General features: G+C 42.8%; 3 protein-coding genes and 2 long non-coding RNA genes across 7 annotated transcripts; 2 read left to right on the plus strand and 3 right to left on the minus strand.

Moving 5' to 3' along the window:
• Nucleotides 1-461: 461 nt before the first annotated feature.
• Nucleotides 462-67,554, minus strand: MACO1 (macoilin 1). Its single transcript, XM_055574089.1, has 11 exons — nucleotides 67,334-67,554; nucleotides 53,014-53,155; nucleotides 50,996-51,122; nucleotides 47,175-47,298; nucleotides 45,265-45,443; nucleotides 43,552-44,053; nucleotides 17,937-18,095; nucleotides 16,106-16,288; nucleotides 13,776-13,896; nucleotides 7,434-7,608; nucleotides 462-2,369 (listed from the first exon to the last, which is right to left on the minus strand). The coding sequence occupies exons 1-11, from the start codon at nucleotides 67,411-67,413 to the stop codon at nucleotides 2,167-2,169; spliced, it is 1,995 nt and encodes a 664-aa protein (XP_055430064.1). The 5' UTR covers nucleotides 67,414-67,554; the 3' UTR covers nucleotides 462-2,166.
• Nucleotides 67,555-68,428: 874 nt separating this feature from the next.
• LOC129647925 (uncharacterized) lies at nucleotides 68,429-74,409 on the plus strand. Its single transcript, XR_008712576.1, has 4 exons — nucleotides 68,429-68,565; nucleotides 71,821-72,130; nucleotides 72,306-72,413; nucleotides 74,243-74,409. It is a non-coding gene; the product is annotated as an uncharacterized LOC129647925 (long non-coding RNA).
• Nucleotides 74,410-77,409: 3,000 nt separating this feature from the next.
• LOC129647030 (RH-like protein IC) lies at nucleotides 77,410-118,127 on the plus strand. The gene is made up of 10 exons (XM_055574090.1): nucleotides 77,410-77,557; nucleotides 89,209-89,395; nucleotides 94,225-94,375; nucleotides 97,516-97,663; nucleotides 98,601-98,767; nucleotides 99,490-99,627; nucleotides 102,552-102,685; nucleotides 110,169-110,248; nucleotides 114,132-114,205; nucleotides 117,997-118,127. The coding sequence occupies exons 1-10, from the start codon at nucleotides 77,410-77,412 to the stop codon at nucleotides 118,021-118,023; spliced, it is 1,254 nt and encodes a 417-aa protein (XP_055430065.1). The 3' UTR covers nucleotides 118,024-118,127.
• On the minus strand, nucleotides 88,834-93,165 carry LOC129647032 (uncharacterized). The gene is made up of 3 exons (XR_008712240.1): nucleotides 92,978-93,165; nucleotides 91,198-91,377; nucleotides 88,834-89,437 (listed from the first exon to the last, which is right to left on the minus strand). It is a non-coding gene; the product is annotated as an uncharacterized LOC129647032 (long non-coding RNA).
• A 1,682-nt stretch (nucleotides 118,128-119,809) lies between the features above and the next one.
• On the minus strand, nucleotides 119,810-136,960 carry TMEM50A (transmembrane protein 50A). Of its 3 annotated transcripts, none has more exons than XM_055574093.1 (7): nucleotides 135,477-135,638; nucleotides 133,295-133,399; nucleotides 131,516-131,628; nucleotides 130,108-130,175; nucleotides 127,625-127,717; nucleotides 125,071-125,131; nucleotides 119,810-120,328 (listed from the first exon to the last, which is right to left on the minus strand). In XM_055574093.1, exons 2-7 carry the CDS (start codon nucleotides 133,385-133,387, stop codon nucleotides 120,283-120,285), a joined length of 474 nt encoding a protein of 157 aa, XP_055430068.1. In that variant the 5' UTR covers nucleotides 133,388-133,399; nucleotides 135,477-135,638; the 3' UTR covers nucleotides 119,810-120,282. The 3 variants fall into 3 exon arrangements, with proteins under 3 accessions (XP_055430068.1, XP_055430067.1, XP_055430066.1); XM_055574092.1 differs by lacking the exons at nucleotides 119,810-120,328; nucleotides 135,477-135,638 and adding exons at nucleotides 122,468-122,540; nucleotides 136,837-136,960; XM_055574091.1 differs by lacking the exon at nucleotides 119,810-120,328 and adding an exon at nucleotides 122,468-122,540 and having other exon boundaries at nucleotides 135,477-135,646.
• Between the last annotated feature and the right edge of the window lie 7,219 nt (nucleotides 136,961-144,179).

Below are 144,179 nucleotides of genomic sequence, written 5' to 3' on the forward strand. Positions count from 1 at the left end.
GTTACCCTGGAGATCAGCTCAGGACACGCAGCAGAAGGGAAACCTGATAGGGTACTGGCCACAGAGAGGCCCGACAAGACTGTGGAAAATGGAATTTGCTCTTAAAAATTTCTCACCAACTACCTTCCGACTCCACCCCTAACTTGCTTTTTGTACCAGAAAACAAGTCAACTTTGTTTCTAATGCCATGGAGAAAGGAAAAGGCGGGGAGGGAGGAGGAGGGAAGGAAGAGGGAGGGTGAGGGGGTAAGAATGGATGCATCCTAAGTAAGACCAGAAGGGAAACCGCCTGAGGGCTGAGGTGGACTCGTCCGTCCTGCGCCTGAGCCCCGCTGCACTTGCCACTGTCAGGGCGCGGAACCGAGGGCAGGAGAGTGAAAATCTCAGGCCCATTCAGAACCATCTACCTTGTGTGCCCTCCTGAAAAGTTAAAAGGCAGAAAACTAGTTTTTATCTGTAAGAAAATGTTTATTCTTTTGAACCCCACAGGAAAAAAAATAAGAATGCAGCCAAGACCGAGTATTTAACCAGAGTAGTGTCCCAAAAGGCAGCAAAATGGGGGAAACCTCAACACAAAGTCAGTAACAATTTTCCATGTTTTTGCACAAAGGTGAAAAAAATCGATGACAATTCCAAGTAACACTTTCATGGGGACAATTACACAAGATGATGCAAAAAGCAAAGTGGCAGCAGCAGCACGCCTGGCTAAGCCAGAAGCTTGTAATCCCAGAATAAGACCTGTGACTAAAAGCATGATTCTTTTTAATACTTCTATTTTGCTGACTTGCTTGCCCTACTTAATTTGCTTTAAATGAGACGTACATGCCAATTAACAGGAAATTGTAGAACTATGTCCTTCCAGAATCCATGGCAAGGAAGCCAAGCCAATCTGTTTGGTTTCTGAATTTTCCTAGTTTCCAAATACACTTTTGCTTTGCCCCTCCCTCTCCCAGACCCTCCCTCCACCCCCACCCTGATTCTTAAAACACTTCCAAAGGTTGCCAGTGCAAACACTTTTCTACCAATGTATAATACACACTTGAAACTGAAATCTTTGTGCAGAATTTTGAGTTTTAAACTCTTAAAGAAAAAAAAAAAAAAAAAACCTCCTTGGCACAAGAGCTGAGGAATTGTCAAGTTTCTTTTAAATCGTCAAACAGAAGATGACGAAGACTGGAAAGCACAGGTAAAGGAAGTTAAAACAAAAACAAAACCTAGAACTGCAGCTTTTATTAGCCGGCATCGCAGTCTCTCGAACACAACCACCACCCCGCTCCCGCGCCCAGGGTGCCTGCCTGGAGACCAGCTCAGAACAGGGTGGTGCTTTCTACGAAAGGAAACAGAAGGTGTCTGTGGCGGCAACACACAGCCCAGCTACCCACCAGTTTCACAGCAGGATCCGTGGTGAGCTTGGTAGAGAGAGAAGACAGATGATGGCAAGGGGGAAATCGTTTAAAATCCAGTTTCCTCTTGAATGTCTTTTCCCAAGGCACTGTGAACAAGGCTGCTGCTAGCTAGCTGCCGGGATGAACACACCGATGGGAATACACGCATTTGAGACACAAACCCTGTGACATTCTCACAGCCGGTCTCATCACCTGAGTCTCTCCCCTCGGCTGAAATGACACTCCTTGAATTTGTTTGGTCCTTGGAGGGGTCATCAATTTTTGCTTTCTGTAATATCTTCAATGCAGCTATGGGATCAAAGCTGTGTTAGGTTACTGAACCTTTTCACACCAAAAACTAAAATTTTCATTATCATCCCATATGAACCCAATGAGCAGGTTTTGCTTGCTGACTTAAGAACAAAACAAAAATAAAGGGCTGAGAAGCAAAACCTCTGCTTTTTTTCTTTTTCTTCAAGAGGAAACTGTAAGAATACATAAAAGGCAAAACTGGCTACTTGAAATCCAAGAATGGTTTTAATGTATTGGCCGAGAAAAATAAACTGCAAAGTTCTGTGAGGTCTTCTAAAAATTTACAAGAAAAACTGATGGGCAGTTCTAATCAGATTTGGATGTTATCTTTCCCCCCCTTTTTAAAAACGACAACATATACAGTCCCACAAAATACAGTATCAACTTTTTTTTTTATCTTGACTGCCAGAGACGCTCCTCTGTGATGCCTTCTGATAACCAAATGGCTGAACAAAACACACTGCTGGCCTTCATTTCTTCAGGGGCTGGTAAACAGAGGCATTGGGATCGAGTCCAGAGGGGCTGGTCTCCACAAATTTGGAAGAGTAGTGGGGGGAAACGGGGCTCAGGGGGCTGGCGGCAGCACTGTATGTTATGCTGGGCATGACGGCCATGACTTCAGCTATCTTCTGTTTCAGGTCCTTGATTTCCTGGTCTTTCTGAAGAATTTGTCCTGGAAGATCAAAGACCCGCCATTAGTGAGAAGGAAGGGCTCACCCAACACAGTGCCCTTTTGGGCCCATCAATCCCAAGTAGGTTCAACTCCAGCTTTGATGGTTTGCAAGGGGAGACACTTTTCCTGTAATGGGCCAGTAAATATTTTAAAAACTGAGAACCACGTACTGTTCTTGTCATTTTTTTCAAGACCATACTAAAATGTAAAAACTATTCGCAGCCCACCAGTGGTACAAGAAAAGCTGGCAGGCCAGACATGGCCCATGGGCCATGGTGTGCCAAGTGGAAAGCAACTGTGTCTAGGCAGGCGTGATGAAGCACAGAGCTCGTGCACCAGGAGCCATGTGCTGAGCTCAGCAGCTGCTCTCGACTTACCGCTCTGCCTCTCGAGCTGAAACACTGCTTGGGGAGGACGGAGCATCTCTGAATCAGGGCAAGCAACACAACCAGCTCCTGCCTACCGCACGGCCGCTTCTCTTCCTATGCTTCTCCTGTGCTCTGTGTTGTTAACTCAGGAGGTTTCTGTTTCTACTGCATCACAAAGCTGTCCCTGCTCCTTCCATCTAAATCAGACCCTACCCCTAGTCCCCAGCTCCTCGATTCTCAACACACCCTAAACTTCCCTTTCTGTCACTTTCTTCTTTGTAATAATGCTAATAATCACTATGGCTAACACATATGTGCCAGACACTGTTCTGAGTGCTTACACAGACGAATTCATTTACTTATCAAAGCAACTCTCTAAGGTGGGAATTATCATCATCATCCATTTTATAGATGAGGAAACCGGAGCACAGAGAAGTGGAGTGACAGAGCTGGGATTGAACACAACGCACTCTGGCTCCAGAGTCTGCATTCTGTCTCCTATGAGTGTTGAAATGGGTGATGGTTAGTGCCCCATCAGAGAAGGCAATGGCACCCCACTCCAGTACTCTTGCCTGGAGAATCCCATGGACAGAGGAGCCTGGTGGGCTGTAGTCCATGGGGTTGTGAAGAGTAGGACACGACTGAGCGACTTCACTTTCACTTTTCACTTTCATGCATTGGAGAAGGACGTGGGAACCCACTCCAGTGTTCTTGCCTGGAGAATCCCAGGGACGGGGGAGCCTGGTGGGCTGCCGTCTATGGGGTCGCACAGAGTCGGACACAACTGAAGCGACTTAGCAGCAGCAGCAGCAGCAGTGCCCCATCTCTCTCCCCTGGCCCACGAGCTCTGTGAGGGCCAAGACTGTCCCCCCTTTTTCGTCTTTGCCAAAACCTTAGTGTCTGGCTCAGTGCAAAGCTGAGACCCTGCAAGGTATATATCCTACCAAAGTCATTCAGTTATCAATGGCTGAGCAGGATTTAAACCCAGGACCACTTGGTTCCAAAGCCCACGTAATCTCCATCATGCTTTGATGCTCCCTGGTCCCACTAGGGGAAGAACACATAGGAGGAGCCCTTTTGAAATTTAAATGCTGAAAAAAGTAAGAGGCTGCATTTGAGTTGCACTCATTTTGAGTCCTACAGAAGATGGTAATGTATTTGAAATGTAAGAGAGCGTGGTGGCAGATTTTAAAAAATGATATAGTAGAGATGAAAGCCATTTTGGAACCAGGATGAATCAAATGATAGAGAAAGCAGGAGAAAGGCAACAAGGGGTTTGATTTAAATTACAAAGTTGGAAAAAAAAAAAAAAATTACAAAGTTGGGTTCCTATTAGAATATTCCGAGCATGACAGAAGAGAGAAGTAGTGGGGAAGGCAGAGGCAAAGAGCCGCAGAAAGGAACTGCTCCCCCCGGCTTCCTTCACGTCCCCTCAGCTTCCAGTGAGCATCAAATACCCTCCTTCTCTTTGAACAAAGAAAGCCTCAGATGAATAAAATAAAATAATGGCATCTGATACATGAGCCACTGTATCTTCTTTTCCATGCAGACTTAAGCTTGGTTTCTTTAATCAGTAACGTACAAACATTCCCAGAGCTTTGGAAAAGACAGTTCTCTCTGCTTCTCTGTGGCTTTGCAGGAATTTCTGGGCCAACAAGGAAGTATCATCCGTGCTGAGAAGCCAAGCTCCCCTCGGCTACTCTGAGACCAGGTGCTGCTTCTCTCCAGGAGGTAACCTCTTTCGAGTCTGCAAATCCAAGCAAACAGGAGGAGGCAGAGAGAGGGTGGCCACTTCTCAGGGAGCTGAGCCAGCCAGGCAGAAAAATACAGTGTGTGCTCAGAAGTCTGGCTCTAAAGCAGGATTCCCAGGAAGCTTCTTTTTAAATGTCTTTCCTTGAGTCCACAGATTCATAGGCCTGATTCTCAACCCTCTTCTCTTCCTGCTCTGTCGCTGCCATCCCAAGCCACGCCTATGGCTTCACTGACCTTTCATGGGCTATCCCACCAGCCCCAGGGGCTCTGGCCCTCTCTCTGGGTGTAGGCCCCAAATTCCCACTGACTGATGAAGACCTTCAGCTCAGTGTTTGGGAGGAAACTCGAGATCAAAGCATCCCAAACCAAACTCACTTTTTCTTCTCATTCCTTAAATCTGTTCCGCTCTTCTTCCAAGGTTTTAGCAGCACTGTTGGAACATGTCACCCTCTTTCCTCCTGAAAACCCAGGAGTTACATCCTCTAGTATTGTTTCATTCACGGTCCCCCTAATCCACTCTCTTCTTCCACATCCCCCAGCTAAGGGTCACTGGACTGCTCCCCTGGACGTTCTCAGCACTTAGCACTTTCCTTTCTTTGCTTACACTGTTCCCTCAGATAACAATGGTCTTCCCTGCCATTCTCTGCTTTCAGAATTCACCCTTTGAGGTCACGTACCCACTGCTATATTCAAAATGGATAACCAACAAGGAGGACCTACTGTATAGCACGTGGAGCTCTACTCAATTTTATGTGGCAGCCCGGATGGGAGGAGGGTTTGGGGGAGAATGGATACATGTGTCTGTATGGCTGAGTCCCTGCGCTGTTCACCTGAAACCACCACAACATTTAGTTCAGTTCAGTCGATCTCTCTGCGACCCCATGAACCGCAGCACGCCAGGCCTCTCTGTCCATCGCCAACTCCTGGAGTCCCCTCAAATCCATGTCCACTGTGTTGGTGATGCCATCCAACCATCTCATCCTCTGTCGTCCCCTTCTCCTCCTGCCCCCATCTTTCCCAGCATCAGGGTCTCTTCAAATGAGTCAGCTTTTCGCATCAGGTTGCCCAAGTATTGCAGTTTCAGCTTCAACATCAGTCCCTCCAATGAACACCCAGGATTGGTCTCCTTTAGAATGGATTGATTTGATCTCCTTGCAGTCCAAGGGACTCTCAAGAGTCTTCTCCAACACCACAGTTCAAAAGCATCAATTCTTCAGTGCTCAGCTTTCTTTATAGTCCAACTCTCACATCCATACATGACTACTGGTATTAACTGGCTATACCCCAATACAAGATAAAAAATTTGAAGTATGAAAAAAAAAGAATTCACCCTTCAAAGTCCATTCAACGGACCCTCCCGTAGGAAGCTGCCTTGACCTTTCCTCTGGCCTTTCAAGGCGCCTGCCTCTACCGTGTGGTGGCAGGCCTTATGTGTGGCTTTCCCTGGTGTGGCACTTCTCACAGCGTCCACCCTATCCTCGGCCTAGTACTAAGGCATTATCTGCCTTCTTCACGTGCATTCCCTCATGAAACTAAGTGACATCTTCCAGAAGCAACATGGCAAATGAAAGCACAACATACTGAATGTAGAAACACACTTGAAATACACCTCCCTGGGACACTCAATTTTAACACTCTATTGACCGGAGACATAGTAATACCACAGGTATTAGTTCCTGCAAAAATCCCCTGGTCAATAATGTGTCAAGAGCGTAAAGAGGTCCCTACGACCAGAAAGTCTGAGTGCCACTACCTGAGTGGAACCTCAACTAGAGTATGTCTTGTTTATCTTGTCTCCTTTTCACCTTCTAGTAAAATGGTTTGCATAGACCAAGTGTGAATGCTCTGCAAGTACCTGTTGAGATATTCTTTTCCTTCTACTAAGTCAACTGCTTGAAAAAATTTTTCTTCAGTCATCTATTTGTGGCTTATCAACTTCTTGAACAAAATCTAAATTTCTTTTCATTAGGTCATGTCAGGTCTCTATTCCGAAGCCTTCCAAAGCTTCCCATGGCATTCAGAATAAAGTTCTTTCCATAGGCGGCGAAGCTTGGCAGAATGTGGCTCCTGCTACTTTTGATCCTAAAAACTCTCCCCGTCACTCAGGCTGCAGCCCCACTGGCCATGACGCAAGTTCCCTCTAGACACTTACCTACTCCCTCTCTCTCTTCTCCCAGTCCCTGCTCAAACGCTACCTACTCAAAGGCTCTTCCATGTCTTCCACGTCAAACCGGCAGCCCCCCCTCCACCCCAGCACAGGCTCCCTTGCCACTGCTTTCTTTCCTTCACCACACCCCTCCATGTTACACGTCTGCCCGTTACTGTCAGTCCCCTCGGGGATGCTCACAGTGTTTGGTACACAGCGAGTCTCAGTAACTTCTGCTGAGGAACAGCCTGCCCTCCAGACCCTCCTCCTTCCACGCCCTCATCTGCAACCTTTGTTCCAGTCAAACAGAGCCAGCAGCCGCCTCACTCAAGCTGTTTCTTCTGTTTAGACGCCTCTCTTCCCCTCCTGCTCACTACACCGCTTCTTCACTGGGGCTAACCCCTTCTCATCACTCAAGACCCAGGTCAGACATCAGCTCCCCTGAGAAATGGCCCTCTCTAACTCTCCAGACCGGCTGAGTATCTGCCGATGCTCCCAGGGAACCCACACACCCTGTTCTATGGGCACCTTCTGGTGACTCTTCAGTTCCCTACATACTTCTACAGCACTCTGAGCTCCTTGAGCACAGAAACACATACTTTGCCCTGTGTGCCCTGCTGGACATGTTCTCATCTCAAAATTCGTCTGCAAAATGAATTAATGTGATGATTCCCACGTTCATGATGGGCACTTATCAGACCACTTGAAGCACGAGTGCAAATGCCTTTGGTTAGAGCTCTAAGGAAGCTGCTCTCTGTGCCCCCGGGCATCCCTGACCTGGGCCCGCTGCTAGCCTACCTTGGGCAATCTCGAGCTGTCGCTTTGCGTCCCCCAGTGCGGAAAACAGGTCCAGCTTGATTCTTGTCTCTGCACTCAGGCTGTTCTCCAGGTGCTGCGTTTTATCTTGCATGGCCGAGAGGGCTGACATTAACACCTCAGTATCCTTCTCATTTTCCTTATACTTCCGAAGCTCCTATCAACATCATCAAAGCAGCAATGTTACAACACAGTTTTGGCATTGATGTCTACAAATTTGAAATCACAAATAAAATCCCACCATTACTGACCTGGCCCCTAGAACACAGAACTCTGCTGCTTCATAGGTTTAGACCTTACTCTTTAGAGGGAGTGCAAAATGTATTTATATACAGTGATTTGCACATACAGAAACAGTGACTGTGTTGGGTTATTTCGAGGTAACAGTGGACTCTGTCTCCAAATAAAACACTTTCTTAAAATCCTAACTCAGAACCACAAAGACCCTGCTGCCCGTTGCAAATGGTGCTATAATGCTCTAGTTAAATTAGCCAAAACTCTACTCTCAACTTAAAACTAAAAACTGTTAAAATCTTAAATTATTTTGATAGGGCATATTCCAAAATAAACCCACTTAAAACATCAGACGCGCACGCACACACACACATATACACTGATATTTTGATATTTTCATTTTAAGAGAAACTGAAAATTATAGTGAATTAAAAAATACTTAAAAGTTCAAAGAAAATAAAAATCACCCAAAATCCCAATGCTGCAAAAAATTTGATGTATCTTCTTCTAGTCTTTTTTAAGCCTATGTATCTTTTAGCATAATTGAAATCACACTAAATGTACAATTTTCTAAAAACTTATATAATCTACAATTCTTCGAAAATACAATTTTTATTGACTATATAATATTCCTAAATGTATCAGTTCAGTTCAGCTGCTCAGTCATGTCCGACTCTTTGCAACCCCATGGACTGCAGCACACCAGGCTTCCCTGTCCATCACCAACTCCCGGAGCTTGCTCAAACTCATGTCCATCGAGACAGTGATACCATCCAACCATCTCATACTCTGTCATCTCCTTCTCCTCCTGCCTTCAATGTTTCCCAGCATCATGGTCTTTCCCAATGAGTTAGTTCTTCATATCAGGTGGCCAAAATATTGGAGCTTCAGCTTCAGCATCAGTCCTTCCAATGAATATTCAGGACTGATTTCCTTTAGGATGGATTGGTTGGATCTCCTTGTAGTCCAAGGGACTCTCAAGAGTATTCTCCAACACCACAGTTCACAAGCATCAATTCTTTGGCTCTCAGCTTTCTTTATGGTCCAACTCTCATATCCATATATGATTACTGGAAAAACCATAGCTCTGACTAGACAGACCTTTGTTGGCAAAGGTCCTCTGCTTTTGAATATGCTGTCTATGTTGGTCATAGCTTTTCTTCCAAGGATGGCTGTAGTCACCACATGCAGTGATTTTGGAGCCCAAGAAAATAAAGTCTGTCACTGTTTCCATTGTTTTCCCATCTATTTGCCATGAAGTGATGGGACCAGATGCCACGATCTTCGTTTTTTGAATGTTGAGTTTTAAGGCAGCTTTTTCATTCTCCTCTTTTAATCAAAAGGCTCTTCAGTTCCTCTATGCTTTCTGCCATAAGGGTGGTGTCATCTGCATATCTGAGGTTATTGATATTTCTCCCAGCAATCTTGATTCCAGCTTATGCTTTACCCAGCCCGGCATTTCGCAAGATGTGACAGTATACAGCCTTGGCGTACTCCTTCCCCAATTTGGAACCAGTCCGTTGTTCAATGTCCGGTTCTAACTGTTGCTTCTTGACCTGCATACAGATATCTCAGGAGACAGGTAAGGAGATCTGGTATTCCCATCTCTTTAAGAATTTTCCACAGTTTGTTGTGATCCACAAACAACTGAGACTTGCCTGTGAGTGTCCAGGAGTCTCTGGCGGAGGTGTGGGTCGACAGTGGCCTGCTGCAGGGTCAGGGCACTGAATGCAACAGTGCCTGCACGTCCTTTTGAAGGAAGCCACCATTACCCCTACCATAGTTTGGCCTCAGGCCAAACAACAGGGAGGGAACACAGCCCCGCCCACTGACAGAAAAATCGGATTAAAGATTTACTGACCATGGTCCCACTCTTCAGAACAAGACCCAGCTTCCCCCCTTCCCCCCAACCCCCAACCAGTCAGTCTCTCCTGTCAGGAAGCTTCCATAAGCCTCTTATTCTTATCCATCAAAGGGCAGACAGAATGGAAACCACAATCACAGAAAACTAACCAAACTGACCACATGGACCACAGCCTTGTCTAACTCAATGAAACTATGAGCCATGTCATATAGGGCCACCCAAGATGAACAGGTCATGATGGAGAGTTCTGACCAAACGTGGTCCACTGGAGAAGGGAATGGCAAACCACTTCAATATTCTTGCCTTGAGAACCCCATGAACAGTATGAGAAGGCAAAAAGATACGACACTGAAAGATGAACTCCCCGGGTACGTAGGTGTCCAACATGCTACTGGAGAAGAGTGGAAAAATAACTCCAGAAAGAATAAAGAGATAGAGCCAAAGCGAAAACAATGTCCAGTTGTGGATGTGACTGGTGATAGAAGTAAAGCCAGATGCTGTAAAGAACAATATTGCACGGGAACCTGGAATGTTACGTCTATGAATCAAGGTAAATTAGAAGTAGTGAAAGAGGAGGCAAGAGTGAACATTGACATTTTTAGGAATCAGTGAACTAAAATGGACCGGAATGGGCGAATTTAACTCAGATGACCATTATATCTACTACCGTGGGCAAGAACCCGTTAGAAAAAATGGAGTAGCCCTCATAGTCAACAAAAGAGTCTGAAATGCAGTATTTAGGTGCAATCTCAAAAGTGACAGAATGATCTCTGTTCATTTCTAAGGCAAACCATTCAATATCACAGTAATCCAAGTCTATGCCCCAACCACTAATGCTGAAGAAGCTGAAGTTGAATGGTTCTATGAAGACCTACAAGACCTTCTAAAACTAACACCAAAAAATGATGTCCTTTTCATCACAGGTGACTGGAATACAAAAGTAGGAAGTCACAAAATACCTGGAGTAACAGGCAAGTTTGGCCTTGGAGTACAAAATTAAGCAGGGTAAAGACTAACAGAGTTTTATCAAGAGAAAGCACTGGCCATAGCAAACATCCTCTTTCAACAACACAAGAGACGACTCTGCACATGGACATCACCAGATGGCCAATACCAAAATCAGATTGATTATATTCTTTGCAGGCAAAGATGGAGAAGCTCTACAGTCAGCAAAAACAAAACCAGGAGCTGACTGTGGCTCAGATCATGAACTCCTTATTGCAAAATTCGGACTGAACGACTATACAGTGGAAGTGACAAACAGATTTAAGGGATTACATTTGATAGACAGAGTGCCTTAAGAATTATGGATGGAGGTTCATGACACTGTATAGGAGGCAGTGATCAAGACCATCCCCAAGAAAAAGAAATGCAAAAAGGCAAAATGGTTGTCTGAGGAGGTCTTACACATAGCTGAGAAACGAAGCAAAGCGAAAGGCAAAGGAGAAAAAGAAGGATATACTCATCTGAATGCAGAGTTTCAAAGAACAGCAAGGAGAGATAAGAAAGGCTTCCTCAGTGACCAATGCAAAGAAATAGAGGAAAATAATAGAATGGGAAAGACTAGAGATCTCTTCAAGAAAATTAGAGATACCAAGGGAACATTTCATGCAAAGATGGGAACAATAAAGGACAGAAACGGTATGGACCTAAATGTATATGTACCATAATTTATTAAATCTCCACTATTAAGATTATTTTCAATTTTTTTTGCATTTATTAATATATACCACTGTGATGTACATCTTTGGGTATGAATCATTGGTGAGATTTTAAAATATTTACCTTAGGCTGGAATCTGAGAAAAATATTTTTAGAAAATACGTGGTCTTTCCAGAACATTATCTTTCCACCAGCAACATATAAGGCCTATTTCATTGCACCCTTACCCAGGCTGTTATCACTGTTTAAAAATTGTTTGCTAATTTCACAGACTATAAATGATACTTAATTTTAATCTGTCTTTGGTGATAAGGACATATTCTTACACTGTTATCAGTCATTTGTATTTTTTGTGAATTATTTATTCATATCCTTTGCCTATCTTCTGTATATTTGAGCTTTTCTTAGCAATATTTATGAGCTATTTACATATTGAGAATATTAATCCCTTATTTTTAACATTTGTTGCAATATCTGTATCCATCCCAGGTGATTTTTCTCCTTTTATTTTTCCACTTTGCAATTTAAAACAAAATGAGTTTCTTTTCCTGTGGAATTCTGACTCTTTCTCTGGCATTTCCACTGTTTCCCCATATATTTCCCATGAAGTGATGGGACCAGATGCCATGATCTTCGTTTTCTGAATGTTGAGCTTTAAGCCAACTTTTTCACTCTCCTCTTTCACTTTCATCAAGAGGCTTTTTAGTTCTTCTTCACTTTCTGCCATAAGGGTGGTGTCATCTCCATATCTGAGGTTATTGATATTTCTCCCGGCAATCTTGATTCCAGCTTGTGCTTCTTCCAGTCCAGCATTCTCAAGATGTACTCTGCATATAAGTTAAATAAGCAGGGTGACAATATATAGCCTTGACCTACTCCTTCTCCTATTTGGAACCAGTCTGTTGTTCCATGTCTAGTTCTAACTGTTGCTTCCTGACCTGCATACAGGTTTCTCAAAAGGCAGGTCAGGTGGTCTGGTATTCCCATCTCTTTCAGAATTTTCCACAGTTTATTGTGATCCACACAGTCAAAGGCTTTGGCATAGTCAATAAAGCAGAAATAGATGTTTTTCTGGAACTCTCTTGCTTTTTCAATGATCCAGCAGATGTTGGCAATTTGCTCTCTGGTTCCTCTGCCTTTTCTAAAACCAGCTTGAACATCTGGAAGTTCACGGTTCATGTATTGCTAAAGCCTGACCTGGAGAATTTTGAGCATTACTTTACTAGCGTGTGAGATGAGTGCTGCAGATGGTGACTGCAGCCATGAAATTAAAAGATACTTACTCCTTGGAAGAAAAGTTATGACCAACCTAGATAGCATATTGAAAAGCAGAGACATTACTTTGCCAACAAAGGTCCGTCTAGTCAAGGCTATGGTTTTTCCAATGGTCATGTACGGATGTGAGAGTTGGACTGTGAAGAAAGCTGAGCACAGAAGAACTGATGCTTTTGAACTGTGGTGTTGGAGAAGACTCTTGAGAGTCCCTTGGACTGCAAGGAGATCTAACCAGTCCATCCTAAAGGAGATTAGTCCTGGGTGTTTTTTGGAAGGAATGATGTTAAAGCTGAAACTCCAGTACTTTGGCCACCTCATGCGAAGAGGTGACTCATTGGAAAAGACTCTGATGCTGGGAGGGACTGGGGGCAGGAGGAGAAGGGGACGACAGAGGATGAGATGGCTAGATGGCATCACTGACTCAATGGACGTGAGTCTGAGTGAACTCCGGGAGTTGGTGATGGACAGGGAGGCCTGGCATGCTGCGATTCACGGGGTCGCAAAGAGTTGGACATGACTGAGCGACTGAATTGAACTGAACTGGCATTTCTTTTTCTGTGCTATCAGATGAGTGTCAATTTTCTTTTTTCCCATTGTCTAGCTGTTCCACAGCCCTCACTGATTAACCCTTGCTGTTTCATCCATTTCTGATGCCACCTTCACTGCACTTTAGGCTTTGATTCTGGGTCATCTATTCTATCTGCCACTGATTTTTTTATGAGTCCCCTATAACTCAAATTACTGTAACTTTACAACTTAAGACATTAGTTTTAAATGTCCCTTTAAAGACCCAACATCAAATACTTTGTCAAGGTATGCACAACCCCCAAACTGGCACTGTCCAAAGAACTGGCAGTTTCCCACTCCACGCACATGCACTTTTCCTCCACTCCATGCCTCGAGTGGCCATCTGTGAGGCTCAGAGCCATCCAGAATGGTCAATTCCCTGGCAATTGATACAGAGTTAGGGCTAAGAAGAGGTATATCAGTTCCATAGCACACTAATTTGGCCTGTAACCTGAAAAAGTGAAACGAATCTCTGGTGAACCGAATTCTGGTATAAAACATGTCAGGGATCAATATTTCTGGCTTGTCTTAGAATCCAGTTAAATTAAATATAGCTTGAATGAGCTTGACAAGATGAGAGCTTCTTTTGGTCATATAGAGATTTTCAAACGCGATGGGGTTTGGCTTGTATTAGTAGGGACTATCTCCTCATGGCAGCACAGAGCACAAATCTAACACAGAAGAGGAATTCAAGCACAATGAAGTTGGCTGTCCTCCCTTACCTGAACTTTCAGCTCTAATTCTCTGATCTGGTCTTCTTTAACCTTCATGTCCATTGTGAGCTTCTTGCCCTCTGCTTCTAATTCTCTGATCCGATTCCGTAAGGTTTCAGTGCACTCTCCCCTTTTAAAAAAGAAGAGAAAGGAAAAAGAATTCAAACAAGTACAGGTTTAATCATATTTCAGGACCGATATTTTTCTTGTACTCACAGAATCAGATTTCAGCTTTTGGCTCAGTCTCCTCATTCTCTCTGTACTTTTATAATTTCAAGTGATCTAAAATGATTACTAACTGGGAGTCTTAGATGAGCCAGATGCCAAGCTAGTACTTTTACCCATACTGCCTTCTGTACTGGAGTTGGGTTTATTATTCCATTTTCCAGAGAAGAAAACTGAAGCTATTTAGATATAATATAATCCTGAAAAAGCGAACATAGTCCCAAGGTGGCCAACTTGTCGGTCATAGAACGGGCTGAGAACTGAGGTTTTTTCCACTTTGCAAATCCACCAAGCTTCCCATCAGGCAACATGACCTGGAACACTGCACACAAGCTGAGCAAGACAGAACCAGATGTCTTCTGTCTCCAGCAGAGGGCAGTGAGCTAGAAACATTTTCCCTTTTGAGGGGCTATATGCACTGCAAACATCCCCTTTCTTTAGGCATGATAATTTGACAAGCCTGAAGTAAATAGAGAAGGAAGCAGCATTAGAGTTGCTTCTCAGGGCTATAATAAGGAAAAACTTAAAAAGATGATGATAATAGCAAGTTCAAAGCTGATGAACCGTTTAGGCCCGGTGGAGTAGGTATCCTTTGCCCACAAAGTAGGTATCCTTTGCTCACAAAAAGGAAGGTCGAGAGAGACTCTTCAAGGTTTGAGATTTATTTAAGAATAAAAACAGCCTCTACATGAATGAGGGCTTCCCTATTGGCTCAACTGGTAAAGAATCCGCCTGCAATGCTGGAGACCTGGGTTCGACCCCTGGATTGGGAAGATCCCCTGGAGAAGGGAAAGGCTATCCACTCCAGTGTTCTGGACTGGAGAATCCCATGGACTGTATAGTCCACGGGGTTGCAAAGAGTCAGACTCGACTGAGCTACTTTCACTTTACTACATGAATGATGGCAAACAAGAACCATCCAAGGGTAAGAGAGCAAAGGCAATAAGCTTAACTGAAAGCAGAAGAGATTAAGGGTAGAGACTGAAACCAATATACTGATTCTCAGGCGTAAGAGCCACTGAACAATATGGTTAAGAAAATGGCATATCCACCTCAGGGATTTTTTTAAAAAACAGTAACTGTTAGATGAATTAAGGAGAGCGCAAGCCACACCAGACAACTGTTCAGGAAAATCTCCTGCAATGCAAGTGCTCAGAAATGTTTACAAATCTTTAAATGATAGACAAACAAAACTCATCACATCCTAGGCAAGTTAGTAAAGGGTCTTATGAATTTGTAAAGATCCTGATGGGCCAAATCAGCTCAGCCAGCTGCAGTCCAGAGTCTGCTGGGGTAAGGCAGGATCACACAGGAGAAAGACTTCTCCATCCCACTGATACTTCTAAAAGATGAAATGATGGTTTACCAAGTATTCTACAAATGCCAGAACTGAAAAGAAGGCTAGTAACGTGCCAAATACAAAAGAGCAAAAAGTAGAACTATATCACATAGACACAAATTTGGGGATAGAAATTTAAATTAAATAGATAATAATTTACCCTCATGCTGCATCTGTAAACCCATAACTGACCCTCACCATGCAGAAGAACTTCACCAGTCGAAAAAATGAAGAAAAAGTAAAAAAGTAAAGTAGAAGCTAAAGAGAGACAGAGAGGGAGAAAAAGAGGCTCTTAAGTCTTTCCCCATCTTTTTTAAGGTCATTTGACAGTTTGCTGATGTCCAAAAAGGCATGAGCAGTCAGGACACAGTGCCTGGGGAAATGAGATTTTATCTTTCTTGCATTTTAAGATAAAAACTCCAGAAACACACAACTTAGTAATGACAGTTCTGCAAGGGAACAAAAGTCCAGATCGGCGCTCTCAAAGTATGTAGTAATTATCAGTCTTACACAAAGTGACTGGAACCCCTTTTTGAGCAGCATTTTGCCTTCCAGGTGTGGAAGGCACAGTAATTCCCTCATCCTGCTTTATAGAGGTCATGAGGGATGAAGTGGTCACGAGAGCTTGAGCCTGCACAGACGGAGTTTAAAACAGTTAACATAATAGTACTTAACAGCAATCCATCCGTGCACGACTGTCTATTTCCAGACCTGCCCAAGGCATCAAATTCCCATTCTCAGTCCAAGGAAAGCCATACAGGTGGCATGGACCTACCTTGATGCAGCAGCAAATGCGACAGCCCGGGCAGCAGTAGCTTCTTCTAACTTCTTCCTTTTTTTCTCCTCCATTAACTGCTTTTCTACAAAACTTCGGGCTTCCTGCTCAGCTTTTAGCTTTTTCTCCAACTGGCTGATATTCTGCTTATCTTTCTGCTTCATTTGCACAGCATTATGTAATCTATATGGAAATGATTGTCATACAGTTTTACAATTAGAAGTGTTCACCATAAACCCTGGAAAGACATGGCTTCTCTTTATCATTTTAAAGCCAAACAGGAGATTTGAATAGCAGATCACAGATGTCAACTCCCAGAGGGCCCAGGGAAAATACAGTCATTATTATTTAACAATTCCTAAAAACAAATAAACAAGCTACTTTACAAAATACAGAATTGGACCTAGCCTCTGCTTTACTGGGCTTTTCTGGTGGCTCAGATGGTAAAGAATTTGCCTGCAATGCAGGAGACCTGGGTTGGGAAGATACCCTGGAGGAGGGAACAAGTATCTACTTCAGTATTCTGGCCTGGAGAATTCCATGGATACAGTCCATGGAGTCACAACGGGTTGGACATGACGGACCAACTTTCACTTCACTTCTGCAAGTGATCTACAGAAGGTAATCCAGAAAATGGATAAAACAAGTTTCTAAGAGAGGAAAAGATAACTGGAGAACTAATTCTGCCTCGTAGAACTTCAGTCTGAGATCAAGGAAGAGCAGATGGAACCAGCCCCACTGAAGCGGAGGGGAAGGGTGGGAGGGGCAGGTCTTTCTTTGCGTGAATACAATATGCCACAGCCCACTGCAGCCTTTCCTTCCCAGCTGGGAGGCGTTTTCTCCCAGTATCCCAAAATAGAACTCGTAGTTAGAATCACAGGATGCTTAATTTCAGATAGAAATTTCAGCCACATTCTCTGCCTTGCTACTCCTCCTCCTAGCTTTATCTATCAATATAAGGTGAGTTTTTCTCACTGTATCAACAACGCTAGAGCCGTCACACACATACATGAAACAATGGAAAGGCTATTTGTCTATAATGCTTTAGCTTTTGAGTTACATTCCCTGAAAACGAGGAAGAAATCCTCTTTCAAGGGAAAGCCCAGACAGACAGCTCAGCACCTACAACAGCAATCACTACCCCAGACACCCAATGCTTAGAGATTAAAAAAAAAAATAGACAGACCCACATTGAGTCAAGAAGTAATTCCAGAATGAATTAATGGAAAGCATAAAAGAAAAGCAGGCTTTTGGTCTGCCTCTTCAAATAAAATCAAAGTTCAATGCCACTTTTAGTTCCAGAAATCAAAGTACAGAGAGTCTAATCCTCTGGAAACTTTCACTCAAAGGAGTAAGAGCTTCAAATTGTGGCAGAAATACTTCTGGTCAATTTTACTCAAATTGTCACAAAAGCTCAATGACTATTTTAAACTAAGAGCAGAAGTTATTAAATGAGAGAAGACAAATAGTATTATTAAACTGTTTTGTTGGGAGGGGGGTTCAGGATTGGGAACACGTGTACACCCGTGGCAGATTCATGTTGATGTATAGCAAAACCAATACAATATTGTAAAGTAATCAGCCTCTAATTAAAATAAATTAATTTTAAAAAAATTAAAAAAAAGAAAATAAACTGTTTTGTTAACATTAAATGTTTTCATAGATTTTGTAACACACTGAATATCTCAAGCTAAATACTTTTAACATTTTATTTTTAAAAACCCCTCTGCTAGATTCTTTTGTCATCATGAACCTTATGCTCCAATCCCTGAAAACAAAAGTGATACGAGGTTGCTAGGCTCCCTGCCGAAGGTCCACAAGGTGTACGTACTTGTTCTGCAGCAGCTCGTTCTCCTGCCGGAGCTGGCCCATTTCTGAGCGGATCCCTCGCTCGGTGCTTGAGAGAGAGCTGATCTGACTGCGGAGCTCCTGTTCCACTTGCCTGCTGGCCTGCAGGTCGGCCTTTAACTTTTTAATGTCTTGTTCCAGCCTAGGAGAAGGAAAAGAGCAGCATCTTCATCACTGAGGGGGCACCCCTGGGGCTCTGCGGAGACCCTGGCTGAAGTCCTTGAGGGCTGGCTGGACGGCGGAGCATCCCGCCATCACTGCAACTCCCGTCCGCAATCAGCCTTTGAATGAGTGCTTCTGCCTGGGTCCCCATGCCTTCCCACCAGAGGGTAACTTTTGCTTCTCCTCAAACATTTGTGAACACCGACAGGTGAAGATGGTGACTTGTATCTGAGCTGCTAACAAAGGAAGAGGGGAAGGCAGAGGGAGGGTGGCTGAAGGGGAAGGTCCCCTCCCCACTGGTGAATTCCCCATGCTCCTCAGCACAGGAGATATGCTCATAGCAACCAGCTCAGGACCCATCTGCTTTGAGACATCCTGACAGGTCAGAATCTACTCTCTGAGATTCCCTCCCACCATGGGCCAGGAAGACAAGTGTCTGAGGCAAGCTCCTGAAACCGCTATCATGCTTGCTAAACGGCGCTCACACTTGTGGTGACTGTGACAGAAGAGCTCATTAGACTCAACAACAATGAACAAAGGAACAAATTACATGATCTACGAATCATAAGAAAACTCCATCTGTGAAATGAAGCTTATCTTTTCAATTCTTCACTCCTATTTCATCTATTTTCTTTAAAACAGTCACAGTTTCACTCCAAGTGATATGCGCTGGGGAACTATTATGTGCACGTGCAAGACTGAAAAGGGTCAACAAGAAGTATATGCCAAGCCCCTTTCTTCATGAGAGGACTTTCTGATTTCACTAGAGGCCAATAAACAGACATCTGAAATGATTAGACCATAACACAGGGAGGCCACAGTTAAATGCATGCTAAAAGGAATGACTAGTATCTCATGAGAATGTATGCGTCAGACGCTATCCTGTGGACGGATTCATTTAACCTGTCCAACTAGGAGGTAAGCTGAATAACCTTGGCAGGTTATTAGTCCATTTTAAAGGTTATTAGACCATTTTAAAGATGAAGAAACCTAGATTCAGAAAAGTCTTCAGCCTAAGGTCACACAGGCAACCTAGCTCCACAGTCCACTCTCTTCTCCCGCCAGCCGAACTGTGGCTCCATCCGCCATAGCACGGTGTGGGGAGAAGTGCCTCAGGAGTTCCGAGCAGAGAAGATGGGAAATGAGCTGGGCCTCAAAGGTTGCGCAGGATTTGGAGAAGCAGAAGGGGAGGACGAGGCATTCTAAATAAGGGGAAACACTCTCAAAAGCACCACTAGCCACAGATATGCGGACAGAGCAATCAGTCTGGCCTCTGAGGAAGGGACCTACTCTGGGAATAGAGGGAGAAAGGATAGAAGGGGGTTGGAGATTGGACTGTGGAGACCAGCACTGAAGGTCAGGCCAAGGATGACTGCCAGGAGAGATTCAGAAGACACCTGTTGCTACAAACTTACAGGTAGGCAGATGTCAATTTGCTCTGACAAGACTCCTGTGCATTTCACTAATCCAACATAGCAACAGAACCAAGATTTTTGGAGGGTAATGGTGATTGCTCCTTAGAACTGCCAGCTCCACAGCCTAGGGCCTTACAGATATGTTTCATGAAGCACTAAATCCCCAGGGCCCATCAGTCACTGCGATCAACACTTACTAAATACATACACTGTTGCCGGGTATTCCTTAGAAAGCCAAAGAGCAGCTTCATTTACTTTTCTCCCTTCAGCCACCTGAAACTAAACCTCAAAATCAAAAAGTCATGCAACATCTCCAGGCGCAGGAGCCGAAAAAGCAGACTAGAGACCTCGTGTTCCAGAGGCACTGCCGGGTCTCCTGACACAGCTCGGTCCCCAGGGAAGGGTCACGAACGGACATCATGCCACACTTTCCCTATTACCAGGGTTATTCCAGTTGAATGTACTCCCGAAATGGCTCTCAACAATCACCAACTGGCATTTATACCATCCCCACACCATCCCTCGTTCACCCAAAGTAACCCAAGGGATATTTTCCAAAACAGGTCGACGCCGTCAGGTTATCTCCATTAAGAAGTCTGGGTGAAAAACGTGTTAGCTAATTTATCTTTTTGAGAAGTCAGTTTCACCGCCTGAGGAGTACATTTTTAGTCAAAAAAGGATGAGCTTTAAGAAGAGACTAGGGACTTAGCATGGTTTAGAAATGGGATAGAGGATCAGGATTCTAGACTCAGCTATGGTGCCAACTCTGTGACCCTGACCAAGGCATGTAACCTTTCAGGACTCAGTTTCTCCATCTGAGGCAAAATGATCTCTAAAGTTCCTCTCAACTTGGTCTAGGATTTCTAGGCCTGACACACTTACCACTGGCTGCTGATCTGCTCCTTCAGATCAGCAACCTAAGCTGTACCATATGTAGGGCCCAGGAATCAAGTTCCACACAACCTGTTACTGGGGCAAAGCATGTGCCGCAGTTGGGAACAAGAGAAAGATTAAATACACAAAGGCTGTGTGTGTGTGTGTGTGTGTGTGTGTGTGTGTGTGTGCGCGCGCGCGCGTGCGCTCTCAGTTCTGCCTGACTCTCCGCGACCCCACAGACTGTAGACCGCCAGGCTCATCTATTCATGCAGTTTTCCAGACAAGAACACTGGAGTGGGTTGCCATTTCCTCCTGCACAGGATCTTCCCAACCCAGGGATCAAACCCATGTCTCTTGTGTCTCCTTCACTGGCAGGAATATTCCTTGCCACTGTGCCACCTGGGAAGCCCCTAATGTAAATGTCAGATGTCGATAATTTTGAAGTTATTACTTTTTTGCAGTTTTTAATCTACAAAAGCCAAACTTTCCCACCATGAACTAAGAATAACAATATTCTGAATGAAACTTTCAGAGTTCCTTGAAAAATGTAAAAAAAAAACCAAGGGAGTTAGTGAAGTTATAACAGCAAAACAAGCAGAAATATCAAGAGTATAACTTCTGGAGATCACAGAACGCTAAACAATATCTTCTGTGTGGAGAGCTACGAAAATTTTGTCAAAGACATATAGCGGTACAACACAAGAGATAAAGTGACATGGTTACAAGGGTATGTTTAGTTTGTGAAAATTCATAAGCTGTATAATTAAGATTTGTGCATTTTTGTGGGTGTGTGTTATACTTCAATAAAAGACTTATTTTCAAAAATTAAATAACTTAAGTTCACAAGGTCTAGAATTAAAATGCTTCAGGATTTTCATAACTGCTGCCATTAGTTCTGTAAAACTATGAATGACTGTTTTCCAAATCTGTTATTTAACACCAGCATTCCCCAATTTAAGAAACACTGGTCTACAGGAAACTATAACAACATGTAAGATAACTTAATGTGCTAAATGGTAAATTCTCAGTAATTTTTTAAATTTATGAGGGGAAATTTTTCATTGTCTCTCTGCAGAAAGCATTAATTTAATGTTGAATATTCACTATATTTTAAATCTTTACTGAGGTAGGTGGTAAAATGATTTATAATCCTTTACTGGATTTATGTTTTTATTGGAAAAGTGATACCCAGTCAAAGTAAAAAACTGCATACAACAGAAAAGAATAAAAATGTAAATAACTCATAATTCTTTCATCCAGACAGAACCACTATTTGCATCTGGTTTACTTCATGTCTGTCTCTCTTTTCTCTTTCTTAACACACATAAATATTAATATTGCTGAGAGAGTACCACGTGTATAGTTTATTTATCTTAAGCACCTTTCCACACTATTAGAAACTTTTCACAAACAACTGCTGCATAATATTACATTGCACAGATGTACTGTACAATCCTACTTTTAAAAATATACCTCAATCCCTGCAAAAAATGTAAACATGAGTTTTTAAAGAATTATGTGCATTAGTAAATTGAACTGAATTGAGCCAGTCAAATGCCAGGGGCATTTATTAGAAAGATAACTACCTGTTACAATGGTATATTTAACCCTTTTGTGTTGAAGATCAGTACTTACTAGGTAAAATGCAGATATATAATTTACTGGTGAGAAGCACCAAGAAGTACTAATTAAATGGTGTTAAGAGGTTAATGCAAAATCTTCAAATGTATTCATCGGACTGTATTAAAATGTCAATAGCTACAACCTAAATTTGAAGCAAGTGGTCAGGAAGAAAATGAGACAGAAGTAATAGTTTATAAACCTTAAAACTAATTTCAGTAAATAGAAGTCAAAAGAAAGGAGGATGCACGCTCTGCAGCCCCGGAGCCACAACTGCGGAAGCCCACACTCTAGAGCCTGAGCTCAGCAGAAGCAGCCACCGCGGTGAGGGCGCCCAACTAGAGAGCATCCCCCACTTGCCGCAGCTAGAGAAAGCCCGCGCGCAGGAGCAAAGACCCAGTGCAGCCAAAGATAGATAAATGTTTTTAAAAAAAAGAAACGAGGCAAAAACATTCATCTCCAAGCTTAAACCCATTTATCAGAGCTAATTCCTATTCTCCTCCCTACACAGCACAAGATTAAGGGATAAAGAGAACTTTTCCTCCAGCAGAGCTACAAACTCATCCAAAACAGAGAAATAAAGGATCACACAGATCTTAACCACACTTTGGAAAGGGCTTAGGCAGCGAATAAATGCACTCCCTCCTTGCCCAACTCCTGTGGCACCAGTCACCCCTACAAAGGCTGCCCAAGAGTGCTGCCACTTGGGATAGAGACAGGGCGCACGGCAAAGCTGGAGTCTGTGTGTCCAGTAATACACCCACTTGGGCCCCGGCGGACGAGCCGGGGTCTGACCAACTCACAACATCGCTTATGAGGTCCAGGCACCTTTCCAAGCCAGTTTATTCATAAATTTAAACTCAACTTCTAAACTTGTGAAGCTACCTCTGAACTTCAGCACACCACCTAATCACAGCCCTTCCACTTACCAGCCCAGCTGACTTAAGGGCAAAACTGACACTCCAAACCTCACCTCTAGCTCCTCTTCTCCCTTAGCCCACTCAACTGAGGTAAGTTATAATGTAAATGGTTAACAATTATTTAATTTTAAGGGGAGATTTTACAGTTTAATAAGGGGTAATTTCCTAGCCTACCAATAAGTATGAAGCTCAAACCTCAGTCTTTCAAGGCAAGCTAGGTACAAAAAAATATCTGTGAGTATCTTGAAGCACACTTGCTGGTAAAACAAAGTACAGTATTCATGTGTCAGCTTTCAGTTGAAAGAAGTATTGTTTTTAAGTATATGAAAAGGTAGGGAGATATATGACTTCCCTGGTGGCTCAGACGGTAAAGCATCTGCCTACAATGCGGAAGACCTGGGTTCAACCCCTGGGTCAGGAAGATCTCCTGGAGAAGGGAATGGCAACCCACTCCAGTATTCTTTGGAGAAGGCAATGGCAACCCACTCCAGTACTCTTGCCTGGAAAATCCCATGGACGGAGGAGCTTGGTAGGCTGCAGTTCACGGGGTCTCGGAGGGTCCGACACGACTGAGATATTTATGTCTAAATGTTTGTAATCCTCATCTTTGGTGAATCACTTGAATTACAGCCACAGTACTGACTTCACTCAAAGTATAAAAGTCTCCAATGTGTACAGCCAGTACCTTCACATTTTAATAAAGCCTGAGGTGTTATGAGGCCTGATTGAGAATACACAAGAACTTTAACACTCTGGGGCAATAAATTTCTCCAGGAAGTGTGCATATGTGCTAAGTCACTTCACTTGTGTCCGACTTTTTGCAACCCCGTGAGCTGTAGCCCACCAGGCTCCTCTGTCCATGGGATTCTCCAGGCAAGAATACTGGAGTGGGTTGCCATGCCTTCCTCCAGGGGATCTTCCTGACTCAGGGATCGAACCTGAGTCTCATGTCTCCTGCATTAGCAGGCAGGTTCTTTACCACTAGCACCACCTGGGAAACAAGTTCTGCAAAAAAGAGGGAGACCTTTTCTTAGCCAGGACTTCACCTGGGGAGGACTAGGTTCCCCACATACTCTAAGTCACACTCCACACCCATTCCAGAAAACAACCTGTATGTATGCCAGAACGACCCCATGAGGCCATCAGGAAGACAAGGAGCCTTGACTCTGATGGTTATCTCTGAATTCTAAGAAGCTCTGACAGAGATGCTGTAGGCCCTGCAAGAAAACACAGAATTTACAATGCTGCTCGCTCTGTAAGAAAAGGGGCTTCAAAGCTCATCTCCAAATTATACAGCCAAGTGACTGAAAGATGAGTTTTTTACACACACCCATCATACCAGCCAAAACAATTCACTCGTTTCCAGACATCTCATCTTTAATTATACCATCCCTCCTGGAGGAAAGGCCTCTAATTTTCAAACCTCACTCATTCAAGGCTCAGTTAAAAAATAAAAACAAAAATGGCAATAGAAACATATACATCAACCATTACTTTAAATGTAAATGGATTAAATGCTCCAACCAGAAGACACAGACTGGCTGAATGGATGCAAAAACAAGGCCCATATATATGCTGTCTACAAGAAACCCACTGCAGACCTCAAGACACATATAGACTGAAAGTGAGAAGATGGAAAAATATATTCCATGCAAATGGGAAGCAAAAGAAAGCTGGAGCAGCAATCCTCATATCAGACAAAACAGACCTTAAAGAATACTACAAGAGACAAGGAAGGACACTACATAATGATCAAGGGATAAATCCAAGAGGAAGACATAACAATTGTAAATATCTATGCACCCAACACGGGAACACCTCAATACATAAGACAAACACTAACAGGCATAAAAGGAGAAATTGACAGTAACACAATAAGAGTAGGAGGCTTTAACACCCCACTCACACCAATGGACAGATCATCAAAACAGAAAATTAATAAGAAACACAAGTCTTAAATGATACATCAGATGAGATGGATCTCATTGATATCTTCAGGACATTCCATCCAATGCAGAGGAATACACCTTCTTCTCAAGTGCTCATTTTCTAGTATAGACCACATCTTGGGTCACAAATCAAATCTCAGTAAATATAAGAAAATTAAAATTGTATCAAGCGTCTTCTCCAAACACAACGCTATGAGATTAGATATCAATTACATGGAGATTAAACAACACATTTCTATATAGCTAACAGGTTGCTTACTATGTCAGTAAGTAATAACCAGTAATCTTAGTTATTATTAATAGTAATAATTGTTAATATTTCTACTATTGGTTATATTATTAATAATATATTAACATTAATTAATATTATTAATTATAATATTAATAACATCAATATTATAATTGATTGGTATAATTAATATTACTACTAATAATAACTAGTAGTAAATAACTAACTAAAGGTTACTGAAAAAAATCAAAAGGGAAATCAAGAAATTTCTAGAAACAAATGACAATGAAAACATGACAACTCAAAACCTATGGGATGCAGCAAAAGCAGTCCTAGGAGGGAAGTTTATAGCAATACAATCCTACCTTAAGAAACAAGAAAAATATCAAATAGACAACCTAACTTTATACCTAAAACAACTGGAAAAAGAAGAACAAAAAAACCCCAAAATTAGCAGAAGAAAAGAATTATAAAGTTCTGAACAGAAATAAATGAAAAAAACAACAGTAAAGATTACTAAAACTAAAAGCTGGTTTTTTGAGAAGATAAACAAAATCAACAAACCTTTAGCTAGACTCATCAAGAAAAGGAGAAGAATCAAATCAACAAAATGAGAAATGAAAAAGGAGAGGTTACAATAGACAATGCAGAAATATAAAGGATTATAACAGACTATTATTAACAAATATATAGCAATAAAATGGGTAACCTGGAAGAAATGGACAGATTCTTAGAAAAATTCAATCTTCCATGATTGAACCAGGAAGAAACAGAAATTATGAACAACCCAATTACAAGCACTGAAATTGAAACTGTGATCAAAAATCTCCCAAAAAACAAAAGCCCAGGACCAGATGGCTTCACAGGAGAATTCTATCAAACATTTAGAGAAGAGCTAATGCCTATCCTTCTAAAACTCTTCCAAAAATTGCAGAGGAAGGAACACTTCCAAACTCATTCTATGAGGCCACCATTACCCTGATACCAAAACCAAAGACAACACAAAAAAGAAAACTACAGACCAATATTACTGATGAACATAGATGCAAAAATCCTCAAAAAAATTTTAGCAAACAGAATTCGTCAACACATCAAAAAGCTCATACACCACGATCAAGCTGGGTTTATTCCAGGGATGCAAGGATTCTTCAATACATGCAAATCAATCAATGTGATACACCATATTAACAAACTGAAAAATAAAAACCATATAATAATCTCAATAGATGCAGAAAAAGTCTGTGACACAATTCAGCACCCATTTATGATTAAAACTCTTCAAAACATGGGCATAGAAGGAACCTATCTCAACATAGTAAAGGCCGTATATGATAAGCCTACAGCAAACATTATTCTCAATGGCTAAAAACTGAAAGCATTCCCCCTAAGATCAGGAACAAGACAAGGGTGTCCACTTTCACCACTATTATTCAACATAGTTCTGGAAGTCCTAGCTACAGCAATCAGAGAAGAAAAAGAAATAAAAGGAATCCAGATTGGAAGAGAAGAAGTAAAGCTCTCATTGTTTGCAGATGACATGATACTGTACATAGAAAACCTTAAAGATAGTATCAGAAAATTACTAGAGCTAAGCAGTGAATTTAGACAAGTTGCAGGATACAAAATCAATAAACAGAAGTCATTTGCATTTATATATACTAACAATAAAAAATCAGAAAGAGAAATTAAGGAATCAATCCCATTCACCATTGCAACAAAAAGAATTAAATATCTAGGAATAAACTTACCCAAGGAGACAAATGACACCACCCTTATGGCAGAAAGTGAAGAACTAAAGAGCCTCTTGATGAAAGTGAATGCTGCTGCTGCTGCTAAGTCGTTTCAGTCGTGGCCAACTCTGTGCGACCCCATAGACAGCAGCCCACCAGGCTCCTCCGTCCCTGGGATTCTCCAGGCAAGAATACTGGAGTGGGTTGCCATTTCCTCCTCCAATGCATGAAAATGAAAAGGGAAAGTGAAGTCGCTCAGCCGTGTCTGACTCTTAGCGACCCCATGGACTGCAGCCTACCAGGCTCCTCCATCCATGGGATTCTCCAGGCAAGTGTACTGGAGTGGGGCGCCATTGACTTCTCCAAGAAAGTGAATGAGGAGAGTGAAAAAGTTGGCTTAAAGCTCAACATTCAGAAAACTAAGATCATGGCATCCAGTCCCATCACTTCATGGCAAATAGATGGGGAAACAGTGGAAACAGTGTCAGACTTTATTTTGGGGGGGCTCCAAAATCACTGCAGATGGTGACTGCAGCCATGAAATTAAAAGACACTTACTCCTTGGAAGGAAAGTTACAATCAACCTAGACAGCATATTAAAAAGTAGAGACATTATTATGCCAACAAAGGTCCGTCTAGTCAAGGCTATGGTTTATCCAGTAGTCATGTGGACTATAAAGAAAGCTGAGCACCAAAGAATTGATGTTCTTGAACTGTGGTGTTGGAGAAGACTCTTGAGAGTCCCTTGGACTGCAAGGAGATCCAACCAGTCCATCCTAAAGGAGATCAGTCCTGGGTGTTCATTGGAAGGACTGATGCTGAAGCTGAAGCTCCAATACTTTGGCCACCTGATGCGAAGAGCTGACTCATTTGAAAAGACCCTGACGCTGGGAAAAATTGAGGGCGGGAAGAGAAGGGGAGGGACAACAGAGGATGAGGTGGTTGGACGGTATCACCGACTTAACGGACATGAGTTTGGGTAAACTCCGGGAGTTGGTGATGGACAGGGAGGCCTGGAGTGCTGCAGTCCATGGGGTCACAAAGAGTCAGACATGACTGAGAAACTGAAGTGAACTTAACTGAAGGAGACAAAAGAACTGTACACAGAAAATTATAAGACACTAATGAAAGAAATCAAAGACGACATAAACAGATGGAGAGAGATTCCATGTTCCTGAGTAGGAAGAATCAACATTGTGAAAATACAAAATGCAATCTATAGAGTCAATGTGATCTGTACAAATTACCAATGGCATTTTTCACAGAACTAGAACAAAAAATTTCACAGTTCATATGGAAACACAAAAGACCCCAAATAGCCAAAGCAGTCTTGAGAAAGAATGGAGCTGGAGGAATCAACCTTCCTGACTTCAGATTACACTACAAAGCTACAGTCATAAAGAGAGTATGGTACTGGCACGAAACAGAAACACAGATCAATGAACAAGATAGAAAGCCCAGAAGTAAACCCATGCACCTATGGGTACCTTATTTTTGACAAAGGAGGCAAGAATATACATACAATGGGGCAAAGACAGCCTCTTCAATAAATGGTGCTGGGAAAACTGGATAGCTACATGTAAAAGAATGAAATTAGAACACTTCCTAACACCACACACAAAGATAAACTCAAAATGGATTAAGGACCTAAATATAAGACAATAAACTATAAAACTCTTAGAGGAAAACAGGCAGAACACTCAATGACATAAATCAAAACAAGATTCTCTATGACCCACCTCCAGGAGTAATGGAAATAAAAACAAAAGTAAGCAAGGTGAAAACACAGCCCTCAGAATGGGAGAAAATAATAGCAAATAAAACAACTGACAAAGGATTAATTTTCAAAGTATACAAGCAGTTCATACAACTGAATACCATAAAAACAAACACCCCAATCAAAAAGTGGGGAAAAGACCTAGACAGACATTTCTCCAAAGAAGACCTACAGATGGCTAACAAACACATGAAAAGATGCTCAATATTACTCATTATTAGAGAAATGCAAATCAAAACTATAATGAGGTATCACCTCATGCTGGTCAGAATGGCCATCATCAAAAAGTCTACAAACAATAAATGCTAGAGAAGGGTGTGGAGAAAAGGGAATGCTTTTGCACTGTTTGTGGGAATGTAAATTGATACAGCCACTATGGAATACTGTATGGAGATTCCTTAAAAAACTAGGAGTAAAACCACCATATGACCCAACAATCCCACTCCTAGGCATATACCCTGAGGAAACCAAAATTGAAAGAAACACATGTATTCCATTGTTCATTGCAGCACTATTTACAATAGCTAGAATGTGGAAGCAACTTAGATGTCCATTGAAAGATGAATGGATAAAGAAGCTGTGGTACATATACACAATAGAATATTACTCAGCCATAAAAAGGAACACATTTGAGTCAGTTGTAATGAGGTGGATGAACTTAGAACCTATTATACAGAGTGAAGTAAGTCAGAAAGAGAAAGATAATTATCGTATTCTAACACATATATATGGAATCGAGAAGAATGGTTCTGAAGAATTTATTTACAGGGCAGCAATGGAGTCTCAGTGAACTCCGGGAGTTGGTGATGGACAGGGAGGCCTGGCGTGCTGCGATTCATGGGGTCGCAAAGAGTCAGACATGACTGAGCAACTGATCTGATCTGATCTGATCTAATGGAGAAACAGACAGAGAATAGACTTATGGACATGGGGAGAGGGGAAGTGAGGGTGAGATGCATGGAAAGAGTAACATGGAAACTTACATTACCATATGTAAAACAGACAGCCAACAGGAACTTGCTCTATGGCTCAAGAAACTCAAACAGGGGCTCTGTATCAACCTACAGGGGTGGGATGGGGAGTGAGATGCGGGGCGGGGAGGTTCAAAAGGGAGGGGATATATGTATACCTATGGCTGACTCATGTTGAGGTTTGACAGAAAATGACAAAACTCTAAAAAGCAGTTATCCTTCAATAAAAAATTAAATAAATTTTAAAAAATTAAAAAAAAAACCCACAAAACTCTCCAGGATGAGGTGCTGACTTCTAAGGGCCCAATGTTCTCTATCCTTCTGAAATCTGAAAACTCTTACTGTTGCTGTCTCTTACTTGGCCCTAAACCACTGCCCTGTGCTCTGTTTAAACTTGTTTGGGTTTTTAATCGTTTCCTGTGCATATTATCTTATTTCTAAAAAGCGTATGAATTCTCTGAAGCCAGGGACTGACAGCACTCTACAATTAGAAGCTGGAAGTGTGTTTCTAAAGTTTCTTTCAGTCTTTCCAAGACCATGCCTCTAACCCTCACTCTGTGTGCATCTCCTCAGTGCTTAGAACAGAACAGGGTCAGTGTCATGTTATAGAGGCTCTGGAAACAACCTATCTGGAGCAGGATGCCAGATTTTTAGTTTAAACAGTGGCTGATGAAGACAGGGGTAAAGGGGCGTTTGCTTATCAGGAAGGCAGGTGCCCATGAAAAGAACGAGTGAAGAGCAACTGGTTCATCTCGGGAAGTACCTAATTCCATTAGGAGATCCCCAGCATACATTCATCATACAAGACAAGACTTGTTTAGGGACCACACAGCTGTCTCTGCAGGAAACTGAGCTCATAAATCAAAGCTCTGTCCCCAGAAGAAATACTGTTTGCCCTCTCCACCAACTCCTTCCTTTCCCCCCTTTCCAGGTCATTCACCCTGATAGGACAGGCAGCATGGGTCATTCACATAAAGACACGAATGTCTCTCAACTTAAATGAGGCCTACACTGAACAAGTGAAGCTGTTTCAGTATATCCAATTAACCACAACTTTGGAAATAAGGAAATGAAGCTGCCTCAGGTTTCACTGTGATTACTACAATTGCTTACCAGGCACAAGTATCAAAAATAAGTAATAACCTGATGACCTGACTGCTAGGTGAAACCGTATTAGAATACCTTAGGTCTCTGCTCCCTAAGCTGTCCTTTTCATTAAAGAACAAAAAGAGACAGGAAAGGAAATCTAAAGGATTTCACTGGCCACTCAGGGAAATGGGAAAGTGAATTCTTGAAGCCCCTCAAGCATAAAACGAGGGGTGCCATGAACTAGTATTTTTAATAAGGTCCTTAAAGGATATGGTCAGATATGACAGTTTGTATCAAAAGTCTTCAAAATGTTCATATCTGCTGATACAGCATCCCATTCCCAGGCTGGAGATACACACAAAGATTTGTGTAAGAGTGTGTTTGTTGCAATAGTATTTATACTAAGAAAAAAAATCAGTATTCAACAGAAAATGGACTAAATAAATTGGCTAAATATTCAACAGAAAATTGGCTAAATAAATTGTACATTCATGTGTCTGACTGACACGCAACTATTAAAAAACCACTGAAGAAGAATATTCAATGACATGGGAGAATACTCATGACAGAATCAGTGGGAAAACATAATTATAAAACAGTATACACAGTATATGAGCTTCGTTTTGTGAAAAGAAGAAGTATGTGTGCAAAAGAAAAAAGACTGAGAGGATGTGTATGTAAGACAGTGGCCATCTCTACTTTCAAAGTTGGACGTCATCAACATTTGTAACTTATTTTTAATATTTTAATTATTATTTTCTGATTGGGAGAAAAGTTTTGGGTTGTTTTTTTTTTTTTAAGAGGAGGCTGTTTATTTGCTCTGCATGGTTTTTCAACATTCACTGTTCCTCTCAGATTTGCCCACATCACAGGCCAGTTTCAGAATAATGTGAAAGTCTTAGGAAAAACCCAACTGTTTTTTTACTTCTTAAACTTTTTAGGTCACTCCAAAAAAGGGGAACTTAACTTTCTGAAGTAGAAAACGCCTCAGTTCCTAAATCTACATCAACTATTACTTCCCATCCATTAGTCCCTATCAAAGCAACAGTCTAAGTCGAGATTCAAATCCAGCTGGTCTGTGAAATCTGTGAATAACCAGTCTCATGTCCCCTGTTTTGATGTCTGCTCCAAGAATATGGCAGAAAAACACCCTGATGTGGAAGAAGTCACCATCCTTAAGCATAGGAGGCCTCTATATTGTATCATTTGAGGAACACCTCTGATAGCTCAGTTGGTAAAGAATCTGTGTGCAATGCAGGAGACCCTGGTTTGATTCCTGGGTCAGGAAGATCCCCTGGAGAAGGGATAGGCTACCCACTCCAGTATTCTTGGGCCTCCTTTATGGCTCAGCTGGTAAAGAATCCGCCTGCAATGTGGGAGACCTGGGTTCAATCCCTGGGTTGGAGAAGGGCAAGGCTACCCATTCCAGTATTCTGGCCTAGAGAATTCCATGGACTGTATAGTCCATGGGGTCGCAAAGAGTCAGATATGACTGAGCGACTTGCAGAGAGACTCAAACTACACTTCTTGTCGCAAGATTGCTCCCTTTCCTGCTTAGTGGTCAGAAAGCCTCATGGTCAGGTGTTGAGGACTGCAACAAAAAAGGGAGCAGTCTTTTGACTCTGGAGGGGTGCTGTCAGCAGGTGCATGTTTTCCAGGAGCACAGGGAACTCAAGGATAGGAGAAGGCAAAAAGCCCCAGATTGCCAGACAGTCCCTAATTAAAAGTCCTTTCTACAGAAGTCCAGTCTTGATTGATGCGGTCAGGAGGGGATGAACAAAATACAAGAATCACAGGAAGGGTCAGGTGCACAGGTTATAAACCTGTGAACCAATCTGGCCCATAAACATGTTTTGTTTGACCTTCTTCTACATGAAGTAAAAAAAATATTTAACTGTGACATTTCACATAAAGATATCTGTTTTTGGCATCTCTTCTAAATATCAGAAGATTTAGCAACATTGAGCCTACAATCCTGCAGAGCAACAACTGGCTGTCCTGTCTGGAAGGGCACGTGCTTTCAAACTCCTGGGTGCCAGGTATAGTACTGATTATGAATGATGCCAACCCTGGCCCCCAGCTCATGCCTATGCCCTGCCTCATTCCTATATGTGTCTGAGTCTGCTCTACCATCTCTCGAGTCAGGGGAGAGGAAGGACAAGGGCCCTTCTCAGTTTGCTGCACTGTATTTCTATTTCAAATCTGTTTCAACACTCTACCAAGAAAGGAGAAAGAGACCTGAGAGTAGGGAGCTGTCATTCTTCTCACAAATAAGAAACTAAAACTTGTTTTAATTCTGAGAGGCCCAGCTAGCTAGCAAAAAGGTTTCAGAGATCCCCGAGAGATTTGCACAGACTGAAGTATACTCACACTGGCTGTCAAAGTATTCAAATAGCTAGTTTCTAAATGAGAATGTGAGTAACATTTCAAGACCACAGTTCCTTTTCGTTGGAGTTCCTCCCCTTCAGGGAATCCACCCCTAATCCTTAGCTGGTAATCTTAATTCATTATGTGCCAATGGAGCATACTGACTCAGAATTTAACACAAAATTTTATAGCAGTTCCTTCTGAATTCTAGGGAGCAAACTTTCTAATTGTCTAATCAGAAATTCCTATTGTTGGAATAAAATCTCAGTATTCAACATAAAAGTGTTTCTAATGTGGACTCACCCCATCAAATAATTTACATGTTATTTCATAATTTATCTATGCAACACAGATAATTATTTCCTTTGATCACCTGGATATGGAGACACTAAGTAAACCACTGGCTTAAATTCATTAATGCCTAGCTTCTAAAGTGGTGAGTGGTTTTCAAGCTGTAAAATAGGCCTGCTTAAGTCTAAAATTATCACGCTTCTATGACTACATTTATATCCCAGAATATTATAGTTTTAAATCACTGCAATGATTAAAACAAATTCAAACTATATTATGAATTAACATAATAAACAAAGCTAACCAAGTAAAACCTACAGGTGCCTTAAATACTATGAGCAAGGCAGAAAATGAAAACAATCAGGTCTGACAACACGTTGGCTCAGAAACAATGCTAGACTAATATAAATCAGAAACGTGTTTCCACAGAGACACTAAACTTACTAAATATTAATAGAAATACACTCCATTACTTATTTTTTCCACTTTATCATTTCCAAATAATTTAATAATAGCTACTAAATAGCTACATACAAGATATTTAATCTAATCTAACTAGAACCTCTAAGTGTCTAGATAAAATCTTCTTTCTGAAATGTCACGTATTTTACTAATTTTACCTCGAGGCTGGATATGATACTGCTACAAATAAATGAGCAAATGCACCTGCAGAAATGGAAAGGCCTGCTTTGGCAGCCACCACTCACGGGGATAGTGTCAGGCACGTCACGTGCAGCACGGGTTGTCAGTGCAGGCGACAGGGAGCACACGGACGGCAAGTAGCCAGGGTAAAGTCCAAAGCCCCAGTCACTGTCTCCCAAGATCAGATTTTCTTTCACAAACTATTCCTGACACAGAGCAAAATGTATTCAAATGAAATGTATTCAGAAGAAAACAAGCCAATGTACCACTTTCTCTCTGGCACCTGAGATGATATACAGGGCAGTCAACACATTTTCTAACCAAGGGGATTTCCTTGGAGGGAAAGTTCTGGAACTGAAACGTGGGATCTGAGTTCTCTCTCTCTAGCTACCACAAAGACAAAGAGAACGGCTAGGACTAAGCAGGAAGAGAGAAGGCAAGAGCCACCAGGAAAGAGGAATAAGGCAAGGCAAACAGATTTTCTCTGCGTTCTTGGCTGACATGTGGTTTGTGCCTAGATTCCCTGGCCCTGCAGCATAACCATCCCACTGCCAGAAAAAATGGCTTTTTCAACAGCTGTCCCTTGGAGTTTTCTTCCCTTGCCCTTGTAACTTCCAGAAGTTCCTGAATCTCTTGCACAGCAAGGAAGGGGGCTTAAGAGTGGAAACTCTTTTTATTTTTTAGAAATAAAGTCAGTAACAACTTACTCAAGAACAACTAACAGTTGGATAGAAGGTCCTTGGCTTGGTCTAATGTAACACTGAGGTTTCCCAACTTCAAAAGCCTTTGAATTACACGGCAGCGGCACCACACTGCAATTACTGAGGCCCGTCTTTCTTCTCTCGGCCGCCTACCTATTATTTTTCCTGGACAAAGGTAACATTTGTTCAGTAAGTATTTATTGAGCATCTACGGTGCCAATCACCATATATTGTGGCAAAGGAAAAAAGGGGAAGACAAGAGCAAAGGTGGTCCCTGGCCTCATTGAGCTTCAGTTCAGTTCAGTTGCTCAGTTGTGTCTGACTCTCTGCGACTCCATGAACTGCAGCACACCAGGCCTCCCTGTCCATCACCAACTCCTGGAGTTCACCCAAATTCATGTCCGTTGAGTCAGTGATGCCATCCAACCATCTCACCCTCTGTCGTCCCCTTCTCCTCCTGCCCTCAATCCTTCCCAGCATCAGTGTCTTTGCAAATGAGTCAGCTCTTCGCATCAGGTGGCCAAAGTATTGGAGCTTCAGCTTCAACATCAGTCCTTCCAATGAACACCCAGGACTGATATCCTTTAGGATGGACTGGCTGGATCTCCTTGCAGTCCAAGGAACTCTCAAGAGTCTTCTCCAACATCACAGTTCAAAAGGATCAATTCCTCAGCGCTCAGCTTTCTTTATAGTCCAACTCTCACATCCATACATGACTACTGGAAAAACCACAGCCTTGACTAGACGGACCTTTGTTGACAAAGTAATGTCTCTGCTTTTTAATATGCTGTCTGCTGCTGCTGCTAAATCACTTCAGTCGTGTCTGACTCTGTGCGACCCCACAGACGGCAGCCCATCAGGCTCCGCCGCCCCTGGGATTCTCCAGACAAGAACATTGGAGTGGGTTGCCATTTCCTTCTCCAATGCATGAAGTGAAAAGTGAAGTCGCTCCATTGTGTCCGACTCTTCGCGACCCCATGGACTGCAGCCTACCAAGCTCCTCCATCCATGGGATTTTCCAGGCAAGAGTACTGGAGTGGGCTGCCATCGCCTTCTCCGAATATGCTGTCTAGGTTGGTCATAACTTTCCTTCCAAGGAGTAAGCATCTTTTAATCTCATTGAGCTTACATTCTATTATGTGCATAATAAGCCTGTGTAAAAATTCAAAGTATGTAGAAACAGACAATGTAGAAAGTAAACATCTACTATACTCAACTATAATTGACCATTTGGTATAAACTATTTCAAATAATCTTCTGCGTATGAAAAGAACAATACTTACCCATATTTTGTAATGGGGTCATACTATCTGATCAGTTTTTCTACTTCCTCCCCTTTAACAATCCATCTTGAGGTCTTTCCATTACATTCTTTTTAAGATACGTTTCCACCTTTCAGGGCTTCCCTTGTGGCTCAGCTGGTAAAGAATCCGCCTGCAATGCAGGAGACCTGGTTTGATCCCTGGGTTGGGAAGATCCCCTGGAAGAGGGAAAGGCTACCCACTCCAGTATTCTGGGCCTGATGAATTCCATGGACTGTATAGTCCATGGGGTCGCAAAGAGTAGGACACGACTGAGTGACTTTCACTTTTCCACCTTTCAAGAGAATCCTCTGTAACATTCCCCACTTTAACTATTGTGATCCCCCATGTAGGACTCTTTAGGGACTTGAGATAAGGCTGGAAAAGTCCATATAAGGCCACCTTCCCCAGGTACTTACCCCAGTGAATGCACAAAGGCTCTACCTCTGGAACTGACTGCACTGTCTTGTTTCCTCCCCAGAGTTGGGTCTCAGCTTTGGATTCTATCCTCGCTTTGTGCCTACAATCTCTAAGATGACAAAACAGAGGCTTCTTGGATTCTCTCTTTATTATGCTCTTTCTTTACAGCTATTCACACCAAAACCATACTGAATCCGCTGATAATTAAAAATCAGTATCTAAAAATATGGCCCTTTCCTTTCAGTGGATATCTAACTTTAAATTGTCTGTAGATGTCTTAAAACGGGGCTTCCCAGGTGGCCTAGTGGTAAAGAATCGCCTGCCAATGCAAGAGACTCAGGAGATATGGATTCCATCCCTGGGACAGAAGATCCCCTGGAGAAGGAAATGGCAACCTGCTCCAGTATTCTTGCTTGGCAGGCTGCATTCCATGGACTTGCAAAGTTGGACACAACTGAGCGTGCGCACGCACATCTTAAAATGTGGGGAAATGAAAAATTGGAAGTAGTGTAAATTGTCTGTTATTTGTCCCCAAACAGCAAGACCACACTAAGGAGTCTTCTATAAGGCAGCGGTTACACAACAATTTAAAACACTGGTATGTGCAGACAAGATTAAGTTCAGAAGTACAAAGACTGAGAACTGCTTAGTCAAACCACCTGGGCCATCTGTGCCACCAGCCAAGTCCCATCAAGGAAGAAAGTTGGCTGTTCTTATTAGCTTTTGCTATCTTTGTCCCTCGTAAGAAAAACACAAAATCACAAAACATAAACATAAGATTTATAATGGCTAGAAAGTGGAATGAAGGCCAGTGACATTCTGCTCACCCACCAGCTTAAATTAGAAAGAGATGAGTCACAAATACTCATATCACAGCCTACTAAAACACAATACTAATCAATATATTCACTGATGGACCAAAACATTATAAAGCCTATTTATCAACTATGTTGTCATCAATCTATATGCTCCCAAAATATTTCCCTAAGACCCAGAAGTGGTAATATAAGTTAGTTCCTGGGTATGAATGTAAATTAAACAGTGAATAGGTTAGAATTTCTTAGAGAGCTTCTCTACCCCTTCGAACCCCTACCCTCCCCCGCCCCCGCCAACCTTTGCTGAGGCAGGGCTACCACACTTGCTTAGTGATTACTGGAAAAGTCCTAATAAACGTTCTCTACCTTTCCCCCAAGGTTCTTAAGTCTCCAACTATGCAGAACTGTATGAACAAAGTAAGTTATAACATTTTGGTGTGCCTGAAACAGCCAAATGAATTTAGAGAAGAAAAAAAAAAAAGAGTAACTAATCAATAAATTACAGCATTCCCCAGATTTCCATTTTCCCCTAAAGAAAAGCTACCCCCACCTCTGCCCTCAGAACTTACCACGATGGCCATGCCCATGCCTCAGACTTTTCAAGCAGTCACCAGTGGCCTTGCCCCAGGGTTGATGTTTACATTCCCTATCTTAAGTTCTCCAATTTGAGGCTCTCGGGTCTGCTCTGTCAACGTAGGCCTATCCCAGGTTTATTCCTAAAGAGCAAATTCCCTGCTAGGGAGCTCTAGGGTGCCTGAACTAGACTAACTCCCATGGAGTCCTAATGAGAGCTGCATTCTTAGAGATCCTATAAATTTTTGGGGGTACCAGTGGATGGCCACCTTCTGTTCAGAAATAAATACACCCCTGTGTCTTTGGCAAGAGCAAGAATTTTTAAAACTCTTAAAACAGCATCTCTCTAGAAGAAAGGAAAATTAAACAAATTCTAAAATTCTAAGCATTTCTTCTATAAATTTTAGCCAAAAGAGCACAAAATTTAGCCCCAGTGCCAATCCTTGTGCCAACTTTAGATGTATATATATTTGAAACAAACAAAAACACAAGAATTTGTAAAAAAAAAAAAACAAACAAAAAACTTAAAAAAACAGAACAATAAAGCAGGTTATTAAACAGCAAAGGCAGAAGTCAAGAAACTTTGGTTCTGGTCCTTGTAACTGTCCCTCCAGCTGGTTACTAGGACTAGTCATTTAATCTTCCAGGGCTTGTTTACTTCCCTGATGAAATGACAGGGCTGGGGAGGCTGGTCTAAATATCTCTGCAACATTCTAAATTCTACTCAGTTTCATTAAATACATCTCTTCTAGGCAAAGTGTGGATATTTTTCCTTTATGACTCTTCACACTAAACATTATTCAACTACATTAAAGAGTTGATATCTTACTAAGAGTAAGCATGAGAAACAAGAAAGATTAATCTGTCTTGAACACAAAAACAAAGAAAGAAAAAGTGGGATGGAAATAAAACAAAGAAGAGACTTCTACTTCACCATTTCTACAGAATATGGATCACTTTACATTTTGTACCCAGTTTTAAAATCTCTCCCTTAACCAAGAAACGGAAACAAGTAACAAATTCCAGACAAGAAACCCCACAGTCTTGGGCTGTGTTTGAGAGGAAGCACTGTGCCAAGCACAAACAAAAGTGCTGGCTCTCCTGCTTGCGGGCCCTGGAGCCACAGGAGAGCGGCTCAGGCGCTACACCCTGACCTACAGACCTCAGACACGTCACCGAAGGACCACACAGAACTGCCATGGAATATGCCGTATCAAGTGGAAACCAGGTTAGGCTAAGTTGGGAAAATGATTTCAGTATAATTTAGGTGAAAAATCAGGATGAAAAAAACTATACAAACCCTATGGCCACATCTATATAAATTCAGTTGATGAAAATACAAGAAAAATTTAAGTGATTCTGTCACATATCTCCTTTTTTCCACCTAAATTTTCTATAATTTTTTGCACACTTAAAATATTTAAAAACTGACCACTGGAGAAAAAATTGAGCAAACCTCAGTCTAATTTACATGATTCCTTTTTAACCCAGCACTTAGTTAAAATAACTGATCTTCCTCATTGCTTTTTTGTTTATATATAGAATTTTTTCCATGTCAAAATTAAAAATATTTTTGGCTACCAACATTATAAGTCTGTTTCTAAATAACTTGGGTAGAGAATTCAGACATCAAGCTGGCAGAAATTGGGTCATTTTGTAAGATACTTATTTCTCAAACCAAAAGATGTTTTAGCAAGTTTCCAAACTTTTCCTGGAAAGTGGCCTACAAGCAATGCTTACTGCCAAGTCCCTCACCTTCCCCAACCTTAGCAATCTACCAGCATCCTTTTTAGTTGCTGGCTAGGAAATCCCATGGACGGAGGAACCTGGTGGGCTGCAGTCCATGGGGTCGCTAAGAGTTGGACACGACTGAGCGACTTCACTTTCACTTTTCACTTGCATGCAGTGGAGAAGGAAATGGCAACCCACTCCAGTGTTCTTGCCTGGAGAATCCCAGAGATGGTGGAGCCTGGTGGGCTGCCGTCTATGGGGTCGCACAGAAGTCAGACATGACTAAAGCGACTTAGCAGCAGCAGCAGCAGGAACATCTTTGGCTTTGTAGGCAAAAGAGTTTCTGTCACAACTACTCAACTCTGCCACCATAAACCAGCCACAGACACTACATAAATGGATGAATGTGGCTACGTTTCAATAAAACTTACTTTACAAAAACAGGCAGTGGGCCACCTTTGGCCTGTGTGCAGTCATTTGTCAGTCTGTGGTATACGCACACTAGAGAACATCCTTGGAGTTTGGAGAGACAATGAAAAGACCCGAAGGACTGCTTGCTCCTTCACAGGGAACGACCATCAGATCTTACTTTGACAGCCATACCAATCTTCAAGACTTCTCTTTGAAAGTGGTATATTAATGAACTCCCCCCCGCAAAGTCAATGAATTGGTTCTTCAAATATAGCAGTTTTCAACCATGATATTGAGACACACACAGCTATGTGGAATGTGTTGCATTTACTAATAATACAATACTGGTTTTCAAGTGGTTTTTTAAAAATTTATTAAAGGGACAATCAGTCTTATCCCTCTAGCCAGCCTGGACCTGTACACAGCCCTGGATATACCTGCAAGAGCGAAGAACTCATGTACAAACTGTTGAAGAGACTTCAAGCCCAGCCTTTTCCATCTGAAGATAACAAATCCACTCTCTGGCTAACACCTCAAATATGTCAGGTTTGGATCTGTTAGAGTCTTAATATTCATCAAAACATATATGAAGTCAAGGAAGATATATTTTCCTTTCATAAACCTTCACTGTTATCACAGAAAAATTTGAAAATGCATGAAAGATGAAATAAAAACTAAAAGACCCAATACTATCAAGGAGAAATAACTACTATTATCATTTTGGCTCCTTTCCCGTCAAATCCTTTCTCTGTGTAGATCAGAAAAACAAAATGCTTTCAGTAAGATTCCTCTCTACTTTCTTCATGAAATATTATATTATAAGCACTACCCTATATTATTAGCTGTCTCAAAATATGATTTTTAATGTATTAAAAATTCATCAAATAGATGGACTATAAATATTTAAGTTTCTCCCCTATTGTTGGATATTTACATCATCTATTTTTTATACTATTACATGAAAAGTTGAAAATAATCCCATGGAAGCTTATGAAACTATTTAATATTTTATATTTATGTATTTGACAGCAGGTATGCTCGGAGGGATTAGGGGCAGGAGGAGAAGGGGACGAGAGAGGAGAAGATGGCTGGAAGGCATCACCGACTTGATGGACATGAGTTTGAGTGAGCTCCGAGAGTTGGTGATGGACAGGGAGGCCTGGTGTGCTGTGATTCATGGGGTCGCAAAGAGTCGGACACAACTGAGCGACTGAACTGAACTGATTCCCTAAAACAAAGTTATACTCTAGAGCCCTTCAGATCAAGGCACATCAGAATACACATCAGTGACCACAGGAAGAGGTATATCCCCCAGGCGCGGGCTCAGGAGCACTGGACTCACGACTAGAAAACAGGCCATCTGAGTCCTTGAAATTCTTTATTAAAGGCAGATGAGGTAGTAGAGATAACCGACATGACAAGTGGGGCCCAAGTGAGATGGTATCACAGAACTGAGCCTTGATTGCTCTCTCTGTAACACCCAACAGAGGAAAATTGTTTTGACTTGACTGCTATTATTAAAATTGTGCAGGAGAGAGGATGTTAAAAAGCTGGTGGCAGATGTTTCATTTATAGCATATAATACATTTGTGAGATATTCACTTTGATATAGAAGGTCAACTAATTGGTCTTTTTCCCCTGAGCAAATGAAAGACAGCTGTCTGCTGAGTGTTTTCTCCGCAGGGCACGATGGGGCAGAATGTCAAAAAAAACACATGTGAATGTCAGCCTGGTAACAGCAGCAGCATGGTATGTTTCCAATAGTGGCCAAGGGTTATGAAACCTCTAGAGCCTTAAGGAGTAGAATCCACCTGTACTTCCCTTTATCTAGCTGTCAATCAGAGAACTAAAACAAATTATTAATCTAATTCATATAATTTATAATACTAGAAACTTTCCCTCATGAATTGTCTGCTCTGAAACAAGCCAAACAGGATCATGAGATAACTTAGTGGAGAGAGGGAGTCACAGCGGCCCTCTTGAGCTATGTATTTTCGAAAGGTCCATGAAATAATGCCATTTACAATAATATGGATGGATATAGAGATTATTATACTAAGTGAAGGAAGTCAGAGAAAGACAAATACCGTATGATTTCATTTATATGTGGAATCTAAAATATGGCAAAATGAATTTATTTGCAAAAAAGAAAAAGACACATAGACACAGAAAACAAACTTACAGTGATCAAAGAGGAAAGGGGGTAGGGGGATAAATTAGGAGTTTGGGATTAGCAGACACCAACTACTACATATAAAATAGATAAACAACAAAGTTTTACTGTATAGCACAGAGGACTATATTCAATATCCTATAATAAACCATAATGGAAAAGAATATGAAAAAGAATGTAGAGATATATGTATAACTAAATCACTTTGCTGTACACCAGAACCTAACACAACACTATAAATCAATTACACTCCAATTTTAAAAAATAATAGAGAAAAAAAATAAAAAAGCTCCAGTTCAGATCTCAGTTTCCAAATTGAAAGATATGAAGTACAAGACTCTTCAGAGTCCCTTGGACTGCAAGGGGATCAAACCAGTCAATACTAAAGGAATCAGTCCTGAATATTCATTGGAAGGACTGATGCTGAAGCTTCAATACTCTGGCCACCTGATGCAAAAAACTGACTTATTAGAAAAGACCCTGATGCTGGGAAAGATTGAGGGCAGGAGGAGAAGGAGATGGCAGAGGATGAGGTGGTTGGATGGCATCACCAACTCGATGGACATGAGTTTGAGCAAGCTCTGGGAGTTGGTGATGGACAGGGAAGCCTGGCTTGCCGCAGTTCATGGGGTCGCAAAGAGTCGGACACAACTGAGCAACTGAACTGACTGACTGATGAAGTAAAAGGAATGTATATGTATTTTATAAAATATATAAAACACAGCAAAATTAAGTCTGAGCCAATCAAGGTAATACAACAATGTTCATCTTTAACTTAAACATGGGAAAAGGAACATTTCTAATTAAAATCTGAAACTAACACTGAACAGTTGACCCTTGAACAATATGCAGATTAAGCCCAGTGTAATTTATAGGTGGCCCTCCATATCCATGGTTCCTCCACATCCACAAACTCAACCAACTAGGGGCTATGTAGTACTGCCGCATTTACTAATGAAAAACACGTATAAGTGGTCCCACACGCAGTTCAAACACATGTTATTCAAGGATTAACTGCATTGACCTATGGAATTTTTAGAAAGATTATTTTTTGTACCTGACAAAGATTTGCATGAACAGGCCACAAACTCTTCTTTTCGTGTCTATGCCACATGATCTTTGGATATGCAAATTGAAAAAAGACTAAAGATACGCCTCTTGAAACCACGAGAAGAATCAAGTTATGTGTAAATTTGTCAAATATGGGAAGTAACCACTATCACCTCACACTGAGCACACTGGAAAGTCAGTGCTTCTGGATGGTGCGGGTGACCCACAGACCTGTGCGAAAGAAACACTAAATGTCCAACACCAGAGCTAACTGTCACAGAATCTGATCACAAACAATGCCTACAGGCCTACTCAGAAATATGCTTCTCAAGACCCATGTCAAGTCTGTGGGAAGTGTAGGCAAGGACACAGCACACACACTTACCTTACCAGTGCGTCTGGTTTGCTTAGCTGGTTATTAGGAATACAGTTTTCCATTAAGTCCTTGTGTGCACTTGGGCTCTTGCTAGTGCATTTCTGCTTCTTCTCGTTTTTACTAGATGAGGACGGGATGCTCCCATTTGTGGCGCTGTGACTTCGAGGTGAGGAGTTCACAACGCCACTGGCATTTTTGTAGTTTTTTGAGGAAGCAGTGCAGGAGTCCTCTTTCAAGAGATTTTCTGTACTTCCCACAAGATCATTATTTAATCTTTTACTGTTGATATGGTTTTCCATATACTCAATTTCTTGTATTTTAGAGTCTACAGGTTGTAGAATATTGTTGTTATTTATTCCAAGGTTGTGTTTTTTGGCATCTTTGTCTTTTTCTTTCCCTTTTTCTCGGTATTCTATCTCTGGCAAAGTTGTAGAGAGTTTTTTGTTGGCTGGGATACCTCCGTTGTGGTGTATGAGGATTGAGGAATCCATATCAGGTAATCCTTTGGCTGCTACAATACCAAAAACAAACCAACAAACAAAAAAAAAAACCCACACTGGAATATTTAGTTGTAAAAAACCAAAATGGATTAATTCAGCAAACGGTGTCATCTACACTTAGAAGCGCACTGCATTGAGCTGCCAACTGATTCAGAAGCAAGAACCACACCACATTGTGCTAACTTCAAGAAGCAAAGCCAAATAAATTTGATAAGCTGCACATTTAGAAAATCACCATCGTTTCAAAACACCACGTCATTAAAGTTCTGACCTTGAAAAGAATATGAGGATTTTACAACTAAGTCATACCTCATTTATCAGTCAAATCAAACTTGTCTATCACTGGGGTGACAGGACATAGGCAGATCATAATCTTAAAGGTCACATTTAAAAAGATGCTTGCATTAAACAAATTTAATAACTTTACTGAAAAGATAGATTAAATGAAACAAACAGGTGTGATGTTAGCATACAGGGCACCTATCCTTTGTCTTGCCTCTATTGTTAAAGTAATAAGAAGTCTGTTATCATTTACTAGGCCACTTTACAATGAATTTTCTGTATAGGTCTACATATTCAAACTCGACAAAGTGCACTTGAAGAGATAATTTTGCACCACACCAGAGAACAAGATTTTGTCATGGATTAACTAAAAACAAAAACCAAAGAAAACTGGTATTGCTGTCTGTTCACTTATTGAATTGGTTACATATTCATGAAAGAGGCTGTATTAGAAAAAGGTCATTCTAAGATCCATGTTGCATTATACAAACCATTTAAAATAAGACCTAGCCATGTTTGCTCTATTCAGAATTCTGATTTGTAAAACAATTCTGTGTTTACATCTCTATCTGGCTTATACTTGGCTTGCTACAATTACAAATGCACATAGTTACATATACTATTGTCACTGAGAATAAATATTTTAAAATCTTCATAACAAATAAATATTAAAATAGAAAATAAACTGTAAAAGGAAATGAAATAAATTTTAAAAATAAACATATTTAAAAGCACATGGTCTTAAGACACTAGGCAGAAAACATCATACATATTCTATATTTCATGACAAAGTAAAGCAACAGTCCTAAAGAGGAACACCAGAAAACACAAAAAGCCATGGTAACTTCCCAAAGCCCTAGCAACTTTTCTGAAAAAATACTACTGACAAACAAACTAATAACTAACCTATTGAGCCAACAGCTTTAGAGTAAAGACCTACCTTCCTCGGCCTCTTTTTCTTGCTTCTGTAGCATCTGTTGCTCTGGAGGGAGGGCTTGTTGAAGAAGCTGCATGTAAAATTCGTTCTCTTTTTGCACTTCTTTTTGCTTCCTCAACCGCATTTTGTAGCTTACATAACTTTTGAAGCCAAAGCCCAAAGTCACCACAGGGTATCCAATACTAGAAAGAAGACAATTCTGCCAGTAAATGTAAGTTAAGGAAACAAGCAACACGTGCATCCAGCACATGAGGACCCTATGACTGATTCATCATTATAGATGATGATAATAGCTGAGCATTCAGTAAACACATGTAAACATGTCTGTTGTGGAAATCAGGCAGCTAGCACGCAGAACAAACCCCTATGGAACAGCAGGACCGTTGGACCGTAAGAAGCTGCCCATTAGGCCCTGGCAATCTTCAAATACACTCAAGAAGTTACCAAAGGGACTGCTGGATACAGTGGCTAAAGTCTTTGATTAACATGGAACCTGCCTCATGCATGGTTAGGACTTAGGGATCTGTATGTTTTTAAGAACTAAAAAGGTAGAGATTTTATGAGTGATCATAAGTAAACATTGCAAGCATTAAAATCAAACACATCATTTGGTTTTCAATACTAGAAGGCAGGGTCAAATTCAGGTGACTCATCTTCTTGCTGCCTGAGAAATGTCTGTCACTAGCTATTCCTGGAAAATTAGTTCATAAACACTCTATCAAACATAAATTAAGAATCGTTTAACCAAGTATCTGATATTTTCAGAGCCAACGTTTGGTTTGCACCAACAAATTAAACCAGCTGTACTTACAACTCTAATCTCTGGGACAAAAAGTTGAAATATTTTCATTCAAGCCATCAGTCTAATATTGTTTCAAAGCCTCTGAAAACACTGTCAAAACTTTTCTTAAGCTTCATTAATGCTGTTATTTAGTTGCTAAGTCATGTCTGACTCTCTTGAGACCCCACAGACTATATAGCCTGCCAGACTCCTCTGTCCATGGAATTTCCCAAGCAAGAATACTGGAGTGGGTTGTTATTTTCTTCTCCAGGGGCTCTTCCCAACCCAGGGATCGAACCTGCATCTCCTGCATTGCAAGAGGATTCTTTACAGCCACCAGCGAAGTCTCATTAACATTAAAACATAATTTATCAATTATAATTAGTCTAAATGTGATCACACCACAAATTTATAGTGACAAGTTTATTGACCAAGTCTATTTAATTCACTTGTTTGTAAAGATTTTAAACATATTGGTAACTATTTTTTGGTTGTTGATTCCTATTTGTTTTGGTTTTCACCATAAATATTAGCAAAAATTGGTGTATTTAAAAGAAACATACATTAAGTGGTGATTTCTACAATAGATATAAACAAAAATCAAGATTATTTAAAAAAAATGTTTCATGGTTTAAGGTTAAAAATAATAGTCCTTAATAATTATTAATAACATTATCTTGCTTTTGTAAACATGCAAAGGAAATTTTAAAATCATTTAAGCTCCATGAAATAGTCTTATATTTCATCAAGGCTTTTTGGAATCATTATCTGATTACAATAAAAACAGATAACAAGTCAGACACCTATGTACATGGACCTAATTAAACACTTTACATATATCACCTCATTTCATCTTTCCCATGACACCCCATGAGACAGCTTCTCAATACATAGGTAAGAGAACTAAGGCTTAGAGAGAGTGACAAGTCCAAAGCACAAAGCTGTTAGGGGGCACAGCTGGGATTCAAACATTCATCTCCCTGACTAGAGCGCTCATGTTCTTTACCACACCATGTTATGTTGTCTTCTGAATTCATATAGTACCTCTAAGAAAAAATTTACAATTAAATTTACCATTCTACATTGAAAACACTGAACTGGATTACAGATTAAGAACATACATAATACTCACCAGTGAGCAGCAAATGGGCGACAAAGGTCTACATGAAAATTTTTGAGATCTTTAAATCTAATTGCTGCTTCAATATAAACAAAGAGTATCCAGAGGGATACTGTGGGCAAACACACTCCCCTTTCTGTGGGAAAGCAGCAGAGAGACAAGCATCAATGAAACATTAACTAATATAACAGATGGGTTGTTTGGGAGACTGGTTCAACTACAGTAACTTTCATTTAAGACTTTGAAACTAATTAAAAGGCAATTTGATCCAAATTGAAAGCTTTCATATGACAAAACATGCTATGGAATCATAAACAAAAATAAAAACTAGTATTCTGGCAGAAAATATCTACAACATATGTTAAAACAAAGAAATCATAGCCCTAGCATACAAAGACCTCCTACAAATCAATAAAAAAGGCAACTGAAGAAAAAAATTTGGAAGTTATAAAAGAAAAAAAAGTGTGTGTGTGTGTGTGTGTGTGCGCTCAGTGACTCAGTTACAGACAGTTAAAAAACATGTGAAAACATGTCAACTTCCCTACTGATTAGGGAGATAAAAATTTTTAAATGAGACTTGATTATTTTAACCTATCAGATAAAGCCAAAATTTTAAAGATGGGTAACAGTACAGGGAAGATGTGTGAACGGCTTCCCTCTCATTCTTAGCAAGAATATAAATTGGGGTAACTTTCTTATAAGGCAATTTGGCAGTATAATGAAAAATACTTATACCTTTGACCCAGAAATTCCAATTCCAGGAATCTACTCTATAGACATATAAAAGAGCCCTGGGATAAATGTATAAGAATGTTCAATGTATTATTTGCAATAGCAAAAACTAGAATTTAGAATTAACTTAAATGCCTATCAATAGGAACTGCTGAATTACAATAAATCTATATAATGAAATATGATGCAGCTTTTCAAAAGGATGAAGATCTGTATTACCACAGAATGATATGTAAAAAAAAAACAATTTTTAAAGAATGAATTATAGCACTAAGAAATGTTTCTGACATTCAAGTATTATTCAAAAAAGTTTTTTTTCTTAACTACAGGCTCATATTCCTTTTGTAATTAAAAACAATTTTCAACAGAGGAAAAAGCAATTTGCAATAGAATAAACAAGACTCAAATAATCAGATAATTTTCACTGGGTTGTAGAATCAAAGTCTGTAGGCTAGGTCCATCCGTGTCAGGACATGACTAGTAATGGGATATTTTATGAAGACGGAACATAAAGACATGAGATCTATAACTCTGGAAAGATCCCCTTTGAGAGTGTATACAGCAAGCCAGTTACAGAAGAGACAAATGGAGGGAAAACTCAGTGACCTGAAGAACTAGATGGCTTTTTTCTAAGACTCTTTGGATTGGATGAAACAGAAGAAAAATTAGTCCCAAAGATTAGTTCCACTTAGTCCAACTTCCTCATTTTATGGAAGAGTAAAGTGAGGCCCAGAGTTTATATAAACTGTGTCCAAATTCCCAGACACAATACTGAATCTGCTTCTAAGGAGAATTCAAGTCCCCACAGACCTAGTCCATAAGATGAGAAGACAGGCAAAGTCCTGTGAAAACAGCTAATGGTTTCAACCATTCTTATAGATTTAATAAACCAAAAAAAGGGTATTTTTGCAAGGTAGGAAGACAAAAGTCAATCCTTAGGATTATCCATTTTCAAATTCATTTCAAAATACATTTAAAAAAATTTACATTCTGTAAATATCTAATTTATATATTAATTTCTGAAGTTATCATAAACAAAATAAGCATATTACAGGAAAAATAGAAAAATCTGGACAAATTACTCATATTTCTACATCTAAATAAATAAAACCACACTGAAAATATTTTTGAACTAGTTTAATAGTTACGTTGTACATACAATTTTATATCCTGTTTTCTCCCTCTTAACAACAAGAAAAAAATTAATGACATAATATTTTCATGCTCTTGCGGCAATACATAGTTTCATCAACCATTCCTAACATTCTTTTTTAAAATGTTAAATTTTAACAACGAAAGAGAAATTAATCCCAACCTATAAAAACTGCACCCATATTTACTGGGCCTAATAAGAACACAGGGTTTGTTCTGTTTGCTTGCTAACCACCCCGAATTAAAATGCGCTTCATAACTTAGGTATTCCATCATGCATTTCTGAGCCTAGAGCTAAAGAGAGACCAATATCATTTATTATATTAGCTTCATTGCTGCCTTGTGGGTCACCCACTGAATTCCAATAGGTGCTAATAATAGTTACATGAGTAGCTTTTTCTCAACTAATAAGACACTATTAAAGCAACTTAGAAAATCATTATAGTTCATCAGAGTCACAGATTATTTGAGCTGGAAGGTTCCCTTAATTATTATCTAGATCACTCTACCCTCATATGACAGAAAAGAAGCTGAGACCTAGAGAGAATAAGTGTAAATGGCAACTCACTCGAAACTGAGGCCCAGGACAAGAAAATACAAGTAAAACCTGGTATATGGAAAAATCACTTTAACTAGAGGAAAGCAGACTAGGAAGAAGCACGCTACCTTATAAATTCAGTCAGATATGAGAAAGTGCTAAAGATGGAGAAAACCATGTTCACAGCAGATACTTTAAAAATACAGCTGAATCTGATGGGACAACATCATCCTTCTAGCATTTAGAGAAGAGGATGAATGCTGCTCCAGAGAGCTTTTACTAGTTGGTGCTCTTTCAGTGGTCAAAATGCTACAGGTTACAGCTGGGCCTAGGAATCAAGTTTCATGCAGCTTTTGCAGACAAGTGTGACATCCCCACATGTCTGTGAGCCAGTCCTCACATCCCCATGTGTCCTATGACAGGCTTTGTAGTGGACTGGAGTTATTAAAACATCTCATCTCATCTTAGTTTGTAATAGCATAAGAATAGCTCTAAGAAGGGAGGTGACTATGTAGTTCCACTCAAGCCAGAACACACCTGAAATGTACATTGTGGTTTAGAGAGCCACTAAGAACTAGGGAGACCAAAATGGTGAAAGTGCTTAACATACAAGGAAAAGCTGATGGAATCAGAGATGCTTTGTCTACAGAAAAAAACACAAGAGGATATGACAGTGTGTTTTAGTCTAAAGAAATGTTAACATGGATGGAACAGTACACCTATTCAGTGTGGCTCTAACACAAGGGTCTAATGTTTGGATTAGAGGGATGGTCTGTAAGCCTGCTGAAACTGAAAAAAAATATATTCCCTATATTCCCATATATTTTTCTGGAGAAAGTACTTTATCAACTCGAAGTGATCAGTGCACCCCAAGACAGTCAAGATATCCTGGGTCAAAAGTGTAAGGAAAATTCTGGCTCAGTACGAGAAAGAATTTTCTATTCCAATTGCCCCAAAACAACACAAGTTTCTTGTCACTGTAGATTTTCAATCAGAGATTAAAATACCATGTACCAGCAATGCTGTGGGGATTCTTATACTAAGTAAGGGTTCAACTAAATGACTTCTGACGTTCCTTTCAATGCTGAAGCTGCAGGAACATTTTTCTTGTTTGGCACATGGCTGTCTTCAAGTCTACCTAAATAATAATTGCTTCAATTTTTAAAAAAATATGGATACTTCATAATGAGAGTTGGTAACTGAAATGCCTACAATCAAAATATCAAATCATAAAGGCTTAAACTTTTAATAAAAAAGAAATACACTTTAAAGGTATATTATAATCTATTATGAAAAGGGATCTTTAAAATGTCCACATTAAACTCAATTCTAAATAATTTATTCAAGGAAATCACATTTTAGAAGTTTGAATCTAAGATTTCGATCCATCTAAGAAACCATTAAGACTTACCTGTGTGCCATACGTATTGAACCCACACATATGTACTAGCAGCAAAAAAAAGCCATTGAATGGGTATAAATAGCAGACATATTATATTTGACGTGAATGCTACACAAACAAAAAATACTGAGAAGGCCTAAAGGGAAAGACAAAATAAAAAGCACATATTAGAACTTGTTCATTTCAAACAGAGATTATTAAAACCACGTTGAACAAAATCTCTGAAGCTGCTATGCAATAACTACAGAGCAAGTTACAACAGAAAATTTTAAATATTTAAAATCACCCATATAAAAAGATGTGGTTAATTCGGCATTGAAGAGTAATCCTATTTATGGCCTCAAATCATGAAGAATTGGACCAGAACAAATTGAGGTTGATTCACAGTGAGTTTATTTGGACTCCACAGGTGGGTTACCTAAAAGAAACAGAATTTAACACAGAAAATTCTCCTCTCTCCTCACAGAACATTACTAAATAGCCTCATTCTTAAAGGACAGGCTGTTGGAGCACAGATGAAACACAACTGTGGTTAAGAACAGCACAGATGTCCAACAGTGCAGCTTCCTCTGGACGCATCATTATCTACTGCTAACAGGACACGGCCCGAAACCATCTTTTCAAGGCATGGATCTGCTCTGACCAGAGTACCAGGCCTGGGTAGAAGAGTTACAGGTTTAAGATGTGACTCTGGAACACAACAGAACTACAGGTCAATCAAGGGAGCAAGTCCAGGCCTGTGCCCTTGCTCTAATCCAGCAGTTCTCAAAACATGGTCTGGGGATCCCTGGGGATTTCTGAGATCCTTTCAGAAGTCTTCCAAGTAAAATAATTTCATAATAATACTATGGCATTATCTCTTTAACACTCATTTACTCAGGAGTATGGTGGTATCTACTAGAATACATGACATTGATATTCATTGACTAAAATCATTGATTACATGATACATGATATTGGTAATAACTGAGTTTAGAAGTAGATATGAAAATCAGCTGTCTTCTATTAAGCCAAACATTAGAGAGGTTTTCAAAAATGTAGTCAATCTTTTAATTTCTTTTTTGTTTTGGAAAATACAGTTCAGTTCAGTTCAGTTCAGTCGCTCAGTCGTGTCCAACTCCTTGAGACCTCATGAATTGCAGCATGCCAGGCCTCCCTGTCCATCACCAACTCCCGGAGTTCACTCAGACTCATGTTCATCGAGTCAGTGATGCCATCCAGCCACCTCATCCTCTGTCGTCCCCTTCTCCTCCTGCCCCCAGTCCCTCCCAGCATCAGAGTCTCTTCCAATGAGTCACCTCTTCGCATGAGGTGGCCAAAGTACTGGAGTTTCAGCTTTAGCATCATTCCTTCCAAAGAAATCCCAGGGCTGATCTCCTTCAGAATGGACTGGTTGGATCTCCTTGCAGTCCAAGGGACTCTCAAGAGTCTTCTCCAACACCACAGTTAGGCTTTCATTTTAAATTTTAATGTGTATTAACATGTAATGGGTTTATTATAGCTATTTTAAGTGATTTAAGTATTAAATTTTCATTTTAAAATTTTTCCTAGACTTAATTTCTAATATAGTAAATATGGCTAAATGTAACCCACACAAATAAAAGCCTTCTGGAGTCCTCAATAGCTGTTAAGAGTGTAAAGTGTCTTGAGCACAAAACGTTTGAGAACCACTGTTCTAACTCTAACCCAATCCCTAAGACAGAGGCTTCAGAGGTACTTCAGAGTAGAGCTGGGCAGGTAATTACTGCTTCCCCTGCTACTCTGCCTCTCCCTCCTGAAAGCCTCCCTCCCTCCCCTTCTTTTCACTGGAATGGACGAGGAGGAGGGAGTGTAATGATCTGATCAGTGGATTTAGACAAAGTGGCCTGAAGGGCAGTTTCAGCCCACAGACCCTATTAGCTCAATACAGTCACCTAAGTGTTGCTCATAAAATCTACTTTAAACAGTTTCACTAGCAGTTATTGAAGACTTTCTTAGAAGGGTAATTAAATCCTTTATACTTGAAAAACATGTATGAATAAACATACCAGTCCCTGGTATCTGAAGGAATCATAAACGCTTCTGATGAAAAGCCAAAATGGCCATAGGTACTCAAATCTGAATTCCAGGACAAAATCTGCCAGGAGGACAAGTGCCCACACCACCAGGAACTTCAGGTATAAAAATGTACTGCAAAATATAAAAATAAAGAATTCAAGGTCATTGGTGAAGAACTAGAAAACGAAAATGCACTACTTTATTTAAAAGAGAAAAAATATCTTCCTATACTATGAAAACAATGGAGATAAAAGACAAAAAGAGATGCTGCCCTGGCCCATGTAAATTTTAAAAGCTCTGGTGTTCATTCTGAGACCCACAACTATCAAAATAAGATGATGACCCAAAATGCTTAATTCCATTTAAGATGGAAAAAGCCCATTTAAATTTCACCACTATTTTAAAATGTGCTAAGTGTCTGACTTCAAAATACTGCAACACTCTCAAAATTACAGCTTTCAAGCTGTTCGTCATTAGAAGAAATGTCATGGTTGAGCAGCTTCAAATTTGCTGTTTCCCCACCCCTCTACATCTGTTTGAAGTCTTTGAAATTCTTGATCCCTACATGCTTGAAGAATTCTGTATTTTCCCCCCTCTTTCTCCTCTTGCCTCTCTCTATCTGCATTAACCGAACAAAAACCAAATAACTTCCCCAAACAGACAGACATTAACTTAGGAAGCAGATGCCAATCACTTCTAAAGGCCATGAGAGTATCAAAATGTACACTAAAGGAAAAAGCATGAAGGATCCCAACACTGCCCTAGGTGGGATACTGATGTGTCCCACTTCCCTTTGGACTTTTGTGAAGTAGGAACACACTTTGATAAGCCAGTCAGAACACCTATCTAACCACTGTAGAATCTCAAAGCAAAGTAAGGGCCTGGATTAAAAAAAAACAAAAACACTTTTCATATAATCTAAAATCCCATTCTTCGAATTCATTAGTTGTATTAAAGATAACGAAGCTTTTAAACTATGCCTATTAATAAGTCTTTAAGGTCTTTAAGGTCTTTAGTCTGGTCAGTTCTAGAGCAGGTTAAATATAGGTATTTAAAAAAAAGATTTTCCAAGATATTCAGGTCGGAAATGCCTAAATTCAGTTTGACTTGGGCTATAGCTTTGCATGGTGTTCTGCAACAGAAACACTTCAATACTGCTGTGATTAAATCAACTGTTTGAATATACACATGAACAATAAATCAAGACTTCTAATAAATAATTTTAAAATATATTAAAATAAGGTACAAAAAGACTTATATTCTTGGGGGTAAAATCAATAAAGCAGGATCCAGCATAGAGGATTCTTTCAATGCCCTGTAAAGCCACACAGGTAAAGAATGTCAGAAACAGACACAAATGACCCTTAATGTTATATAGTGGGGTTCCCTGGTGGCTAAGACAGGAAAGAGTCTGCCTGCAATCTGGGAGACGTGGGTTCGACCCCTGGGTTATAGTATCATGGGGACACATAATTTGCAACTAGAGTCAATTTCTAATACTGATTCTTGGTAGAACTTCTTTAGGCATGACAGTAAGTTCCAATGAAGAGGTTTGCTGTAGAATCAAGGAACCCAAGGCAAACTAGAACACAGGTTTGAATCTTAAGTCTGACTTTTACTTTCATTTCACTGGAGTTACGTTAGCCAGATGAGAACAGAGCTCTCATTTTCATTCATTAAACCCACTGCTGATCCAGTGAAGAGCAAGGGATAGTTTGTTAGAAGGAATAACTGAGTCATGCAGGCATTCGGGAGCACAGATCTAGTCTGAAACTAGATTTCCAAGTTTGGCTTTAAAACTAAGTGGCTTTTTCCTTGTAGCTGAACAAGACATGGTGGGCACTTCCTTAGGCTAGTTGTCACTACTCCGAAAGTGGAGAAGGTAAGAGTTCTACCAACTACTCTCTGCCCCAAATGCTCCCAAGCATGGCAGGAGCCTAGTCTTGCTGGCAACATTCCATTTCACTGTTTGGACAGCATCATGGAGAAGTAAATGGCTACCACTCCAGTATTCTTGCCTGGAAAATTCCATGGACAGAAGAACCTGGCAGGCCATATAGTCCACAGGGTTACAAAGAGTCAGACATGACTTAGCAACTAAACAACAACAAATCTTAAGAATGGCAACCTGTTGAATACTTTTTAATAACTCAATCATTTAAACCTATAAGGCATTATGGAAATGATTATCTTTGTTATAGCGACTACTCATTTTCAATTCTGTAACTCAAAGGGGTTCCTTTTGATCTATTTCATTTCTTTTCAAACAACTGCTTTTGTAACTCTGTTGTTCCCTGACACTCATATCTTATGGAGTCACATTTAGAAGTATACACATTGAAGGAAACTTGATCTTTCACAAACATGTGCTATACCTTCAGCTTTCCTCAGGCTCCCCCTTCTAGGTGGGCCTACCTCTAAAATCAAGAGGTAATCTTAACAGTTGATTTTATTCTAGGAGTAGTTTCAAACTTTATAGATTCACTTCAATCTAATAGAGTTTTAGAATGTTTAAGATAGTTGCCTGATTCAGTATTCACTGAGCCTTCTATATCAGTAAATTATGCCTATTAACCTTCTATAGGTACAGGTACAAAAGTTAAAAGAAATTTAAAATGACTGCTCATCAGTGTAGAAAATCTGACTAAGAGATGACATTCTATGGGGGAGAAAATTTTAGAGTTTTAAACCATTATTATAACATTCCAAAATATTTCTATTAAATCATGAAAAAATATGCTATACTTAATCATATTTTTTCATGATTCAATAGTTCATAATATGGCTTATGGCTAACTTGTTGTTACTTTAATTCTCCAGTCCAAACAAATTTACTAATTCCTGTAAACTATCTTGAACAAAAATTTAAAGCATAATTGCAACAAAAAGATATTTTCCATAATAATACCCTGAAATAAGGGCAGACCAATAATATCTTTTGATAGTCTGATAACTTCTACTCTAGGTGCCAGTTAAATACAGAAGAGATATGCAAATACTAGGTTTACTATTGGTGACCTTTTCACAGTGGATATTAACCATAAGATTTGTTTTTCTCCCCCTGCCACTTACAACCATTTTTTAAAATTGAATCTATTTAGAAATAGTCCATCTATGGATTAATCCCCTATGATTAATGAGAGGTAGTACTGAACATTCTTTTTTTTTTTTCCAACTAAAAGCGCACTTTCTCTCTAGAATCTCTTGCAGCTTGTCACTTAGATCATTTTCTGAAGTCACACAATTAATTACCATAGGGTGGCCATAAATCCTCAGTACCTGACCTTTTCCCTACGCAGACTAATGGCCATTTAGTTCACTTGGTCCTCACCACAGAAATGAGTCTGTGAAATATTTCTCTGGCTGTGCTAAAAGTGAAAAGTGAAGTGAAAGTCACTCAGTCATGTCCAACTCTTTGTGACCCTATGGACTGTGGCCCACCAGGCTCTTCTGTTCATGGAATTCTCCAGGCCAGAATACAGGGGTGGGTAGCCGTTCCCTTCTCCAGGGGATCTTCCCAACCCAGGGATGGAATTCAGATCTCCTGCATTGCAGGCGGAGTCTTTACCATCTGAGCCACCAGGGAAGCCCCTCTGGTTGTGCTAGTAATCATCTACTGCAATGCCAAGCTTTCCTGTCCTCTCTGTAATAGCAACAGTGAATCCCTTTTGCCTTTCACTATGCAGCATGATACTTCTTGAACCAAACTGCTTTGTCTTCTACTGTTATCAAATACTTCTTCCTATTGGACATTACGTCTAGAATACTTGCCCAGCCTCTTGTTCAGCTGGTACCTGCTGAAAGCCTTATTCTATGTAACTGTAGTCTTGCTAAAGTGTGGCCCGTGGACCAGCAGCATCAGCATCAAGTATGAGCTTTTCAGAAAAGCAGTACTTCTGGGCCCACCCCTATTCAGTCTAAGCTTATGTTTTAATCAGATGCCCAGACTCTTTAAACTCTAGTGTGCATACGTTAAAATTTGAGAAGAGTACTAGCTTCTGTATAAACGTCTCATAGCCAAAGAACTTCCACTGAATTCCACAATGTCTCAGAAAGAAGACAACAATCTACTCAGATAATCAGTACTTATCTCCAAACTGTTAGCTGTCCATCCCTCAACTGGCAACATTCAAACTGTTCAGGGTCAATTTTTCTACATTTCTTTCTCAGTCACAGATAAGATCCTTAAAGAAATACAACTTAAACTAAATGAAACATTTCCACTACTACTCATCCTTCAGCATGCAGCATGAACATTTATTCAAAAAAGGCCTCCTTGACCCAACAGTAAAGACTAGTACCCCATTATATGCTCAGAGTTTCCTGTACCATAAGAATCATATTATAGTTAAATAACATTTTGTATGACTCTTTAAATGCAAAGTCCGTGAGAACAATGGAGGCCCATTTTGTTCCCTGCTTTATTCTCAATGCCCAGCACAGAACCTTGCACACCAGAGAAACTTAACAAATATTTGAATGAATGACCTGCCATGCATAAGAGTGTTTAGGACCAAGAGTAGGGCTTTTATCAAAGCACACACTTACAATAAAGGGAGAGGGAGAGATGATGCACAGGTGACTCGGAAGGGGTCTGAACAAGCAACAACAATGAAGATGACAAACACAGCTTCTTCCTGAAGGATGACCACGCGCCTGCTCCAAATGTTCTCACCAGTTTTTCCGCAAGGAAAAGAGGCATCTTATCAGCTTTGCTCTGGATGCCAGATCATCACTCCATTTAGCCTACCTGACACTGGTTCTGACTACTGTGAGGGCCCTCAAAGTTATCTTCTATTAAGCCTAATATTAAATAAATCTGTAAAAATGTAAAAGCATACCACTCTTCTCATGGATTTATCATCGCTATTTTTATATGAACTAGTATTTCAAAATTCTTGTCTTAATTTCTAATCCAGCAAAAATTTTAGATATAACCCATATAAACAAAAGCTCTTTGGATTCTCAATCACTTTTAAGAGTGTAAAGAAGTCCTGAAAGAAAATATTTTGAGGAATGGTGGTCTACAGAAAGTCGTGCATGAGCCTCAAGACTAGAATCACTGCTATGTTCTGCAACCAATCCTTGTATTAAATCCCGAAAAGGAGAGCAGCCTGAGAAGACCTAAGCTGTTCTGTATTTTTCTTTTCTATTCTGGGCCTCCTGCAGGCTGCAAAGAAAACCATGCTGAAGTCAATCACACACACACACACACACACACACATAGATTGGAATGACAAATCTTAACAGGATGAAATACATCCAATTTAAAAAGAAAAAACTCTAGAATGTAAATCACTTAAAAAGCTTTCAAGAATTGTTTGTATAGCATTTTTCTAAAGTACTTTATGACTCAAGATATCAAAGACAGGTTTGTTGTAGTTCAGTCACCAAGTTGTGTCCGACTCCTTGCCACCCCCTGGTAACACGCCAGGCTCCACCATACTCCACTATCTCTCAGAGTTTGTTCAAAATCATGTCCATTGAGTCGGTGATGCTATCCAACCATCTCATCTTCTGCTAGTCCCTTCTTTAATGACAGGTACTCTAACCTAACACAACTGGAAAGTTTAAAGTTTTAGAATTTCTGCTTCAAAAACACTTTCAATAGTGTGGACGCTAGGGGTTTGGGATGAAAATGGGTGAAGACATTAGGAGAAAGAAGACAAGCCAGAGGCCCTAAAACCTGTGCTAACATTGCATAAACATCAGAGATTTATTTCATAAGTGAATCAAGTATTATGCTTCATATCTTCAACAGTAAAGATCATCTACCTAATCACACTTAACATTTACATTGCCCTTGTGCTCAGTTGAAAAAGAATCCGCCTACAATGCAGGGGACCCTGGTTTGATTCCTGAGTCGGGAAGATTTGCTGGAGAAGGGATAAGCCACCCACTCCAGTATTCTTGGGCTTCTCTGGTGGCTCAGCTGGTAAAAAATCCACCTGCAGTGCAGGAGACCTGGGTTTGATCCCTGGGTTGGGAAGATCCCCTAGAGAAGGGAAAGGCTACCCACTCTGGTATTCTGGCCTAGAGAATTTCATGGACTGTATATAGTCCACGGGGTCGCAGAGTCGGACACAACTGAGCAACTTTCACTTTCACTGTGTAACTCTTCAAAAGCTTTCATATTAAAACTATCTCATTTTTATCCCTACAACTATCACATAAGCAGGGCTATTACTGCCATTCAATAGAAAAGAAACCTGAGGAACACAGAACAGGCTGCAGGGCACTGCTGAAAAGAGCACAGGAGTGGAAGCAGGGAGACCAGAGAAAACAGAGTTCTACATGCACTGTTGTGTTGCTACTCAAAGATAGATAAATTTCCATGTATAAAAAATGGGTAGGATTAACTGTGGAGGAAAATCAAGAAACTTGTATATAAGACAGAACTCTATTTCTATTAAGAAATACTTGTTTATCTATATGGACCGAAGAAGAAACCATACTTATAAATTATATCACAGTGCTCATTCCAGAACAGGAGAACTAAGGTTTTTTACATTAGACTTACACATTGTCATACTGCTTTAGTTTCTCTAACAAGCATGTGTTATTTTTCTTAACTCTTCATTTTGAAAGTTTTAGATTTACAGAAAAGTTGCCTAAATACTACAAAGAATTCCCTTATATCTTTCCACTCAGATTTCACAAATGATAAAACATTTTATCAAGTTCTGTCATCACTCTCTCCCTATATATGTGTACATTTTCCCCTGAACCATCTGAAAATAATTTGCAGACATGTCCCCTTACTTATTTTTTCAAAAACAAGAATATTTTCTTATAAACCACAGCACAATTATCAAAATCAGGAAATCAACACTGATTTAGTACTATTACTTGACCTATAGACATTATTCTAATTTCAGTAATTATCTCACTAATGTCCTTTATAGCAACAGACAGACCCACTGATCAAGCCCAGGACCCAGGTCAGGGTTCAGGGTCACATTTTGCATTGTTGTCACACCCATACTGGACTGTTCAATAGAAAAGAGGTTCTCATTTTGAAAAGGAAAAAAGATTAATGTCCTTGCACAGGACCCTCCTGGTAGCTGCTGACTCACCTGAAACATGAAGATAATGACACCTGTTCTACATGTAGTAGAGTCTGAGAGGACCAAACTCTGCTATATGTTACTGCATGTAAACACCATCCAGAAAGGATGAAGTAGCACAATAAGTAAGAGAGCACAGACTTCAGGGTTAGACAGATAGAGGCCTCTATCAAGTAGGGAAACCTGCAATCTCAGTTTTCTCATCTGTGAAACTAGTATCTTTCCTGGAACTAAGTAACAGAATGAAAATAAAATTACAGTAACAACAGTAAAAAAGAAATCAACTTTTCAAGCAACCATGCCGTGTCAGATACTATGTTAAGTATTTTACATGACTTAGGTCAATTATCCTTATAACAATCCTAAGTGGATAATATTATTTACTATCCTCATTTTACAGATGAGAAAACTGAGGGTTAAAGCAGGCAAATGACTTGTTCAAAATCACATAACTAGTGTCAGGGACATTACTTGAACCCAAGTTCGTATGATGTTAAAGCCCATATGCTTAACTATCACATTGGACTTCCCCATCTTCTTACATGCACAATAAATATTATTGCCCTTCTTTATATCCCTCTGTATGTATATATTCAAGTTACATAATTCTTTAATTTTCCAGGAGAGCCAAGCTTTAAAAAAATAAGCTAAAACACTTTACAAAAGAATAAATCCTCAGTACCTTAATTCACAAACTATGAATCAATAAACTTAATATGTAAACACTATGAAGTTTTAAAAGCAGAAAAAGATGCTAAAGTCAAACGCTCTTTACAGAAATAGCCATGGCACAAAAGATGGGACAATTCAAGACTGCTCTCCAATAATAGTCATACTCACAGAATGGTCACTGTAATAGAGAAAGATGTAGTTTAAAAATAAAAAGACGACTCATTTTTTAAAAAAGCCAGAAACACAATGAACCATGAGGTATAGTTTGTCAAGCCTAGAAAAAGACAAGAAAATAATACTTATTACATCTAGAAGACTCCAACCTTAGTATTTCTATCATCTGAGATAGGGGTTTTTGTTTGACCGAGAAAACGGTCCCCATCCTCTCCAGAGCTCAAGGGACCTCACTACAAGATAGGCAGAGTACTGACTTTAGTACAGAGTAGCTTATTTGGGTTTTAAAAGTGTTTTGAAGATGAGCAAAGTAATAATATAATTTTAAACAAGAGTGTGATTACTTCTAGCCAACTCCCCTGCTCTGGGTAGGAAGCGGATCCCGAACAGCCTTAATGAATCAGTGATTCCTATGGATACACCTAAAGTGGACTGGGCACACCATTTCAAGCCACTAAATGCAAAACCTGCAAAACAGAAATGGCAACAGAGGAGATGGGGTGAGGGATAAATGACTTCTGACGTTATAACCCTGTGAGTCAATGTCAGCACATGGCTCTTAAGGATGGCAGAGGTAAAAATACAAAGGAAGGAAAGCCAATGCTATGAAGGGGCTTCAAAGTCTGGGGATGACAGGCACCTTAAGAAGGCTGATGAGCTGAAGCCAATTTGATGTCAGTTAAACTAAATGTCAAAGTAAAGACAGAAAGCCTCAAAGAATATACTCTAATAGTTGATTACGTTTTTTAAAAATGTTTCCATTACCAGAATGCATTTCCTGAAGGTGAGAGACCTTGAGGAAATAGTTACTCCTCAGGTATTTGAAGAAATCCATGATGGGAAAAAAAAGGGCAGCAGAGGGTATGTGTTTCTCCTGTTGGTATGTACCATTCTACTTATGCAGCTTGTTGAGAAGAAATTTATTTTTCTTCTGGACCTATTTCTTGAAAATGATCCAAGTAAAATAATTACACCCAAATCTGGGAAGCCTAGAGAGTAAAGTAATAGCTATATTTGAAGGGCACACTAAATTCCATCAAGAAAAGTAACCCAAATTATAGTATTTCACTTTGAGGTTTCAACTAAGTTTATAAAATTTCTATCTGATCCTCCAGACTCCACAAGATATATGTTCTATCTTGTTATAGCCCCTTAAGTCTATCATTTGGATGGTAGCCTAGAAAATGACAGAACAAAACACACATACAGCCACATAAAACCCCAAAGGGTTAGTATCTGGGAAACCTGGGAGAAATGGCCAAAGAAAAAGACTCTGGAAATAAAAGTGCTTACAGAACATGGATTGGGTCCACAGTATTCAGGTATATAACAAGAAAGTGAAAATAATAAGCTATTGAGATTACTATTAAAATCAATCTCCAAATCTAATGAGGTTCAAGAAAAGCCATGAGAAACCAATATGAAGAAAAAGGAAAGTATCATTAATCAAACAGGATGCTTTTAAGCAAATAATCTGAAATACTGAAATAGATCATGTTCACTCCCTTCCCCACCTCAACTGATAGCAGCAACTTAAAGTAATTTTCAAAACATTTGATGAAACTAAACTGTCAAGAACACTCAGACAAGAAGAATCATAAATGAAAGCTGGAGGAAAGCACTTTATTTTTTTAAAGTAGTACACTACTAGCAAAAATAAAGTACAGAATTCCAGTGTGGAAGATTTGTTTAAATGTATTTCACAGAAACTACAAATATAAGAGTTAAGCTAAACACCTCACTAGAAAGGTTAGTGAAAACATTTCAATTTCTAAATTTTCCATTGTATTTACCCCCTTTCCCAAAATCCCTCTAAAACAATACTGCGTTTATCACTTTTCTGTCAAGTCCAGCACCACTGAAGTTAAGGTCTACAAGATGATCAAAATGCTTTTAGGCTGTGAGGTTGCAACACTGGAATCTGGGGTTTCAGTTGCAGAACACATGTACAATTAAGGCAGCCAAGGGTCAGGCCAGCCTCGAGTGGCTTTAATAAGCATGGCCCAAAGAAGTCTAAAACCCGGCTTAGGAAACATTAAGATGGTAGGAAAAGCAGTGAAGTGAAATCTCTGGAGATGAGATTATTCAGACAAGGGTCTGAAAAAGGAAATTAGGAAGCTGAGAAATATATAAACTTTGACCATTTACAGAAAGTCAAAGGCCAGAAAATTCTCCTCTGAAATACAGATGGGAAAAGTTATGGTACATACCAGGAAGTCCCAGTCCTAAAATGTAAAAGTCAGGTACAGTATTACACTGCTTAACCTGCAGGCAACATATTACAAGCAGAACTCAGCACACCATGACAGGAAGTATCCATAAATCCACAAGTGAAAGGGTGCTTCCTTCAACTACCAGTTTGAGATATAAAATAATTTACAGAAGCTTAAAACACACACATGCCTTACTTAAAATTCTTATTATACTTACTTGGGTAAGCAACGATTTTAACCGCGGAGACTTTAAACATAAATGTTTCTGCCTCTGTCTCCTACTCACCAAAGCTTGTCTTCTCATCTTCCTATTATAAAGTCAGTAATTCTCAGAGGGGGTGGGGAACCCGGCAAGATAAAAGGTGTGGAACCACACAGAATTCCCTTAAGGCTTATAAAAACTACATAGCACTCCAACCCCATCGCACCTGAAGAATCACTGCATGGAGTAACTAGATATTACTTTGGGAAGTGTCTGGTGCATGTGTGAAGGCAGACACAGGGAGAGAGTCACTGCCCTAAAAGCCAAGGGCTTCTGAAATATTATAGTTAAGTAGACTTCTTCATTTTACTTTCTCTTATTAAAAACCTTTTTCATAATTTCCAAAGTACTTTCACATCAATTTCATCTGAGTATATGTATTTCCTCATTTAGTGGTGACTGCCTACTTCATCATAAAATAGCACAGGGCAAAGTAAGTCTGTTAATGCATCAGGTAAACCAGCAAGCGAAAATTTAATTCAACTAAAATATTTTTACTTGGACAGAACTCAAAGTTCTCTGGAACCTCAAAATCACTATACAAATTTAAGAGGGAATTATTATGGTCTCCTAGACTGTAAACTCCTTGAAGACAAGAAATCATATCTTATCCTGCATCCTCCATAATTACTTAAACAATGAAGGTTCTTAAATGAGTGGAATGGATTGGCTTATATGGATTTATTTACTAATTCACTTGCTCAACATTGAGCACTGAATTCCTATGCTCTGTCAGGTTCTGTGCAGGCTCAGATTTTTTCAAAATGGCATTGAAGTTTTAGCCCATAATGATGTAAAATAAAATGATCACCATTCCTATTTCCTTTCTCTTATTTTTGATTATTAACTTGACTGAAATAACATATTTCTAATACATTTCAGTTTCCAAATGATGGGTATATACATAAATGCAGGTAACATTAACATAATGTTAAAAATTCATTTTCCATCTACCTTGCCCCTGAAACAGAACTCTACCACAGCCATACTGATAATAATGGTATCATTTGACAATCACCTCCGTCACAGTTGCTGGATTGCAGCCCATGATTAAAAGCATCTCAGCAACAGGGACTTTTTTTTTCCTCAGCAAGACCAAGCAGCAACTGATCCCTTGTTTTGACTACTCAATTTTTGTTGATAGTTGTAACAAATTTTATGGTCTTTCCTGACTCCTTTAAAAAATAAACCAAATATGGTAAACTGTGATAACAACAACATGCTAAATAAATAATTTTGTATTAAGATGCTAGAATTCATACAGAATTTCACAAACTGGACATTATCTCCTTTTAGTCCTCAAAACTCACTTGACAGGTGAGAGAACTAGGGCTCAAAGCTGTGGCTGCCTTGTCTGTCCCACACGGCAGAGCTGGGACACTCGAGTCTGAACCTAGGTCTCCTGACACTCTCAGTCCAGTGCTCTCTTCACCACAGCTCCCTCCTTGTTAGCCCAAGCTCAGAGCTGTGCAGACTGAGAACATGCAAATATTAAGTCCATGAAAGGTTACGCTGTGAAACAGAAGATAGTGGTTATCAGAACTGTCAACAGAGCCTCAGAAAAAAACAAAGCTCTCTATTTAATGAGACCAAAATTGGCCAGACGTTGAGAAACAAAATGGGCAATAGATGGTGTCACAAACAATTTAGTGTAGACTTAAATGTGATGATGAACAGAAATTTGATACTCACAAATCCTCAAACACCACAATTCATAACTAGTTCACTCATTCTGTCTGCTTCAGAAATAACTGGAAATTTTCTAAACCTCCTTTGAAAACAAAACTGCAAAAAACCTTAACACTATGATCTTGTTCTTCAGATCATAATATTCCATAATATAATAATATAAACTAAGAAATAATATAAACTAAGAAACAGATAAGTAAATTGAACCACTCACTTGATATATGGTGCTCTAAGAGAAAAGACAGAAATGTATGTAGGTCTTTTATTAACATTTGACTTAAAGAGTATCAAAGAGAAGCTTAAACAGATTTGAGAGCTGAAATACTATTGGTTTTTCACAATCTTACAGATGAAACTCTGAACAGGTGTATAGAGTATTTACTATTAACCTTTAGGGTAAGAAAATTCAAATTTCAAAAGTTCATTAGTAAAATAATAGAACTTCATGAGACAATAAATTCGCATCTTCACACTGATGCACACTAGTGGTACTATGGGACATGTACTAAACTGCCCATGTATGTTCAAATACAGAAGAAGCTGAAATACAACAGAAAACATGGAAACGATGTGGGATTCTCAAGCTTCCGACTATAAACAGGTGCGTTTATGTTGCTGTAAATAGCAGCCATTCAAATAGCAGGGTTGTCCTTGGTTTACCAACTCTGTTTAATATGCTTTCTCTATTGTGTCACCATTAATATTAAATTGTTCAAATCATTTTCAATAGGCAGGGGGAAAACCCTTCCCTTACTCAAAAATTATAGTGTGTGTAACTTGAAGAGAACTTTCCCCCATCCATTAAATTTGCAGGAAATATGTTTTTTTGCTTTTACAGCTTTTGCTTAATTGGTCAGGTTTGATTGACTCAGCATGGATTTTTGGCCTGCTTGACCAATTACTGTTATACTCTTACTAGCCAGAACAGGGGCTGGCCCATAGTGCAGGTATTTGTTGAATGTATGAACTCTTCCTATGATCTGTGGCTCCTTACATAAGAATATATCCAAGAACTTCTTACTTTAACTGACTTCTTAACTGCTTTTAAGCTTGAAATAAAGAAAACATCCAATGTTTACATCAGTCAGCTGCTTGTGAAAAGCAATCTTTCTAAATGTGTAAACAGTAGCATAAGCAAGGTGTCCAGTTATGCTCAGGCAACTTGGGTGTCATCAGTTACCTCACATATTTCTCTAAGTTCCACAGCTAAAAGAGCTAAACTGTAAAACACCGCCAGGACTCAATTAAGCTTATATGCATATCCTGAGAATTCTCCTTTGTAAACTAACCACTTCTCCTCTAAAATCGTTTCTTTATCAAAGCAAGTACCATTTAGAATTAACACGGTGAGAACCAGAAAATAACAGTCGAACACAAACGCTGCTGAGGGAAGCTGGGATGGTCACTTAGTTGCCCCGTGAACCTGTTGTCCTATCCCTCGGTATTGAATTCAATTTCTATTTAAAGGGACACGGCTTTGCTTTGGGGAGGATTAAAAACAAAACAAACAAAAAACCCGTTGAGTTTGGAGAAAGAAATCCCTTTTAACGGGTTGGAAGAAAACTATCTGCTTAGAATTGTCAAAATAATGCGGCTGAGAAAAGGGTCATCTCGCCTGAGTCTGGAGCGGGGCCACAGCGCATGATTTGGGGGGTGGGTATGAGCTTCAGCAGTCGGTGTCAAGTTTGAGATCCCGTAAGAGAAGTAAAAGGCGAGAGAGGGCAACGTGACCACCTGCCCGGTCAGCCGGGGGACCGCGGGGGAGCCCCTGTCTGCTCCCAACTTTGTCAGCCTTCCCCGTCACCGGGGCATATGGTCCACGCGCCTCCCAGCCCGGGCCGGCGACTCCCGGGCCAGAGGGGACTGAGGGGCGGGGAGACAGAGGCGGCCCGTGGGCCCCGGGAGCGCCCCGAGGGCCCGGCGGGCACCGGCGGGGAAGGGGTCGCCGCCCCTCCCCCCCGGCGGGGCCCGGACGCTCCCAACGGCGGCGTGGCGGCTCCCTCAGCCCGCGCCCGCCGCGCCCTCGAAGCCGGGCCGGCGGCCCTCGCCACGCCCCGCGCTCCCCGGGGCGGACCACCGGGGCCCCCTCCCTCCTGGGCAGCGCTCCTCCGAGGAGCCCCCGGCGCGGGCGTGCGGCCTAGTCGGGGTTACATAACGGGGCCCGGCCCCTCCGGAGCCGGCCGGGGGGCCCACGGGGCCCACGCCGGCGGAGGCGGGGGGCTCCGCCACTCACCTGCCGTAGATGCCCTCGGTGATCCGGTTCCGCTTTAGGGGGCGGCGGAGCTTACTGCAGTCGGCGTTCCGCCGCTTCATCCTCCCGCTGGGGGGCCGGGTGCCCGCGCCGCCGCCGCCGTCTCTCACCTCAGCCGCCGCCGCCGCCGCCGGCCCGCCCCGCGTCGGGCCTGGACTCTACCCCTGGGGCCGGTCACACAGACATGGAGCCAGCACCCGGGGGGGAGGGGGTGGGACGGGGAGGAGGGAGGGGGGCGCTCAGAGCTTCCTCCGCCTTCGGAAACAAAGAAATGACAATTCCGGGGCCCGCCCGCCCCAGCACCAGCCAGCCGCCTGCCCCGCCTCCACCTCTCCGACGGACGGCCTCTCGGACCAATCGCAGGCGCCGCTACGCTGCTGCCGGCCAATCCCGGGGCCCTCTGAGGCAAAACGGACTCTAGAACCTACCTCTTTGAAGGACAGAAGAGTGCACCAATCATGAAGGTGTCTGGGCCTGCGTCCGAGCCTATCAGAAACGATTTAAATAGAGGCTTATAAATAGGCCCTATAAATATAACATCCTATATTCTGCCTTGTTACGAAGGTGCATTTCTTTATTGTTGGGTTGCATTTCACTGTATGAGAATTCATATTAGAGCATGCAGTGCTTTTTTTCATTGTTAAGCTATTCCTAGTGCCCTATGAAATCGCGAGGCCTGGGTTTGCGGCATGTGCGTTTCTGCGCTGAACTGAAACTCCGGTCCGCCGCATCCTTATGTAAGGAGCTGGCCGCATCCTCCTCGTCCGGGAGACGCCGGGGGCCCTTCCTGAGGATCCTGGAGTGCTCGGCCAAGCCGGCCACGTCTGCGAGCGACGGGGATACGAATGACAAAGCAAACCGCGCACACACACACACACACACAGGCACACGCACACACCCTGCCAGCTTCCCGCGACGTGGTGGTGACAGCGCGGCGGCCAATCGGAGGAGGCGCGGGGCGGGGCCTCCGTGGTCCCGCCTCCTGGAGGCGCGTCACAGGGGGCGGAGCCATGGTACGCGCGCCGTCGCGCGAGGCTGTTGAAGTGGGTGTGTGTGGGGCGGTGCGGCCCGGGCTCCACGTCCGCAGGGCTCACTTTGGCGGCGGCGGCGGCTGCGGCAGCTTCTTTGGTCACCGCGCTAGCTGGACCTGGCAAGCGTCGACGTCGGAAGCGTCTATGCCCCCGGGCAGGGTTCTGGTACCGCGGGGAAGCCGGGTCAGCGACCCTTCTCACCTAACATTCCTAGAGCGCTCAATTCTGTGCGAAGCACCGCTCTGGGTGCTCTGCATCTGTTTGTTCTTTTACTCCTCATTGCTCCCCTGCAGCATAGGTATGGCAAAATAGCAGTTAGAAAGGACAAAGTTTTGGTTGTTTTTTTTTTTTTTAAGAGAAAAGAAAAGAATAGATGTCAAAAAGAGGAATGCATATCAGTAAAGAAAAACTGGGGAAACGTAGAGAAGTTGCTGAGGGCGGGGGGTGGGAAAGACATCCATGGATCTCATCACCTTAACAGAACTACTGTTAGCATTCTGTATTTTTCCCTTTCTTTCCAGTTTCCTCCCCCTGGATGATATATTACTACTATTACTGTTGTTTTTATTATTATTAAGACTTTCAGTTTTGTAGTTCTGTTCTTTGACATAAGCATTTTTACATGTTATAATGAATTCATCCTTCCTAAATATTTCTGATGGTTGCAAAATCTTCTATCAAGTGACTGTACCAACTTAACCGTTCACCAACCGAGGGACTGTTAGATGGTGTTGCTGCTGCTGCTGCTAAGTCGCTTCAGTCGTGTCCGACTCTGTGCGACCCCATGGACTGCAGCCTACCAGGCTCCTCCATCCATGGGATTTTCCAGGCAAGAGTACTGGAGTGGGGTGCCATTGCCTTCTCCGGTTAGACGGTCTTACAACACATCTAAAAAACTTACAGGAAAGTAGATGCCATCTTGTTTTGTCCTGGGATGCGTGGAGATCTCCCAGCCCTGTGATCATTCCCTTAAAAAAAACCCACCCCAAGGAGGAACTTGTAATTTATCCCAAATGCATCATCCTCAACTGCTGCTGTTACTTTATACTGTCACAAATCTTTACAAAGATTATCCAGTGCCTGGAAGAGGAGACCCATTCTGTTTATTATGGCATCCAAAGCTGGTCACAAGGGGGCCCACCCCTCTTTTCCAGGCCTCCCCAGGCCAGCCAAGCCTTAATCTATTCACTGTCCTCAAATCCACTAAGACAACTATGTCTTCCCTCTTCCGTGCCTTTGCTTCTACAGAGAGCATCTCCACAGTACTGTTCCTAATTTGTGGTTTCTTGGATGAGACTTGTCCATTCACCTGGATGAAAAGCTTCTTGAGGACTGGATTCATACCCTGTAGAGATGCATTTAGAAAAAGTGTAAGAGTATCTGCTTTTTCAGACCAGGATTGAAATTCCAGCTTGGCCACTTAGTAGTTTTGGCAAGCTACTAAATGTCTCAGAGCCTGAGTTTTCACTCAGGTTTGTTTGAAGGCTGTTACCAGATGATGAACTCTCAGGGCCAGACATGCAGTAGGTTACTGCAAATCATTTCTGTTAACAGTATATCTGTTTTTCATCCTTCACCTCTACTCCAGCCTGTTGATAAAGTGTCGCTGGGCAGCCAAGGATAACAAACTGTGAGCTCAAAGTTTCACCAAGGCTACCTATCATTGTGAAAGCATCTGAACCTAATGCTCTGCTTGAAGCAACAGAAAAAGACTTCTGTTGCCAAGTTGCCAAGGTTGGTTGCCAAGGCAGGTTGATTCATGGAAAAGCATACAGGTTGGTTCATGGAGAAGGATACCTAAATCAATATTACTGGAGGCTTGAAGGCATAGGTACATGGTGAGATCATGGCTTCAGACTCCATGGGGTCTGCCAACTGGAATAGCCCTCTTCTCCATGACTGCAAGTTTCCAGATTACCTGGGCCAGCAACTAAGACAGTCAACTCTGCAAGGTTAGAGGCCATATCTTTGGTCTTTCCTACTCCCCACTGGGTCCTGTTGTCTAGGACAGTGCCATGGCACACTGTGGAATGGATGGGTCAGTAGTCCATAAAAAAGATGAGAGAGGCACTGGGGTCACTTACCAGCTTTCTGAAGCTCTCTGGCTAGCCTCCCATCAACCAGGTTCCTGACAAGGGCATTCCATGCTGTGGAGAAGTATAGAGTGGCTGGGAGTTACTGTTAGTTGTTGGGCTTCACGGGAGCAGAGGAAGGGCAGAGAGAATCCCAGGGTGATGGCCCAGGAAGAAGCAATCTGGAGGTCTGGGTTCCAGTCCCACTTGAGATATCAACTTGCTGGTGTCCTGAGTTGAGTGACCTGTCCACTCTGTGCCAAAATTGCCTCTTAGAATCACTTCAAGCCATATGTTTAGAAGCAGAACATATTAGCTCCATTTTGCAGATGAGAAAACTGAGCCTCAGAGAAAACAAGGTCATGCAGTTGCTATGGTAAAGGAATTTGGCTTGAGTCATAAGCTAAGATGTATGGAGCCTTGATGCTCTAGGCATGTCCTCTGGTGCCTGTAAATAACTCTGATGTTAAGGGTAGTTGATCTAATGATTGGCTGGAGTGGAATGATGGGAAAGGCCTTCTTGCCAAGAGACCAAGGACATACCACTGTAAGTCTTCCCTTCTCCATTCCCTTCCTCTCACTCCTCCTGCCCCAGCTGGACTCTGTATTTTCCTGGCCCACCTTAGCCAAAACCCCTTTGGCTTTGCCTAAGTTCCAGCCTTTCAAACTGAAAGACCTTTTAGGATCCTCAGCACACAAAATTGGCCTGAGATGAGGCAGACCTCCTGCCTAATACAGAGCTCCCCAGCTCCCCATACTTCCTCCACCAATCAGGAAGCAGGGGAGATCAGCAGTGGCCATTTAACAGATGATTAAGACAGAAAAGAGAAATAATTTGCTCTCATTCCAAAGACTGAGTGCCAGACAGGAATTCAGGGCTGTTCCTCCTCTTCTCTTGGGACTTTCAGACGGCCAAGTGGTTGGAATTGGGGCATAAGTTTCAACTGAGCTCAGAATAGCCTAGAGGAGATCATCATGTGCTGTTTCACATCCAAGGAAATTACATGCCCACCTTTTCAGCAGCTTTTATCCCCTCAAGCCCATCAGGCAAGGCTGGCCCACCTGCCTTGAGCTTTGTTCCTGTCTCATGGGAGTCACAGGAAAATCCAGACTTTGGATGGCCATTTCTTATACATTTGTCTGCATCCCCCAGAGAACCCTGTTAATGAAGGATATTTATAGTAGTGTTTAGAACAGAAACAGTTTTATAAATAACCCAGATATCCCACAGAGGGGCCTGGTCAAACAAATGATCACATAGCCTTACCATGGAAGTCAGTGTGCCCTGGAGAATGATGATATGTAACACTTATTTTGTGCGGATACTCCTCTAAGCATCGTATGCCTTTTGATCTATTCCTCACAGCAACCCTATAAGGAGGAGATTACTGTGCATGCGTGCTAAGTCACTTCAGTTGTGTCTGACTCTCTGCGACCCTATAGACTGTAGCCTGCCAGGCTCCTCATTCCATGGGATTTTCCAAGCAAGAATACTGGAGTGGGTTGCCATGCCGTCTTCAGGGGATCTTCTCAGCCCAGGAACTGAACCCATGTCTCCTGCATTGGCAGGCGAGTTCTTTACCACTAGCACCACCTGGGGAGCCCAAGAGATTACTACTGGTGCTATATTACAGATGAGACACAGAGAAGCTAAGTCATTCGCCTAAGGTCACACGGTAAGTGACAGAGCAGGATTCAAATCCAGGTAGTCTAGTGTCTGAGCCTGGACCTTTATCCATCACAATAGTGTAGTAGAAAGATTTTTCCTGGTTTGGAAACTGCTTATGGTATACTGTTCATGAAAAAAAGCCAAGTTACTAAACATGTGCTATATAATCTCATTTTTTGTAGGGGAAAAAACAAGGCATAAATTCACATGAATAGAAAAAAATCTGAAAGATTATATACAAAAAGAAGTAGAGCTGGTTTGGAGAGATGATGAAATCATGGGTGCTCTATGTAAGTTTTACACACCTCTGCATTTTTGAGGTTTTCTAAGTAAACATGTCAGGCTTATGCAATAATAATCATTTCTAACATTTATGGTAAGTTCTCTACATATGTGACACTTCATGTGTACTACCTCATTTAATCTTTACAACCAGCCTATGAGATGGATACTGATTTTCTCCACTTTACAGATAAGGAAACAGACTCAGAGATATTGATCATCTTACCCAAGGTGACCGAGCTAATAATTTGCAGAGCTAGGATTTGAACCCAGGTTGCCTGACTCCAAAGCTCATGTTTGTTAAATAGATAAATGATTGACTTAGCCACACTCTAAGCATGCCCAGGTCAGACTCACACCTTGGGTGTGCACAGGATTCCAGAGAGAAGATGAGGGGCGCCTACCTACCTCCTTGGTCCCTGCCCGTGACTGAGTTTTCCAATATTTAACTCGGATGAGGAGGACATGGTAAATGTTCTCATAGAGTTTCTACAGAAAATGGACGATCACATGTGAAAGCTACAGTTCAGCTCAGCCGCTCAGTCGTGTCCGACTCTTTGCGACCCCATGGACTACAGCACGCCAGGCCTCCCTGTCCATTACCAGCTCCTGGAGCCTACTCAAACTCATGTCCATTGAGTCGGTGATGCCATCCAACCATCTCATCCTCTGTTGTCCCCTTCTCCTCCTGCCCTCAATCTTTCCCAGCATCAGGGTCTTTTCAAATAAGTCAGCTCTTCGCATCAGGTGGCCAAAGTATTGGAGTTTCAGCTTCAACATCAGTCCTTCTGATGAACACCTAGGACTGACCTCCTTTAGGATAGACTGGTTGGATCTCCTTGCAGTCCAAGGGAGTCTCAAGAGTCTTCTCCAACACCACAGTTCAAAAGCATCAATTCTTCGGTGCTCAGCTTTCTTTATAATCCAGCTCTCACATTCATACAAGACTACTGGAAAAACCATAGCTTCGACTAGATGGACCTTTGTTGGCAAAGTAATATCTCTGCTTTTTAATATGCTCTCTAGGTTGGTCATAGTTTTTCTTCCAAGGACCATGCGTAGTCTGTCTGATTTGATTCATCATACCCGTAGGAAGTCTGGTCACTCAGACCAGGAGGCCACAGTCATGGCACCACTTGCCCATGTTCATTTCCAAAACACAGGTTGCCAAGCATGCTTATGTAGTCTCACATTTATAATAACTCTGTGAGGAAAGCAAAGCAGCTCATCTTATTTGACTCATAAGGAAATTGAGACTGTAAGTGGTTTAGGTAATGGACGACAGAATTGCAAAGCAGTTAAGAGCACAAGCCATGGCATCGGATGGATGTGGGTTGGGTTCCGACTCTGCTGTTTACTAGCTGTGTGACTTTGGGTGCTTGCATCACTTCTCTGAGCAGCAGTTTTCTCATCTGTCAAATGGGAGTGGTGATGCCCTCACAGGTTTGAGGGAAAGAGTAAATGAAATAATGTCTGTAAAATGCTGGGTCCAGTGCTTGGCGTTCCAGAATCGGCAGCTGTTATTCAGTCGACAGGTATTTCTTGAGCACCTGCTACGGATTAAACACCAGGTGCTGAGGGTACAACAGTCAAAAGTCCCTGGGCTCGTGTCATTTGGATCTGAGTCGGTGAGGGCAGGAGCAGGTAGATGCCTGAGGGGAGGGGTGCTTTGGACATGGGGAACAGCAGGTACACACACAACATTTTCCCCCAACATTTTGTTATGAAAGATTTCAAACATAAACCTACAAAGTTGAAAGAAAGATACAGTGAAAAGCCATTCACCTCCCACCTAGAGTTGACAATTAACATTTGACTTATGACATTTCTGCTCTAGATCCCATGTGCTTTCCCAGGGACCCTGCCTTGAAGATTTGGAGTCAGACTATCTGGAACTGTCATCAGAAAACAGGGGTCTTTTGCAAGAGTCAGAGAGGTAGAGAGAAAACGCCCCTTTTGACCAATCTTCTGGGAGAGGCCACCTGTGGGGTCAGCTCCCTTTTATTAAAGAAAGCCTTAAAAAAAAAAAAAAAAAAAGAAAGCCTTTCTGTTCATTCAGGAGCTTGGCCCTCTTGTCAAGTGGTCTGTCCTTCACTGGGCAGGATCAGGACACACAGGGCTTTAGGATGCCCCTGTGGGAACCAGCTACCATCATCACTGAGTTTGCCAGCATGTAAACACAACCGTCATGGGCTCCAAGCCCAGGGGCTGGCAGCGACTGGAAATCTCTAGTGTTCATCTGCCTGACATTTGGTGCCCCTGGGTAGGTAGGTACAGCTGCCTGGTTCACAAACTGCTGGTACAGGACCCAGGCCAACAAGGGTCACATTCACTTATCCCCCTCACAGGGGAGTCCCCTGTTAAGGAACCTTCCATGACCAAAGACATGGAAGCAACCTAAATGTCCATCGCCAGAGGAATGGGTAAAGAAGATATGTACATATATACAATGGGATATTACTCAGCCATTAAGAATGAAATGACATTTGCAGCAACATGCATGGACCTAGAGATTGTCATCCTGAGTGAAGGAAGTCTGAAAAAGAGGGAGAAATATCATATGACATCCCTTATATATGGAATCTAGAAAGAAATTATACAAATGAACTTACAAAACAGAAAGAGACTCACGGACTTAGAAACAATCTTATGGTTGCTGGGGTAGTTGGGGAGGCTCAGGGAAAGGGATAGTTAGGGAGTCTGGGATGGACATGTACACCCTGCTATATTTAAAATAGATAAGCAACAAGGACCTATTGTATAGCACATGGAACTCTGCTCAATGTTATGTGGCAGCCCAGATAGGGAAGTTTGGGGGAAAATGGATACATGTATTTACATGGCTGAGTCCCTTGCTGTTCACCTGAAACTACCACAATATCATTAATCAGCTATACCCCAAAACAAAATTTAAAGTAAAAAAAAAAAAAAAAAGAACAAAAAAGAAGTACTGATGGCCAGAAAAAGGCCAGAAATCAAAACCAAGGCTGACCATGAGGGCTGAGCTCTAGAAACTGGTACTTACTGCCTTATTTACTGTTGAGATAGCAGAAGCCTTAGAATCCTTTGTTGCTAGTCTTTCAGAAGTAGAAGAAGACTTAGGAGTTATCTGGGCTAAAGTTAGGTGGTTAAACACCCAGGTGCTCAAGATAGACTGCCCAAGTTGAAATCCTAGCTCTAATACTCACTAACCCCATAACCTTGGGCAAGTCACTCGATATTGCTGGGCCTTAGCTTGTTGTAGAAAGGCTGACAGTCCCATCTCACAGGCTCCTTAACTGAGTTCATACACGTAAAGTGTCTAGAACAGTGCCTAGTGTACTAAAGTACTTAGTAAATTTTAGCTCCCCGAGATACCTAAACCAAAAGTAACCAGGAGTGGTTTGTAGCCAATTTTTTTCCCCGATGCATGTGTTAACATACAGTGTTATTATTAGTTCACCAAAGTGGGAACATGCACACTGTTCTGTAACGTCCTTCACCAAATAATATATCCCCTGTGCCATTTTTGATAAACCTTAAAAGCATTTTCTTCTGGATTTTTCCGCATGTTCAGAACGATTATATTGGTGGCAGATTATGTGTCCTGTAGTTTACTTAACCAGTCCCCTACTACTGTACGTTCAGGTTATTCTCAATGTTTTCTTTTTTGTAAATAAAGCTGCGCTGAGCAAGAAATGACTAATGTCAATGACTGTGTGACCTTGGGTGTGACCTTCTGGGTTTAGTTTCATCTAAAAACAAAAAAGACAAGATTCTACCAGGTGATTAACATCTCCCATAATCCACATATGAATCATTCACAAGACATCTCTGACAACTAACCATCAGCTTCTGCTTGCATTTCCCTAGTGGCAGGATGCTGACTACCCCATGAATGGTCAATAAAATATCCACTCATGTTGGGCTACAATCTGCCTCCCTGCTACTCCTAGCCAGGTTTTAGTCTCTAGGCCCTCATAAATTCAGTCTACACACAGTGGCCAGTGACTGGGGCCAGTGTAGAAGGTAAAAAATGTTGAGTCCTCCTTCTCTCCCTTTCTCTATATCTCAGATCTTCTGCTAAGCAAATGGATGTGGCCATAGGAACAGTTAGCTGCAGGGGCAGAACTAGATCCCAGGCGCCTTAAATCCTATTCCAGGGGACAGTCCTCCATTGTGGGGTGGGGATACTGAGGCTGGTGACCAACGTCAAACACACCGCAGTGCTCATGCCCTAGGCAAGTCCTGGGCTGCTCTGTGAGCAGGTGACCAGAGTCGGGGACAACTTTAGCCTCGGGCTAGAGCGGGACTCCCACCAGGGCTTTCCTAGAGCTGGATCACCTCCTCCTTTCATTTGTCACACCTGCCCTTGAAAGATTGAGAAACAGGTCAGATTCTGTGTTTAAATACAGATCCAGATAAAACTAATTTCAACGGTGTGGCTCTGAGGAGTTAGTTCTCTGCGGGTCCTAGGTCCTCCCGGGACTTAATATCGTTCTTTGCTTTCATTCATTCATTCATTTGCTGTATCATTTTTAAGAGCCCACTGGGTGCCCTCTCTGACCTGTGGTAAGGTTTTAAGGAGAAATTTTGCCAATCCAAAGCTCCATCTAAGCATCCGTTTCCCCATTTGTGAAATAAGGGTGTTGACCTATTCTCTGCCTTTCTTGCAAGATGCGGTAAAGGTTAAGTGAAAAAAATTCTCGTGTTTGAGGGTCGAGTGAATGAATGCCCTTTTTTCAACTGGACACAGTGCCTGCCCTGTGGTAGGAGTGTAGCAACTACTTGTCGAATCAATAAATGATTGAATGAATCAATTAATGTTAGAAAAAATGCATTTTCCTCCTCCCTGTCACTGTCTCTCTGCTCCTGTGTTAACTCCACAGATATGTCGGCAGGACCAGCCTTGCAGTCTGAGATAAGGCCTCACCCGGGTGTCTCTCCTGTCCCTCCCCTGAGTGGGTGTGGGGCTGAGGGTAATGCCCGGTGCTGGTGGAAACACTGTACAGAGACGGACACAGGATGGGCTCTAAGTACCAAAAGTCTGTGCGGCTCTGGCTGCCCCTGTGTGCCATAACGCTGGAGGTGATTTTCATTGTCATCTTCTTGTTTTTCACCTCCTATTCAGCTTCTGTAGATGAACAGAAGAAGCTCTTGAGGGACTACCGAGGTGAGTGTCCAGAGGGGAGGTGGTCACAGAGGCAAACAGCTGGCACAGGGAAGAGGAGGTCCTCCAGGGGCATAGGGCCTCCTTTCCACAAAGTCTCCGAGGAAAGGGGCTCCCTCATCCTCTTCGATCTGTTGCACAAAGACCCAGCCAAACATGCCGTCTCTTCTTTAGGACCATTGTGGCCATCACCTCTTCCATGAAGTCTTCCGTGTTTTGTCAGGGCAGAGGGAGGGGCCTCCTTTTCTCTGTTCCTAGATTTCCCTTTGGCAAAGGGTCTTCACAATTCTCTGCCTCTGCTGCCCCCTCTTCTCTTTCCTTAACAACAAGGAATTTCATGGTGTTGTTGGGTTTGAGGGATTTTGTTTCCTTTTTTTTTTTGGTCTCTTTTTCTCATTTTTGTACCACCTTCCTTTTGGAAGCTTCCTTCTTACTTAGGGGCTGGGACGTCTGCTTTCTGCCTGCAAATTCTAAGGCGTAAGCTCTGGCTGAAGGGAATGTAGGATGGTTGTTATTTTATATATATGCAACTAAAAATACTCATAGACTGTGATGAGAATGACTCTCAACAAGATAGACATCCACAGTGCTGTGGCTTCTGCTTTTTTAAAAAAGTTGAGAGGAGTTTTCAAGTACCTCAGAGGGTCAGGATGTTGTTTATGATAATGGAAGGACCTCCTTGAGTGAGGTCCCTGAGACCAAGCAGAAACATGAGCCCGGCTGAGTGCTTGCTTGTTTCTAAGAGATGTTAGCTAGTTGACTAGAAGCAAAGGGAAGGCATCCCTGGGCCCTCAGCGGTAGAAAGAAGGAAAAGGAGATGACTTGGGGAGGGAAATCCCTACACTGCTTCATGAGCTAGCCCAGAGAGGGTGCTCAGTGCCGAACAAGCAAGGCCTGGGCACAATTTTCATTCAACTTACTGTAATTCTTTTCAGTCGGGTACAATGTAATTCAATCCATTCATTCATTCATTTGCTCAATTTATTACAAACCATGTGGGATCCAGACACGTGCTAATCAGAGGTGATATTTACTGATTACTTACTATGTACCAGCCACTCCAGTATTCTCTCCTGGACAATCCCATGGACAGAGGAGCCTGGTGGGTTACAGTCCACGGGGTCGCAAAGAGTCAGACAGGACTGAGTGACTAAGCATCCATGCACACACCAGACACTATTTTAAATGCTTTACACTGACTCCTCACTGTCACCCTATGAGATAGGTACCATTTTTAAAAAATAATCATTTTATTTATTTACTTTCGGCTGTGCTGAGTCTTTGCTGCTGCGAAGACTTTTCTCGAGGTGCGGCAAGTGGGGCTACTCTCTAGTTTCGGTGCTTGGGTTTCTTGCTGCAGTGGCTTCTCTGGTGGAGTGCAGGCTCTAGGGTGCTCTGGCTTCAGTAGCCGCGGCTCCCAGGCTCTAGAGCACAGGCTCAGTAGTTGTGGCGCGGGGGTTCCAAGGCATGTGGGATCTTCTCAGATCAGGAATCGAACCATGTCTCCTGCATTGGCAGGCAGATTCTTTAGAGACAGGTACTATTATGATCTCCATTTTTCATAGGAGGAAATTAGGCACTTGGACATGGAGCAATTTGCCCAAGACTGTTCAGCTAGCAATAGCAGAGCAGTTTTAAATGTTGCTGTTGTTGTTCAGTTGCTAAGTAGTGTCTCACTTTTTTGCAACCCCTTGGACTGTAGCCCATCAAGCTCCTCTGTCCATGAGATTTCCCAGGCAAGAATACTGACTAGGTTGCCATTTCCTTCTCCAAGGGATCTTCCAGACCCAGGGATTGAACTTGAATCTCCTGCATTGGCAAGCAGATTCTTTACCACTGAGCCATCAGGGAAGTCCTTGGTTTAAAGTTAAGTAGCCTTATATTTCGGAGAAGGCAATGGCAACCCACTCCAGTACTCTTGCCTGGAAAATCCCATGGATGGAGGAGCCTGGTAGGCTGCAGACCATGGGGTCGCTAAGAGTCAGAAACAACTGAGTGACTTCACTTTCACTTTTCACTTTCATGCATTGGAGAAGGAAATAGCAACTTACTCCAGTGTTCTTGCCTGGAGAATCCCAGGGATGGGGGAGCCTGATGGGCTGCCGTCTATGGGGTCGCACAGAGTCAGACATGACTGAAGCAACTTAGCAGCAGCAGCAGCCTTATACTTGGGCTTCTCTGGTGCTCAGACAGAAAAGAATCCGACTGCAAAGTGGGAGACCTGGGTTCGATCCCTGGGTTGGGAAGATCCCCTGGAAGAGGGTGCAGCAACCCACTCCAGTATTCTTGCCTGGAGAATTCCTATGGACAGAGGAGCCTGGCGGGCTTACAGTCCATGGGGTCACAGAGTCGGCCACGACTGAGCGACTAAGGACAGCACAGCACAGCCTTATATTTAAAATAGAAAACCAACAAAGACCTACACAGGGAATTCTGCTCAGTTTTCTACAGTAACCTAAATGCGAAAAGAATTTTAAAAGGAATGGACCCACGTATATGTATAATTGAATTGCTTTGCTGTACATCTGAAATGAACACAACATTGTTAATCAACTATGCTCCAGTATAAAATAAAAATTAAAAAATAAAATAGATTAAACAAAACTAAATTAAGGGGAAAAGATAAACTTAAGCAGCCTAGTTTGAATTTCCACACACTTAACCATGATGCTTCACAGCCCCATTTTACAGTGAGGTTGAGTCTCTTGTCATATAATCAGTAGGCATAGGAGCCAATATTTCAACTTTGTAGTTTGGATCCAGTTTCTTTACCCCTAGGCTGTGCTGCTAACATAGACATAAGTGTCCTCAGATGCTCACGGTCTATGGCAGCACAGAGGAGGGCCCACAACCCAGGCAGGGAGATGGGGATGCCAGGAAAGGCCTCTGGAGGGAAGCGACTGCCCAGCCAGGCCTCAGAGGCTCAGGTAGAGTAGCCATATGAAAAGGGAGGGTCTCGAGCACAGCAGGAACCATTGTGTTCATCAGAATGGACCAGGCTAGAGTTTAACCCTACAGCGCTGTCGTAAAGAGGGAAGCAGTGGGTGGACCCATTCCCTTGAGTAAGCAGGCTGCCTTTCATTCTCTTGATCTATTAGGAAGCAGGAGTGTGATCAGTTTGGGTTTGGTTATGGAGAAAGCCATTCCAGGACTGGCACGGGGGTGGGGAAGGGGCCTGACTTGAGGTGGAAGCCAGTGTGGGGACCGTAGTGTTGTATGGACTGGGGGGCTTCAAATTTTTCAAGCATGCCCCATATTTCTATGTTTGACTTAAATCCTGCTGCAGTAATACATTTTGCGCATTATCATAGATGTACGTAAATTAGAAAATTGGAAAGAAAAAAGGAAATAGAAAATATTTTCAAATGACTGATTGTGATGGTGTCAGTCACTCCAGGCAAGGTCCATTGTTACTGTGAATGATAGTGGATGGCAATTGATTCCTCAGTGTCTTCTGGATAATTTCAAATTATCTCGCTTGACTTCTTTTCAGTGTGATTAGATGGGGTTTTTTCTTTAACTCTTAATGGGACTGACGGAGAGAGAGGAAACAAGAAGTTTCCTTCTACCCTGTTTCCGCGCTTGCCTGACATTATTCTTTTGCCTTCAATCTGTGGTTTTTGGCAGTTGTTTGAGCTGTTAGTCCATTTTGTGAAGGTTGCTGCTGCTACTGCTGCTGCTGCTAAGTCGCTTCAGTCGTGTCCGACTCTGTGCGACCCCATAGGCTGCAGCCCACCAGGCTCCCCCATCCCTGGATTGTCCAGGCAAGAACACTGGAGTGGGTTGCCATTTCCTTCTCCAATGCGTGAAAGTGAAGTCACTCAGTTGTGTCCGACTCTTAGCGACCCCATGGTCTGCAGCCCACCAGGCTCCTCTGTCCATGGGATTCTCCAGGCAAGAGTACTGGAGTGGGGTGCCATCGCCTTCTCCGAGTTTGTGAAGGTTAGTTGAGTTAAAACTAGATAGCAATCTGTCAATCTACTTAATCTAATCCAGTCCACGTAAACTATAATAAGTCATTTAAACCAGCCAATTCTAAAAAAAAGACAATTTTGAGACAACCTGGAAATCTGAGTATTATATAACACACAGGCATTATTGTGAGTTTTGTTAGGTGTGATAATAGCATAGTGGGTGGTTTTAAACCTATTTAGAAGTAGGTTTAGCAATCTAACAAATTGTGAGCCCTATTTGTTAGAGAAGCATACTGGAATAGAATAATGTCTGGGATCTGTTTCATGCCAAAAAGAAGAAGAAAAAGGAGAAAGAGGTAGGGAAGGAAGAGGGGAAGGCAGACGGGGGAGAGGGAAGAAGGAGATGGAAAGGAGAAGGAGGGGAAGAAAAAAGAAAGGCTAAGGAAGGAAACAGGTGGAGAAGGATAATAAAAATGAGATTGAATGGGATTAACATAAACACACAACTACAGATGAAATAGATAATCCACAAGACCTACTGGTTTAGCACAGGGAACTCTACTCAATAGTCTGTGTTAATCTCTATGGGAAAAGAGTCTGAAAAAAGAATGGATGTATGTATATGTGCAACTGAATCACTTTGCTGCACACCTGAAACTAACACAACAAAAGAAGAAAGAAAGAAAACAAGGGGGGAAGTAATTAAAAACAAGCCTGACCCCATGTGACAGTCATCAAAGCTGGGAATGGGTACACGATGTTCACCATGCTCCTCACTCTGTTTTTGTGTATGCTTAAAATTTTCCATAATAAAGCTGTCAATTAAGCAAAACAAAACCCTGTCATTAGTTGCAACAAGATGAATATGGAGAAATACATGTCACCCCCCCCATTCAGGGGCCTAATATTCCCTCAGGACACCTTCCAAAGCTAGGGTACTGAACTGATATCCTAAGCAAGTCAGAGGAGGCTCCTGGATTCATCTGAACATTAAATGCTTGCGGAGTTGCAAAACTAACCAAGCGCCTTTAGGGGGAGAGAGCCTAGATCAGTGGTCCTCAAATGTGGTCCCCAGACCAGCCACCTCAGCATCCTCTAAGAAATACCTGGGCCCCCATCCATACCTACTGATCCAAAGCTCAAGGGATGGGCCCAGCAATCTGTGTTTTACCAAGCCCTAAGTGACTCAAATACACAGAAGTTTGAGGACTGCTGGAGCTAGACTGATTCACATCTCTGCTTCACTTCCTCTTCTTAGCTGTGAGACCTTGGGCAAATCACTCAATCTTTCTCTGCCTCTGGCATATGACGATAGTACTTACTAAGTTGTTGAAACGCTTGAAAGAATGAACACATAGGAAAGCTGATAAAGAGTATTAGCTTTGAACTTCCCTTGCAATCCAGTGGTTAAGACTCCGTGTTTCCAATGCAGGGGGCTTGGGTTGGATACCTGGTCAGGAAACTAAGATCCCACGTGCCAAAAAGCACTGCCAAAAAAAAAAAAAAAAAAGTATTAGCTTTTTATTATGAATAAACTTTAATTTCTTAAATGTTTTAGAAAAAATGAGTAGAAATAGCAGTGCTAATATCTCTTCTTCTGGCAGCCCCTACGGATTGTCTGGAGAATCTTCTGAGGGGTGTGAACCCTACTCTGATGACCACTGGCCTGGTTGACCTGTGATGAGGTCAAATGGGCAGGGGCAGTAAAGGAGAAGCAAAGAGTCAGATTCAAGAGTTATTTAGGAGATAAAATTGGCTGTTCTTGGAGAAAACGAGAGGAGTCAAGGATGGCTTCAGATGTGTGATTGGCAGATAGAGGTGCCCATTTCTGAGATGAGAGGCACAAGTGGAGGGGCAGATTGTGGGATAAATGAACAATGATATGTTCATTCTGGGCTTGGGATTGAGGTGCCAGTGAGATGCCAGGGGAAAGCCATTGTATCCATTATCTATTGCTGCATAACAAACCACCCCCAACCTTAGTGGCTCAAAATAGCAATCATCTAATTTGCTCCGGATCATGATTCTGTGGTTCAGCAATTTCAGCTGTACTGTGGTTACACAGTTGTGTCAATTTCACCTAGGGTCACTATGCATCTCCAGGGCTTCCCTGGTAGCTCAGCCAGTGAAAGACTCCACCTTCAATGCGGGAGGCTGGGGTTCGATCCCTGGGTCGGGAAGACCCCCTAGAGAAGGGAATGGTAACCCATTCCAGTATTCTTGCCTGGAGAATTCCATGGACAGAGAAGCCTGGCAGGCCCATGGGGTCACATAGAATAAGACACGACTGAGCAGCTAAGCATCCATGCACATACCATACATCTCCAGCCTGGAGCTTTGACTGGGGCGGAACAGTCTCTGATGGCCTCATTCGCATGTTTGTCAGGTGATGCTGGCTGGATGCTTAGCCCATGTGATTCCAGCAAACTAGCTCAGATTTTCACATGGCAGCAGAGGAATTACAGCAGTAAGAGAGGGCAAGACCCAGTGCACAGGCGCTTTTCAACCCTCTGCTTGTATTGTGTTTGGTGATGTCCCATTAGCCAAAGCCAGTCACAAAGCTTAGCTCAGGTGCGAGGGGTCTATACTGGAAGGCATGACTCGTTGGGGCCCATTACCGTGACCATTTGTCACACAGAGCCTGCTTGAATGCTGCCAGACTGGGGGACCATCCTGGGCCCTGCACTGTGGCTACCACCCAGTTACCCCCATACTCCTTAGAAGCAGGAAGGAGAGCTATTAAAAGACAAGAAGGGCTTTGCCAATGACGTGTACTGACATCATCGGCACTCATTGTACACTGTACATGCTTCAGTCGTGTCTGATTCTTTGCGACCCCATGAACTGTAGCCTGCCAAGCTCCTCTGTCCATGGGATTTTTCAGGCAAGAATACTGGAATGGGTTGCCATTTCCTCTTCCAGGGGATCTTCCTGGCCCAGGGATGGAAGCAGCATCTCTTGTGTCTCCTGCATTGGCAGGCGGATTCTTTACCACTGTGCCACCTGGGAAGCCCACAACTTAGCCTTCATGGCCTTGTTGATTGGGAAACCTCTTTTTCTTTTCCCAGACTGCTGTAGGGGTAAGGATGGGGTGGGAGATTGTGGGGGAGGGAAGGCAGCATGAGCCTCCATGGATGGTTCCAGATCAAGGCTGCAGAGGTACCGTGCGAAGTCGGTGGTGGGGAGCAGAGTGTGGAGGTCCAGCCCAGGGTCCGAGGGACAGAAACCGGGCCTGGCTTTGGAGCTGATGAAGTGTCTGCAGGTCAGAGGGAGGTGGAAGGGTGTGTGGGGAACGGTGGAGACTCCCAGGGGCAGCCAGGCTGAAGGAGTGGGAACAGTCTTGTCCAAAGGCACAGCTAACAAGTGGCAGGTCCAAGATAATTTATAGTCCCTGACATTTACCATGCACCAGTGCTAGGCTAAGCGATTCACAGGAGTCAAGGAACTCCTTACTAACAGCAAACCTCTGAGCAGGTGCCATTATTTCAGACCACTTTACAGACTAGGAAGCGGGGGACACGGAGGTTGAACCAGGCTCTGAACTCGGACAGCCAGATTCAGAGGCCCGCACTCAAATTTGACACTAAGGAGAATGAAGGATGGAGGGGGAGGCAGGATGGTATAGTGATTTAATCCAGAGCCAGGATTCAGGTCTGCCAGCACCATTTGCTAGCTGTGTGACCTGAGCTAATTCCAGCAGCTCTCTTTGCCTCCCTTTCCCCAGCTGTAGAATGGGGATAATCAAAGGTACCTCCTGCGTGGGCTTGTCGTGGTCTAAGGCTGGCTGGCACTTGGAGGAGTGCCTAGTTTGTGGAGGGCACCGTAATGTGCCCGCTGTTACAATGATGTTGATTATTGCCCTACAGGACTCCCAGGTTAGACTGGCTCCAAGTCGAGGGACTTGCATAAACTTCTCCGGAAGGCCCACCTTAGATCATGTGTAAAACTCCTCTCTGAGGCCCGGGTATGGGGCCCCTGGAGCGATCCTCTCCTTATCAGCCCTGGACACCTTAGGTCCATTATCTTATCAGACCAGCAGCTCATGCAGGGCACAGCACAGGCTCTGAGAGGCGGAGGCTGATACCAGTGGGGACGATGCCCTGAGCTGGGACCCAGCGTTGAAGCTGGGATACAGTTGTGAGACATGGGAGGAGCGGGGATGGACCAGAGCCCCGCGAGGCTGGGAGAGGAAGTGGGAGGATGTAGGGGGTGAGAGTAGAGGGACCCTGAACGCAAACCTGATTTACTGACCAGTTTGGGGTGAATGAACTTTGTCAACAGCTCCAAGAAACTGCCACCCTAATTTTATCCCCCTGGCTGAAGTACAAGCCCAAGCCCACCCGCCCCCCGCCCAGGGACAGTGTGGGGTCATAGGAGGAGGGTTCTGAGCTCTGTACCTGCGGCAGGCATGGCAGCTGTGCCTGATAAAGCCCCCAGCCAAGAGCCTCTGACTTTTTATCTTCAGAGCCCCATGGACTGTAGCCTACCAGGTTCCTCCATCCATGCGATTTTCCAGGCAAGAGTACTGGAGTGGGCTGCCATTTCCTTCTCCAGGGGATCTTCCCAACCCAGGGATTGAACCCGGGTCTCCTGCCTTGCACACAGGCACTTTACCATCTGAACCACCAGGGAAGCCCTCTTCAAAGCCCCACCTCTGACCTAATCCTGGTTCCCTGCCCTTCCCACATGCTGCCCCCTGAATACACCAGAGCGGTGAGGTCCTTAGAGAGTATCAAGTCTAACTTCCATGAGCTACAGATAGGGAAACTGAGGCTCAAAGAAGGCATGGGACTTGCCTTAGGTCCCTTAGTGAGGTGTGGGCAATCAAGAGCAAGAGACAGCCGAGCACTGAGAGGAGGGCACTGCTCCAGAGTCCAGAGCTTGGCTCTGCTGCAGACATGCTGTGTGCTCTTGAGGAAGTCACAAGCTGTCTCTGGATCCCTTCTGTAGAATGAGAGGAAAATGGAAGGGTTCCTCTACTCATGGAATCTTCAGTAAGTCTGGACCCTTTGCATATAGCATTGCTGCAAAATGGGGGAACTGTTGTCTTTTTTTAACAGCAGTTTTTAAGGAAATATTGAATTTGCATATCTAGAAACAGGGCATTCAGAGCTGGGACACCCCAGAAGGATGGGATGGGATGGGGATGGAGGTGGGAAGGGGTTCGGGATGGGGGACACATGTACACCCATGGCTGACTCATGTCAATTTATGGCAAAAACCACCACAATATTGTAAAATAATTAGCCTCCAGTTAAATTAAATTAATTAATTTTTTAAAAAGAATTTGCATATCTAAAGTGGCATGTGATGTCTCCAATTGGCCACAGGCCTCACCACTCCCCAATATACACTATGACTTTCATTACATAGTTTCCTGGTCAGCTCCTGGAGGAATTCAAGCAGTCCCAAGAGGAGCCCCTATACAAAATGTGCCCATTCCACCGCCATTCCTAAGGGGATGCAAGCGGGAGACTGAAACATTGCCTCCCCTCCCTCTCCCTTATGTCAGAGAAGAAGGTGCAAGAAGTCAGATCCTCTTGATGGTCCACTTCTCGCCCACTCCACAAGTCCCCAGATCCCATGGAGATGCCTGGGTCCCCTGTAATCAGGTTGACCTGGGATTATTATCCACCCAAGTCCTGTGTGCAAGACCCTAGCTACCCGTATTTTTCAATGAAAGTAAATTTCAATGTAAGTTGAAGAGGCTTTGGAGAGCTCTGGAAAGAAGAATTTCCTTGTTGTTATCAGACCCAAGGCTGGAGACCAGGTGACTTCTTACTGCTGTGAAGGCGATGATGGTGCTGGTGGTGAATAGCCACTATTTACTGAGCTTTCTCCATGTGCCAGGGACAGTGCCAAGCTCTTGAACAAAACATTACTTCCTTTGGATTTCCTCTGAGCGGGGATAATTGCCCTTATTTAGCTGATGAGGCGGAGAAGGCAATGGAACCCCACTCCAGCACTCTTTCCTGGAAAATCCCATGGGCGGAGGAGCCTGGTGGGCTGCAGTCCATGGGGTCGCAAAGAGTCAGACATGACTGAGCAACTTCCCTTTCACTTTTCACTTTCATGCATTGGAGAAGGAAATGGCAACCCACTCCAGTGTTCTTGCCTGGAGAATCCCAGGGACAGGGGAGCCTGGTGGGCTGCCGTCTATGGGGTCGCACAGAGTCGGACACGACTGAAGTGACTTAGCAGCAGCAGCTGATGAGGGGAGTAAGCAACCCAAAGGCCATGCAGCTAAGAAGCTGAAACATACAAATTGCCATTCTTATAGGTCAAATGGTCAGATATTGGCAATTTAATATGATTTAACCTAATAGAGAATGATAGAGTTGGGGTCAGACAAAATTGTCTGACCTCAAAGCGCAGGCTTTTTTCTTTAAGAAAAAATTACTTACTCTGTTCGTAACAGCTGTAGAAAATTTTAACACTAAAATTTTTTTTAAAAATAGAACTCTCCTAAACCCAGAGATAATCTCCATGGGGGCGGGGAGCGGGGGGCGGAATTCCTTTAAGACTTCTCTCCAGGCATTTGCACACATGTGAACTTAGTTGGTGTTTGTTGATAAAATAGTCTTTACTATTCTGGAGCAATTACGTGTATTATACCATTTGATTCTGGCAACCTGATGAGGGAGGTATATTATTTTTCCCACTTAACAGAAGAGAAAACCAAGAGGGCAGATAGTGTGGTAACTCAAGGCACAGGCTCTAGAGCAGACTCTCTAGGCTGAAATCCCAACTCTATCGGCTGGAGCAAACGATAACTCCTCTATGCCTCAGTTTTCTCATCTGCAAAATGGTGATAATAACAGCACCCTCAGTGAAGGACGCTTGTGAGAACTAAACGAGATAGTTTACGTGAAGTGGTTTAAACAGCGTTGGCATTTGGCAAACATTTAGTAAGTGTAGGCGATTATTAAAGCTCAGAGACGTTAAATAGCTAGATTAAACCACACAGCTGGACAGTGCCAGAGCCCTGATAGAACCCCAAGCTTATCTAGTTCCAGAGCCCAAACCGTTACCCATTTTGCAAAGTTGGAGCTGACTCAAAGCATCTGCCCTTTCCTCTTCCTGGTCCCCTCTGGAACACCAGCTAAGTCCCTCTCACCCATCTGCCATGGCAGCCACCGCACAAAGTCTGAGGCTGGGAAAGGGAGGGTCACCCAGGTGGTCCTGGTGCTTTCCGATGGCCCCGCAGGTCCCCCTCAGAAGGAGTCAAAGGAGAGAGCTGTTTTTTTGTAAGGATAATTTGGTTCTTGCCTGTGAACCTCTAGACCAGCTACTACCCCTTCTTTTCTGAATGACCTGAGCTAAGTCACCAAATTATGTGGCCTTATTTTCGCTTACACATGATCAGGAGGTTAAACCTGATTCTCAAAAAGCAAGAGGTCAGTACCTTTACTGAGTGTCAGCTATGTGCCAAGGACAGGTCCTGACTTCCCACACACGTTCATATTATTGTGTTTAATAATAACAATAATTGCTACCTTTGTTGAACACTCACTGTGGGCCAGGCTCTGTGGTAGCTCAGTCATTCCTTCCCTCAACCCTGTATGTGTTATCCCCATTATTCAGATAGGAAAACTGAGGCTTAAAGAGGGGAAGTAACTTGACCAAGCTCTCTTCAATGATCCTTAATGCCCCTTCCAGCTGCCGTTCCATAAAACTCTAATACAACCCTCCACCTTGTCTGCTTCTCTTCCTCCTTCTTGGCCTCTTTTCCCTGAGCAGCCTTCCAGGATGTGTTCATTATGGCAACCTTTGGCTTCGGCTTCCTCAATACTTCTTTGCGGAGACATTGCTGGAGCAGCATAGCCTTCAATCTCTTTCTGCTGGTCCTCGGGGTGCAGCTGGCAACCCTGCTGGATGGCTTCCTGATCCAACTCTCCCTTAGGAAGATGGTCATCGATATGTCCAGGTAACTAGATGGCTGCTGGATCACTTCTGGGTTCTTGGGGGTCTGGGGTCCAAGAGAGCAGATTCTAGAAGTGGTGGGATGTCTCTTTCTAGCGCCAACGCCATGCAATATTCAGGACTTACTTAAACTAACAAGTTATACATTGTCTAAAATTCATGTTTAACTGGCATCCTCTATTTAATGACAACCCTCCTCTGTGGCATCACAAGAGACCAGATCTACAGCCCTCGTGTCCTTTCTTTTTTTAACTGATTTTGAAAACTTATAGAGTGAATATTAGTTCAAAGAAAAAAATAATAGAGAGTAGACAAAAAGAAAGAAATCTCACACTCAGAAAGGTAGTCTCTTGAAAAGAAGGAAGTACCTTCAGTCTTCAAATGCTGGTGGACAAGAAATAGCCATGCCTTTAGTTTCTTTAAATTATTTGATCTATTTAGATGCCTTTAGAAGAACTAGCAGAATTAACCTGTGTTGCTAGATGTCAGAATAATTGTTATCTGAGGTGGTTATTGATTAGGGAAAGGCTCAAAAGAAACTTATGGGATGCAATAAACATCCTCTTGGGCTTCCCTGGTGGCTCAGTGTTAAAGAATCCGCCTGCCAATGCAGGAGAGGCAGTTTCAATCCCTGGGTCAGAAAGATCCCCTGGAGAAGGAAATGGCAACCCACTTCAGTATTCTTGCCTGGAAAATCCCATGGACAGAGGAGCCTGGCTGGCTATGGTCTATGGGGTCACAAAGGAGTCAGACACGATTTAGCGACTGAAGAACAAAAACATTCTCTATGTATTATGGGTGGTGGTTACACGAGAGTGTATAAGTGCATATACACACGGTGCTACATGCTCAGTCGTGACCCTGTGACCCCACAGACTATAGCCAGCCAGGCTCCTCCGTCCCTGGGATTTTCCAGGCACGAATACTGGAGTGGTTTGCCATTTCCTCCTCCAGGGGATCTTCCCTGACCCAGGAACTGAACCCGCATCTTGTGTGTCTCCTGCATTGGCAGGCGGATTCTTTAGTACTGAGCCACCTGGAAAGCCCATATATGCACATATACATCCATGAAGTTGTACATATCTGCAGAAATAAGTCATTCACAGTCAATAGGAGGAACAAGGTAAAAAAAAAAATGTTTTTAATTGTTTTTTGGTTTTATCCAGTTCTGAAAGTTTTTCTTGCCCATATGATGGTAAATCCCATCTCAAGTATCTGGGGACCATATCACTTTTAGAGGCCGTTCTACCCTCCCCTCTGATACCCTGCTAAAACTCTGGGCACAACTGTCAAACACCTCTCTATGAGCCAGGCTCTGTGCTGGGCACTTCACAAACATTATTTGTTTAACTCTCTCATGGAGGGGTCTGACGTGGTGTACCGTCAAGGAACGAGATGCTCAGAGCTCACAAGACACTTGCCTAGGGTCACTCAGCTAAGTGGTAGAAGTGGCTTCAGTTTTCATTCTGTAGCCTTTCCCACACACTGCAAAGTGGCCATGATAAGAAACACAGTCTAGCCAGCTCCCCATTGGCCCTGAAAATAACTCTCCACCTTTTTTTCTTTTTTAATTCGGGCTTCTTTTATAAAAAAAAAAATTTTTTTCCCCCATTTTTGGCCACGATGTGCAGCCTGCAGCATCCTAACTCCCCAGCCAGGGATGGAGCCCTCACTGCCTTCAGTGGAAGTGTGGAATCTTAACCCCTGGACTGCCAGGGAAGTCCCCTCCACATTTTTTCTTTTAAACCATTTTAGAGCTGATCCCAGGGGGATTCTATAACCGCCTCTCCCCACCCCAGTAAGCACCTGGGAAGTGACAAAGGGCATTCTGGGGGAACCCTTACAGGGTGGTTCTGTAGGGTTTCTGCAGCCTTGGCTCAAGTCACACAAGCCTTTGGGCTCCTGCACCTGAGTCTCCAGGCATCTCCAGTCTGCCCCCTTCTTCTGACGTCCTGCCTGCAGGAATCTGTTCACTCTTGATTCAATCTGGAAAGACAAGAAGAGGCCGTTTACCACCTGAGTGAACGCCCCTGCCCCGCCCTGACTGCTTGGGTCCTCCTGGCAGTGACCCCCAACGGACCGGCTTCACAGAATTGAACAATGGGCTCCTTTCTGACCTTTCCTGCTCTGACTGGGGTGGTAGGTGGTGCCCAGGGCTGCCTCCCAGCCGGGCCCTCTCCCTCTCCCTGTCCTGAGGCCTCACCCACCAGTGCAGACTGACTTGGCTCTAAATCGGTTCTGCCTTGAGTCATCGATGACCAGTCCCTTCAGGGCAGGGGCCTGTCTTATTCACTCTTCTCCTCCTTTGTTTTCCTCACACAGTAAGGACTTAGTAATTGGTTATTGGAACAAAGATGAAAATGAAAAAGAACCCTAAAATATGTGATGTTTTTAATGCTGTACATTGAGGGCCTATCATAGCAATAACTAGCCCCCGACTATGTTTAACTCACTTTGCCCTCCCAACAGCTTCAAAGGCCTTGCCTCTACATTTACAGATAAGGAAATGGAACAGTGTGGTTAAGGCATTTGCCCAAGGCCACACAGCCAGGAAGTGGCTGAGTCAGGACTCCAGCCTTGGCAGCCTGGAGAGAGATTGTCCTAAGTACTGCACTTCACTGTCTCAACACCGCCCCCATCCCTGGGGTCTGAAATCCTGCCACTGGCACAGAATCTCTTGAATTGGTCCTTTGCCAATGAAATGAGCTCTGGGAGTTGGCAATGGGCAGGCAATCCTGGCGTGCTGTAGTCGCTGGGGTCGCAAAGAGTCGGACATGATCGAGTGACTGAACTGAACTGAATGAAATGAGTGTTCACCCCAAAGATAACATGGTCAGCCACAGTGAAACACTGAGTGACCCATTATTTCCAATAATTCCTGGTCCCTCTGAGATGTTTTCCCCATACCCTTTGCCCTCCTCTGGCCTTTCTTCCAAAATCTTTGAGCCTTCAGCAGGACACTACTTTGGCAGCAAACAATGGGAAGGCTGTGTCCAAACTTCAGAGCCCAGGCTTTGGATCCAGGCCGGCTGGGTGGGCTTGAACCTTGTGTTTGTCATTAACTAGCTATGTGGCCATTACCAAAACAGTCACCTCGTCTAGTTCAATGTCCTGACCTGTAAAATGGATGTACTGGATGGTACCTAGCACCATCGCTTTACAGAGGATTACCTGGAGGATTTAAATTTAAATGAGATGATGTACTTTCAAGACTATTACCCATAATGCTCAACAGACGATGATGGTGATGATGGTGGCAGTGGTGGTAGCATCATCATCAACTCCTAGGGGGAAAGGTGGTCTCAGCAAGGTGCACAGAGGAGGGTGGGTTGGCTTAACCACCATGGATTGTCCAGTTTGGTACCACCTCCCCCAGGAAGCCCTCCCTGATGAGTCCAGTTCCCAGTGCTCTCTTCCTCCAATGAACCCCTCTTGCCTTGTGGTATCACATGCCATGCTTGACTCTTTGCGACCCCATGGACTGTAGCCTGCCAAGCTCCTCTGTCCATGGGATTCTCCAGGCAAGAATACTGGAGTGGGTTGCCATGCCCTTCTCCAGGGGATCTTCCCAACCCAGGGATCGAACCTGAGAGTCTCCTGCAGCTCCTGCATTGAAGGCATGTTCTTTACCCACTGAGCCACTTGGGAAGCTGCGTGATATCACAGATCATCTTAATTGACAGGGTCATGATGTCCTCTTTGTCTCCACAGGCCAGTCGTAAGTGCCTTGAAAACAGAAGCTGTTTTCTCCTTCCAAATCTCCACACTAAGCTTGCTCACTTGTCAAGGGAAGGAAAGAGTCAGTAATAACACTGAGTTAGTTCTTTGTGCCCGGCGAAGGCAATGGCACCCTACTCCAGTACTTTTACCTAGAAAATCCCATGGACGGAGGAACCTGGTAGGCTGCAGTCCATGGGGCCGCTAAGAGTCGGGCACGACTGAGCGACTTCACTTTCACTTTTCACTTTCATGCATTGGAGAAGGAAATGGCAACCCACTCCAGTGTTCTTGCCTGGAGAATCCCAGGGACGGGGGAGCCTGGTGGGCTGCCGTCTATGGGGTCGCACAGAGTCGGACATGACTGAAGCGACTTACCAGCAGCAGCAGCAGTTCTTTGTGCCAGTCCTGGTGTGCTCCACACATGGGCATGACCATTCCTTCTAATCCCTCACCCCGCTTTCATGAGATAAGTATTACCATCATTCTTATTTTACAGATGAAGAAACAGGCTCAATGAGATTAAATAGCTACTCAAGTAGAAAAGCCGAAACTGGAAGCCAGACTTGTCCTTCTTCTAAACCCAGTCTTTTTTCCACTACAAGGAGAGGGAGAGATGAGGATTCAGTTCAGTTCAGTTCCATCGCTCAGTCGTGTCCAACTCTCTGGGACCCCATGGACTGTAGCACAGCCAGGCTTCCCTGTCCAAAGCGCTGCCTGCATCACCGGAGGGATGGCAGGTGAAGAGCACCCTCTATTGAGCATCTGTGTGTGATGACGGCAGAAGAGAAGCCCCGGGCAGAAGAATCCTAGCTGTCAGATGATCCTATGAGAACCTCAGCGCATCCTTAGTTTGGAAGAGTGTGTCCAGATCAATCTCTCAGCGTGTGGCTGCCACCCTGATGGAAGAAGAGAATGAAAGAGATTCCAGACTGGGCAGCATCCATCCCCATGAGAGTAGAAATGTTGTGTGTTTGCTCTCCTGTTCTGTCCCCAATTTCTTGAAAAGTGTCAGGCAGAGAGTAGGTCCTCAACAAGTGTTTGTTGAATAAATGAATGAATGAATGAGAGGCATTGTTCCTTCTCTGTCATCCCTGTCTTGCCCACTCTCCCCAGTATTCAGAGAGCCACCATGAGCGCTATATCTGTGCTGATCTCCGCGGGTGTCGTCCTGGGGAAGGTCAACCTGCTGCAGCTGGTGATTATGACGCTGATAGAGGTGACAGCCTTCAGTGCCACGAGGCTGGTCAGCATAAGCTACCTCCATGTGAGTCCTGGTGATGTGAGGAGGGACCTCTGGGATAAGGAATGAGCAGGTGGAGGGGGAGGGCTCCATCTCCATTTGATAAAGCTTCTGTGATGAAAAAAAAAAATTAGAGACAGGCCGAAATGGGGTTGCAAAAGTGTGGTGTCTGCTCAACATTTAAACACACTGAGCAAATGCTATGGAAGGGGGTTCCCACAATAAAGACACGGCTGCCAAGGAAAGAGGGCAGTTCCTCACCATAGGCAGTGCATTATAAGCCTTCTCCTGCTTTGTGATGGTCCTCACAGTGGTTGTTTTAGAAAGCTGCATTAAGTAAAAGTCATCTCCTCTCTCTTCTCTGCAATGTGTTAGTTTAGCTGGTTCAGGGAAGGGTTTAGCATTGATTTTGAGAGTTCATGTCTTCTTAAAAACTTCATTTCAGCCTGGGCTTCTTTTGTGGAAGGACTCGGGGGAAACCAGAGCCATAAACCAGAGCTGTTTCAGCTCTGACACAACTCAAGAAATGAGGATTCCAATTTGACAATTGCCAAATGTGGTTTTTAGATTCCTGGGAGACCTCAAAGAGATTAAAAATGCAAGGTCTCTTCCTTCTTACAAGAGAATTCCACAGACTTACATTTTTACATGTGACTAAGTGTTCCTTACTTTTTCATTCATTCATTTCACAAATATTTGTTCTGAGCCTGTTCTGTACCAGGCAGTGGGAAAATGTAACTGTCATGGAACTTCCTTGTTTATTGGCAGAGGGAGAGACTGCCAATAATCAATAAAATAGGCAAAAGAGATAGCATGTTGAAAGTGAAAGTATTAGTCGCTGTCATGTCCAATTCTTTTGACCCCATGGACTGTAGCCTGCCAGGCTCCTCTGTCCATGGAATTCTCCAGGCAAGAATAATGGAGTGGGTTACAAGTTCCCTGGGTCAGAGGAACTCCCCAACCCAAGGATTGAACCCACATCTCTTATGTCTCCTGTATTGCATGCAGGCAGATTCTTTGCCGACTGCTCTATAGCAGGGCTCTATAGCATGATAGATAGTGATAAGTACAATGGAGGAAAAAATACAATGAAGGAAGAAGGTGTAGGAATAGTTGGGAGAGGGGATAAGGTGTTAGAGAGAGTGGCCAGGGAAGGCTTCATTGGGCAAATAATTTTTGAGTAAAGAGCAGGTGGCACCAGGTGTGCAAGTCACATGGGTATCTGAGGATGGGGGCAGATCAAGGGCAGAGCTGTGGGAGTGGTCTGCATCTTTCAAGAGTAGGATCTTATTACTGACACTATTCCTTTTAATTTTTTATTTTATTGCTATTCTTTTTTGGCTGCATCATGCCATGTGGAACTTCCCTAGCAAGGGGGACTAGGAATCTAACCTGTGTTCCCTACAGTGAAAGCATGGAGTCTTAACCACCGAACCCCCAGAGAAGTCCACTGATACATTGTTTAGAATTGTTGGTATATAATGATAATAAGCCTGCAATGCAGGAGACCCATGTTCCATCCCCGGGTCAGGAAGTTCCCCTGGAGAAGCGAATGGCAACCCACTCCAGTGTTCTTGCCTGGAGAATTCCACGGACAGAGGAGCCTGGTGGGCTACTGGCCATGGGGTCACAAAGAGCTGGACTCGACTGAGCGGGTAACACTTTCATTTTCAGCTGTAATAAAAAGGAGATGGACTTTTAGTTGCTTTTATTATTGTTTTACATTCTCAACAGGCAACACATCCCCTTATTGCCTGTACCCAGAATAGAGCACTCTCTCTACTCTGTACTCCAGGCAGTAGAACAGGTGGTCCAAAGTGGTGCTGACATGAGAGCATGGCTATGGCTTTGAGGAAGAGCCAGGGAATGAGCAGGAGGGGAAGTCAGAGGGGTTGTGGGACAGCAGGTCACGCAGAATCCTGTTGGTCATAGTAAGAATGCCTACTTTGACACTGAGGGAGACAGGTGCCATTGGGGGATTCAGAGCAGAAATGTGCCATGAGCTGACTTAGATTTTAACAGGATCGCTCTGGCTGCTACATGGAGAAGCCAGGTGGGGGACAAGGGTAGAAATAGGGAGACCAGTTAGAAGGTTATCACAACAATTTGGGCAAGTACTGAAGTTGGTTTAAACCAAGGTGGGGGTCACTGGGGCATGGCGGTAAAAATTCTGCCAAATCTGGATATTTTTTTGAAGACACAGTGGACAGGACTTAACAGTAGCCCGCTGAGTTATGAAGGGTTACTAAATTTGATATTTGTGTCAGGGGAGTGTGTAATTTCCTCGGTTCAGTCTTGCCACAGCGAAAATTTGGAGTGACGGACGGACCAGTGTTACAGCTCCATGTTACAGTGTAGTTTTATTTAGAAAGCAAAGGAAAATACATCCTTAAGGGCAGGTCAACCCAAAAGACAGGAGAAGAAGAGAAGCCCCCTCCCTCCTCCTTTTATATATTTTTTTCTCCTCCCTCTGAGCCTGCCCTATGTAAATTGGGCTAGCCAGGAGGGCTGTTTGTTTAACCTCAGGTCCTCACTCCTTTGTTCTATTTTCATGGGCTTTTCCCTTCTTTGTCTTTTGGCCACCACCATTCTGGACTCCTTTTTCCTCTTCTATCCACCTAACATTTGTAAAGCAAAATTAGTACATAGCTTGAATTTTCTGAAGACTTTAGCTTGGTATTATAAAATCTCTGGCAGCTTCATGTTGCCAAGTTTATGTTACTCATACTCCATGCAAAGAGTTGAAATTCTGCCAAAATGCAGCAGTGGGGTACGTGTCCATGTGGCTTTTTCCCCAGGTAAGTGGACTTCGGCCCAAAGCATTCAAAGCCAACCAGAGGGGAGTTCCCTGGCAGTCCAGTGGTTATGACTCAGCGCTTTCACTACTGTGGCCTGGGTTCAGTCCCTGGTCAGGGAACTAAGATCCCATAAGCCGAAAGGTACAGCCAATTAAATAAATAAAGCCAACCAGAAAACTACCAGGAATAAATAAATACACAGCAACTCATGGGGCTCCTTGGAAAGGGGGACTGCTGGGTGGAGTCAGTCTCCTGACTTCAAGTCATGCCTCTTGCATTAAGGCAGAACTTCCTAAATGGAACGCAGGGATTTCCCTGGGAGCAGAGGCTGCTGATGCTCACTGCTTCCACTGGGTTTTGTTGCAGATGAACAAGCATGTAAGCATGATGTATATTCACATGTTTGCGGCCTATTTTGGGCTGACTGTGGTCTGCTGCCTCCGGAAGCCTCTGCCCAGCGCATCAGAGGACAAAGATCAGACAGCAACGAGCCCCAGTTTGTTCACCATGCTGGGTGAGGACAAGGTGATGTGGGTGGGCTCAGATCTGGGGTGAGAAGGAGGCTCCAAAAGGGCTCTGCAGAAAAATCTCTCTGCTTTTCCAACTTTCCCCAGGTGTCTGAAGCCCCTTTGTAATGACCCATTTCCTCAAGCAATGTTTGATGAATTCACATCTTTGAAGGAAGCTTTCCCCTCTAGGGAAACTCTCTTCATTGATACCCAGAAGAGAGGAGAGACTTGTTACATCTCAGTTTAAATGGGGTTATCTGGGAACTGCCTTGGTGGTCCAGTGGTTAAGAATCCGCCTTACAGTGCAAGGGGGTGAGGGTTCAATTGCTGGTTGCTAACTAAGATCCCACATGCCCCAACTAAGACCTGATGCAGCCAAAAATAAATTTAAAAATAAATAAATAAGATTAGATTATCCAATCCTTTGGTCCTTAACTTAAAGAAAGGAATTGGATGGATGAAAAAAGGCAGACTTGGGAGTGGAGGAAAGAATGGGAGCTGGAAGAGAGAAGTAATAATGTCTAATTTGAAGGGTTTTGGTAAAAGTGATGAACTTAAGGGCTGGGAGAGGCTTAGAGGAAGGAAATCAGGCAGTGAGACTGCCAGCAGGCAACTGAATACCAGGCCATGGGGCCAAGTGGAAGAGTTCCATTAATTAAAAAAAAAATAAGCATGTGGCCATCATAGGCTAGAGTCAGGAGGCTTGGGTTTTGGTGATTTCAACTCTCTGGGCCTTACTTTTCCTTGCCCATAAAGTATGTTAGCTGAGCCCTGCCAACTTAAGAATTCAGAGAGGAAACCAGATTTGTCCAAAGTTGGTGAGCAAGAAAGTAACAGAGATGAGACTGGCCAGGTCCGGGAGCCTCCTGTCTGAAGTCCCCTGAGACTGAGGCTTTGGAGCAGGAATACTGGTTCTGGCCACTGACTGTTTCTGGTCCACAGGCACCCTGTTCTTGTGGATATTCTGGCCGAGTTTCAACTCTGCTCTGCTGGAACTTGCAGAAGAAAGAAAGATGGCCATTTTTAACACCTACTATGCCCTGGCAGTTAGCACAGTGACCGGCATCTTAATGTCAGCCTTGGCTCACCCTCAAGGGAAGATCAATATGGTGAGGAGAGGGGCTGGCCCTTGGGCAACACTTGGGTCTTCTAGGCCATGTTCATTCATTGGCTTCTATTTTGGGGGGCATTTACTCATGTTCTTTGTCAACATTGGGCTCAGAGTTTTACATAATTCTTAATTCACTTAATTCTTACAATAGCCGTAACAGTAGGTACAATCAAAGGGCTTCCCTGGTGTCTCAGTGGTAAAGAATCTGCCTGCCAATGCCAGAGATGTGGGTTCGATCCCTGAGTTGGGAAGATCCCCTGGAGAAGGAAATGGCAACCCACTCTAGTATTTCTTGCCTGGAAAATCACATGGACAGAGGAGCCTGATGGGCTATAGTCGATGGGGTCGCAAAAGAGTCATGACTCAGCAACTAAACAACAACAGTTACCATCAAAGCCCCCTTTTTCTGGTGACAAAGTTAAAGCCCTGAGTGGCTAAGCATCCAAGGATACATCACAACTAAGTGTGAGCATGGTTAGGATATTGAGTAACTGTGCTTTCAAGCTAAACAACTCCCGATCAGAGTGACTGCTCCCTGAGCCCAAGACATGGGGTGAGATAAGACCATTGATGAAGTCTCAGCAGAGGGGAGGGGCTGGTTTCAGGATCAGAGATGCAGGGAGGATGTTATAGTGTTGTCTTGCTGTCAGCTTACCAAGTAACTTAGAGAGATGCTGTCCTCTAGCTTACTTCATTCACGCACAAGCTATTCCTTTGCAGACTCACATCCACAATGCAGTGCTGGCAGGAGGTGTGGCTGTGGGTGCCCCTTCTTACCTGATCCATTCTCCTTGGCTTGCCATGGTGCTGGGATCTGTGGCTGGGATGATCTCCATCGGGGGAGTCAAATACCTGCAGGTAAGGAGCTGGGCAACTGATACCTTCTGCTTTGGCCTTACGCCAAGGTCCAGGCCCCTAGACCATGGTGGGCCATCACGTATTGCTATGGGCTGCATTAGGCACCGGTTGGCAGCTTCTCAATTTAGCTTCAGAGCTTGGGTGAGGGACCCGTCCAAGTTGGATGATGCTTTTGCTAAGATGTGGGGAGCAAGTAACAGAACCTATTCAAGCTTGCTCAGGAATAAGGGGGACTTGTTATAAGGCTACTGGGACACCACTGAACCCAAGGATAGGAATGCTGCTGGGAGCCCAGGAATGACTGGCACCAGGGGTGGGAGTGTTGTGGGGAGCCCAAGAAGTTCCTGCTCTTCCTTTTTTGCTTTTCCTGAACACCTGTTTTCTTTTCACTCTTCCTTCCTCTTCTACTTCACATGGTGGAATGTCATCTTTCTCTTCAAGAAGGCAGCCATGTGAAATTTCTTGGTACCAATCACAAGTTCTTTGGAGAAGGGATTCATTGGTCTAACTTGGATAATGTGCCCATCTTTGGCAGGGGTGGGAGACAAGGCACATGATACATATATGGCTTTTGTCCATGAACCATGTGAAGGGAGATGGGAAAGGCAGCACCCAAAAGAGGGATGCTGGGTTGATTATCCAGGTCATCTTCATTTCTGATTGTTTAGTTCTTCTTCTGAGCGGATGGATTTATCCTCCTTCAATATTCAACAGATAAGATCACAATGCTCCATCAGAGCCCATTTGTTACAACACACTTCTAAGAGAAATATTTAAGAACAACAAATCTTCATAGGTTTGAAGACTTGATGGAGGAAGAGGGAATAGATTATTGGTTGACACAAGAAGCTGAATTTGAATGAACCATGGATATTCAGGGAGGCAGTTTCAATCCCAAATAGAGAAGAATTTACCAACAGCTCAATCTGACCACAGATGGAGCAGTCTGCTTTTCATCTCTGAAGTGGAAACACACATCTTTTATCTCCTCTGACTTTGAGGCCCTCTGATGAAAGTAAGATGTGCACAGCCAAACAGGTGTCACAGGAATTTCCTAGAAGTCCAGTGGTTCAGACTCCAAACTTTGACTGCCAAGGGCCCGGTTCAGTCCCTAGTTGAGGAACTAAGATCCCTCAAGCTATAAGGTGTGGCCAAAACTGGTGTATCATGAGTTATCATCAGGCTCAGTGTCCGTCATTTTCTCTGCGCCTCAGGTTGCTTGATTCTATCGCCAGGGGAAGGATTCAAAGATGATTCACTGATTTTTTTTTCATTCATTTGCTCAACACATTTAACAGTCATCCTGTGTCCCAAGCTGTAGAGTAGTGAAGAAAATGGATAAATAAACACAGCACAGTTTAAGAACTGCTGCTGCTGCTGCTAAGTCATTTCAGTCATGTCCAACTCTGTGCGACCCCATAGATGGCAGCCCACCAGGCTCTAGAGCACATCTAAGCTGGCCTGAGATGGGTCAGGAAATGCTTCCTAGGGCACAGGATGTCTCAGCTAAGCACTGACAGGGAACTAATATTCACCAGGGAAAGAAGTGGAAAATGTCCTCCAGGCAGAAGGAATAGTGTGTTCAAAGGCTCAGTGGTGAGAAGAGCATGTGACCCAACCAAGAAACAGATGTTCTTTTGGCTGAAGCATCAAGTTCATCAGGGACTGTGTCTCTCACCAGAGCTTTGAGAGATGGCTGGTGCTCAGGAACACCTCCTGGGGGAGCTGAAGAGTCTGAATTGTTAATCTGAACACAGTGAGGATTCTGAGGAGGGAACTAGCCTGATAAAATTTGCATGGGAGGCCTTTCCTGGTGGTCCAGTGGTTAAGATTCCACCTTCCAATGCACGGGTCATGGGTTCAATCTCAGGTCCGGGAACTAAGACCCCATACGCTGCAGGGCAACTAAGCCTGTGTGTGTCACACTACCGAGCCTGCACACCACTAGTGTCCGTGTGCAACAGTGGAAGACCCTGTGTGCTGAACTAAGACCCAACGAAGCCAAATAAACAGATGTATTGTTTAATTTGCATTGGCCTCCACATCTGTTGGCTCATGGCCATCTGGGAGGCCATGTGATGAAATGGAAGGAGTGCTGACTGGGACTCTGGTGGAGTGGTCAGCTTCTTACCTTTCAACCAGCCATGTAGTAGTCTCTTGGATGGAGTTAAGTTTGGGCTGGACCAGTGGGTTTCAATCAACCGCTGGGGACATGGACAATGTCTGGAGACAGTTTTGGTGGATATACCTGGGAGAGGGCTGCTTCTGGCATCTAGAAGGTATAGGTCAGGGATGCTGCCGAACCTCCTATAATGCACAGGAGGGCCCCTCAGTGAAAGAAAGTGAAAGTGAAAGTCGCTCAGTCATGTCCAACTCTTTGCGACCCCATGGACTATACAGTCCGTGGAATTCTCCAGGCCAGAACACTGGAGTGGGTAGCCATTCCCTTCTCCAGGGGATCTTTCTAATCCAGGGATCGAACCTAGGTCTCTGGCATTGCAGGAGATTCTTTACCAGCTGAGCCACAAGGGAAGCCCAAGAATACTGGAGTGGGTAGCCTACGCCTTCTCCAGGGGATCTTCCTGACCCGGGAATCAAGCCGGGGTCTCCTGCATTGCAGGAGGATTCTTTACCAACTGAGCTCCCCCAACACAGCCCCAAATGTGAGCAGTATGGACCATGGCCAGTCATCCGGGACTTTGTTAGAAATGTAGAATCACAGGCCCCAGACCTACTAAATCCAACTCTGCATTTGGATGAGCTGCCCAGATGCTGTGAGTACACGTGCAAATCTGAGAAGTACTTATTTAGCTGAGCCCTAATGCCCATCCCCCAGATGCCCTGGATGCCAAGGGTCTGGGAAAGGGTGGGGAAGGTGTAGCAGTCCCACATGTAGCTCTGCTGATGATGGTGTTTGTCCCCAGGCATGTCTTCAGCGAACGCTGCAACTCCACGACACCTACGGCATGCACTACACCTTCGGCTTGCCGGGTCTGCTTGGAGGGATTGTCAACATCGTGCTGACGGTGCTTCAGGCCCAGGGAGTCGATAAGTCTACGTGGGTCACTTGGCTCAGCCCCCTATCACTCCATCCATCTCAGGAAGGAGTGTGCCCAGAGTCCTTGGCTGGGGGTGAGGGGCATACACTCAGGGCCAGGCAGTCAGAAGGCTTCAGTGAATATCTGTTGGCCAATTTATTCCAAAATTCCAGATAAGTCCCCACCTTGTATGGACTTATCACCTGTCCAGGTCACTTCTTTCTAAAGCAGTTAGCTTAAGTGAAAGGAAAAGCTGATAGTCCTGCTGCTGCTGCTGCTGCTGCTAAGCCGCTTCAGTCACGTCCGACTGTGCGATCCTATAGACGGCAGCCCACCAGGCTCCGCCGACCCTGGGATTCTCCCGGCAAGAGTACTGGAGTGGGTTGCCATTTCCTTCTCCAATGCATGAAAGTGAAAAGTGAAAGTGAAGTCGCTCAGTCGTGTCCGGCTCTTAGCAACCCCATGGACCGCAGTCTACCAGGCTCCTCCATCCATGAGATTTTCCAGGCAAGAGTACTGGAGTGGGGTGCCGTTGCCTTCTCCGTGATAGTCCTGAGGCCTCTCCAAATGTAGACAGAGGAGGCAGTCAGGCCCAAACCAACTGAGTCCATTTCTTGGCCCCTGGTGATTTAGGTGGTGGTGAAATAACCATGAGATCTTGACCTGGGCCATGCTACCTAACCTCTCTGAGCCTCTGTCTCCCCATGGCAAATGAAGATAATGGTAGTACTTCCTCGCATAGGGGTGTTGGACGCTAGGCACTGTGTGGTTAAAAGGATTTGATATGTGATATGTTCATGTAGGAAAATGCTGAATACTGCTCATCCCTGGGACCCAGAGAGGAAAAGTGTGTGGTTAATGTCTCAATTGTGAGGTGAGAATGTGGATCCCTAGACCAGAGTCAGGTCCCACGCCCCCCCAGGCAATCAGATCAGATCAGATCAGTCGCTCAGTTGTGTCCGACTCTTTGCGACCCCATGAATCGAAGCAGGCCAGGCCTCCCTGTCCATCACCAACTCCCGGAGTTCACTCAGACTCATAGACAGCAGTGATCAGAACTCTGGCCATAGCTTTCTGAAAGTTGTTATCTTCTTGTTCTCGCTTTCTGGGTTTTTCTTCTGAACTTATCTTCTGAATGTGGCTCACACATAATGAAAGAGTGACTTGTGCATGATACAGGAATAGGTTTTTCCAGATGAACCCATACAGTGATAACAACAATAAAATTACTGATGACAATCAGGACTATTTATTGACTGCTTTCTAAGTACTAGGCATTAAGCTAAAATCATTAGGTGTACCATCTTATTTAATCCTCACAACTACCTGGTGAGGTGTTACTAGCTTTCCCTAAGAAATGATACCTTGGGGGAGTTAGCTGTCTGAGGTCACATGGCTGGAAGCTGGCTGTCGAGGTGGTGAGCACCAGCGGTGGGTGATGAGAAATTGTGTTTGGAAGCATCTCAGAGAAATCATGGAGAGCTAGGTTCCTTATAATTCCAACAATAGAGACAACCATAGCCCCAGATTATAGGAATCATCTATGAGCAAATGAGACATACATCCTTGAGCTGCTTAGGGATGAGGAGGATCCCATTTGGGGATGAGGAGAGGATGGTGTATGTGAAACAAGGCATCTCAGTAATGGACTCCAAAGGTGTTCCTGCCACTGTTTTAATAACTGTGTGACTGTCGGAAATCTCTTTCCTCTCTCCGGGGTCCTGAGTCCCCCTCTGTAAAATGACGGGTTGATCTAGCAGGGTCCTACACTCAGATGCCTGTAGGGACCAGGCTGCTGCTGCTGCTGCTAAGTCGCTTTAGTCATGTCCGACTCTGTGCGACCCCATAGACGGCAGCCCACCAGGCTCCCCCATCCCTGGGATTCTCCAGGCAAGAACACTGGAGTGGGTTGCCATTTCCTTCTCCAATGCATGAAAGTGAAAAGTGAAAGTGAAGTCGCTCAGTCGTGTCCGACTCTTTGCGACCCCATGGACTGCAGCCTACCGGGCTCCTCTGTCCATGGCAGGTAAGGTTAAAAATGAGACCAGCAGGGGGAGGAAACCACGGGCATTTGTTCTTCAGTGCCCGGCAGCTTAAACCATCCAGAGACTCGTGATCAGTATTGCCAGATCTAATGACTTTTAAAGAGAAGGCAGAAATCCAGAGTTATGCACATACTCCCCAGGTATTGGCAAAAGATTAAAAATCATTAGAAACACGTGCGTGCTAAGTCGTTTCAGTCGTGTCCAACTCTTTGCAACCCCATGGGCTCCCCTGTCCATGAAATTCTCCAGGCAAGGATACTGGAGTGGGTTGCCATTTCCTTCTCCAGGGGATCTTCCCGACCCAGGGATCCAACCTGGGTCTCCTGCATTGCAAGCAGATTCTTTACCATCTCAGCTACAGGGAAATCCCCCATTAGAAACAATGTGTGGACCAAATTCTGCTTGTGGGCTGCTGACCTGGAACTTCTGGATCACTTGCCCTCCCTTCCCCTGAATTCTGTGATTCTCTGGCTCTCCCAGAACAGTGGTTCTCAACAGCAACAGTATCTCCTGGGACTTGTTAAAAATGCAAATCCTCCCCTACCCCAGACCCACACAATTAGACCCAGCAGTCTGTTTTCTCAAGTCCTGTATGTGCTTCTCCTGCAAGTTCAGGTTCGAGAAGTGTTGCCCTATAGCGAAAAATAGAAACAAAGCAAAACAACCAACCAACCAATCCGCTGCTAAGGGATTAACAACTGGCTTTCTGGTGAAACAAAGCCCTGACTTAGAGCATTTACTGATTTCTCTGGTGCCAATACTCTCACCATGGCTGATTTCAAGCCATCAAAGGGATACTCCCAAACATGGAGTTGAGAGATGAGAGCTGTCGTCCTGTGCTTCTGCGTGAGCCTGACTCCCGCACCGTCTCCAAGTCAAGTCTCATCAGGATGAGACAGCTGAGGACCAAGTATTAGTCTTCTCTCCTCTGCAGGAACTTGGCAAAGGGAAGGGCACAGTGACAGCAATGGCCTCTCTCGGGGTGGCCTCTGGTCTGCTGGAAGTAAAGGGCACGGGCTTCGGGGACAAATAGAGCCAGGTCACACTTAACAGTTGTGTGACTTTGGGCATGGTATTCAAACTCTCTCTAAAGTCTCAGTTTTCTATCTGTAAAATAGGATGATAAGATGCACATCCCAGAGCTGCTGTGAAGATTCAGCAACATATAAGAAAGGGCTCAAGGCTTCCCTAGTGGCTCAGACAGTAAAAAATCTGCCTACAATGTAGAAGACTTGGGTTCAATCCCAGGAGGAAATGGCAATTCACTCCAGTACTCTTGCCTGGAGAGTCCCGTGGACAGAGAAGCCTGGTGGGCTACAGTCCATAGGGTCACAAAGAGTCAGACACCACTGAGCAACTGACACTTTCACTTTCTTACAAGAAAGGGCTCAGGACAGTGCTTGGCACGTAGTAAACACTCAACACACGGCCCCTTTCTTTAGGATAGTTACTGATGCTGCTGCCTCCGTAAGAAGGGCATCTGGATGTAATGGAAAGATGGCGAGAGGACTGGGCTGGTCGTCAGAGCACTTCCCAGGAAGTGTGGATCAGCTGCTTTAGTAGCTCTGTGTCATCGGACACATCATTCCAAAGAATGACTTTTCATTCTTTCCACGAACAGTATTTGCCCATTTCCCTATTCAGGTGAGTGAGTGTAAATGAGTCAGATGCTGTGCCTCGAGCCTGGATGGAGCATTTTTCACAAATTGTGGGATTTTAAGTGGTGTGAAGACACACTTGAAGAGCACCGGATCACACAGTGCAGGCGCCCTTTTGCAGTTCTCACGCAATTGGTTGATTACATCAGGGAAAAAGGCTCCCCTTAGGGCTGTCTCCACACTCTTCCCACCCTCGCTGACCTCCAACTTCAACAACAGCAGAGGAAACCTCAGTCTGAGATTTGCCCTGGCTGCTGCATCTAAAGGAGATTAAAGCAGTATTTTTTTTCATTGTATCTTGGTTACCTCCTATTTCTCTTCCATTTAAGCTAGTGACACAAAGTTCCTTTTAAATAGATTCATTAAAAAAAAATTTTTTTTAAGTTTACTCAAAGAAAAATATATGAGCTTCCCTGGTGGCTCAGATGGTAAAGCGTCTGCCTGCAATGTGGAAGACCTAGGTTCGATCCCTGGGTCGGGAAGATCCCCTGGAGAAGGAAATGCCAACCCACTCCAGTACCCTTGCCTGGAAAATCCTATGAACAGAGGAGCCTGGTAGGCTATAGTCTGTAGGGTTGCAAAGAGTCGGACAGGACTGAGCGACTTCACTTTAAAGAAAAATATTAAAAACAAATCTCTGGGACTTCCCTGGTGGTCCAGGGGTAAAGAATCCGCCTGCCAAGGCAGGAGATAAAATCCACATGCTGGGTGGTCACTAAGCCTGAGCGCCACAACTACTGAGCCTGTGCCCTAGAGCCCAGGAACTGCAACTGCTGAAGCCTTGCACTCTATAGCCTGTGATCTGCCATAAGAGAAGCCACTGCAATGAGAAGTCTGAACACCACAACCAGAGAGTAGCCCCTGCTCACCACAACTATATAAAGCCCACATTCAGGAATGAAGACCCAGCGCAGCCATAAACAAATAAATAAATAATAGTATCCCTGGAATGCAGATCTGGCCAAATCTGAGAAGGGAGCCCACCGATAAGGAGATTTGGCCACTTTTGTGGGTAGGCAGAGCTGCCTGGTTTGAATCCCTAGAAACACCCATTCCAAGCTACGTAGCTATGGGACCCTTGGTTCACTTTCCTAACCTGCTCCTCCCATTTGTGAAGGACGGACTTTCAGATGAACTGTAGAGGCTGAGGCCCTGGCGCAAGGAGCCCACCCTGTGTGGGGAATGTTAACACAGCCATTTCTGCCTCATCCATTTCTACTCTCAGATGGCAGCAGGGTAGAGGGAATTTGGGTTGTAAGTAGTAGATTTGGGTTTAGCCTTTATTCTATGTACAATGCAGGAGACCCTGGTTTGATTCTTGGGTCAGAAAGATCATCCGGAGAAGGGAATGGCTACTCACTCCAGTATTCTGGCCTGAAGAATTCCATGGACTATTCCATGGGGTCGCAAAGAGTCGACACGACTTAGTGACGTTCGCTTTTCAATTTTATTCTACACTTACTACTTTTTTAAGAAACTTTTTTCTTGTAATACAATCTACTTCCAGAATAGTCAAGTATCATAAGGGTTGGCTTCCCTGATGGTCCCGTGGTAAAGAATCCACCTGCCAATGCAGGAGATACAGACTCCATCCCTGGTCCGGGAAGATCCCACATGGCACAGAACAACTAAGCCTGTGCTCCACAGTTATTAAGCCAGCACCCTAGAGCCTGTGCTCTGCAAAAAGAGAAGCCACTGCTGTAAGAAGCCCACATACTGCAACCGGAGAGTAGCCCCCATTCACTGCAACTAGAGAAAAGCCCACGCCGTAGCACCAAAGCCCCAGCACAGCCAGAATAAACAAAAAAATTTTTTAAATATATCATAAGAATACCACTTAGTGACTTCTGACACAGCCAATAACCAGCACACAGAACTCTGTGTCCTGTCCCAGGGCAACCACTAACCTGACTTCTAAGAGCAGCAATCCGTCTTGCCTGTTTTTGTCCTTTGTATGCATAAAATCATACAGGAGGTCTGTTCTTGTGTTCTTCTTGGCTTCTTTCACTCAACTTTGAAGTTGTGAGATCCATCCATGTCGTTATCTCTGTAGATTGTTCATTTTCATTGGCGTATAACATTGATTTGTGCTTGGGCTTAATTGATAAAGGCAACTGAATGACAACATGGAGAGGTCAACGTCATTGAACGGAAACTTCAGTGTTCCAATTGCCCTGGAAATGAGAGGCAGGACATACCACGTAGGGACACGTGAAAGCTTACCACATGCAGGGACCAGGCAGTAGAGAGAGATGGCAGCAGAGACTATGTCTTTAGGACTAGAGTGGCAGGGGAGGGACACAGGGATGTCCCCTACAGGCCAAAAGTGAAAACACAAATGTTAGAGCTTGCAGTTCGGGGCTTGCAATGAAAGTTGACTTAAGAGAGATCGAGGTAATCAATGTTGACACTTAGTTTGGCCCTGCAATAAATGAGTGGCAAATACAACATTTAAGAAAACACAGAACAGAGTTCCATTATATGAACACAGCGCAATTTACCCATTGTCGATGAGCATTTGGGTAGTTTCTAGTGTGGAGTTAGTATTGTTGTTATGAATGTGCTAGCGCTTTTTTTTGAACCTACAAATGCGCTTCTGTTGAGTGTATGCCTAGAAGTTGAGCTGTTGGATCGTACAGTTTTCATACAATCTGCTTCAGTGGATACTTTCAGTTTTCTATTGGGGTTTATACAGTAGAAACCGAGAGCTTCCTTTACCTAATATATAATTTAGACATCAAACTTACTGTTTTAATATTCATTTGCTCAATGACTACGTAAGCGTAGTACTTTTTTGGGCATTTGAATACCTCCTCTTTGGAAATGTCTGTTCAGTTTCTTTTGCCTACTTTTCTGTTGTATGTTCTGACTTTTTCTTATTGATTTCTAGGAATTCTTTAAAAATTCTGGATATTGGTCTTTTGTCAGATATATGTACTGTAAATAGCTTCCCCAGTTTTGTGGGTTATTTTTCACTTTCTTAATGATGTCTTTTGATGAACAGAAGTTCTTAATTTTATTATAGTTCAGTGTATCATTGTTCCCTCTATGTTGAGGGAACATATGTGTCCTGTTTAAGACATTTTTGCCTACTACAGGGTCACATAGATGTCCTCCAAGGACCGCTTAATAGCTTATTTATTTATTATTAATTTAGTTTTTTTAATTAGAGGCTAATTACTTTACAACATTGCGGTGGTTTTTGCCATACATCGACATGAATCAGCCCTGGGTGTACATGTGTCCCACCATCCCGAACCCCCCTCCCACCTGCCTCCCCACCCCACCGTTTAATAGTTTAAAGTGAAGCCTTGGGGTTGCTTTGAAGGAGAGAAGACAGGGAAGTATGTTCAAGGGGGAGTGGGCAGGGGAGATGGGTCTGTTGGCCAAGTTGTACCCTATCTTGCCCTTATAGACATAAAACCTTTCTTTTTCTTGCCCTGAGAGACATAAAACCTTTATCTTTAATTGCCTAATGAGGAAACTCAGGACTCCAAGGTTAAGTGCCCAGGGTCACACAGCTAGTGACAGAACTGGGACTTGAACTTGGGTTTTCTGACTTCTGGTCTAGTTCATTATCCACGAACTAAAGTAAGCCAAAGAGGATCTTGAAATCCCTTCTACATGTCTGAGCAGCTTTGCAGTAGAATGATGGGAAGGGGCTTCCTGGGGAGGGGACATTTGTTCTCCTGGCGGCCCTTGCTGACAGCGTCAGTACTGATGCATATAGTCCTTTTGGTCCCCAGTGATCTTTGCGGCCTGATGCCCAAATGTGATCACCTCTGCTTTGTCATTTCTAGGCTCGGCTACCAGGTACTCATCAACCTCGGGGCGTTGGGCTTCACCATCATCATGGGTGTGGCCTCTGGTCTCTTGACAGGTCAGTGTGAGACCACCCTTCTTCCACCATTGTCCAGGGCACAGGGTCTGGGCCGAGATTGCAACTGCCCCATGGTTGGGCATGTATGTGTCCATCTCCTTCCCCATGAACCCACCCCCTTCAGCTCCAGCCAAATAAGGCGAAGGGCTCATATCTTGATTTAAAAAAACAAATGAACACAGAATCACAAAATTTCAGAATGCCTCTTGAGCCCAGGACTGGTGATTTCACTGAATTTTGTACAGAAGACTAAGGAAACCCTGATGCTTACACAGCTTACCTTTTATTCCCTGATAACCCTTAAACTGCTATTTTGTTCAGCAAATAGACGAGGTACTAGGGACACAGCAGTGAACAAACCAAATTCCCTGGTCACACTGAGTTGATACTCTAGGTGGAGAAGGAGCTTTCACCATAAACAGAAAAAAATATGGTACATCAGATGGTGATAAGCACTATGAAGAGAAATAAATCAGGGTAGGGAAATGCACAGTCATGGTGAGAGGGGGGTGCTCTTTAGGAAGGGTGGTAAGGAAGGCCTATCTAAGAAGTTGACCTTTAAGCAAGGACTTGACTGCAAAGAAGGAGGGAGACATACTGTGTATTTATTTGGGAGAAGAACTTTCCATGAAAAGGGACAGCAAGGCCAGAGGCACTGAGGCAGGAGCATCCTTTGCCTGTTTGGGGAATAGCAAGGATGTCAGCGTAGCTGATGTAGCTGGAGAGATGGGGAGAGGGGAAGGGGTTGGAGACAGAGTGGTAGCAAGGAGCCAGATCATTCTGAAGATGGGAGGCCATTATAGATCTGTAGGCAGAGGACTGAAGTATGTTTTTACTTCTGCAATGTGACAGAAGAGCAAAAAATCTTGCAAGTGTGAGTGTGAAAGTCGCTCAGTCATGTCCAAATCTTTGTGACCCTGTGGACTGTAGCCTACCAGGCTCCTCTGTCCATGGAATTCTCCAGGCAAGAATACTGGAGTGGGTAGCCATTCCCTTCACCAGAGGATCTTCCTGACCCAGGGATCGAACCCCGGTCTCCCACATTGCAGGCAGATTCTTTATCATCTGAGCCACCAGGGAAGCCCCCAAAACACATATGGCATGTGGGATCTAGTTGCCTGACCAGGGATCTAACTGGAAGTGCAGAGTCCTAGCTACTGGACCACCAGGGAAGTCCCAAAAGAATCTTGGGGAGACAGCAATTTGCCTGTCTTATATGCAAGATGAAAACATGCCTTCTGTCCAGAATTGTTCACTGTTATTCTACAGGTAAATACCTTTGCTTGGTTAGACTCTCACATATTGTGTCTCTAAGCATGGAGTGAACGCCAAATAAGAGACAAAATAGCCAAAGCAGACACTAAAGAATGGTGTGACCTTGGGTGAATGGTGTGACCAGGTCACTTTACTCTTTCTGGGCATTGGCTGGCTTTCTGTAAAGTGGATGGATTATAGTAACTAATCATTTGGCATCCTTTCAGCTCTAAAACATGTATAATAGTACTTTTTTTGGGCCATACAGCATGGTTGGATGGCATCAGCGACTCAATGGACATGAGTTTGAGCAAACTTCAGGAAATAGTGAAGGACAGGAAAGCCTGGCATACTGCAGTCCAAGGGGTGACAAAGAGTCAGACACGACTTAGTGACTGAACAACAATGGCATGGGGAATCTTGGTTCCCTGACCAGGGATTGAAGCCACATCCTCTGCATTGGAAGCACAGAGTCTTAACCATTGGGCTGCCAGGAAAGTCCCAAAAGTACTTTCTGGAATTTTCGAGAATGAGATTGGCTAGAATTGCTTTAATGTACCAATTGGCCTCAGCTTTCAACAGAGTCTGAGACGACTGATTAAATGCAGATGAGAACAAGGCCTCCTGCCGTAAGTTTACATTCTATTGGTGGTGGCAGTCCAACCCTAAAGAGAGTTGCCAGATTTAACAAGTGAAAACACAAGGCACCCAACTCAGAACTCAGAATTGACTGAGCGTCCTGCATTCTATTTAGCAGTCCTGCACCTGGGTGCTCATGCCATTCACCACTGCAACCAGCGTAGACCAAGTGACACTGAGGTGTGCTGTCTTGTAAAGCAACTCAGAGGGCTTCCCATGCTTCACTGAGATCAAGAAAGAGAATAAAGACACTCCTACTATTCCTTTAAGAGTTAAGAACAATGAGCTTTCATCCTTATATGTTGCTTTCTACTTGAGGAAACTGGTGATTAAAAAGTACTTGGACAGGATTTCCCTGGTGGCCCAGTGGTTAGGACTCTGCACTTCCACTTCAGCGTTGCAGGTTCAATCCCTGGTCGGGGAACTAAGATCCTGGATGCCACTTGGCCAAGAAAAGAAAAAGAAAGACAGCCTTCCATGTGTTGTGTACCACAAAGACATTCCCTAATATTTTCCCAAATTAAAAAAAAATTTACGTGGACAGTGTAAGCGGAAAGAGGCCTCCAAGAAGAGGCCTCCAAGAAGCCAGGCTGGCACCAAATTGACCCCCTAAAATCAAGCATTTTACCCATGAAGAGACCCCTTTCTGTGAAGCCCTCCTATAGGCACTTAGGTAAGAAACAATCTTGGCGACTTCCCTGGTGGTGCAATGGTTAAGACTCTGTGCCTCCACTCCAGGGGCACAGGTTCCACCGCTGGTCAGGGAAGTAGGATCTCACATGCTGTGTGGTACAGCCAAAAGAGAAAGAGAGAGAAAATAAAAAGAATCTTATCAAGCATGGTTAAGGGTTTTCCCAGTTCAGGCAGATTAAAAATAGCAGATTAGAGTTAGCTTTCCAGAGGTAAGACACACTGCTAGAAGTTAGCAGTAAGAACAAAGAGACTAGCAGGAGAAAATAAATTCTTAAAACCAGACACAAGAACATGAGAAGCTTGGGCTGCCAGAGAACAGGCCAGTAACTTTCAGCAGCTATGGCCCTTCTCCATGTTATACAGAGCCTTTGATAAATGGATATTCCTATCAACAGCTCTAATTTTTTTAAAAAGTCTAAATGTGTTCAGTGTTGTCTCACAAGACAGGAAAATATATTTTATATGGATTTTCATCAGTGATGAGTAAGCCTCAACTACCTGAAAAATATATGTAGGCAACAGAGGTTCATTTATGAGTAATTCTAGCTAAATGAGGTGTGTCGATTACACTCTCCATGCCAATATCAGTTAAAGGCACACACTGTGAGAGCCAAGTGTGAATGAGCACACGCCTACTCTTGTTAATCTTACTGTTTAATACATTGGGATGGATCATCATTAAAAATGCACAGATAAGTCTATCAGTGGCATTTCCCTGCTTCACATGAAAGGTAAGCATGACTTTATATCCTGGAAATTCCACTTTGAGCAGCTGGGGGAATACACAGGGCCCTGGCTCTCTGAGCAGAGGTGGGATGGCTGACAAGAACAAGCACAGAAGCACATGTTATTACCTGCTTTCCTAACCAGTAGAATCTGGAGCTGAGGTCACTGTGACTTTCTTGGAACCAGGGAGGATGAACCTGCGAGGGTGGCTGTTTGAGTCGCTCTCCACGGTAGCTCTTGTGTTTAAATGAATCAGCTTTTAAGTGGGGCTTTGTCCAACAGGGTCCTTCTTCTCTGTCTTGGGAAGCGTGTTAGATCCATGACTATCATATACCTCTCAGTGTAATCTAAATCCTTTGGATATAATTGTTCTTACCAGCTCCTTTTAAAAGATCTCTGTAGAATTAATTAAACTGGTCCAGGAAGCACAGTGCTTCAGTGTGTCTATCTCCTGGTTGTGGAAGATAAAAGGATTTCTGTTGAGTTATCATAGGTGAGATACGACAGTCTGATTAACTTTGAGATAATGCAATCCTCTAAATGTGTAACATTTATTTATGAACTTAAACAGGTTTGCTCTTAAACATCAACATATGGAAATCAACTCACAAGATTCACTATTTTGACGACCAATCTTTCTGGAAGGTAAGATTTTTAACCTATTAATGTCATAGGTTTGGAGTCAATGGACTTAAAAAGATACCTGGGGTATGTACGTTAACTTGGTATTTATGGAGAGTAAAATAAAAAACAAATGAAAATGAAGTAAGGAGCACTGAAGGAGAAGCAAATCCATGATACGTGTGTGTGAGTGTGTGTGTGTGTATGTGTGTGTTGGTGGGGGGTGGGGAGGTAGTAGATGCTCCCATTTCCCTGATGCTTCAAAGTCACTGAGGGTCAGGGATGTGGGAACTGACCCTGGCCACGTCTCTTCCCCATCTGGAGTCACCAAAGTGGGCTAATAGTTCGACAGGAAGGTGATAGAATCCTGCATTGCAAACGCCAGAGGCCCACAGGGGCCAGGAAGTCCAGTCCCCTCATTTGCTAGACTTCCAAGTGGAGTCATGACTGTCGAAGTTCTGAGAGGAAGAGCGGGATAAATTACAGCCAGTGGACACGAGAATACTTGTAGTATAGGGATCTGGGGTCAGTGAGTTGAGAGACATGCAGCTCGACTAATTCAGCGGCCGCTGACAGTCTAGGTGACATTGTAGGGCTGGGAAGAAGGTCAGGGCTCGTTCCCTGAGACCCCACTGCCTTCCTCCCTTTGACCTGCACTCACAAAGTACTCCAATGTGTGATGCCTTAGGTAATCTCCCAACTGATGCTGAGGTTGGCCTTCTCACCCAGCAGGCCAAGATACCGACCACTAGGGGGACACAGAAGCAGCCTTATTGCGGACCTTGGTATTCAGGTCTGTAGGGGCCAAACTGAGAACCTACAGAGAAAACCCACCTCTTCTTTTCCTTTATCTCTGTGTTCCTCTTCCTCTTGAAACAGCTTTCTGGAGGTATACTTGACAACAAACTGCACATATTAAGTATATAATTTGATATCTTTAAACATATTTATACACTCCTGAAATCACAACATGACCACACCAAGAACATATGTGTCAGGACTTCCCTAGTGATCCAGTGGTTAAGAATCTACCTTCCAATGCAGCGGGTGCCGGTTCAATTGTTGGTCAGGGAACTAAGATCCCACATGTCCCGGGGCAACTAAGCCCATGTGCTGCAACTACTGAGCCCTCCTGCCACAACTAGAGAGGCTGCATGCCACAATTAAGAGCTGTGCGCCACAATGAAGGATCTCGAATATACAATGAAGATCTTGCATGCCACAATTAAGACTTGATGCAGCCAAATAAATAAATAATATGTTTTGAAGGAAAAGAACATATTCACCACCGAAGATTTCATCCTGCCTCTTAGAAACTGCTCCCTCCCAACTCCATCCTGTTGCATCCCCAGGCAACCACTGAACTGCTTTCTGTCCCATGGATTAGCTTCAGTTCAGTTCAGTTCCGTTCAGTCACTCAATCGTATCCGACTCTTTGCAACCCCATGAACCGCAGGGCGCCAGGCCTCCCTGTCCATCACCAACTCCTGGAGTCCACCCAAACCCATGTCCATTGAGTCAGTGATGCCATCCAACCATCTCATCCTCTGTCGTCCCCTTCTCCTCCTGCCCTCAATCTTTCCCAGCATCAGGGTCTTTTCCAATGAGTCAGCTCTTCGCATCAGCTGGCCAAAGTATTGGAGTTTCAGCTTCAACATCAGTCCTTCCAATGAACACAGGACTGATTTCCTTTAGAATGGACTGGTTGGATCTCCTTGCAGTCCAAGGGACTCTCAAGAGTCTTTCCAACACCACAGTTCAAAAGCATCAATTCTTCTGTGCTCAGCTTTCTTTATAGTCCAACTGTCACATCCATACATGACTACTGGAAAAAGCATAGCCTTGACTAGACGGACCTTTGTTGGCAAAGTAATGTCTCTGCTTTTTAATATGCTGTCTAGGTTAGTCATAACTTTCTTTCCAAGGAGTAAGCGTCTTTTAATTTCATGGCTTCAGCCACTATTTCCACTGTTTCCCCATCTATTTGCCATGAAATGGATTAGCTTACCTTTTCTCTAACTTTACATAAATGGAACCACATGGCATGTACTCTTGTCTGGCTTCTTTTACCAAGTGTAATTATCCTGGGATCACCCGCGTGGTCGTGTATAATCTGCCTCATCTTGAACCAGCTTCTCTCTATAGCCACTGGCTTCTCCCAACAGCCAGTCTCTCCCAGGCCCCTGTGAGTGCTCTTGTCCCTTTAGCAGAAGCAGGGTAATCCAGTGAAAGGACTCAGGAAACTGGTTTTATCCATCCATTCATTCCACAAGTATTTATTGAGCAACTGTTATATATGAAGCACTCTGCTCATGAAGATACCACAAATAGGACAAATATCCACCTCAATTATTTGAGCTGCAGTAAATACTTGCTGAACAAATGAAGGAAACTGGGGAACCCCATCTAACACTGGCCCCTGCTGAAGCAGGTGAAATAGTGTGTGTCCCTGGTACGGTAAGTCCTGGATTCTAGTCCCTTCTCTGCAAGGTCTGATGTAGGCAAGACGTTTGACTTCTCTCACTGGTTAAAAAAAGAACAGTAACCTTTGTTCTACCTCAGGGGGTTGTTCTGAAAGTCAAATGAGGTCATGATATCTGTGATTACATTCTGTCTAATGCAAGCCACCACGTGATCATGAAAGTTTATGACTAGGGGTTTCAGTTCAGTTCAGTTCAGTTCAGTCGCTCAGTCGTGTCTGACTCTTTGCAACCCAGTGAATCACAGCACGCCAGGCCTCCCTGTCCATCACCAACTGCCGGAGTTCACACAGACTCACATCCATCGAGTCAGTGATGCCATCCAGCCATCTCATCCTCTGTTGTCCCCTTCTCCTCCTGCCCCCAATCCCTCCCAGCATCAGACAACCACAATGGAATGTATTAAGTCTCACAGCTATCGCTTACTGCAAGCCTCCTGTTTCCGAGTCTGTGCTGGAAGCTTTTCAACATTATCTGATTTTTATCCTGACAGAAACTCTGCGTAAGAATAAGTCTTCCCATCTAAAGATGAGTCACTTGTCCAAAATGACAGAGCTAGTAAATGGTACAGGAGGAAGCTGAATCAGTGTCTGTCTGGCTCCAGAGACACATGTGTGTATGTGTGTTATGTGTTTTGGTCAGCTACTAGAGAATGGCTATTTCTCCTTCTGATTTTTTTTTTTTTTTTTTTTTTTTACAGCTGAGTAGAACCATTTTTTCAGCAGGATAATACTTATAGCTTGCATTTGAAATGCAAGAATATGAATTTCCCAAGCTGATAAATCCAGGAATGATTTTTTTTGTAAACTACCCAAAAAGACATCTTAAACATTATAAAATTCCCTTATTGTACGTCATAGAAGCAGACTACTAGAGGTTAGAAAGGACATTCCTCCACTGATTGCCCAGACCATGCTCAGCACTTCCTAGGGTGGGACACTCACCAACCCCAAGGATACCCATCTCATCCTTGGATGACAGATGACACTATTGGGTTGGCCAATTAAGTTCATTCAGGTTTTTCCATAAGATGTTATGGAAGGAACTACTTCTTATGGTGACTTGTCTCCTTTCACCGGAGGTGTTCAAACAAAAGCTAGGTGACCATGAATGATCCATGTAAAGAGCTGTATGAAATTAGATTTACCCAAGAAGTCTTCCAATTCAGATTTTTTGAAAGAACTTTGTGATAAAGGTTATTTGTGATAAGGCCTTTGTGATAAAGTAACATTTTGGGCAACATAAATTTCAAAAGATCAAATCAGAATCAGTATGTGTACAATATTGAGTGTGTAAGGGTGCATCTGTAATAAAAAGTTCGCTTTCCTTTTACAGTTTCCACATTTGGCTGTCGGATATTAAGGGAAAGCATCCAAGAGAAACAAGGCCTGTTTGAAAACAAGACTTTTCACCATTGCCCATTTGTGTGTGTGTGTGTGTGTGTGTGTGCAACCACTTGTTATAGCAAAGTCTCCTTATGTACAATGAGACAGGTCAGAGATAGATTTGATACTAAGAATAAAAGACTAAAAACTTAATAATCTTATAATGATTTTAAATAATTATGTTTAGTTTCATGAAAGATGATGTTATGAATACTGTCTTGGGTACAGACACGTGGTGGTGGTGGGTTAGTTGCTCAGTCATGTCCGACTCTTGCGATCCCATGGACTGTAGCCTTCCAGGCTTGTCTATCCATGGGATTCTCCAGGTGACAGTACCGGAGTGAGTTGCCATTTCTTTCTCCAGAGGATCTTCCCGACCCAGGAATCAAACCCAGTTCTCCTGCATTGCAGGCAGGCAGATTCTTTACTGATTGAACTATGAGGGAAGACATTAAGATTTTGGTTCAATTTTATTGACAATTCCTAGATTTTTTCTTGTGCTTAATAAAGTATTAAGCTACACAGCGAACTCACCTATATCAGCAGAGCAGCTGATATAAAACAAGGAAAAACTGAAGACTCAGATTTAATCCTTGCTGACATTATGCTTTTATTCCAGTGGTTTTACAAGTTCTTATTCCCTGAGCATATCCTGAATTTAACTGTAGGGAAGACATCTGTGATCCAACGTGGAGACAGACTGCCTCAAGATTTAAAAACTAGTCCTATGACCCTGAGGATATCATTTAAATCGCCATTTAAATGGGTTCCCTTATCTGTAAAAAGAGAAGGTAAACTTCAATCCCTAAGATCTCCTCCAATTCTCACACCTGTGGATCTAAAAAACAGTGATTTGACAGTGAGATGACAGCGACACAGTCATTTCCTTGAGTAGCTGATGACCAGGCAACATTCAAAACATACACAGTAGGGACTTCCCTGGTGGTCCAGTGGTTAAGACTCAGTGCTTCGAATGTAGCGGGGTGCAGGTTCGATCCCTGTTCAGGGAACTAAGATCCCACATGCCACACAATGTAACCAAAAACTAAAAACAAACAAAATAAAACATACACACTGGGAGAAAACTGTGGCTGGCATAGAAAGGGCACCACAATCTAAATCATCTGAGAGGTATTTGGTGGTTAATGAGCAGCTGCTAATTGTTGCAAGCTTTATTAATATGACAGAACATTTCAAGCTTTAGTTCTGAAGAACATGTACCCACATAGTTAGCTAGCTCATTAAAGAAAAAAAATTCCCATTATGTCAAAGTGGGGAGCCTGGGGGATAAAAGAATTCCAAAGAGGAACAGACTACGAGTTCCCAGTAGCTGAACACTTGTCATTATAATTGACCTCACTTGGTCTATTTTGAGCTTAGTGGTTCAGCAGAGACACAATGAAATGGAATTCAATCAATTTTCAAACCAACAACACGAGAGTCAGTCACGGGAATAAGGAGCAAGTCCCTGTCCGCTTCCTCTTTCCTTCCGTGGAGGCTGCGCAGTGCCTCAGCGTCCCACCAGGCCCAGGGCCACAGCTGAGTCATTACCACTGGCCTTCCCCGCACCCAGTGGCGCCGGAGGCACACTTCTGAGGAAACCGGTGGCCAGATTATGGGACTTCTCCTTTTCAACATATTCACTCACCCCTTGGGAGACCCTCAGTAACTATTTACACTGAAATAGTTACAGAATTTTTGGCAAAACCATACATTAATAAACCAAACACAAAGGATAGTGAGGAAGAATTCTGACCACTGAATAGTTTTTAAAAACAAGAACGTGTTTATATTTCATCATTGTTTATAGTTCATCTGATATTTGACACAGAACAGGCCACATTTAAATAAACACATTAAATCTTCAGAACATTTTAATTGAAGTTTTGGACCTTGGATATGACAAATACTCATATAAGATGCCTCCGTGATTTCTTTTGTGATTTATTTTTATAAACATGATAAAATGTAATAAAAATTTCTCACGTGAAACACTTTTCTTCAACATTTTACAAGTTAATCAAATGTAATCAAATGTATATCACAATAGATTTTGCTGTGGTTGTTGTTTAAAGAGAGAGTTCTCATGATTTTAGTATTATACAAATTTAAGTTGAGAGAAAGAAGTTTAGAAAATGGCATTACAAAAGACTGGGAGTGAGTAGTAAAAAAGAAACCAAACCAAACAAAAACAAAACCCACGCAGGGCTGCTGGGCAGTGACGAATCAGAAGCTTTCACTGCCATAAGTCTTCAGTGCGGCCAAACTTAAAAACGAGTCCTCTGTGAAAAGATCAAGAAATATCACATGACTGGCTGAGTTTGGGGAAAAAAAAAGGAGGAGAGATTTAGAATTGTGGGAAACTAGCAACAAAATAACTGATGAGCTGTATGGAAAAAACCCCTGGGATGTATCAGAACAGAATCTGATCGCTCTACGGTAGTAAGTTCTGCCTATGCACTCAGCTGTGCTGTTTACCACAAGCTGTCCTGCAACCTGAACTTCCGCTGCCCCTCTTAAGAAGTTAACCAGCGTTTAGTGTGTGACCATTACATGTCTGATATCATCTATTTCCTTTAACAAGCCTTTTCTGAGTCAAGATGGCAGTGCGAGAAGCTAGGGTTATAAACGTAAAGATACAGGCCTGGCCTTCAAGTTGCTTATGCTCTTGATGACACAGCGTGGTAAGTAAAGGGGGTCAGGGGTGGGGAGAGGCATATATACCACATGTTAAGGGAGCAGGGAACGTATGGGGATTTTTTTTTTTTTTAATATTTATTTATTTGGCTGTGCCAGGTCTTGGTTGTGATGTGGGATCTGGGATCTGGTTCTCCGACCAGGGACTGAACCCAGGTCGAACTCTGCATTGCAAGCGCAGTCTTAGCCACTGGACTACCAGGAAGTCCTGCGTGGGGATTTCTTTTGCCTGAATGTGTCAGGAAAGGACTTACAGAGGCGGTGATATTAGAAGAACATGAAGGATAAGCAGGAGTTTGAATGGCAGGGTGGGAGAAGCAGGAGCTGGTGGGATGGTGAAGATGTTTTAGGGGAGGAAACAGATCAAAAGGCAAAGAGAGGAAAAATAAAAAAGGCAAAGAGGAATAAAAGACCACCTCAGGCAAAGCCCCAGAGGTGGACGTGTCAGGAAATGCCCTCACAGAGCCTACACTCTGGGTTTTATCTTGGGAAGTGTCTATAGCTATTTTTTAAGGCTTCAATTTACGAGGGCAGATGCATAAGAACACACACACACACACACACGTTCGTTTGGGTTTTCCTGTATGATCTTATGGAAAAACCTGAACAAAGTTTTTGGCTAATTCATATATATCTTGATATAAATACCTCTGGTGTAGTACAGCAGCGGAGAGTCCAATATGGCTAGAGTACAGTTTAAGAGACAAAGAGAATGAGAAATGGCAGCGGCCAGGATTTAGCAAGCCAATTGACCAGAGTGGCAAATTGCCCACAAGGGCCTTCGGTAGCCTCAGATGAGTCAAGCGGGCGGGCACCAGTCTGTGATCTACTAAAGGCAGCTTGGGCCCAGGCAATGCAGGAGCTGGGACTATGCAGAGACGCATCTCCGGGTAAAAGAAACAACTTCGGCTCCAGATGATTGCTGCTGAACCAGGGCCCAGGGTCAGCACATCCTCTAGTTTTTCAAGAATTCAGATTTTTAGGTAAAATACCTTCATTTTTAAATGTCAGCTCAAAAAAACAAAACAATACTGTTTTGAATTTTGCTGGATGGCCCCTAGTGGCTATCTCTTCTATCAAAGTGCTAGTCATTCAGTGGTGTCAGGCTTGTTTGTGACACCACGGACTGCAGCCCATCAGGTCCTCTGACCGTGGAATTTCCCAGCAAGAATGGAGTGGGCTGCCATTTCCTAGTGTTTTAGAACACTGATACAGGGAAACCGGACCCAAGAGAGATATCAGTCAAGAGTGTGAAGTGCCCATGAAAGGATGAGAATGACCGAACCTAACGAAGGAAATGGACACAAAGAGAAGAGGGTTAAGACAATTCAGAAGCAAACTCATCAGGGCTTGGATGTTGGGGGGCTAAGGCAAGGGAGAAGTGAAAAGTAGACACTACAATGGCATCTGCTGGTTTTCATTTCTTTTCTCATCTGTTTTCCAATTTCCAGTGTATACTTAAAGATATACACTCAGTCAAAATGGTCAATTTTAAAACGTTTCATAGGAAATTCCCTAGCGGTCCAGTGGTTAGGACTCTGCACTTCCAGGGGGCCTGGGTTTGCTCCCTGGTTGGGGAACTAACATCCTGTGAGCCGCTCAGCACAGCCAAAACAAAATAGGTTTCACAGGCCTTTATAAAGGGAAGCACTTGAGTGTTTTTTGATGAAAAAAAAAAAAAAAAATGCAACCAGGAAGTCATCTATACCCTCTCATGGAATTCTCCTTTACAAAGGATTTCATAAACCTCCAAAAAGCGATTGATCTGTGTTCTTCCAGGTAATTTCAAAACTACTGCTACAAAAAAAAGAAAAACTAGAGTTAGGTATGAGGGGCCCTTACTCCACAGAGAGCTTAAAAGAGGCATGGCTTAACTTTAAGCCCTAGTCACCAGACGCAATCTGCAACCTTAAGAGTTTCTTAGGCAAGAATAGGTCCCTCTTGCGTTGTCAGATGGTTACCTTTGGTACTGATTTCTGTTTCTGATTTCTGAAACAACAGTTTCTAAATTTATTGCTAAGAACTGTTCTGTTATAAATCAAAAATGGTGGGCAATCTGCTACAACTATTCTGACAATGGTGTCTGTTAGTTGGATTTAACTTCTATTTGCTTACAGTATTTTCACAAAACCAAATTAGTTTTGGATTTAATGAGTACAATAGCAATACATGAGAAATTAACCAAACTTGTTGCATAGAAAAATAACGTTTTATAACTAACTTGAGACAAGCCAGCAACTGGTTTTTAAGGTTTTGTGAAATGTGATAACTACTGTATGAACTTATGTGTTTCTTCCCTCATTGGAAAAGATAAAATTTTCCCACAAATCTCTCAATCCTCTGGCTCCTCCTCCCTGCTTTGACTGAGGAACTTCTCTGCCGGAAATAGCATCTCAAGGTGGAACTTACTTTATCCTCCACCTCTGCTAGAGTAAATAATGATTATAACACAGAAGGCTGCTGTTTGCCCTTCCCTGGCTGGTTCTTGCTAAGTCCTCTCCCCACCACTCCATCCTGAAGCTTTTCTGACCCCTGCCTCTGACCCTGTTACGCTACCTTCCGTTGGCTGAAGTTGTGGGACACTGAATTCTCACGAGCACCTCTAACCCTGTGGAGATTCTGGAGTACTGAGCTCAGATTCCTGGTCCTTCTTTAAGGACGTTCAAGCCTCAGTGTTATAGCTTGAAAGGAAAAGAAATTCTAAACATCAACACTGTCCCTCTAATAAACACATGCTATAATACATCACCCTACAAAATAACGAATCTACCCATATTTACCAAATTTACATAACTTGGGGAATGAGGTTGGTTCACTTCCTATTTTTCAAGTACAGTGTTACATTCGTTAAAAAAAAAAAAAGAGGGGGGAGGGCAGGAAGGAAACAGAACTAATATTAAGCAACTGGTTGAAGACTCAACAAAGGAGAAAATGTTAATTAAACTCATTTGAAATTCCATCCTCCTGGAGCCTGAACTTCAGAGTCAGATAGCCTGAATTTTAGCCACATGGTCTGGAACATGATCTCTGTGCCTATTTCTCACATATAAAATGATGGTAACAATGGAGCCACCTTCAGAGTTTTGGGAATCAACTGGAAGCACACATGTAACACACTAAGAATGGTGCCTTGCACATAAAAAGTGCTCAAGAAACTTTGGGCATTATTATTTTCTGCACAAAAATCAATGGCTTAACTTTAGGGAAAAAACAAACAAACTCTTGGGTTTTCTCCACTAGTTTCAAGATGCAAGGTATGACCCAAAGAGGCTGTATATCTTGCCACATGTAAATTCACATTTTTCTTGTTTCTAAACTGATTTTATAAAATTGCAAAAATGCAATGTGGTGGAATGGAAAAAGTGTGAATACCAACTGCTGGCTATCGTTAAAGGTTAACTATTAGCATTCCATGAGTGGTTCAAGTAGACAGGGGTTATCTATTTCTTTTCAGGAGGTAGGTAGGAAGGGACAGTCTAGAATAGACTGTCCTAGAATATACAGCAGTTTTGTTTTTTTAAAAAAACCTTTTCTGGATTAAGGACATTTTTGAAAATTTGATGAAAGCCATAGGCTGTCTTCCCAGAAATAAACAGAAAAACCAATGTCTTGCACACAGACATGTTTGGTGGTTCCCATTCTTTAGAAGCCTACCCATGGAATGGGAATTAAGAACTCCTGATACATAGGATAAAGAGAAGTTTCTGTTGTTTTTTTGGGAGATGGGGTGAAGAGGGAGGCTAGGGAAAGGGGAAAGGGCATGCCTTATATGTCCAGAAAAGAATGAACATTAGAAAAGATTAGTGATAAAAGTATTAAGGTTTTTAGGGTCTAAGTAATCTTTTAATTTGTCACTACATCAGAAGGATAAAAAAAGGTCAAGGCTTTACACCTCAAATATCACACACAAATTCTAGTGACACCAAGGACAGAAAGAACCATAAAATGCATCCAGAAACAAAATTTTAAGGAGAAATGGTTTTAAGCAGGCTTTCATTAAAAGCAACTGTTAGAGACATAAATTTTAAATGAACAGCGTCAGTGCTAGATAACTAAATCTACATGAATCACAATTCTTCATTAAAGGGGAGGTGGTGGCATTTAAAAAAAAAATCAATGTATGTTTCCAAGCTTGGCAGTAAACCAACCCACGTATTAAAAGTATCTGTCTCAGTCTCATTCTTCATATTTTATGACAATAACATGGGGGAGAGGCATTAGACAGGGGGAAATTAAGCAACTAAATACAGTAAATGACATAAAACTAAGTATTATTTTAAAAAAAGAAAAAAAAAAAGATAGGATGAAGAATGCAAAACAAACTTACCCAAAAAAGATGAAGGCATTTTGGAAAAATACAGCAATCCCAGGGTATACTATGGCTTTTTCTATAAAAGTAATTGTTAACAGTTAGAGGTGCATGATCTCAAAACATTCAGTTTCTGATAAACTGGTGAATATCAGTTTTCCTGCCTAACATAAATCGACTTTTCTGGCAACTATGATTGGTGTGGGTATTAAATGACACAGTACATATGAGAGTGTAGTTCTGGTTTAATAAACGGTAGCTTCCTTCATTTATTTAATAAATACCGAGCACATATTGTGTACTAGTGCTGCTGAATGTGCTGAGGATAATGCAGTAAATAAAACAGGCAAAATGTTCGCCTTCGTGGAGCTAAACACTGTTGAGATTAAGTAAGAAGAAAAAGTAAAGCAGGAAAGGTATTGGAAGTGTACTGAATGATGATATACAGGTGGCCAGAAAGACCTCATGGGAAGGTGACGCATGGAAAGGTATAAGGACACAAAGAAGTGAGGGCAGGAGCCGTGCGGAAGCAGCAGAACAGCAGCACAAAAGCCCTGGGCTGGGAGCACGCCTAGTACATCAGAGGAGTAGTCAAAGGGCCAAAGGGAGGGAAGCAGGAGTCAGGTCAAAGAAGGATGAGGCGCAGGGGGCGGGGGCGATGCAGATCCTGCACAGCTTCACAGTCGTGCTGAGGACTCTGATTTTCAATCTGGGTGAGAGGACAAAAAATCACTGCAAGGTTTTGAGCAGAAAGTGACTTGAGCTGACGCACTTCAGCAGGATCTTCTGGCTGCGGTGCTGACAGTAGACTGAAGCGGGGCGAGGGTGGGGAGGGGACACAAACAAGCTCTTTTAGGGAATCAGGCCACAGACTCTCATGGATGGAACCAGGGCGGGAGCAACACAAGAGATACAAAGTGCTCATATTCAGGATATACTTGAATAGCAGAATCAACAGAATTTGTGGATGGATTAGGCTGTGGGATGTAAGACAAAGAGGTGTCATCTTTGACAGGACTTAACCACCCACGTATTGGGCCTAAACACCTGGATGAAGAAAGTAGCCACTAAGATAGGAAAGACTGCCAAAAGACCATTTTGTCCCGATTTTATCCTGGACTGAAGTTGAAATTCTCCTAAGTTTTTACTATTGGAGCTGTCAGTGATCACTCACTGACAAACCGAGGCGTGATGAATAGCAACTTTTCCTCCTAAGAGTTTTAAATTAATCTGACTACCATAATAGCTGGTTTGTATAGGCCCTCTGTACTAGAAAGCCACATTAAATAACCATTACCACTAGAATGACTCATAAAGATTCTATATAAAGGCACTTCATAAAATTACAGATTTGCTACTAATAATTCTCAAAGCATAACTTGGCTTCAGAAGCCTTTAGGAAAATAACTTCAAAGTCTATGAGATGAACACATTTCTACAAAAAGGGGCTCTGTATTAATAGTTGTTATTTAGGAAAGAAAAATTATCAGTAATTTTACTTTCCTCTTTGAGCACTTTTATATTCTCAGTTTTCTACAATGAATAAGAATTATGCAATTCACATGATAAAAAAGTAACACTTTTGTTTTTAAAATATGATGACGATAAATTTTGTAGCAGCAAGGGAATTTCGTATGATAGGCAAAAGGCTAGGTTCAAAATTATATTACAAACTATTTAAGAAACAAAAGAAACCAAAGAAAATATACCAAAATATTTAAGAGCAGTAAGATTATTAGTTTTTCTCTTTCTTTTCTATATTTTTAGTAACATGGTTTTATAATAAATTACATAAATAAAAGAACTATAAATATTTAAAACTGCCTATCATTCCTACCTGCAAGATTTAAAGAATTTGAATAAAAAAAAAATCAGGAAACCAACTATTTTAATCCAAGAAATTACATCTTATCCAACAAAGTGAAGTGTTAAAATATGAGCTAGATTAGATTTCTGCTGGTCTGGTTTGGCAAATCATTAATATTTTATTTTTTACTATGATAAGCATAGTCGATTTTACCTAGAATATTGAATGAATTTCGTATTTTTCTGGGGTCCCTCAAGGCAAAAATTCAACCAGGGACCTAAGAGTAGGTCTCTTCCTAGCTAGTCTCAAACTGGCCTTATATAGCAGATATGCATTAAGTGTTAATTCACTTTTTTATCTAATAAGAAGATGATATATTATCAAGGAGGCTGAGCTCAATAAATTTCAAATCTAGGATGTTATTCTGCATATTATTCAGCAAGTCAAGACTTGCCAAATAGCTGGACAAGATATGTGTTCTGCTTTTGAGGTTTTTGAAAGTCAAACAGAAACAAGGTATGGAGCTGTGTCCCATTCCTTCCAGGCTCTAGATGAGAAGAAAAAATACAGGAGAAAGGAATACTAAAAACAGAGCAAACAAACAAAACAAATATAAATTTAGATTAGGGAGGGGGGTTCCTGGGCACAAATGCATCGCTAGTAGTTGGCTGAACTATACAAAGAAAACTATTCTAAAAAAAAACAACTTTAATGCAAAATTTCAAAATTCCATTGAAGTAAAAGGTAAACCGCGTTTTCTCTTACCTTTAGCAACATACCCTCCAAAAAGAATCCACATCGATGCAATCAGAGAGCCAAAGGCCAGCATGAAACCAATGAACAGCCAAATGCGAGCACCTTAAGAGAAATAGTATTTTACCAGAATTGTTTCTTCTATGGCAGCACTCAGTTCAATTAGCTTTTCAAAAGAAGACAAAAACCCAGAGAGAAAAACATGTGCAGTTGCCATCAGAGTCTAAAGCAAGAACAGTGGGAACTGTGCTAAGGACAGTCAGTGTGGACGCTGGCCATTTCCCTGTTGACTTTTGTCTTTACATTCTAAGTGCCTGCTGCTGCTGCTAAGTCGCTTCAGTCGTGTCCAACTCTGTGCGATCCCATAGACAGCAGCCCACCAGGCTCTGCCGTCCCTGGGATTCTCCAGGCAAGAACACTGGAGTGGGCTGCCATTTCCTTCTCCAGTGCATGAAAGTGAAAAGTGAAAGTGAAGTCGCTCAGTTGTGTCTGACTCTTTGCGACCCCATGGACTGTAGCCCACCAGGCTCCTCCGTCCACAGGATTTTCCAGGCAGGAGTACTGGAGTGGGGTGCCATAGCAGCAACACGGAAAGACAATCAACTTACAAATCACATTTATATAATATTTATGAAGATTTACTATAAAATAAACAGAGTCATGGCATCCGGTCCCATCACTTCATGGCAAATAGATGAGGAAACAATGGAAACAGTGACAGACCTTATATCCTGGGCTCCAAAATCACTGCAGATGGTGACGGCAGCCCATGAAATTAAAAGACGCTTGCTCCTTGGAAGAAAAGCTATGACCAACCTAGACAGCATATTAAAAAGCAGAGACGTTGCTTTACCCACAAAGGTCCGTCTAGTCAAAGCTATGGTTTTTCCAGTAGTCATGCATGGATGTGAGAGTTGGACTATAAAGAAAGCTGAGCACCAAAGAACTGATGCTTTTGAACTGTGGTGTTGGAGAAGACTTATGAGAGTTCCTCGGACTGCAAGGAGCTCAAATCAGTCAATCCTAAAGGAAATCAGTCCTAAATATTCATTGGAAGGACTGATACTGAAGCTGAAACTCCAATACTTTGGCCACCTGATGGGAAGAACTGAGTCACTGGAAAAGACCCTGATTCTGGGAAAGATTGAAGGTGGGAGAAGGGGATGACAGAGGATGAGATGGTTGGATGGTACCACCGACTTGATGGACATGAGTTTGAGTAAGCTCTGGGAGTTGGTGATGGACAGGGAGGCCTGGCGTGCTGCAGTCCATGCGGTCGCAAAGAGACACAACTGAGCAACTGAACTGACTGACTGAAACAGAGTCATTAGCTCGCCTAAAGAATTTGAATTCTGAGATGAGTTTATTTAATTAGAACAAATGCATTTTAATAAAAACCCCGCCTTGCTCAATAAAACACAGCAAATAATGTTATATGTAAATTTCTGATTTCATACCCAAGATATAAAACAATAGTTCCGAAATAATAAGCTCTTACAGATGTGATATGATACACAAATACAACCAGCTCTGGGCCCCCAGAGCCGTGCTAACATTTATCTCTTCATTTAGATTTTACAAGGTCACAGTATATCAGTATATCTGTATTGCTTCTACTTAAGTTCATCTATTGATAACAGAGAGTGAACCAGAGGGAGTCTGAAAACACAGACCAGAATTGACCACTGCAGTTCTTTTTATTTCATTAGGGCGGGGGGGAAAAAAGTCACCTGAAACTTGCCTATATTCAGGTTTATTTTTGTATGGATATAAATTTACCATTTAAAATGCTCAATAAGTATCTGTCTCCTCAAATCTTTGACTAAATTGGACTCTACAGGAAGCTGTGCTACACACATCCTGTACTCTGCCTACCTTGGGCACATGGCCATGGGGTCCAGGGCACATGAGCTCCTTAGGGCAGAAAGGCAGGCCTGGGTGAATCTAAGCACTACAACTCTATTATCCTATTCAGTTTTGCAAGATTAAAAGAGTTCTGGAGACTGGCTGCACAATAAAAATGGATGTACTTACTACTGAACTGTACAGTTAAAAACAGTTAATTTTATGTTGTGTATTTTGAAACATGCCAAAAACTATGAATCTAAGCTGTAGCAAAATGCTAATTCAATCAAGTAAGGTTGGCAAAAAAGGGAAGAAAATAATTTATATAGTTAAGCTTCAAGTACTAGAAAGTCTATTTTGCACTCTGCATAATGCATTCTTTATTATATACTGTTTTTTACTATACACTGTATACATTTATATCTATACAGTACTATTACTGGACAGGGTTATATACTCAAAACTTTGTATTCTGAACTATTTGGCAACCATTGACCAAATGTGACTTTTACCTTAGGCCTTGGAACCTACAACCTCTCCTGAGACACATCTCCATCTTATACCTGATCTGAAGAAGTCAGACAAGTGGCCCTTCCGTGTATACTTCTTATTTTAAGAGTGTACAGTACGATGCTCTTTGCATCTTTTACCTGTTTGACCCAGGCAGCCTTCACTGTAACTGTCACCTCGGACTTGTCCATTTGATACTGCATTAATCCTGCGTGAACAGAGCAAACCAAGAGATCAGGGTCTCTGACTCGAAGAGGAAATTCTCCATGACATCAAACTGCCAGGTACAATAGGCTGCTGTTGTTGAGTTGCTAAGTCAGGTCCAGTTCTTTGCCACCCCAATAGACTGCAGCATGCCAGGCTTCCCTGTCCTTCACTATTTCCTGGAGTTTGCTCAAATTCATGTCCATTGAGTTGGTGATGCTATCTAACCATGCTGCTGCTAAGTCGCTTCAGTCCTGTCCGACTCTGTGCGACCCCATAGACGGCAGCCCACCAGGCCCCTCCGTCCCTGGGATTCTCCAGGCAAGAACACTGGAGTGGGTTGCCATTTCCTCCTCCAATGCATGAAAGTGAAGTCGCTCAGTCATGTCCGACTCTTAGCGACCCCATGGACTGCAGCCTACCAGGCTCTTCCGTCCATGGGATTTTCCAGGCAAGAGTACTGGAGTGGGGTGGCATTGCCTTCTCCAGCTATCTAACCATAGAGTTCTGCAAATTTAAGTCTTCAGGAGTCTTGAATAATGGGTTCATACAACAATAGGCAAGGCTCCTCAATCAGTATCCTGTAAAGCACTGGATATAGTCCCCAGACCAGCAGAATTAGCATCAGCTAGACATGCTTTAAAATGAGAATTCCCTGCTTCTACCCCAAGTTTATTGAAGCAGAAATTCTGGGTGTAGGGCCCAGCAATCTGAATTTGAACAAATCCTTTAGATGATTCTGATTCTTGTCAAAATTTGAGAATGAAATTCTTAGAATTATATCTTGCTAAGACTGGAATGATCTTTAGCTTGGTCCTATCTAGTTTTCTGTTTGTACACATTAGACATACTCAGCATGAAGAGATGCAAGTGGTAAAATCTTGCTCTGTCAATCCCTGACACATGTTCCAAACATAAAAAGTCTTTCACTGAGCTTCACAGAATACCACTGTAAATTGAGACAGCCTTGCTTTCTTTAGAAGTCTGCTCTGGGGACTTTCCTGCCGATTCAGTGGCTAAGCCCCTACACTCCCAGTGTATTTGGGGGCAGGGGTGGGGTGGGGTGGGGGGCTGGGTTCAATGCCTGGTCAGGGAACTAGATCCCACATGCTGCAACCGGAGTTCCTATGCTGCAACTAAAGAGCCAGCTCAGCCATATAAGCAAATATTAAAACAAGAAGAACAGAAAAGAGGACCGCTGTTTTTTCTTCTTGAGTCCTTCTCTATGATCTGATGTTTCAACCACAACCCATATGTTAATTTGGTAATATTTAAAAATCTTAACTCTACTCAACTATATGTAAAACATATTTCTCTTGTGACAATCTGTGCAATGATACTTACATTAAGAAGGCTACGGTTGCTATAACACCACACGCGTGGTAGGAATGGTTGAATTCGTCCATGCGGGGATAAATGACAGCTGCATCTATGATAATCCACCAGCCTGTAAAAAACTAAGACAAACCACAGGAGGAGAAATGACAGTCACTTCATATCTTACTGGCTAAAAAGCAAAGAATCTGAGTGAAGAGATCCCTTCTAATAAAGTCCAAAATTTTCTTAAATGTTCCAGCAGTTTCTTGCATATAATTAGCACTTGGCTTAGTATCTACTGAAAGATTAGATACCCTAAAGTCCCACAGCTATTATTTATTAACACAAACTTCTTTTCTAAGATGATTACAATCATTCTTTTATATTGTCATTTAAAAAGTCTGTGATCTAATTTTTGTGAACTAGAAGTAAATTATATTTCATGGCAGGAGAAAGGAAAAAAGTCATTTAGACTTGAACTGACAAGAGGAGTGGCCTGTTGCTGATGATAAAAGCCTCCAGAAAGATATTATTGAAAATGAAAAAAACAGTACTCAAAATAATATGGGGAATAATTATTATTGATAGAATTTTAACTAGTCTCTCGGTGCTGTGAAATAAAAATGTGCCGTGCAGTACTGCTTTCTCTTTTGATGAACTATAGTGCAGTCTACAGATGGTTTCAGGCCTGATGCTAAATTCAATTAAAACACAAAATGATAATTTATTTTAATTGAATTTGGCTCTGGACATTATCAAGGGCAAACATAAAATGAAAAAAGACATTAAAACTGCATAAATACTTTTTATCACTTGAGCAGACACTTACAATAAGATGATATTAACCAAATTCTGACATGTAATTTAGCAGATTTGGAAAGTAATCCCCTTCTCCATCCCCACTTCCAACCTTGACCTAGTTAGCTCTGGGAACTGCCATCTTTAGGCAATTATTTATAAATAACTATTTTAGGTTAATCAAATTATTTTTATCAGGTTACAGACAGATCTATATTAATGACATTTTTACTGGGTAGCACAAGTATTCTTTTGCCTTTTTTTTAAAACCCTTTGAACCCAACATACTCAAGATATTTTCTTCAGAGACTAAAATTCAAAGCTTTTTTTTTTTTATATAAGAGCAGAATTTCTATATTAGTTTTATATTTTGACATTACTCTGGAAAAATTTAGGACAATTATTTTTCATAGATTATAACTGTCAAGAGGCTAAGCAAAGAGATGTATTTAAACTTAGATTTTTGTTTGTTTACTTAAAATTCACTCTTTAGAGTATATGTCAACATTAGAGCACAAAAAAAATCACATGCCTTGAAGGATTTGTAATATAAATAAGAATTTTATCTTATAAATTACTTCTAAACAATATATTTTAATGAGCACTTTATTTATCTAATGAGACTGAAAAGTTAAGTTATGGAGAAATGCAGTCATATCTTTTGAATGGTTTTGACCTGATTGTTTCTTGAACACTTCTTGGTAACTTCATGTACTCATTAAGAAGAGGCATGATCCATGTTGTGAATAAATACATAAAATATACTCTCACTATATTATGTTTTATGCAGTAAAAGAAAAATAATATCAAATTTTAAGCCATAATGTCAACTCTTTAAATGGAATACCTAAATCCTCTCATAAATAAAAATATCAACATTTATTTTTAAAAATTCAGTGGTCAAAGATAAAATAAATAGTACATACTTAAAGAAATCACACAGAACTCAAAATACATAAAAACAAACACATCAAATTAAGGAAGGCCCAGATGATCAAGGACACTTACTAGAACACCGGCAGCAATGGAAGCAATAGTATTGCGCTTTTCCCCCCAGTCGATGCACTCTGAGCACCTCAAGCCTTCCAGAAATCCAGACATTTTTTCAGGTCACTTAAACAAACAAATAAAACTAACTTAATATAGTACTTCTAGTGAATTGCTTCAAATCTGACTTATGTTTCCAGAAAATAACAGTTTAGGAATAATTTAATAAAAATGAAGTTACAAATACTTTATTTGCTACATATACTTCAGAATATTTGAGATTCAAGTTTTGATCAATTTCCACAAAACTCTGGAAAACAAAGTGTGGACTCAGTTGTTGTGGTTTTTTTTTTTTTTTTTTTTTCAATTTAAAGGATGATTTTAAGCAAAAGTGGGTATCTAAATATTGGAAAAAAATTATAATGATTATTAACTTTAATTCTTAACTAAGTTATTATGTGCTTTAGATATTTAGAGTCCAGGAACACTTACACAGTGAAGAGACAAATGATAAAATTTTGGTTCTGAGTTAAAGTATGGACTCAGATGAAAAATATTTCTCTTAGCAATTTACACATTTTATCTATAACATGTTTATTCACATCGAGTCCTTTCACTTCATTATTTTTTTCCAAGCCTGTCTTTTGGCTTCATTTCTATGTAAAAGTGAAAGTGAAAGTCGCTCAGTCGTGTCCAACTCTTCGAAACCCCATGGACTATACAGTCCATGGAATTCTCCAGGCCAGAATCCTGGAGTAGGTAGTCTTTCCCTTCCTCAGGGGATCTTCCCAACCCAGGGATCAAACCCAAGTCTCCCGCATTGCAGGCATAATCTTTACCAGCTGAATCATAAGGGAAGCCCTCTATGTAAAGAACAGCCGTTTCATTTTAATAATCTCTACCTCTAACATGTTTTTCAGCCAAAAAAAAAAAAGGCACAAAATTGAAGTCAATATTAATGCAGACCATTCAAAAAGGAAAAAGGGAATAAAGAAAGGACAGGAAAGGAAGGAGGGGCTTCCTCGATGGATCAGAGGGTAAAGAATCCGCCTGCAATGCGGGAGACCACAGGAGGGCGGGTTGGAGCCCTGGGTCGGGAAGATACCCTGGAGGAGGAGGGCATGGCAACCCACTCCAGTATTCTTGCCTGGAGAATCCCATGGACAGAAGAGCCTGGTGGGATACAGTCCAAAAAGTCGCAGTCAGACACGACTGAGCGACTAAGCCCGCGCGGGCGCGCGCACACACACACACACACACACACACACACGAAAGGAAGGATGAAACGAAAGGAAGAAAAAGGAATCCACTGCTGAATTACCACGGATAATTGCCATAGACAATTACACAAAACATTCCTTTGAGCTGGGCTATACAGACCCGGTGTGAGACATATCCATATTATCTCTGTCTCAGAATATGAAAAAGCCTGCCTTAAGTGTAAATTGTTAATAATCAAGCAAACATCCAAATTCCTACAGTGAATCTTAACCTCTATGAAGCTACTCTGTAGTTGACAACCGGGGTTGTTACAAAAGTAATGAATCCAGTTGGAAACTCCCTTTTAAAAATTAAATTAAAAGCTGTGCTAATAGGACTTGAGGACAAGTCTAATTTTGAAAATTAACTTAAAAAAAAAATTCTTCCTTAGGAGGAACAGCAATCCAGTATCTTTTGCTTTCGATCTACCCCGATGACGCCACCCCGAATCCTCCGTTTTTCTTTGGTTTAGACCCGCACACTCAACCCCAAACTCCGCCCCTCCAGATTCCGGGGATGTGAGGTGTAGAGGGTGGCCAGCGACTGGGAAGACGTGGGAACCAGATCTAGCTCTTCTAGCTCGGCCATGTCCCTCTCCGAGGGGACCAGCCGGCTTAAACTCCTTCCCGGGTGTCAGCTTCCGCAGATCTGAAGTAGCGGAGGCGGGGGGGAGGAGCATGGTGATTTTCGATTTTCAGGGATCCTGCGACGTCCAGGGGAGGGCACTGTCCGGAGCGCGGAGGTGGTCGCCCTCTCCCGCCCCCGGCCGAAAACAGGTCAGCAGTAAGTAGGCAGGAAAGAAGGGTCCAACAAGGCGCTGGCTTGAGCCTGCAGCTTCCCCAAGAGGATGGACGCAATGACCCAGGCAGCATCAGCCGGGCAGACGGTTCCGGCCTCAATCGGCCGGCCCCTCCCCTTCCCCCGACTCCGGCCTGGTACTTACAGTTTTAAATCCAGCCTGGCCGGTGCAGTAAGTCCGGAGCCCGCTACCCCTCCAGGTTCCAGCCAAGAAAACAAAACACCCAAAGGCCGCCGGATACCCGGATGGAGCAGCCCCGCCCCCAGGGCTCGGTCGCGCATGCGGAGACGGGGCAGAGAGAGCCGGGCTTGGGTAAAGAGGAGGACCGGCTGGAGGAGGGCCGGAGAGAGCCACGCCCACCGCGCGGAGTCTCCGCTTACGCGCCCCCGGGCCGCCTCGCTGTTCACGTCAGTTCAGTTCAGACCAGACGCTCAGTCGCGTCCAACTCTTTGCGACCCCGTGGACTGCCAGGCCTCCCTGTCCATCACCAACTCCCGGAGTTCACTCAAACTCATGTCCACTGAGTCAGTAATGCCATCCAACCATCTCATCCTCTGTCGTCCCCTTCTCCTCCCGCCTTCAATCTTCCCAGCATCAGGGTCTTTCAAATCAGTCAGTTCTTCGCATCAGGTGACCAAAGTATTGGAGCTTCAGCATCAGTCCTTCCAATGAATATTCAGGACTGATTTCCTTTAGGATTGACTGGATTGATCTCCTTGCAGTCCAAGGGACTCTCAAGAGTCTTCTCCAACACCACAGTTGGAAAGCATCAATTTTTGGAAAGTCAGCTTTCTTTATACTCCAACTCTCACATCCATACATGATTACTGGAAAAACCATAGCTTTGACTATACAGACATTTGCCGGCAAAGTAATGTCTCTGCTTTTTAACATGCTGTCTAGGTTTGTCTTCCAAGGAGCAAGCATTTTTTAATTTCATGGCTGCGGTCACCTTCTGCAGTGATTTTGGAGCCCAAGGAAATAAAGCCTTTCACTGTTTCCACATCTATTTGCCATGAAGTGATGGGACTGGATCCCATGATCCTCGTTTTTGGTAGCTGTTCCCTTCTTCAGGAGATCTCCCCAACCCAGGGATTGAACCCAGGTCTCCCGCATTGCAAGTGGATTCTTTACCAGCTGAGCCACCAAGGAAGTCCAAGAATACTAAAGTGGGCAGCCTACCCCTTCTCTAGTGTATCTTCCCGACCAAGGAATCAAACCAGGGTCTCCTGCATTGCAGGTGGATTCTTTACCTGCTGAGCTAGTTTGTTAACATGATACTAAGTCCCGGAAATGCTCAAAATTGGCATTAAGAAATATACTGAAAAGACCCTGCTTTGCAGAAAGTTTTCACTTTCGTCTCAAGTTCAAAGGATTTGTTAACAAAATAAGCCCCTCTTTCTCTACAAATAGATAATATTAATACTTATTAGAGAATTATCTAGCTTACTTTCAATATACTAACATTAAAAGAAAAGAGAACCAATAATAGAGGATACATCACCAAATAGGATTTTGACCAGCATACAGACTTAAACAGTGCTGGGAAGTCCCGTGACAGCACATCTGGAATCCCAGTTGGGAAAAGGTACTAGGCAGCACTCCTTGGGGTGAGGCTTGAAAAACTGCAGTTTGGAGTTCTCACTTATAATCCCAGGACATAAACTGATATCATCATCAATTTGTAAGCAAATTGCAGCTCTGGTTTCTTGTTAATGCTGTTTGTTTTGTCCTGTGAAACTTGGAATGTTGTTAAGCCTGGGGCTTCGTTTACCAGACCCCCTCTAGGGGCTCAACAATCTCAAGATTCATCCCCTGTCTTATCTATGGTGCTACAAGGGTTGCACCCACCTCAGGCAGTCCAGGAAGGTTAACAAACAAGATCAGAAGCCTGCTCTGCTTTGTCTCTGAAGTCTAAACAAGATTATCTATTCCAGTTCATTCCCGGGGTTGGGAAGATCCCCTGGAGGAGGGCATGGCAACCTGCTCTAGTATTCTTGCCTGGAGAATCCCTTGGACAGAGGAGCCTGGAGGGCTACAGTCCATAGAGTTACAAAGAGTCAGACACGACTGAAGTGACTTAGCGCGCACAGACACTACTCCGGCCTCAAAGATCCGGGGACTAGTTTTGCCTTGTGTGCCCATTTTGTTAATAGGCTTCACCCAGAGCTCCATGGTTTGTTACAGGAACATAAATTAGAATTGGAAGTCACTTCCCTCCCAGAGCTTCAACATTTTGCTGAACATTTTGAAAGAACAGTAGAACAGAAAAAGGCTATCAGGCAAATGAATTCAAGGTAACAATCCTGACCCAACTTCAAGAGGTACATTCCTACTCCATGTTTTGACCCTATTGGTAGAGACACTTGTAATCATAAGGGACATTGGTAGATTGGCCCACTTTTAACAATCCAGTTGCCCTATAAGAGAGCCCACAACTCCCAGATTCTTGTGATGACTGTCAACAATGATAAGGCTCCAAGAAGTTGCCCAGTAAGCTACTTTCAATAATTCCTTTAACTTAAGAATGAAAATTAAAGTAAACTTAAATAGAGAATTTCTACCATATTGATAGATACCAGAGCAGCTCTATTTATTTATTTATTTTCTTTCTTTTTTTTTTGGCTGTTTCACATGACTGGCAGGATCTCAGTTCCGCATGAGAAAATGAACCCAGGCCATGGCAGTGAAAGTCTCGACTCCTAACCACCAGGGCCCCAGGGAGCTCCTTCCACCCCCCACCCCCCACTCTATTTACTTTAAAACTGTCAAGGCGGCTTCCCTGGTGGCTCAGCAGTAAAGAATCTACCTGCCAATGCAGAAGACATGGGTTAGATCTCTAGTCAGGGAGGAAGATCCCACATGCCGCAGAGCAGCTAAGCCCATGTGCCACAACCATTAAGCCTGTGCTCTGGAACCTGAGAACCACAACTACTGAAGCCTGCACCGCAATGAGAAGCCCACAAACTGCAACTACAGAGCAGCCCCCACTTGCCACAACTAGAGATAAGCCCGTGCAGCAATGAAGACCCAGCACAGCTAATACACAAATAAAAAATTTAAAAATATTAAAACAAAAAGAAACAAAGCCACATGATACATGAAGAACTTCCTCAAAGTAATGTCAAGTTCCAAGAATTCCTTTATTGGAACCCATAACTGTTGGCTCTTTCTCTGAAAGTGATACTTTACTATTATATGATACTATCCCTGTGAATTTCCTAGGTATAGCTATTCACTATTTACAATAGTCAAGATGTGGGAGCAACCTAAATGTCCATCGACAGTTGAATGGATAAGAAGTTGTGGTTTGTGTACGCACAGCACATAAACGCACCCGCCCCAATGGAATATTACTCATCCGTAAAAAAGAATGAGGTCATGCCATTTGCAGCAACACGATGGACCTAGAGATTATCATACTGAGTGAAATAAGTCAAACAAAGACAAATATCATATCATATCACTTATATATGGAACCTTAAAAAAATGATACAAATGAACTTATTTACAAAACAGAAATGGGCTTCCCTGATAGCTCAGTTGGTAAAGAATCCACCTCCAATGCAGGAGACCCAGGTTCAGGCTACCCACTCCAGTATTCTGGCCTGGAGAATTCCTTGGACAGTCCTTGGGGTTGCAAAGAATCGGACACCACTGAGTGACTTTTTCTTTCATTTTTGCTGTCACAAAATAGTAATAGGCTCACAGAAAACAAATTTACGGTTAGCAAAAGGGAAAGGAAGAGAGAAGGAATAATTTAGGAGTTTGGGGTTAAGAGATACAAACTACTATACACAAATAGATAAACAATAGGACCTACTATGACACAGGGAACTACATTCAATATCTTGTAATAAACTATAATGGAAAAGAATCTGAAAAAGTATATATCCGTAAGTGAATCACTTTGCTGTATACCTGAAACTAATACAACATTGTAAATGAACTATACTTCAATAAAAAGTTGTTTGTTTTGGGTGGAGGGAAGGCCAGCTTTCTGCATTATAAAGCCAAGTAAAATTTTCATCAGGAGAAATAACCTTAGAATTTCCAGACTCATCTGACACTGAGGCATTATGTATTCTCCAAGCCCAAACTGATTGTCCTGAGGAGACTACTGAATTCCATAAAGTAAGGATGCTATTTGGCCACCTGATGAGAAGAACTGATTCACTGGAAAAAACCCTGATGCTGCGAAAGATTGAAGGCAGGAGGAGAAGGGGACAACAGAGGATGAGATGGTTGATAGCATCACTGACTCAATGGACATGGGTTTGGATGGACTCCAGGAGTTGGTGATGGACAGGGAAGCCTGGTGTGCTGGAGTCCATGGGGTTGCAAAGAGTTGGACATGACTTAACGGCTGAACTGAACTGAGCTGATACATATCTCTGAAATCCCTCATACTCCATGGGCCTCTTCCATGGATGTGGAAACAATAAAAAGTCCCAAGCTCATTAAAATTCAGAATGATCCTTCTAAACCACTTCCTAATTCACCTCAGTACCCCTTGAAGCCTGAAGCCATACACAGGCTCACCCATATAACAGAAGATGTAGTAAGTCAGAGGCTTATTATCCCCTGTATCAGTTCTTGGAGTGTTCCTATCTTGCCTTTAAAGAAACCCTGCAGACTAGGATGGAGATTTGTTTTGTTTTGTTTTGGATGGAGATTTGTGTAAGACCCTCGAGCCGTAAGCAAAAGCCATTGTGATACTGAAGTTTCTAGGGGTACCAAATCTAATTACTTTATTGGCAAATATACTAGCTGAGTCCAACTGCTTTAGTAGTTGTAGACTTATGCTCTGCTTTCTTCAGCATCCTTTTGGACAAAGTAAGTCAATGTTTGCTTTTACTTGGAGAAACCAGAGTCTTACTGGCCAGCAGTGCATCAGGGGTTTACTCAGGCTTGCTCATACTCTTCACAAATTTAACATTGGGATTTTAATACTCTTCCGGAAGTTCTCAGAGACTCTGCCTTGATTTAATATGTAAATGATATGCTTCTTTGTTCCTCATCCCTGGAGAAATCAGGAATCAATTCAACATATCTGTTACAATGACTGGCTTATAAAAGCTGTAGTTAAGTCACTCAGTAGTGTCCAACTCTTTGTGACCCCATGGACTGTAGCCTACCAGGCTCCTCCGTCTATGGAATTTTCCAGGTGAGACTACTGGAGTGGGTTGCAATTTCCTACTCCAGGGGATCTTCCTGACCCAGGGATGGAACCTAGGTCTCCCACACTGCAGGTAGACTCTTTACCAACTGAGCCACCAGGGGCTCCTATAAAAAGCTGTAAGACCTCAAGAAAAGCCTCAGTTCTCAAAAGAGGTAGTTCATTATCTAGGTCATGAATTCTCTGCAAAAGGAATCTTTCTGTCTTTCAGTTCAGTTCAGTTCAGTCGCTCAGTTGTGTCCGACTCTTTGCAACTCCATGAATTGAAGCATGCCAGGCCTCCCTGTCCATTACCAACTCCCAGAGTTCACTCAAACTCACATCCATCGAGTTGGTGATGCCATCCAGCCATCTCATCCTCTGTCGGCCCCTTCTCCTCCTGCCCCCAAAACCTCCCAGCATCAGAGTCTTTTCCAATGAGTCAACTCTTCCCATGAGGTGGCCAAAGTACTGGAGTTTCAGCTTTAGCATCATTCCTTTCAAAGAAATCCCAGGACTGACTGATCTCCTTTAGAATGGACTGGTTGGATCTCCTTGCAGTCCAAGGGACTCTCAAGAGTCTTCTCCAACACCACAGTTCAAAGGCATCAATTCTTCGGTGCTCAGCCTTCTTCACAGTCCAACTCTCATATCCATACGTGACCACTAGAAAAACCATAGCCTTGACTAGACGGACCTTTGTTGGAAAAGTAATGTCTCTGCTTTAAAATATGCTGTCTAGGTTGGTCATAACTTTCCTTCCAAGGAGTAAGCGTCTTTTAATTTCATGGCTGCAATCACCATCTGCAGTGATTTTGGAGCCCCCCAAAATAAAGTCTGACACTGTTTCCACTGTTTCCCCATCTATTTGCCATGAAGTGATGGGACCAGATGCCATGATCTTTGTTTTCTGAATGTTAAGCTTTAAGCCAACTTTTTCACTCTCCTCTTTCACTTTCATCAAGAGGCTTTTTAGTTCCTCTTCACTTTCTGCCATAAGGGTGGTGTCATCTGCATATCTGAGGTTATTGAGATTTCTCCTGGCAATCTTGATTCCAGCTTGTGCTTCTTCCAGCCCAGCATTTCTCATGATGTACGCTGCACAGAAGTTAATAAGCAGGGTGACAATATACAGCCTTGACATACTCCTTTTCCTATTTGGAACCAGTCTGTTGTTCCATGTCCAGTTCGAACTGTTGCTTCCTGACCTGCATACAGGTTTCTCAAGAGGCAGGTCAGGTGGTCTGCTATTCCCATCTCTTTCAGAATTTTCCACAGTTGATTGTGATCCACACTGTCAAAGGCTTTGGCATAGTCAATAAAGCAGAAATAGATGTTTTTCTGGAACTCTCTTGCTTTTTCAATGATCCAGCGGATGTTGGTCATTTGTTCTCTGGTTCCTCTGCCTTTTCTAAAACCAGCTTGAACATCTGGAAATTCACTGTTCACATATTGCTGAAGCCTGGCTTGGAGAATTTTGAGCATTACTTTACTAGCATGTGAGATGAGTGCAATTGTGCTGTAGTGTGAGCATTCTTCGGCATTGCCTTTCTTTGGGATTGGAATGAAAACTGACCTTTTCCAGTCCTGTGGCCGCTGCTGAGTTTTCCAACTTCACTGGCATATTGAGTGCAGCACTTTCACAGCATCATCTTTCAGGATTTGAAAGAGTTCAACTGGAATTCCATCACCCCCATTAACTTTGTTCATAGTGATGCTTTCTAAGGCCCACTTGACTTCACATTCCAGGATGTCTGGCTCTAGGTCAGTGATCACACCACCGTGATTATCTGGGTGGTGAAGATCTTTTTTGTACAGTTCTTCTGTGTATTCTTGCCACCTCTTCTTAATATCTTCTGCTTCTGTTAGATCCATACCATTTCTGTCCTTTATCCAGCCCATCTTTGCATGAAATGTTCCCTTGGTATCTCTAATTTTCTTGAAGAGACCTCTAGTCTTTCCCATTCTGTTGTTTTCCTCTATTTCTTTGCATTGATCGCTGAAGAAGGCTTTCTTATCTCTTCTTGCTATTCTTTGGAACTCTGCATTTAGATGCTTTTATCTTTCCTTTTCTCCTTTGCTTTTCGCTTCTCTACTTTTCACAGCTATTTCTAAGGCCTCCCCAGACAGCCATTTTGCTTTTTTGCATTTCTTTTCCATGGGGATGGTCTTGATCCCTGTCTCCTGTACAATGTCGCTAACCTCATTCCATAGTTCATCAGGCACTCTATCAGATCTAGGCTCTTAAATCTATTTCTCACTTCCACTGTATAATCATAAGGGATTTGATTTAGGTCATACCTGAATGGTCTAGTGGTTTTCCCTACTTTCTTCAATTTAAGTCTGAATTTGGCAATAAGGAGTTCATGATCTGAGCCACAGTCAGCTCCCGGTCTTGTTTTTGCTGACTGTATAGAGCTTCTCCATCTTTGGCTGCAAAGAATATAATCAGTCTGATTTCAGTGTTGACCATCTGGTGATGTCCATGTGTAGAGTTTTCTCTTGTGTTGTTGGAAGAGGGTGTTTGCTATGACCAGTGCATTCTCTTGGCAAAACTCTATTAGCCTTTGCCCTGCTTCATTCCGTATTCCAAGGCCAAATTTGCCTGTTACTCCAGGTGTTTCTTGACTTCCTACTTTTGCATTCCAGTCCCCTCTAATGAAAAGGACATCTTTTTTGGGTGTTAGTTCTAAAAGGTCTTGTAGGTCTTCATAGAACCATTCAACTTCAGCTTCTTCAGCGTTACTTGTTGGGGCATAGACTTGGATTACTGTGATACTGAATGGTTTGCCTTAGAAACGAACAGAGATCATTCTGTCCATTTTGGACTCTTTTGTTGACCATGATGGCTACTCCATTTCTTCTAAGGGATTCCTGCCTGCAGTAGTAGATATAATGGTTATCTGAGTTAAATTCACCCATTCCAGTCCATTTTAGTTCGCTGATTCCTAGAATGTTGATGTTCATTCTTGCCATCTCTTGTTTGACCACTTCCAATTTGCCTTGATTCATGGACCTGACATTCCAGGTTCCTATGCAATATTGCTCTTTACAGCATCGGACATAGCGTCTATCACCAGTCACATCCACAGCTGGGTATTCTTTTTGCTTTGACTCCATCCCTTCATTTTTTCTGGAGTTATTTCTCCACTGATCTCCAGTAGCATAATGGGCACCTACCGATCTGGGGAATTCCTCTTTCAGTATCCTATCATTTTGCCTTTTCATACTGTTCATGGGGTTCTCAAGGCAAGAATACTGAAGTGGTTTGCCATTCCCTTCTCCAGTGGACCACATTCTGTCAGATCTCTCCACCATGACCCACCTGTCTTGGGTGGCCCCACGGGCATGGCTTAGTTTCATTGAGTTAGACAAGGCTGTGGTCCGTGTGATTAGATTGACTAGTTTTCTGTGAGTATGGTTTCAGTGTGTCTGCCCTCTGATGCCCTCTGGCAACACCTTCCGTCTTACTTGGGTTTCTCTTACCTTGGACATGGGGTATCTCTTCAAGGCTGCTCCAGCAAAGCTCAGCCGCTGCTCCTTACCTTGGACAAGGGGTATCTCCTCACCGCCTCCCCTCCCGACCTTGAACGTGGAGTAGCTCCTCTCGGCCCTCCTGTGCCCGCACAGCCACGGCTCCTTGGATGTGGGGTTGCTTCTCTCTGCCGCCACCCCTGGCCTCGGGCGTG

Source organism: Bubalus kerabau, chromosome 3, assembly GCF_029407905.1.
Source record: "Bubalus kerabau isolate K-KA32 ecotype Philippines breed swamp buffalo chromosome 3, PCC_UOA_SB_1v2, whole genome shotgun sequence".
Taxonomy (NCBI): domain Eukaryota; kingdom Metazoa; phylum Chordata; class Mammalia; order Artiodactyla; family Bovidae; genus Bubalus; species Bubalus kerabau.

Coding starts and splice junctions, on each gene's coding strand:
- MACO1 (XM_055574089.1), bottom strand. CDS start 67,413: ATGAAGCGGCGGAACGCCGACTGCAGTAAGCTCCGCCGCCCCCTAAAG. Junction 53,156..67,333: donor ACCGAGGGCATCTACGGCAG/GTGAGTGGCGGA, acceptor TATATTTTGCAG/TACATTTTTATACCTGAAGT. Junction 7,609..13,775: donor AATTAGAGCTGAAAGTTCAG/GTAAGGGAGGAC, acceptor TGATGTTGATAG/GAGCTTCGGAAGTATAAGGA.
- LOC129647030 (XM_055574090.1), top strand. CDS start 77,410: ATGGGCTCTAAGTACCAAAAGTCTGTGCGGCTCTGGCTGCCCCTGTGT. Junction 89,396..94,224: donor ATGGTCATCGATATGTCCAG/GTAACTAGATGG, acceptor CACTCTCCCCAG/TATTCAGAGAGCCACCATGA. Junction 102,686..110,168: donor CAGGGAGTCGATAAGTCTAC/GTGGGTCACTTG, acceptor TGTCATTTCTAG/GCTCGGCTACCAGGTACTCA.
- TMEM50A (XM_055574092.1), bottom strand. CDS start 133,387: ATGTCTGGATTTCTGGAAGGCTTGAGGTGCTCAGAGTGCATCGACTGG. Junction 131,629..133,294: donor CCATTGCTGCCGGTGTTCTA/GTAAGTGTCCTT, acceptor GGTTTGTCTTAG/TTTTTTACAGGCTGGTGGAT. Junction 127,718..130,107: donor AGGCTGCCTGGGTCAAACAG/GTAAAAGATGCA, acceptor ATTTCTCTTAAG/GTGCTCGCATTTGGCTGTTC.